The sequence below is a fragment of the Tetrao urogallus genome, assembly GCF_951394365.1.
Source record: "Tetrao urogallus genome assembly, chromosome: 7".
Classification (NCBI taxonomy): domain Eukaryota; kingdom Metazoa; phylum Chordata; class Aves; order Galliformes; family Phasianidae; genus Tetrao; species Tetrao urogallus.
The window spans coordinates 43,078,604-43,222,782 of record NC_136820.1 but is presented as its reverse complement, the minus strand read 5'-3'; the positions used below and the strand labels follow the sequence as shown (position 1 = coordinate 43,222,782).

At 38.5% G+C, this 144,179-nt stretch overlaps 2 protein-coding genes across 2 annotated transcripts; one reads left to right on the top strand and one right to left on the bottom strand.

Annotated features, from left to right (window-relative positions):
* Window positions 1–63,194: 63,194 nt before the first annotated feature.
* On the top strand, window positions 63,195–76,347 carry RNF32 (ring finger protein 32; the record flags this gene model as incomplete). Its single annotated transcript, XM_079538228.1, has 8 exons — window positions 63,195–63,218; window positions 64,270–64,540; window positions 68,120–68,262; window positions 69,876–69,908; window positions 70,341–70,465; window positions 70,605–70,713; window positions 75,568–75,732; window positions 76,108–76,347. 8 exons carry the CDS (start codon window positions 63,195–63,197, stop codon window positions 76,345–76,347), a joined length of 1,110 nt encoding a protein of 369 aa, XP_079394354.1.
* Window positions 76,348–84,303: 7,956 nt separating this feature from the next.
* LMBR1 (limb development membrane protein 1) lies at window positions 84,304–143,906 on the bottom strand (the record flags this gene model as incomplete). Its single annotated transcript, XM_079538629.1, has 17 exons — window positions 84,304–84,386; window positions 85,507–85,668; window positions 89,781–89,847; window positions 91,282–91,372; window positions 91,612–91,685; window positions 92,509–92,586; window positions 92,809–92,885; window positions 93,845–93,925; window positions 99,221–99,293; window positions 100,360–100,424; window positions 102,814–102,882; window positions 103,356–103,482; window positions 120,298–120,401; window positions 126,986–127,125; window positions 129,397–129,436; window positions 131,385–131,457; window positions 143,844–143,906. The coding sequence occupies 17 exons, from the start codon at window positions 143,904–143,906 to the stop codon at window positions 84,304–84,306; spliced, it is 1,467 nt and encodes a 488-aa protein (XP_079394755.1).
* Between the last annotated feature and the right edge of the window lie 273 nt (window positions 143,907–144,179).

Genomic DNA, 144,179 nt, shown 5'->3' with positions numbered 1-144,179 from the left:
TTAAACCGCTGAGCAGGTAACAGTTCTTGGCTTAAGGCTCAGGGTCCTTGCAAGAACTTGTGCTGATTGTATTGGAAACACTAACAGAGAAAGCAGCGGGACAAAACTTCCCGTAATTGAAACCCCGTATCACTCTCAAAAATCCATCCCACTCAAGTCCATGAGATTGGATGACGAGTGATTTTTTTTCCAATGTTTGTCCTTTCTTCTTTTCTGTGTCTGTTACTGGAATGTGCCAACGCCTTGCAAAAGCCTTTTTCTTTGGTCAGGTTTTTTTTTTTTTCCTGAGCTGTTAAATTGCCCGGGCACCTTTCAAACCCTGATTGTGTTTTAGGTCGTGTAATTCTGTTTTCCTGTCTTTTATTGATGGTAATCACGTCTCTAAATCATCCTTGTATTTTTATGACAAAAGCCTTTCTGCTCAGATCCTTCCTTTGTTTATATTGTGTTTCTCTTACCTGCTTTTCAGCTTATTTAAATTTTGCTGTAAATATTTTGAAACAGACTTCCACTTGCTACACTGATATTTCTGAGAACTTGTGTGTGTGTTTACATCTGTCAATATTTATTTCACAAAGACTTGCTAACAGATGTCCCCTTCTTGGAGTGAGAAACACAAACTTGCAGTCTCCCATTGGCTCTGCAGTCACAGCAGTCTAATCTCTTTGCATCATCTGACCAAAAAACAGGCATCGGGCCTACGTGTTTGATACAACATCTCTTCACCAGGAAAAATATTATGGATATTGCCCTCCAAAATAGTGCATAATTTGGAGTGCCTCTGATTTAGGCCCACAAAATCCAGAGCCGCTGGATAGAGAGTGATAGAGAGGCTCCAACTCACACATCTGCTCTTTCTAACAACTTTATGGCATCCAGTGATACTATTCCTCTGCACTTTTGCAGATCTGTTTCCCTTAAAGAACTGCAGGTTGTAACTGCAGCGTGTGAAAGCATCCTTTTTCTTCATCTTCAGCTCATGTGAGTGCGATGTGAGAGATGGGATGGTTCAACATACAACATTAAAAGAAGTCAGCTGGGAGTAATGCTGTTGATGACTCACCTCTGTCTCTTCATTATCCAAATTATGATATGAGATTTTCTTCAATATTGTCCACCTGTCCTCCCCATGCCAACCCATACAACTAGAACTCAAATGCTTATAATTATCAATCTTAATATAAATCTAAAACTGTAATAGCTCAGAAATAACATTTATAGGTGTCTTTTTGAGCCAATCTCATAGTGATAAGACTTTGAAGGAAAGAAACACCAAATATCTTGATTCTAATAGAAAAATCACAGAGAATGGTACATTCTGCATGCACAAACACATGACTTATTCTGTCATTCTCAAAGAAACACCTTGTGCATAGTTGGCTTGCTCACAAGCTGACAGTGGCATTAAGCACAGTTATAATTATACTGAAGTCTTAAAATACGAATTTAAGAAAAGCTTGAAGCTCCAAGTCTTGTCATTGACACTGTGAGTCTGTCCTTCAGGAACCTTTCAGAACCTTTTTTTACTTGCTCACGTCACAGGCTGCTCCCAAGTGTAAGTGTTACACAAAAGGCTGCATTCGCTCTGTCTTTTCCCATGGATTTAACAAATGTGATTGCAGATATTTGACACATTTTTGTAGAACATTTGCCTACAGATTGCATGTACACTAAGTGGCACATCTCGGTGACGCCCAAGAATTCCAGATATTGATCAGAATTACCTGTCCTTTGCTGCAGGACAAGGATCAGCATCATCTGAAATAAAAACATTGTAAAAAGGTCCTCAGATATGATGCAGCATCCCTGCTGGTGTCTGTGCTCTAAACTCACTTTCTGCCTTAGGGTTATTATGCCTCAATTCCAAGACAGGTACAATATCCCAAAAACCCCTTGTTCAGGTTTTGTGAGAGGAAATGGACTCACACCTGAAAGTTTAATATGTCATCCTTGTATATTTTTCATTACAACATTCCTATTTGTATTTTTCTCTTCTCTTCTCTTCTCTTCTCTTCTCTTCTCTTCTCTTCTCTTCTCTTCTCTTCTCTTCTCTTCTCTTCTCTTCTCTTCTCTTCTCTTCTCTTCTCTTCTCTTCTCTTCTCTTCTCTTTTTTCTTCTCTTTTCTCTTCTCTTCTTTTCTTTTCCTCTCTTTTCTTCTCTTTTCCTTTCTTTTCCCTATCCCTGTTTCCTTTTCTCCTATTATTTTGACATACTAGATTTGGAAATTGTTTTATTTGTTACCCTGTTAATCCTTTTTCATCAGTTCTTTCCTACATCTCACCACCATTTTTGTCCTTGAAAAAACTTTGTAATTTAGAACACACAGACACATGAGTTTCGTGCAGTGCAAGGCAATAGCAGACTTCTTGATTACTTGCCTGAATGGTGTCAGTAAAGAAAAAACAGATGTCAGAGGCACAGCTCTTAAAGGCCAAGCAGGCCAAATTAAAGGAAAATGAAAAGATGTTAAGGCAAATTCACTCATTCTTCAAACAAACTCATATTCTCTATCTAAGTTTAAAAAAAAAAAAAAAAGCCATTCTTCCAACAGAAATATTCAGGAGTGTTTATGGTCTGCCAGATGATTGGAGTGTAATAAATGTAATTTTGCAAGCTTGTAAAATATCTTGACATTGCCTTAAAGAAACCACAATAAACAATCTGTTTGGATTGCTTTATTTCCATTTCTATACCTTATTAAGCTGGTTTGTAGAAGACATAGCAGGAGGAAAAAAAAAAAAAAAACAGAAATGTACTGATTACATTAGAAATAAGTGAAAATAGCTTAAAAATAAATTCTGCCGTATGCAACAGTCCTTTAAAACAGTGCATACTTCTTTAAGCTTTGCTACAAGCCAGATTCTTATCTCAAATGTGGGCAGAGTGCCCACTGACTTCAATAGGAGCCGCGCATACATATTCTGAAGCAGCATTTGGTCTGCTGCGTTCATTAAGGGCTTCTGAACTTAAGATGTTACTTTGACGTTCCAGAAAAGACCTGTAGTACAGATAAGCTCCTGTTGATTCTCGGTGAAGCTACCTCTATTGCTGTTTGGGGCAAGTCCCAACACAGAGCCTGCTAGTGTTCCCCTGAAGCATGACATGCACCTACAGAATAATGAAGACATTGAACTTTTTGATTGACAGAGCCTTATAGAAATGATGCACAGAAAAGAATAATTATTGCAACACAGTGGCAAACCCCATCTTGGATTGAAATTCCCTTTTCATCTGCAGGCTGAGGAGCATGCCAGGATTACAAACGATTTAGTAAATGGCTATTGTAGGTACACAAACATGCACAGTGTTCTAGGGAGTTAAGTGCTACAACTTCAGACTCAAGGAGCTCCTGGCAGCTCCGGGTTGTTCAGAGGCAGTGTCTGGAACTGTGGCAGCAGCTGTGCCTTTCTCCCACCTCCATCCACCCAAGGATGGGCTTTGTCACGGGGCAGATCACCATCCTGACAGCCAAGGCCTCTCAAGCTCCAGGCCAACCCACAGCTTTCTTATGGCCCATGGAAAAACTGAACTTCATGGCTTGTTATCCATGTAGGCTCCACATCAGTGCCCTCTCCTCTTCGCCCCCCAAGCTAGCCTTGAATGACCCTCCTGTGATGGGATGGACCTCATCCCTAAGAGAGCATTTCCATAGAAACCAAAATACTGCCAAAATTCAGGAACAAATAGAAAGGATTGAGTCATTTTCCATGTTTGTCAACTTTGGCACAATTTGTACTATTCCAATCAGCACTGCTCTTGTTTTCTGAAAAAGAGATTTTTTTTTCTAAGTGTAGGTACTGAATCTGTTCCCACACCCTAATTTGTAAAAGCTTTGCATTGCCTCTCTTCTGGCTTTATCTGGGTTACTGCATTAGCTCTCTCTTCCTCTCCCCATCTGGCTAAGGGAGTATTTTATACTTTGGTTTTCTACTAAACTAATGAACCTTGAACTCAGGCACAGTCCTAGCTCCACACAGGGCTCCCCTGCCAGGGACAGACCACAGTGGTTATGGGAAAGTGAAGGCCACTTTTCACACCCTGGCAAATGAAGTTAATCTGAATTCAATGGCGCATTATACTTGACCTAGGAAAGAAGATCCTGAAAATCATAGAATCATTAAGGTTGGAGAAGGCCACTAAGATCATCTAGTCCAATCACCAACCCATCACCATCATACCATTAAACCATTACCACTCAGTGCAACATCTACCCTTTTCTTGAAAATCTCCAGGAAAAGCTGAAATATGGGCATTTTTGCCAACATTCTTCTAACAATGATTACCTCCACAAGAATTTCTAGGCACTTTCTGATGTAAATCACCTGTCTTCACTGTTAGAAGACATGCCAAATCTGAAAATACATTTGAAAGGGAGTACTCAGTAGCAGATTGCTCAGAAGAATGAACAGATGGCATCTACCCATCCATCCTCCTCTGCTCACTGTCTACGAGGGCACTGCAGTACAAAGGACTGTGGATCCCCATCCCTGGAGGCATTCAAGGTCAGGTTGGATGCAGCCTTGGGGAGCCTTATCTATAGGTTGGCAACTCTACCCATGGCAGGGGATTGGAACTGGATTTAAAGCCCCTTCCAACCCAAGCCATTCTGTGATTCTGTAATTCTAGGACTACTCACACAGCCTTAGAGCCCACTCCAGTCCACAGCTATACAGGTGAATCAGCACAGCCCTCCAGGTTAAAACAGCCAACGCTCATTACAGCTACAGTGCGCCCTATCTCGGTATGATTATGCATCTATCTAGGAATTTGTTTCATCCCTGTGCCAGACATTCAACAACTGCACTGAGCAACACTGCTTAACTGAATGTTTCCAATGCTAGGTGCTGAAAGACATGATAAAATAAAAATGATCTCTTTCATTTCCCGTAGCACCTTATCTTGGAGGGTCTGACATGAGAAGAATACCCTTTCTTATGCTTCTGAGCTTTGTAATCCCAGAGATCAACCTTTACACAAATGGGGAAAAGGAGGTATACAGCACTCCTAGGATTTCACTAAGACTAAACAAAAAGTTTATAGAAGAGGCAGAAGGGAGACACAGTGCTGCAAGCTTCTCTTCCATCCTTTAGACCTAATATTACTTTTATTCATGATCCTACTCTCCACAGGTCCTGCTGCTCCTTTGCTGGAGAAAGGAAACAATTATTAAAGTTCTTACACCACACCTGAGGCAGATGCAACAAAACCTGACATCAGACAAATGCTTTTGTTGCAGTTTTTTTTTTGTTGTTGCAGTTTTGACAACTGGGACAATGGTCCCGAAGATTTGTATCATAAACAAAGCAATAAACAACAATGAAAATTTGCAGCCTATTAAAGCTATTTTGAGAGCCAGGACCTCAGCAGTATCTCAGGTCATATCAGAAGGGCACACCAGCTGCTATCAGCAGGTCTTGTGGCTACTTGGCTCTGGTCAGTGTCAAATCCATCCCCCAGTGAATGCCACAAAGAAGCCTGTGGGTGACTCCTGCCAGTGACTTCATGTATTCCAGCTCCCAGTTACTTAATTTGGCAGCTGGCTGACACCACACCTTCTTTCCTCAGCCCATTCATTACTCCAGGCACTGAGGGAGAGTAGGGTTGTATATGCTGTTGCAGTCTTTTATTTCTGCTATGTGCCTGGAGTGCTGAGCTGGTCAAGGCACACGGGAGATCCCTCCCACCCCAGGATGAAGACTATTTCAACCATCCCTGAGAAGGGCCAGGAGAGGAAGCCTGCCATGCAGACCTGGCAGCCATCTCCATTCCAGCTTCCAAATCCAGAGCATGGAAGAATTCATCTCTTATCAGCAGCCCTGTTTCTCCTTGCAGCTCGCCCTGCAGCTTTCCAGGCTGCCTGCTGGAGTGAGAAGGGTGCAGCTCCTGGCACAGGGCTCAGAAAGGTGCGTTCACCCAGGTGCACTCAACCTGGAAGGCTGTGATAGTAATCACAGCCAGGCCCATGTTTCTGCCCCAAATTGTTTCCAAATGTATTAAAACCAGGACTTGAAACAGCAATGCCCAGGCTCTGGCTTCGGCCAGTCCTTACCTGTCACCTGCGGTTTTAGAAATGCCAGCTCCATTGCTGGAAGTCACGGGCATGTTGCTTATTGCACACCTTGTTCTTTCAGCATCCAGAAACAATGCACCGTATTGTCTCACTCTTCTTATTTTTTCTTTTTTTTTTTTTTTTTTTAACAAACATTTGTCAAAATCTCCTTAGGAGTTTTGGATACTCTGGCATAACGGCTCCTGTTACCACTTCAAGTATGAACTTAGAGGTTTGGGTACATGTAAAACTCTGCTTCACACTTCTGAACACACATAATATACCCAAAAATATAACTTGTTATATTATTTACACCACCTCTATAAACTATTAAGGATTCTCTTGAAAAATTTAACATGTAGGAGACTTTTATTTAAGTGTGTTTTCAAAGGATGCCAGTATTTCTCTGAGGCTGAAAATGTGTTGGGATGGCAGCATGTTCATTTCATAAAGGCAAGCAAGTTAGCTCATAATGAATTGTGTAGTGTTATAGTTGGATAATAGAGTACTATAATACACGCTTTTGTTTTAAAAAGTTTTTAATTTCTAGATAGCTATGCAATGCCCAAAAGTTACTTACATTTTAATCACAATACAGAACAGTCTGTCTATTTACTTTAATTATTCATGTTGAGGTTTTCAAGGTTCTTTGTCTTTGTGTTCCCACCCTATGAACTCATCAAGCATTAAAGTTTGGAGTCCTTTTAGCCTGTGTTCTGAATATATTATAGTTGGCATCACACCATAAAACACTTTGGCAGCCAAACAAATAGCTTTACGTGAAACCCAACATAATCATGGGCTATTGAAATACGCTTCCTGTACATGCCTGGAATTCCCCTAATTAGCAGAGTATTTTCTAATCTGTTCAAAATATATAAAGCCAAAACCACTGTGCTTTTTTCCCTCTTGTCCACCCAGGGAAGTAAACTATTTAATTCCATCAGGTTTAGAGAGCCACCTGTAAGGTGAAGGGAAATGAAGCACTCAAATCTCTGAATGTATGATTTTTGTCCCACTGATTTCATTTTTATATATTACCTATATATACCTAGCCAAAAGTTTTTCAGAGTAAACCAGAGTAACTGCACTTGCTAAAACTCCATTTATAGGTACCCTTCTGTTTTTATGCAACTTCTTTGCCAGCCAGAACTCCAATTCCCAGAGTGCAACATTCTAGATCACTCTCCCACATACACCTTCTATTTTTTTGTCATTTTTTTATTTTATTGTTGTTCCTTTTTAAGATGAATGAAATTTTCTATTCCAGACACGATGCCATTATCGATACTGGAGAAGGCTTCAACTGTGTAACAATTACTCTGTACTTCACTACCAACAGTGGACTGTTAAATATTATAATTAAATATTTATAAATATAAATATAAATAAATTCATGCAATCATAGAATCATCATAGAAACATTTGAGTTGGAAGGGACCTTTAAAAGCCGTATGGTCCTCTGCAACAGACAGGGACACCTACAGCTCCATGAGGTGCTCAGAGCCCCATCCAGCCTGACCTTAAGGGTCTCCAGGGATGAGGCATCCACCACCTCTCTGGGTAACCTGTGCCAGTGCTTCACCACAGTTATCATTAAAAAACTTTCTTCCTTATGTCCAATCTAAATCTCTCTTCTAGTTTAAAACAATTTCCCCTCCTATCACCACAGACCCTGCTTGAGAGTCTGTCTCCTCCTTTCTTAGAGCTCCCCTTTAGATACTGACAGGCCACTCTCATGTCCCCCATGGCTTTCTCTCCTCCAGGCTGCACAGCCCCAGCTCTCTCAGCCTGTCCTTGCAGGAGAGGTGTTCCATCCATTGGGTCTTCCTCTGGATATGCTCCAAAAGGTCCCTGTCTCTCCTGTACTGAGGACTCCACATCTGGATGCAGTGCTCCAGGTGAGGTCTCACCAGCACAGAGTAGAGGGGCAAGATCACCTCCCTGCAGTTCAATCAAGTTGCCTGGGGCCTGATCCAGCCTGGCCTTGAATATCTCCAGGGACAGGACATCCACCACATCACTGAGCAATCTGGTCCAGTGCCTCACTAACCTCGCTGTAGAAGACTTTTCCCTTATACCCAACCTAAATTCATCTCTTTAAGCTTAAAACCATTTCCCCTTGTCCTGTCACCACAGTTCCTGCTCAAGAGTCTGTCCTCTTCTTTCTTATGGCTCCTTTTTAGGTACTGAAAGGCCACTATGAGATCACCTCAGAGACTTCTCCAGACACACCTTTTCAGTAGGGCTATTTCTATCTTTACATGCCTCAGCTTGTACTGATAGTGGGAGTTGTCTGAGCCCAGGTGCAAGACCTTGCACTTGGATTTGTTGAACCTCATGAGGTTCACCTGGGCACACTGCTCAGCCTATCAAGGTCACTCTGGATGGCATCCCGTCCCTTGGGTGTGTCAGCTGCACCACACAGCTTGGTGTTATCTACAAACTTGCTGAGGGTGCGCTCAATCTCACTGTCAGTGTCACCGATGAAGATATTAAAGAGCTTTGCTACCAGCAGTGACCCTTAGGGAACGCCACTCATCACTGACCTCCACTTGGACATTAACCCATTGACCACCACTCTCTGGGTATGATCTTCACAATCAGTTCCTTATCCATCAAGCAATCCATTCATCAAGTTCTTATCTTTCCAATTAGGAGAGAAGGATGTTCTGGCGGACCATGCTGTATTGAAGTCAAGAAAGATGATATTTGTGACTCTTCTCTTGTCCACTGATGCAGTTACACCATCATAGAAGGCCACTCAGTCGGTCAGGCAGGTCTCGCAGGCAAAAGATGCAGCTCCAGCTTAAAAGCATTTTGTGGTTTTCAGCACAGAAAATAATGTATATATATATATATATATATATATATATATATATATATATATATATATGCACCCAACCACATGCCCTTAGTGACCAATAATGCAGAATAAACAGCAGATACTGATAAACTCTGATTTCAAGGTAAGTGCAGCCCATAGTTTGTAAGGTATTCAAATAAATCTTTTCATATAAAGAACAAATGTTGAAGGTAAAAAAAACTACATGTAGATAACTCACAAACACCAAATGAACACTATGTTCATTACAAATAAACCACCTCCTTCATTGATTAGATATAGATCTTTTAATAAAACACTTCATAAGTTTTCAAAAGAGAAATAGATTGTGCAAATGAAGAGGAAAATAACATATCATCTATTATTGTGAACAGTACTAAAGTTTGAGAATATAAAACACAGTGGAAAAATAGATTCACCTTCCTACAACAATTTCCAGGGTTTGAAACTGTGGACTAGTTTTGAACATAAGTATTGGCTTAGATGAATCATAATCCAGCTTATTTTAACACTGATTTATGGCCTCAATTATTGAGTTCTACATCAATCAAGAAATTAATATTTCAGTCTCAACAACCTTTCACATTCTCCACAATATAACTTGTCACCGTTAATCTCTAGCCTTGATGTTAAACATCTCCTTACTATCAAACTGCAAGTACAACATGGACTGTATTTTCTGGGCTGTTGGAAAGAATGACTGAAGACTGAATTGATCGAAAATCTTGATTTATCTTGTCTACAATTTTCAATTTTGTGCAGTGATTTATATACCAGAGAAGGTTCTTTGATTAGCTTGCCATAGTCTAGAAAGGCTAAACATTATGGGCATTAAAATTACAACGTGAATGTTATCTCTGCAGTAAGCACAATAGTGACATCTTGTGCCTATCAACACATGTATTAACTGAAGTTCTGACACTCCTCAGTAGAGATTTACCTCTAGAGCTTTGAGGTTTGAGCAATCAATACATAACCTACTTTGATGCAGTACACACACCAAAACTACATTAAAAGAACATTAGGGCTTGCTTTAAGTTGACAACAGCCAGGAAATGCAGAGCTAAAGGCTAAAACCCTACCTGTAACCAGTCCTAACATAATTTCAGATTCTGTAAGCAGTGTGTGAATTTGCACCCCAGTAGCCAGCTAGAGCAAGACTTCAGAAAGTGCCCCAATTTAGTAGGCTTGAGCTGTGATACATGCAAGGTCCAGTGGTTTTTAAAAATGCTGTAACACTCTTCCAGAATGTGTAAATGAAAAAGATCTGTGATGTCCTCTTGAGAAAAAGACATTCACTCCAGCTCTGCGTTTGCCTAACTTTGCAAAGCAGCAGTTTGGGCCCTTTGCCTTCTTTCTGCGGCAGGTAAATCTGCTCCTCTACAGTCCAGCTCAGGAAGGACTTGGGTAGAACAGAGATGCACTCATTTAAGTGTCGTAAGAAATACAAATATACCCCGTGATCACAGTACGTTAAAGTTTTGGTCTTAAAGAACATTAAACTTCAAGAATGTCAGTTTTAGCAGATATACATAGGCTCTACTTACTTGGAATCTCAAGTGGTTCATTTTGTATAAAATCTTTCTTGTATGAATTCCATCATCTCCTCTTATTTGGGCAAAAGCCCCAGGTGTGCCCTGCCCCGCAGGTTTCTCCTGTGATCTAAGTGATCTAAGTAATGTATGTGAAAGGAGCTTATAAGCAGGAAGGAACCACATCTTTATGCAGACCGATGATGATAGGACAAGAGGGAGCAGCTTTAAAAGAGAGGAAATTTAGATTAGATGTTATGAAAAAATTCTTTGCTCAAAGGGAGGGGGTGAGGCACTGACACAGACTGCCCAGAGAAGCTTCAGATGCTCCATCCTTGGAGGTGCTCAAGTCCAGGTTGGATGGGGCACTGGGCAGCCTGATCTGGTGGGTGGCAACCACCTCATCGCAAGGGGTTGGAGCTCAATGATCTTTAAGGTCCCTTCCAACCCAAGTCATTCTATGACGATTTTGTGATTCTATGATACATTCCACTGGGGACTCCTGGCCAAGCCTTGAATGACCCTCTGGGCAAAACTTGGAAGCTATTGAGCAGAATGCTTATATTTATTGCACCTTAGCACAGGGAAAGAAAGATAAACATTATAGATGCAAAGACCACAGGACTCAGTAAGTTATGACAAAATTAAGAAGTTGAATTTAGCCAGAAAAGCTGTTGGTTTTTTTTTTGTTGTGAAAATATACATTGAGCCTTTTGTGTTTTCATCAGATTAGGGTTGCCAACTAAGAACTTAAAGGTCACCATAAGACTTTAAGAGCACTGGCTTGAAGTAAAATTAACTTGGAAGGAACAATGAAAAGATGTGCATAACCTTCAGGCTTCTTAAGAATAAAAACAGAAAAACCTTCTGCCAGCACCACAGAATCAGTGTAGAAAGTCAATTTGCATGACCAGCAGATCCCATAAATGCTTTTCTCCAGAAAACACCACTTAAAGTGTTACTTGCTGAATCCTCAGCTTTTATTCTTCTTCTACCTAGGGAAGCAAGATGAGTTTTATGTGATCTGGTGGATTACAGTCTATGCTAGTAAAGCTGCAAACCAGTCATGACAGCAGATGTTCACGTAACCAAAGTGTTTAGCACTGCATGCAATAAGGGGATGCATCCTCACCTCATAAATCCTCAGTTTTAAAGAACTTCCATTCCCAAGCTTCTCTAACAGAGATAACTTAGGCAACATTATTAAAATTTACATACAACATTTATATGAACTGAAAGAAGATTAAAAACATTTCTCAAGTCTACAAGCTCAAATTTATATCCTTCTTACTTTAACATGTACTTTCTACCTTCATACCTCACCTGCATTAACATTTGAGGAAGATAAATGAGAGGATGGGTGGTTTGGGCTTGGATTCATTTGACTGTGTAACTCAGACCTAATTGCAGGTCTGCATTGCAGTCCTTTAATGCTTTTGTACAGAGCATGCCTAATCAGCAGACTTGGATGATTCTGCTAATACCACAGTTAAATGCCTTGAGCAAATACACTACTATAATTTTGCACCAATTTGAAAATATCCATTTAAATGTTAAATGAAGAGGAACTAATCAATAAAAACATGCATAGAGTCTCTGAGGAAGTATACTGGAAAAGACAACAATAATCTGCCATTAACATGCAAATAAAAGCACAGCAGGAAACAATAACAGTATTGACTTCTCTGTCATACTTTAGGAAGAATGTTTTACTAAAATTTGAGCCAAATTCAACCTTGATTGAAACCACTGTAAACACAGAGCAGCTCCTTATGGCACAGTGGGGAAAGGAACAGATATTCCGAACACAGGAGGCGTGCACACAGCTACTGATATGGCTGATCAGCACAACTGGCCTACTGTATGTATTTGGTGTAAGGCACTGTACAATTATTTTTAATTAGACTGCCTAAAGAAATTAGCTTAGGAGACTACACATAAACGGAGAGAAAGGAAGAAGTAACATAATGCACAAGAAAACTTTTAGCTGGTCATGAGCTTTTTTTTTTTTTTCCATCTAGCTAGTTCTTTTTTGTGCTAACAAACACAGCTATACATCTATAGCCTTCCACATAAATCTCATGAGCTAGTTCCATGAAGTGCTCAGCAGGGGATACAGGCAAAAAGAGGATTTCTTCTGAGGTCTAGATTGCTAGATGTTTTGACAACAGTTCATCCTCAAAATCGACAATCTACAAACCCTTTCTGCCACAGGATAACATTCAGATTCCCTGTTTCACCACTCAGATTCAACTAAACTACTACCAACCTATTGCCACTGAAGTGAAAAAAATAGCCCATTCAAGAGTCAAAACAGACAACTGGAAATTCACTGTTAATCAATACTGGTTTGTCCTATGAATACCCAAACACCCTGGAACAGTCAGATATTCCTGGAAAGTAAAGATTTTGCATTCAATAAGATGGAAAACTGTCTTCTAATTCAAAATGATGAGTATTTTTCCAAACTCCAGGATCTCATCTTGCTGGCAATGGTACAACTTCCCTAGCGTACATCGTGCTGACACTGGAAGAAAAAAAAAACAATGTACTTCTCTTTGTTATTCCTAACACTGCCAGTCACTGACTGTCATCTGCAGGCTGTAGAGAGCTTTTGTTTGTTTGTTTGTTTAATCTGCCTTGAGAGCCTACACAGAAGGCTGCTACATTTCAGTCTTCAGGACTGACTATCCTTCCCTCCAGCTCTTCAGAACTGGCACAGAGGAAGGTAAAATTTAAATGAATATCTGAAAAACAGATTCAGTGACAGACATTCATGTTGGAACAAACCAGTCACCCCTGGATGTGGCTAGAGAAGGCTGAGGGGTTCCACCTAAGAGAGAAAATGGATTCCATTACAGCAAACAACCTTTTGTGACAATGGCATGAACAAGCTCAGTCTCCTGGCTCCTTTTCTCCTCTTGCAAGGTGGTGCGAAGATAAAAGTTAAACCAGTAGTGTTTCTTTGCCAAAGCTTCTTTGCCTTCATTTTAGCAATAAATTATTTTCTTCAAGTGCTAACAGTTATCCTCAGGATTGTGCTGCCTATTAACTTTTTAGAAATAGTAGTAAATCTTAAGTACAAAATCCAGTGCCTCCTAATTAAGCCACTCAGGGGAATATCTTCTCTGACTTTGGAACTATTTGGCTATTTTTCTCTGCAGCCAGGTAACTGCTAGTAGGTCTGGATAGAGATCTGTCCTCTGTGGAACATCAACAAAAACAAAGCGAATGGGTGGGCTCCCACAGATGCTGTAAAATAAGTAGACTCCTTATTTCTTTTCACATTTCTCTATAAAAGCTGGGCACAGCCCTCCTTATCATGGCCTTAAACAAAACCTCTCAGTTACACAGTGGCCTAGCAATTGCCACCTTGTTAATCTGTTTGACAAACCTTACTTAAGGCGCTCAGTCCATCTCATACACCTAACCACAGTGAAACCTTTAAATTTAGCTTGAGAATAAGATATTGAATGTAGTTCCTATTTATACACTTCTGTGTCCACAGTGGGGGGGAGGGAAATCACCTGATGAATCAGACAAAAGGAGCACTGGCATTGGCCCATGCTCTGATCTCACTCAAGCCAGCCTGCTGCCTGATTAATGACTCGTGATATCATAGTCTGTGAGAAGGCATACATAAGAAGAATAATAGCACTAGACACCATCAGGCTGACTGTCTAAACCTGGAGAGAGAAAAATAAAGGGTTATGGTACAGGTTCTGATAAAGGAAGAAGAAAATATATCAAGGTAGCTGGATTGTTGGAGGGCTATTTCTTTCAATAAAGATCTATTGGAAAACTAGTCCTTTTCCCAAGCTGCAGAAGATTTCTGTAAAAGTGCTTTAAACCTTTAGTAGTTACTGGAAAAACAAAGGATATTTTTAAACTGAAGAAGTTATTGTAGCTGACACCTTTTAAGACTGCTTTGTGCTTTGCTTACAAACTGGCAAAAGGAATATCCATGTTTTCTTGGAGAAAAATGCTTCTTAGAGCTATTTGAAAATGAAAACCAATGTCTCAGGGGAGAAGGATATTTCAAGGTCAGAGCTGGTCAGATGAGACTCATTTCTGTCTCTTATGATGAATTTCTTAATCATTTTCAAATATGGTATCTGATACATATTGCTAGTGTTTTCATCAAACCTTTCTGGCCCTTGGAGTTGTAAGAGACTTTGTAGAGAAGAGGTAGGTATTTTCTATTTAAATTATGGGACTGGACCTCAGGCTTGCGTTTATCCCTGATTTGTCCACAGATTTCATAACTTACTTCAGAGAAATGTTTCCTCCCTCATATCTCAAAGTTCCAGCTGCAAAATACAAATAATAACATAGAAGAGTTTTGCTCTACATTAATAAAAATATATATTAGGTGCACAGATATTTGATCTTCTTTATATCATAGTCTCAAGGCCCTCATCAGTGCTTAGTATTAAGCTTTCTCAATAACAGCTCAGTGATGATGATGTCCTGGCCACATCCCCCCACACTGCAGGTCTTAGGGAGGGAGCAGGTATCCCTTTGACTGTAAGTGGCAAGGAAAGGCACATGAAAGGTATGTGGAGAACATCCTGGGAATAGAAATATCCCTAGGTCTCAATGACTGCTGCTGTCTCCACTCCAGCCACTTGGGAAATGAAGCTATCAGAAATAAATGATAGCTTGAAGGAGCCCACCAGGTATCTAGAAAAGGGATGTTCAGCAATTTGATTTTGAGAAGCAGTTTCATGGGCGTCTACCTCTGGTTCCTAAAAATTATGGAGCTAACATGAGTAAGAAAGGATCTCCTCAATCCTTCTTGAAACCCTTCACAGAAAATGTTGTGTTTAGTAATTAACACAGTAAGGAAATCCCTACAATATTTCCCTACATACATTACCCAGTTAAAGCAATGAAGAAGATACTGTCTTCCATGAAAATGGAGAAAGATCAAAACAGATCAAATATAATAAACTGTGGAATGAGGGCCATCATTTTTCTGCATATGAGAAAAATTATAGGCTTAAACTCCTTGTGTGTATTAACATAAACACACTAAAGCTACATTTAAACCCACCAGCAAGGTAATATCTTTCCTTAAAACTGACCAACTTCCAGGGATTGATTTTTATCATAGAGATTCCAGTTTATAGCACCATTTTTCTAAGTGATTCTCTGCACTAGAGTATAATTTAGATGATGAGTTCCTCTCAATTACTGTCCATTATAAGACAGGAAAACATTAAGTTCAGGTGAGGATTATGAGAATTATGGATTACCTTTTAAGTGAAGAGATTGTAAGTGAAAACTACTTTTTAACAGGTTCATTTCTGATGTTGTGTAGCAGAATTTTGAGAAAAATAATTTACCTAAAAGAATAACTTTTAAAATAAAAGCATCTGCAACTGAGGAAAAACAGACAAGACAGCAAATTAGAAGTGCAAAGGGCCCCAAATAGCAAAAATGGCAAAGTATTTCCCCTGATTTTAAAGCGTTCCTGCATCGTAAGGCAGCGAGTGGCTGGTAAGTGTTGCTGGTGTTCTGAGCATGCAGATGGCAAAGAACATTGATACAGCATAAGTGTTATTCACCACTGGGGTAGCACCTTCCAGAAACACACTAGTGCTATAAACACAAATTTTTCTGTAAGCCAAAGCAGAAGATGAAGGCTTTTGCCTGAATAAGTTGAGACTAATTCAGAGACATAACATGACAGTTTGGAGTTTCAAAGACCAATTTGGGTAAAATTAACCTCCTGATTCTTTCAGACTGACTTATTTATTAAGTTATTTGTTTATTTGTAGGAGAGCTTAATAAGGAACATCATTTTTTTCCCCCTTAAATCATCACAGTACTATTAGAGAATAAAATCTTCCTCCTCTGTAGAGATTCATGTGGAAGGAAGAGAAGATGGACCTTTCATATGACACAAAAACAATTGCTCTACAGCTGCTGCTATGACCCTCAGGCTACACTAGAGTCATGGCACACATCCTTTCCCCTATAGAGATCTTTTGGTTAATGTATCCATTCAGTTTACAGCCCACGTATAAATCCTATTTTATGCCAACTTATTAAGAATTTCCTAGTAGGCTGCTATCTATCCGTACATCCTGCATATCCCCATACAATAAAATATCTGCACTTAAGCCCTATCTGATACTACCTGAAATTCCAGGAATTTTTATGGTGAAATCTTTGTCTTGATGATGTGATTGATAAAAATCCTCCGGCCAGGAAATTACCATAAGTCTATTTCTTTTTTTTGGTGTATCTGGAAAGAGTGAATTTATCTGCCTACGTAATAATTTCATTGATATTCAACAGTTAACATTCAACAGCTCTCAGAACAGATATGTAATGCAAAATAGTCCCAGGAATAAAATGAAGACAAAAGAGATTCGTTTACAGATGTCTTTGAGCAGTCAGTCAGTCATCAATATTGTCTACGATTTAACTCTTATGGTACTTCCAAGAAAAGCCTTCTACCAAAATGAGTCAAGCCCCTCATCATACACCTAGGAAGACAACAGAGCTCTCAGCTCCTAGCACTGAATATAAAAGCATATTACAGAGAAAGGAGAAGTCTTGATGCAGAGAGAAATACTGACATCTCTCACAAAAAATGATTGCATTTTTACTTAAATGGAAATAGGAATTGAGCTCAGTTCCTTTCCTTTTTATGTTTTCTTTTACCTTCTGAAACTGGGGCTCTTCTACTCCTCTTTTTGGCTGTACTCCAGCACCTACACATGCAACAGGGATTGATGACAATAAAATATACTGGTATTGAAAATCTACTCATCATTAATAAGGTAGGTGACTCATTACTTTTTCAATATGATGTTAACATGGGAATAAAGATAGCTTTTATTGCTATGGGTCTTTTATTTGTTTACTTAGGATCTCTGTTGTTCCTGCCAATGGTTTAAATCTGTAAGAAAATGAGATCATCACAAACAGTGCTGTAGTGACACCAGTCTGACCCCTGTACATTCCACTCCATGACAGTTTTTCCGTTCTTCTAAATTGGAATAGGATCAACCCCACTGTAAATCACTGGAAACTTCCAACTTCCTGTTGCTATTTTACAGCGTTTGACTAGGACTCATTCATATCTATACAATCCTCTAAGGATTTGATATTCATGTGTGCTAGATGTAGATTTATTTAATGTCTTTATGCAAAAGGTAGCGAATGGAAAGCCCATGGCAATGCTACGTGATGTTCCAGGTTGAAGACTTACACAGCTACAAAGCAATCTCTTCCCCTTTTCCTACATCCCAGTGCTCATTAAGTATGTATTTAGAGAGTGGTGGTAGAGCATACTGAGACCATGAACACACTGGGATGGAGATGATAAACCAAACGGCATCCAAATGTACTTCAGTAACTGACCGTGAAACAACAACATTCTACCAAACTAGAAGTGGAGTATTAATTTATCCAATCTTATGTCTTGAAGTAGTTTCTCAAATCTGTGCTCAGGACACTTTTATTAGAGAGACTTCTGTGTACTGAGTCCTCACAGCTACAAATGTCTTCAGTCTTTTTTATGTTCTTTGGCTTTAAGACTGTCCAAGACCAAAAACATTATGGCATTTTGAATTGTGGAATTTGTTTTTACTTTGCAATAGAAAGAAGATGCAAGCATAATAAGACTTACATCTTGAAAGTGAGAGGTAAGAGATTCTAAAGCAGCCTATGGCTGAATAAAGCAGGTCCTTCACTGGGCTGCATGCTCCCAGAACCTACCTGGATAAATGCTATTTTTCCTATCCTCATCCAGATAAATTTGATGAGGAAGCTACTGTTTCTGTTCTTTATGTAAAGCTGATACTTGTTGTTATAGGATACATGGGCAACTGTGTTGAAAACCTAAAGGGAGAATTCCCAGGCTATATCGGAAATGAAGAAGCTGCAAAAGCTGTACATCAAAAATTGTGCCTCTAAAATTGATACTTGCTTTTTCTTATGCCAGAAGCCTAAATCCTTCCTTCTACCAATTTGCACGAAACATCTCATTAATGCCACTCTTCCTTGGAATCTCTTAAATAGGTGTTTTTTATTAAAATTCTAATTCTTGATAAACTGAAAGCAAGATCTGGTGACAAAGAGGTTATAATTAATCTAGCAAGAGCAGTCAGAGAAATCCATGTAATTGAAGGCGAATGTATGAATGAGGGGACTAATGCTACAGAACTTCCAAAGTCTTTTCTGTGGAATTAATACTACAGAGACCCATAAAAGATTAATCAAGATAAGCAATCAATAACTTCTCAAGTGCTAATAAGCACTGCCATGTTCCATGATATGTTGAGCAGTTTATCATGTTTAACCATATGAAGATTTATAGAAAATCCATTGTTAAAACCAAAGGATGAGGTAATGCACCACTTAGTAAATGAAGCGCAATTAAAATTTATGCTTGATATTACACATTCAAAAGATCTGTAAAAATCATCTTGATTTCCTTTTTAAAGAAAAGAAATTAAGGTACAAGTTGCACTGTTCAGTAGTGGTCCTGGGATAGCAGTGAAGACAGCAACGATATTCTTCAAGTTAATATCTGCTTTCAAAGGAAAGGTGATGAAATTGCCTTAAAAAATTGTTAAGCTTTCTTCTCACTTCATTTTACTCAGTTATCCAACTTTGCTTGAAAATTTTTTGTAAGTTAAATAGAATACCTATTAGGAACATAAAGGTCTCTGCAATCCATCAATCTGATAGATTTGCAGGTCATATGAGTGAATGACTTAATGGCCAATTAATAGTCCATAAACCACAGGTCTTGACCCTAGGGTCACTGAGACAGAACTCCACACTAGATGCATATTATTAATTAAAACCACCAAGTTATGTATTTAGTAAATTAATTATTTAACGATATTAAGATCTCTCAAATGTATTGTCATTATTTGTTATTTATTTACATATCAATTGGAAGCAAATATATTCTCAAAACTATACCATAAGCATCCTTAATATGTTTAGCAAAGTTACAGCACCAGAATGTATACCAGTGTCATTCTTTTATATGTAGCTATTGCTTGTTTAGGGAAATACTTTGAAGTTAGAGATTCCCTTCCAAAACTCAGCAAAAATTTTAATTCAAAAATTTTTATATCGTAGATATTTCAAACAAACAAGAAGTTTAAGATCCTGTTGCTTCCTTGATAAATTGCTTAAGGTCTTAAAAGGCTTGAATTCTCTCTAAGTACATCACCTTGCCCTTGCAATGTCCCATGCCATATATTTTTTATATCGACCTGTATACACGTACACGTATGCCAGATCATTTCTATGCTCCCTATTATAGTCATTCCTAAAGTCCGGCTGGTTCCTGTTTTCCTATGGCATGCAGGTAATGATAAAGTAGAGAAATTAAGCGATTTATATGTTGTCCCAACGAGTGTACAAAATAACTATTAAACCTCAGCAAGAAAGAGTCAAGTTTTCAAAATACTGAGGTGTATTCAAGACAGTTCTGTCAAACACAAGTTAAGGCAGATGTCTGTCACCTGGTAGGGCTGAGGACACTCACATGCCTAACAGGAGCTGCATGCAGAGAAGTGCATGGACACACTAGACTAGGATGAATTGGATCCCAGCCTCTGACAACTCCAGAGAATGCTTAGTTACGTGTACTCATCCTGTTTCAGAAGTGAAACTCTTATTTCATCACAATTGCTCACAAGGAGCGCATTTATGTGTCCAGATGCACAGGCTTTCAATTCCCCTCTGGAGTTACTTGTGACTCTCCTTTACCACAGGACGCTGAAGTTCCTACCTTCTGCTGTTCTGAATCACACTTTAATCAGATGCCTTAAATAAATACTGTGATTTACTTCCTTCTACGGACAATAAATTAACTAGAAAAATGTATCGCTATAAATTAAATCATTATGATAGATACATACAATTAAGGGTTTATAGCACCTAATTAATTAAGTAGCATATTCATCTACAATTAGCAAATAAGCTCTCAACTCTTGGCATCGATACTGTAAAGTATATAAGGCATGACTATGCAATTACAACAAAGCCTGGTTCTTTTTTGTGATAGCTTCTTTGGGGAAAAGTATTCGCTCTAACCTGGATTTGAAATTGCTCTGACTCACCTGAAATAACATTTTTCAAAACAAATTCAGAAGGATTATTAAGTTTATATTGGAGACATACTTTGCTGGGACATCATTCTTTCGGTGCTTTCACTAAAATTAGCTGGTTGTTTTTAACAGCTTAGCTTCAGATTGGTACAAATCCTCCACCACCACCTGTAATTGCAAATATACTACCCACTTCAGGAAGAAAGCATTCCAGAAACATTTCAAGCTAAGGCAAGTTTGTTTGCAAAGTGGGACTGTCTCCTTCTCTGATATTAGTACAAGTGTAATGTTCCATACTGCATCACTCTGCCTGACACATAAGTTATCTCCATTTTCAGTAGTGATACCTTATCAGTAGACCTTGGCTGAGCTGGACTAGGATCTCTTAACAGCTGTGATCACACTGACTGGAAAAAAAATGCTGTTGAATACCATACAACACTTCCATTATTCAGCACGGAGCTGAATAACTGCCTGTGATGTTATGCTTTTAAGTCAAGCATAATATTTTTTGTAATACCAGCTTCTTAGTATAACCTTCCTACTCAGTCATCACATTCAAACCAAGGTACCACCTAAAGTTATAGTGCCAAAACACAAAGCCAGCCCTATTTAATTCATAATTTGCAAGCCATACATAAGGGTGGAAGCCAACAACACACTTCCTTGCTAAGTCAAAGCAAAAATCACTCTTGAATACTATGCAATCATCAATCATCAATACAAAATGAAATCCAGTGATGCTGATGTGTCATGCTGGATGCATGACCTGCAGACAACATATTGCCGTCAGAGCAACCAGCATTACCAACGATAAACACGTTCCTTCCTGGCATCTCTAGGGCATAGGGTTTACTGAATTTATAGTGATAGTCTTAATGTATTATTATATTAAATGTTTTGGGCACTTTCACCTTTCAGAATTAAAGATTAATCAATGCCATGATTGTGGACATCTAAACAAAATGTATTGATCTAATTCATTTTTAAAAGCAAGACACTACATTGTACTTCAATATGTCATATTTTAAGGCAAGCTTATTGATCATATTTTGAGAACTTTTGATATCAACCGAGGCTTAATATACAGAGTAAGTGCAAGATTTTCATTATGATGATGTGTCCGCAGAAGCTACACTCTTGTGTATTGACAAGCTTTGTGCTGAGAGCCGTTACTCCTATTATAAGCAAAGACTCATCCTAAGAAATATTCCCCATTTTAGTGTTTCAAGTGATTGCTCTGGACCTGCATATACATTCTAGATGCAAGGAAAAGGTCCTGAAAACTGAGAGCAGGCTCATAGTTTTCATGTTATAGATAACCCTATACTGAAAATCTGCAGAATCTTGTTATATTCCTGGGAGTTATCTCACTGAGTCCAGCTACTGACTTTCTTATTTAGAACTGCTAACTTTTTCAAATCGTGAGTGATACAGTTTTCCTCCTTTAATGCTTGAGGCAGTGTTGGTGTAGATGTGTACTAGGGGATACATCTCTTGGAGGCATTAAGCAACAAGCCTTCAATCTCTGGTACTATTTTCAAGATTTACAGCTCCATATTTCTCAGCCCTGAATGTTCATAGAGCAGAGAATGGAATTGTTTGAAAAAAAATAAACATCTCACAACTATGTTCATCAACACCAAACTCATATTTCTACATTTTCCCTTTTCTCTATGTATTTCTGTATAGACAGACAGAAATTAAGCCATATATTCCAACTGCTATCACTTGAAGACCAAATGCTAAATACACATACAAAGGGCATGCTGGAAACATGCCAGTTACACAGTAGTTTGCTGAAATGGGAATAGATTGAGTTATAAGAAAGGAATGAATAATTTCTGGATACTGCTGGGAACCAGCTTGGTAAGATGATCTCAAAGAAGATGGCACATACCCGAAAACCACTCCCCTGTTCATGCATTCCACAGTGCTGCTCTTCGGCATTACCGACATCGAAGACATTGAAGTATCTTTCCTAAGTAACAAATGTTATGTAAATAAAAACACACATAAATAAATTACAGAGCTCCAGGCAAAAAATAGCTTATACTATAGTACCATAAATTATAAAGACTGAAATTGCTACAGCCTATAACATTTTAAAACATAACTGTGCTGATAAATATGTGTGATAAGGCTGAGTAAGTCTTACTTATTTTCAGAGTAGAGTAAATCAGTTGATTTAAGTAAATGTAATTATAGAAGTAAGGTATTATGATGAAGTCATCAAAAAGTCACTGACTTTCTCACAGTCCTTTTATAATTACAAGAAAGAGGAATGTAAATAAAAATCTGTGTAAGATGCTAAAAAAATACATGGGGAACACAAAAGATACTGAACTCCCACACTTCCTTTGAGAACCTTTCTTTTCTAGCTACTTTTAAAGAAATCAATACATTCTTTTCAGAAGAAATAAGTCAATGATGTCCTTTTATAAACTGTGCACTTTATTCTAGATCATTTCCTGACATGGACATTTAGATTAAATATAAAATCTAGTTGCACATATCACAAACAAACACAGAACCTTACTTTGTGAAACGAGACAAAAAATCTGGCCCTTTCTGCCGAGATATGCTGAGATTTCTGCCGAGGTTTCTCAAACTGTTTGCTGATTCATCAAAACAGAGTTAAGGCAAAATAAAAAGAAACTAAAGTTCTAGAGGATTGAAAATTGAAATTAAGATTCACCTTCTTACTGCTTTACAGGAAAATATAAATTCATTGAGCAATTTTAAAAACAAAATTCAAAAAGCAGACTGTCACCCACTTTTCCCTAAGAGGCAATTACATCTGTTACAAATACCAATCACTTTGCTCCCGTATCTGCAGACAATTAGCATAGTAGCAACTGCTTGGTGCAGTAAATGTCTCTCAGAAATCTTTAGGAAAGGCAGAACTGATAAAAAACAGTGACATTTCCCAGTTTGCATTCTGAAGTTCTTCTTTTGATTTTCTCTCAGACAATTTCCTTCAGGTTAATTATCTGTCGGTCCGAAACGACCTCCTCTTCTAGCCAAAAGGTCTCACTTCACCTTCTACAGATCCTGTTAGAGCTGGGATGTCTATATTTTTATTGTATCGTTAATCCTCAAGTATCACACCTCAGCAGGCAAATTGTCTTTGGTTAAGGGCATTTAATTAAAATTCATATGACCCAGTATGAATAGTACCACATTTCTTTTCCTTGATACTTCTCTAATGGCACCAGACTTTTTACTGTTGAAATCCCCATCATTTTCCCTTGTGGAGCCCTCATATCCAGACCTTGAAGCTTCTCCATTTTCTAGATCACCATCTGTGCCTGTATTTATCATCCTTACTGCCTAAGACTTAATCTTCCAACTTCCATAATACATTCTTGTTCTCAATCCTTCCAGCTCAGTTGCACTTGAAACTCAGCTCCCCACAACTTCTCTTTCAGTATGTATCCTCAAATCCCCCACATCCATGTTTCTTCTTTCTTTCAAAGCTTTCTTTCAAAGTCACATCTCTACTTTCATCTCCTCCTACACTCTTTAGCTCTGGCAAATCTATGCTTCTCACCATCCTTTCATGTATATTCCTTACTTTCTACCACCCAATTTGTCTGGAACAAAGTCAATTATTTACCAAATTCTATCCCTCTCCTTCATCTGCAAAATAAAAACTTCACCATTACTAGAAATATAAGCCGTTCAGGTTAGTGTAGGTACATAGCATGGGTCTATCTTGCCTTACCCATAACATGCTACAGAATTTTGGATAAGTATCTACAGCTGATGTGGTCTTAAATAGGGTAAATTATAGTCATAGAATGACTTGGGTTGGACAAATCTTAAAGATCATCCAGTTCCAACTTCTCTGACATGGAAAGCTTTGCTGCTCACTAGATCAGGCTGCCCATGGCCCAGTCCAACCAGGCCTTGAGCACCTGCAGTGATGGAGCAACCACAGCTTCTGTGCCAACACCTCACCATATTTTGAGTACAGAATTTCCTGGTAACGTCTAACCTAAATTTCCATTATTTTAATTTAAAACCTTTACCTTTGTCCTACCACTGTCAGACTGGGTAAAAAGTCAGTCTCTTGTTTATAAGCTCCCTTTAAATATGGAAAAGCTGCAATGACTTCCCAAAGCCTTCTCTTCTCCATAGTGAACAAGCCCAGCACCTAAATTACAAAGTCTTTTTCCCAGAAATTGTAATTTTGGGAATAAAATCTTATATAAGAATAAATGATCAACACTGACTTAAAGTGCATGCATAAGGTCCCTTAAATCCTTTTCAAAATTTAGAAGCAGATAAACTGAAAATTGACTTTCACATAATCACTTATCATAGATAATATTTTTACCCACTCATATTTGTAAAAACGAACATATCTTTATCCCTAATAATTTACCATTGGAGAAACAAAAGAATGCTTTAGGTATTCCAAATTCATTGAACACATGATATTTGGTAGATTTTTGGAACTTTTCTGCAGTCATCATGCATGTGGTAATACCAAGAAGTTGTCCTAAGGGTTTGACATTAGTTCAAATCTCAGAGCTTTGATTGCCATCCAAACTAAAAGCATTTTGTAAGCATGCCAAATTAATAAAAATGCCTCCTTGATACAGTTCACCTGGCTTTGTGTTACCTGTTTATTCCAATTCACAGCAGAAGAACAATGCAATTTCAAATTGGAGATTCCAGAATTCAGAAGTCATTTCACTCCTGTTGGGAACACTCATTTATCTATACTACATAAATACCATGAAACCAGAGCAACAAATAGCTCCTCTGCTATAATGTAAGCTTATCTATGGAGGCAGTAGTTTGTTTTCTACTAGGTCTAATGGTAATCACATTGTAGATTCCATAGATCTCATCAATGAGTCCAATTTTTTCCTTTTAACTGTTATGTCTTAACATTACATATTAACATAACATAAACTCACTTGCGGATTTTGCACCAGAACAGTTCTATTTATTCATTTATTTAAACCAAGAATGTTTTCTAGAAAGCATGTATTTGAATGACACTCTTTATGTCTTAAGACATGTCTCATTAATTACTATTAAGAAAAATGATTAGTATGTGAAAATGCAAATACATAAAAAAACATAAGGACCATCTATCTTTAAAAGGAAGCAAAGGAGACTAAGTTAATAAATAATAAGCTAACACTGTCCAATCTAAAAATATGTCTGCAGAATAAATTCATTCAAAGACAATGTGGTTTGTTGATTTACTTTGGGGTAGGGAGAAGAGAGAAGTGAACTAAATTTTAAAGACAGAGAAAATCTCACACCATAAAGTCCATCAAAATTAAAATATTGACTGAACCTAGATGTACCACTGATAACTTCATTTCATGAGTACATTAAATATCTAAATCATTAGTGTATAACACAACTACCAGAGCCTCAAACCCCAAAATTCTGCAATGTCCTCATCCTAAAAACTACCAACTCCAAAGAGAGAAAGAATAGAAACCATGGTAAAGCACTCTCAGAACTGCAACTGAATCAAAACCACTTCTAGAACCAAGAGCCTTGATACTACACTGCACATTGTCAGTATATCATATACATTCTTGAGCTTTTATAACCATGTGTAGCCACTCCACTCAGTCAAATGCCTTTTCAGATATATTTTACAAATCAGATACCTGATTGCATCTCCATTATTTCCTCAGAAAATCTGACCTAGTATCAAGCAAGTTTCTCTGACTAAAAAAAAAAAAAAAAAAAGAAAGAAAAAGAAATGTTAAATATATATCCAAAGATAATGCTTTCAACTTTGTATGGTGATAATCTGGTATTAATCTTACTACATATAATGAAGAAACTGTAGCATGCTATCAGGACACTCCATGCTATTGTAGAGATAGAAATCTATTTCAACTTCCATCTTATCCCAAAAGCTCATAAGCACACAAAATTGTTAATGCTATGTAGGTCTCTATGCACTGTGGATAATATTCTAATATTACTATTAATGTGTTGATATTAATAATATTGGCATGTGGTCAGAAGCACCTGGTTGCAAAAATCACATGCTTTCCTTCTGAAGGCAAAAGATAAAAGTCTACTTTTGAAAGGAGTGCATGACAACTTGAATGGAATGCTGATCTGCTTTCATACAGAGCCAAACTTCTCTAATATCAACTCCAGAATTTCACTAAATATCAAGTTCCACTTCTAAGGGCATCTCTTCCTTTTCTTGGAGAATTTTCTCATTTTATGTTGTAGTCATTAAAAATAATTTAATCTTTACTCCATATGCAAAGCTTGTCCTAAATCTCACTATATTGATATTTAACATTCAAATAACTTTATTAATTTTAGTAGGCTTTGGAGTCATCCCTCATTTTATTAACTTAAGACCAACACTCATTGTTACCAGAGAGCTGAAATGGGCTTCTGTAGCAGCACTATAGCAAAAGGTGCAGGTCGTAATCTCAGGCAGCTGACATATTTAAGATTGGAGATGTCACTGTTTATTCATCAATTTCAAATGCATAACACTGGTTAATGAAGAAAGAGTTGTAGATGTTAAGAAACCGTTGTCAACTCCTGAATGTGATAGAGAAAACATTTGTGATGTACATCGTTTTCTGTTTGTTATTCGTATATTGACTTCTACAGCATAGTTTGGTATTCAGTGTCACTAAGTATTTCTTAACATAATTCACAAACTATATTTCATATAGTTTTAATTTCTTCATTCCTAATGTGCTCATTAAAATCATGTATCATAGAAAGTAAACTGATGCAAGAGGACAATATATCATCATGATGTGCTAACACTACCACTACAAACCAGAAGTTGAGCACAATTTACATAACTTCCTCTCCATTTACTTTCAGGTCTTGATTCAGCTGCCTAGATGCAAATATCTTATCTCGCCATAGTTTGCAACAGGAAGTGGCATCAGAACTTCCTGATGCTTACAGATGCTATTCGTATTGCCAGCCTTACTCATGGACGATTAAACCCTTTTGTTTAAATGCCAGCATTATTCTCTAGCTTAAATAGCTCTGGTGTTTTCCTCCCTTGATAGGTTTTCAGAGAGAAATCATAGTCACTTACCATACTGGGTTTGCTAAGCTAAACAACATTAGGCTTCAACAGTGCTTTTTGTGATGGCATTAACAGCCTTTATTGCTACTGGAAATACCTTGTCCGATATACAGTCAATTTGGTGAACTACCTTCATCTCATTCTTAACTTGTAGGCTCCATCCTATCTATCCCTCTGTTGTTTCAAGCAGGTAAGCTTTCAGATTACAGCAGATTTGTTTTCTATTTGTTTTTTATTAACACTAAGTTATGCTATGATATTATTTCATTTATTTTCTTTTTTATATATCCAGCTATGTTTTCTTTTTGACACACTTTAATATCCTTTCTTTAACAAAACAGTCCTTCACTCAGTCACTGCAAGCTCATCAGCCTTTAGTGTAACTGAGGAAGCTCTTAACTTACAGCCCAAGGACTGAGAGAATACAAACAAGAAAGGAGCAAGAAAAAGCAGGTGAAAGCAGTTGATTATCTGCAGCAGGTGTATCTTTATCCGTTTAAAAGGGGTAGAAAGGACAACCCAGGAAGCAGTATACTGACCTCTCACCCTGATCTCTGTGCTGGGGAAAATCACAAAAGAGATTCTCCTGGAAGCTATGCTAAGGCACATGGAAGTGAGGAAGGTGATGCAAGACAAAGAGCATGGCTTCACCAAGGGCAGGTCCTGCCTGTCCAACCTAGTGGCCTTCTATGATGATGAAACTGTATCAAGGGCAAGAGAAGAGCCATTGATGTCATCTATCTTTATTTCAGTAAGGCCTTTGACAAGGTTCCCCCACAACATCCTTCCCTCTTAACCAGAAATATATGGATTTGATGGGTGGGCTTTTCAGTGAATGAGGAACTGGTTGCAAGATCATACACAGAGAGCAGTGGCCAACATCTGAATGGAGGTCAGTGAGAAGTGGTGCCCCTCAGGGGTGCTCTTTAATATCTCCACCAGTGACACAACAGTGCAGCAGATCAAGTGCACCCTCATCAAGTTTGCAGATGACACCAAGCTGCGCAGTATGCTCAACGCACCTCAGTGACTCTTAAATGCAGATCTTTGAGACTACTGCATGTAAATGAAACATTTTACATACCTTCCCTTCATAACCAATCCAGTACTGACACTGAATGCAATGTTTTGTGCAGGTAACCATTCCTTGACAAAAGGCATTTTAACTACTTCCCTTCCTCCAATAAGGCCAGAGGACCCAGCCAAGAGTCCACTAGAGAAGAGTCCAGAAGAATTCAGTTGGCCATTAGGTCTCTCACTGGTTGTAACTGATAAAACAGACAGTTTGCTAATAAAATACACACGGGAAATTTTCAGATGAGGCATTTAGTCCAAACTAGGTCTCTAGGTTCCATCTATAACCTATGGGGTAGAGCAGTATCGTCACCAGATAACACAACTCATTTCTAACACAGGAGACACAAATTACTCTCTGAAAAACCCCTTCAATCACTCTGTTACTCCTAAACAGCAATTTCAGGCAACTGCTCAAAGTGAGCCAAACCTCACATCACTTCCTGCATGTTACCTTTGTCCATTTCCACAGTGATATTATTGCTCAGCCAAATGCAAGTCCATTTGAATTTGCTTCCACTACATCTCCTGACTTAGTAAATCAAATCCATTGTAAGGCACAAAAGGAAAGGCTTTCTTCAAATCCAAATAAATTATGTTCAATGTCTCAGGATTGCCTCCTGTATGGGAACTGCTGAGTCACGGCCTGAACCTCTGATTAATCACCTGAGGCGAGCCATGAGTCAGCCAGAGGAGCACAGGTGAAGGCAATTCACCTGTGCTGCCGGAAGGGGTGGAGCCAGGCTCCACCCCTCCTAGACCTATTTAAGAGCTGGCTACCAGAGGGGAAGGATCTCTTCTGGAGATCCCTTCTCTTGGTGTCTTCTGGTGAGCTCAGCCGAAGGGTAAGCTCTTCCGCTTATTCTCTTTGTGATCATTGTCTACCTTGCTTGATTCTCTCGATTATATTGTGATTACAACATCTTGATATCTGTTGATTAAACAACTATATTGCAATTATAGCATCTTGATTATACACTTGGCGAGCCAGGCAGGCCAAATATACTGAAATTAACATCATGTCTTTTTTATGGAATTTCTATAAATGGGTCAAGGGGGAGAACAATACTCCTCTAGAGAAAATGATTCCAGGGCAGATCCCAGGATTTGAGGGATCGCCCTATTATGAGTTAGCTACTATCATTGAAAAATGGGGTCCCTTACGCGTTATGGGCAATATCTCCCCATATCGCATGGCGGACTATTTTCAAGGACTTGGCAAGGATGTCCTCATTACTAAAGAAAGACAACTGGCTGCCTCCATGGTGGCATGGCCATTATTAACTGCCTTAAATCATGCGGACTTAAGAAATAATACTTTAGAAACGGAAAATCAGCTTTTGAAAGACCGCGTTGAAAAGCTAGAGCACGAACTTGGCGTTTTAACAGGGAAGAAGCCAATTCTACATCTTCCCATAGGCCAAATTCGTAGTATTTCAATAAATGATGACCAGACTCCTGAATCAACAGACTTCGTTGATCAGGAGAACAAGAAATCCAAATCAGACCTTGAATGTCCTATTCTGACTGATCCCCTGGAAATCCGTCCTGTTGTAACCCAGAAAACAAAAAAAGTACAGGACAGACCGGCAGGGGTGCCGCCTGATCAATGGCCCCCTGCCCAGACTCATTTACATGTAACGGCACGGCCATACACGGCAACAGAATTAATGGACTTAGTACAACGATTTCGGCAGAAGCCTAGAGAAAGTGTGCCAGCTTGGTTATTGAGACTATGGGATTCTGGGGCAGAAAGTGTCTTGGTGAATGGCCCAGAAATAGCCAAGTTGGCCACCATGACCATCCATCCTGCTCTCAGACAGAGGTTATATGTAGGTAATCAATATCGTGATGAAAACCATTCCATACTAGAATGGTTAATGGCAGCCTGCCGTATGGTATGGCCAAATAAATCAGACATACCTTTACATACAGGCATGTGGTCCTCCATGGAGGACCTTCAAAACTATATCCGCGAACTGGGTGTAAGAGAGGCCATCTATGAAGATACATTTGATGGCCCTGATATGGTTAAATTTTCAGCAGGGATGAGAGATTTAATTTTACAACAAGCTCCCTCCCATCTGTATGGCACCTTAGTCTCCATATTGAATCCCCTTGTAGCATCAGAAGCCGTAGTCCAGCAGGCTGCCCAGTTAGTTGCCGACCTGGGAGAAACAGAACGCCTGCGGACTAGGCGCAATATTCGGTTTCTGGAGGAAGCAGAGGTCCTGCCGGTAAATAAAACCAAAATGCCGGCTACTCGAGCTCCTCCATCGGGACCCATAAGGGTATCCCGAAAACAAATGTTTAATGATTTAATTCGGGCTGGGGTCCAATTTGCTAAGATCGACCGCCAGCCCAACCATGTCCTTCTTCAGCTCTGGAGACAACTAAAGGACAATCAAAAATTCCAGAGCTACCCTAAGAAATCAAGGGTAAGAGCTATAGAGAGGGTTCCAACAACAACATGGAACCTAGAAGATTTTATTATTCCAAACAGAAAAAAGAAGCCACCTCAGGTGTCTCGGGCCACAATGCCTGAGCCATCAGAAGCAAAAGAATTGGCCCTAGCCCAATTCATGGAGTGACAAGGGATGTTAGTCCCCGTAGGGCCTCCAGACGGGACCGGAGGCCCTATGTAGAATTAACAATTTATTGGTCCCGAAAAAATATTCAGAGAGTAATGGCATTGGTAGACACAGGAGCAGAAACATCAATTATCTATGGAGATCCGGGAAAATTTGATGGTGACAGAGTGATGATTGGTGGTTTTGGGGGACAGACTATTCCTGTCACCCAAACATGGTTAAAATTGGGGGTTGGGCGTCTCCCACCCCGGGAGTACAAGGTGTCTATCGCCCCAGTCCAAGAATACATCCTGGGCATAGATATTCTATGGGGTCTGGCTCTCCAAACAACTGTGGGAGAGTTCAGGCTTCGACAAAGATGTATCAGTATCCGGGCGGTGCAGGCAATATTAAGAGGCCATGCGAAACATGAGCCTGTTTGCCTGCCGAAACCGCGCCGGATTACTAACGTTAGACAGTATAGACTCCCGGGTGGGCAAGATGAAATATCGAGAACGGTGCAGGAATTAGAAAAAGTGGGTATTATAAGACCTGCACACAGCCCGTATAACTCCCCCATATGGCCAGTGCGAAAGTCGGATGGCACATGGAGGATGACAGTAGATTACAGAGAATTAAATAAGGTCACGCCGCCTATTCATGCGGCTGTACCCAATATTGCCTCCCTAATGGACACATTGAGTAGGGAGATAAAAACCTATCATTGTGTCCTAGATCTAGCAAATGCGTTCTTCAGTATTCCAATTGCTGAGGAATCGCAAGATCAGTTTGCGTTTACGTGGGAAGGCAGGCAGTGGACCTTTCAGGTCCTGCCACAGGGGTACGTGCATTCACCAACGTATTGTCACAATCTAGTGGCGCGTGACCTGGCTGATTGGAGAAAACCTGATGGTGTTAACCTATATCATTATATTGATGATCTCCTGTTGACATCCGACTCACTGGAGGCAGTAGGACAGGCAGCAGATTCATTAACTGCCTATTTACAACAGAGGGGATGGGCTATAAATCCCCAAAAGGTGCAAGGTCCAGGCCTGTCCGTAAAATTCCTGGGGGTGGTTTGGTCAGGAAAGACCAAAGTGCTACCCAGTGCTGTCATAGATAAGGTTCAGGCCTTCCCAGTCCCTACAACATCAAAGCAGCTGCAAGAGTTTCTAGGTATATTGGGTTATTGGCGTTCCTTTATACCTCACCTGGCGCAGCTGCTACGGCCACTATACAGACTCACAAAAAAGGGGCAGCTATGGGACTGGGGGAAAACCGAACAGGATGCTTTCCAACAAGCGAAATTGGCAGTTAAACAAGCTCAGGCATTGGGTATATTCGATCCTACCCTCCCAGCCGAGTTGGACGTTCATGTTACCCAAGACGGCTTCGGTTGGGGCCTGTGGCAACGCCAGAGCTCTGTTCGGACCCCCATTGGTTTCTGGTCTCAGGTTTGGCACGGAGCAGAAGAAAGATACAGTATGATTGAAAAACAGTTATTGGCTGCCTATTCGGCATTACAGGCAGTAGAGCCAATAACTCAAACAGCTGCAGTTATAGTCAAGACCACTCTGCCAATTCAGGGGTGGGTGAAAGATCTGACCCACCTTCCTAAGACAGGGGTGGCCCAAGCACAAACAGTGGCACGATGGGTCGCCTATCTCAGCCAAAGGAGCAGTCTGTCTTCATCACCCTTGAAAGAAGAACTCCAGAAGATCCTAGGCCCAGTGACGTATCACAGTGATGCACCAAAAGAAATACTGGTCGCTCCACCAGAGAAGAGTCCCGTTCAGGAGGGAAAATATCCTATCCCTGAAGATGCCTGGTACACAGATGGGTCCAGCAAGGGCAACCCGAGCAAGTGGAGAGCAATAGCATATCATCCTTCCACCGAGACAATCTGGTTCGATGAGGGGGATGGTCAGAGCAGCCAATGGGCAGAACTGCGAGCCGTGTGGATGGTTATAACCAAGGAACCCGGTGATGGTATCCTGAACATCTGCACAGATAGTTGGGCTGTGTACCGGGGGCTCACTCTTTGGATTGCACAGTGGGCCACCCAGGAATGGACTATCCATGCCCGACCGATCTGGGGCAAAGACATGTGGTTAGATATATGGAATACGGTCAAACACAGGACTGTACGTGTCTACCATGTTTCTGGTCATCAGCCCCTACAGTCACCGGGAAACGATGAAGCCGACACACTGGCCCGAGTTCGATGGATTGAGAATTCACCATCTGAGAACATTGCCCGCTGGTTACATCAGAAGCTACGGCATGCTGGACAAAAGACAATGTGGGCAGCTGCTAAAGCATGGGGACTGCCCATACAACTATCTGATATCATCCAGGCATGCCAGGATTGCGACGCTTGCTCCAAGATGAGACCGAGATCGTTGCCTGAAACAACAGCCCATCTTGCTAGGGGACACAATCCTCTCCAGCGATGGCAGGTCGATTACATCGGGCCCCTTCCTCGTTCCGAAGGGGCAAGATACGCCCTGACCTGTGTCGATACTGCAAGTGGGCTACTGCAGGCCTATCCAGTACCAAAAGCAAACCAGGCATATACCATCAAGGCACTCACTAAACTGATGTCTGCCTACGGGACACCGCAAGTCATCGAGAGCGACCAAGGGACTCATTTTACTGGTGCAACGATACAGCGCTGGGCAGAAGAAAATAACATCGAATGGCGATTCCACCTGCCATATAATCCAACGGGGGCAGGCCTCATCGAACGTTATAATGGTATTCTTAAGGCTGCCCTGAAGACAGACTCCCAGTCCCTGCAGGGGTGGACAAAAAGACTGTATGAAACCCTGCGGGACCTGAATGAAAGACCTCGAGACGGCAGACCCAGTGCCCTGAGAATGTTGCAGACGACATGGGCCACCCCGCTTAGGATCCAAATTACGGGCACTGATCATCAGGTAAGACCCCAGATTGGTAATGAAAATAATCTTCTGCTCCCTGCCCCTGAAAATTTAGAGCCAGGTACCCATAAAATAAAATGGCCCTGGAAGGTGCAAGTAGGACCCAAGTGGTGTGGCCTACTTGCGCCTTGGGGGAGACTATTGGAGGTGGGAGGCTCAGTAGTCCCTCCAGTAATAGGTACATGGCCTACTGATATTGTGGTCAACACTCCGATCTTTATTGCTAAAGGGACCCCCATCATGTCCCTGTGGCAGATCAGGACACCTCCTTTGGTGCCTGATATTGTTATGCAGCCGCAGATATCCGGCCAAAAGGTGTGGTACAGGCGGCCAGGACGTGCCCCCGTACAAGCGGAAGTGTTGACCCAAGACAGAAATACGGCCTGTATCTTGCCCTGGAGAGCAGACCTTCCCCTCCTGGTACCTGTAAAACATCTGTATTACTCCCCGTGAGTCTGTGAGCCTTCAGGACCACCGGAAGGAACAAAACGCCATCAAGTGTTCCAGTGTTGCTGTCAGATCACGTACAACACCCGGTGATGGTCTGCATGGGACTGATGGGACATAGAATGGACCTGCACCTCAGGACCTCATGCCTCCAGTCACATCATCGAGCACTGGCCCATAGAAGAACATGGATATTCACTAATCATCACTTGTCTTGAACTGTACCAACACACGTCGCGATAAAATTGTATAAGTGTCGCGATATACCGGATCTCTGTATTAGGGAAAGCTCACCCTTTTGTTAACCTGATCAGTGGTTCACGCCGTGAAGGGGTGGAGTGTATGGGAACTGCTGAGTCACGGCCTGAACCTCTGATTAATCACCTGAGGCGAGCCATGAGTCAGCCAGAGGAGCACAGGTGAAGGCAATTCACCTGTGCTGCCGGAAGGGGTGGAGCCAGGCTCCACCCCTCCTAGACCTATTTAAGAGCTGGCTACCAGAGGGGAAGGATCTCTTCTGGAGATCCCTTCTCTTGGTGTCTTCTGGTGAGCTCAGCCGAAGGGTAAGCTCTTCCGCTTATTCTCTTTGTGATCATTGTCTACCTTGCTTGATTCTCTCGATTATATTGTGATTACAACATCTTGATATCTGTTGATTAAACAACTATATTGCAATTATAGCATCTTGATTATACACCTCCCAATCTGCTAGTGTATATAATGCATTTAAATGAAACGTATGCATATGAATGGTGATTGCTCCTTATTGAAACGCACATCTCTAAACACCCTGTAATCTTGTTCCTTACCAGTGTCTCCCAGAAATTATTCAGCATGAAGGGCTCTCTACTTCAGAGAATCATACAATCGTTTATACTTAAACCAGTTTTAAAGCCATACAGCAAAAACTGTTACTCAAGCTCCTATACTGTTATTATATTTACTATTTATTCCCTTTGCTCACACACACGGTCTTAAGTGTTTTTCAGATGTATTAGGGAAATTCTTGAGACTGAAATTTGGTCACAGATTAGGAGAACAAGCAATATATGAAAGACAGAAAAGAGAATCTCCTAATATTCTTGTCCAAAAAATGAGCAATTATTTAGAGACCTCATTTGATGCTTATTGCCAAGAGTAGGAGACTTTTTCTGTATTTCAGTGATTTTTTTGCAGCCTGAATACTTTTCCCATCAGGCAGTCTCCAGAACCATCTGATCTCCTAAATGAGAAAAGTAAATGAGTTGCCCTTTCTCTGCCTATGCCTTCTGATTCTGTATCCACCAATTAAACCCCAATTGACTCAAACAGGCATTAAATCAGTACACATTGTCTCTGAAATGCACACAAAAGCTTTCGGATCAGATTTTGATCATTGCTATAGGGATATGTTTTTAATAACTCTCAATTGCTGTTGGATTACACTTCTTATTTGCCCACCAGCTCTGTGACCAGAAGTAAATTTCAGAATCCTGTCAAAATGACTTAAAAACCTAAATTTTAGTTCCCGGTTGACTAAGGTACTTCAGACTTAAATTACATTGAAAACCTCTTACCTGCCTGAATCCCCTTTGAAAATTGAAAGCTTCATAGCCCTTTCCCAAAACAAACTACATTCTCACAGTTAATTTATAGATCTGTCCATTTTCTTCCAATTAACAAGGTGGAAAAAAAAAATAAATCAGAAAACAGAGATTTCATCACTGAAAAAAAAAACCCATCTTCTAGAATGATGCCATTTCAAATAGGCTAGTTGCAGTATGATTCTTACATAAACAGGTGATGAAATATATTCCCTTCCTGCCAAAACTAACAGCTGTATTATTAAAAATATCGTCAGTACTGTGCAAAAATCCAGCCAGATTACTATTGTGAAAAAATACCTCATCTGCTGCTTCTTTTTAATACAGTAGCAAATATACTGCCTGGTTTGGCTTCACGCCAAGATTAATTTTAAATTGGACCTCATGAAACATTTATGAGGTCCAATTTAATGGGATTGCTTTCCCTGGCATTAAGCCTGTGTGGATAGCATTTTAAACACTGATGTTCTTAACAGAACCTCAAGACAAAAAGAAAAAAAAATATATCCTTGGATATTAATAGGCTTATTAATAAATTGTTAAAGATTATGACAGCATATTTTAGAAGTATTTTGACAGCCTCTTTGTAGTGAATCTTTACCTGCTTCTCTCTTTGCAGTTCGTCAAACAAATGCTGCCTCACATTTAGCAAAACAGTAAATCATCATTTGCTGGAATCAATCTGAAGTGAGAGTAAAGAGCTAATCATCCTTAGATGGGCTTCACTGGGAGCTGACAGTACTCAGAACACTACAGACACCATTCTGTGCCTCCGTGGCTTTCCTGAATTACTGAGACATCATTTACCTTTGGTTTCTAATTACATTTAATAGTTTAACAAGAACAGTATATTGAGACACACAAACTTACAGAAAACCTCAACGTTTTGTACAAAGAAAACATCTTGAATAATTGATACATCATTTTCCTGCCCTTTTTCAATTAAGAGCTTGGACCTAATCTCTGGAGCAAATCATTTCAACTGCATTAGAACCCATTTCCGTATGGCTCCTTCACTTTGCCATCAGTGCTCATGGTGAACCTTCAGCAACCAAAAATCAGGACCATGGAGTAACAGCAAAGTCAGTGCAGACCACAGACAAGTTTGATCTCAGTCTTTAACCAAGTTCTTTGCCAGGATTAATCAGTCCTTCCTTAATTGTAGTGGCATGATATTCATTCTAGCAACTGCAGATTTGGCTCATTCTTTCCAAATATGACTCAAAATGCAAACATTATCATAGTTTCATGTTATTTTCACCCAACTATTACTACTAGGCAACACTGTTGATGTATGGCCCTATTAGAAGTGAAAATTATTGTGGATGCAAAACACCAACTAACTTTATTAATCAACTCTGCTAGCTGCAACATGATTGTCTGAGTTATAACCAAGTACATAACCCACCTTTCTGAGAAGTCTCACCATATTTCTGGCTGCAGTGGAGGGCAGTGTTATTCTGCACCACCAAAGAGAATATATTCTTATGTTTTTCAGAACATGATCCCAGGACAATAGGTAGCCTTTGGAAAAAGGCACAGAGGTGAGAAAAACAGCTTGTACCACTCATAAGACCGCCCATTCAACCTGCTTTGTTCAAAAGAATCTGGAAGAATAAGAATGCCTACCAGAAGGATAGAAAGCACCAGCCAAGAAGAGAGCACACATTTCAAAAATGAACTAGGTTGGGGAAAAAAGAAGAAATTATATCAAATGACATAAATAACTGGAATAAAAGAGCAAAAAGGTACACATTTCCATATGAGTGCCATCAGATTTTAGCACAGCACATAACAGTCACAATCACATATTGCAATATGACATTATAAAACAGTTGCTTTTTTACTACGCATAGATGTATTGATTCTCACATTCCTTACCTATACAATTGACACTCTATTCAGAGAGGCAGAAAGTTGGCTTCATCATTTGCATTCTGATGAACCAACACGTTCAACAGTAAAAGTTCTTCAACATAAATAAAACAGTGCTGCTAAGAGTTTGGAACAAAGTAATAAAGAGATAATGAACTAAATAATGAAACTACAAGGGAGTTTTAGGAAGGCAGATTGTAATTAGCCAACTGGAATTTAGCCAGGACACCACAGCTAACACCTCTGTGACCTTCAATCAACACCCCTTTAATATGCATGAAGTTACATTTTTTTTATCATTAATAAACTGAATGAAAATCCAATTGGAGCAAACACTCAGTTGATTTCCATCATCACAAAGCTGCAAGAGCACTGAAATTCATGGAAGTTGTGAATGCTCAATTATAGTTTTGTCCAGTTTCCAATACTTCTGAAGCTGAGAGCCAGCAAGTTTTCACACTCCTAGCTGGGATGTGTAAGTGATATGTTCATCCAGGATCTCTTCCTGACAGAAACCAAACCATATGAATTCCTACTGTAGACAGTAGGATGGAAGGTGAACTCACAGTGCATTATCTTGAATTCATTCCACACTGATACAAGGCTATGTGGGCTCTTGGTATCCTCTACCTGTGGCGCTGAGGGACATATTTCAGTGGGTTGTGTGAGTGGGCATCATGGTGATGGCTGATGGCAGCAGTCTGTGGTTCTGAAGTGCATGCTGCACCCACACATTTTATTAGTGCCAGGTCAGAAAAACACAACTTCTGTTTGTTTTACTGTTCCTGCAAAGATCAACAGCATTAAAGAAAAGCTAATCACAGGAAGGCCATAATTCATAGGCAGCTATTTCAGATGAAGGAATCCCACCCCACACAAAGCAGCTCTATGGAGTAAAACTTTGAACTAGCTACCTCTGTTCAAGAGTGCTGATAGCAAGATTAATTATCCTTCTGTTGAGAGGCAGAAGCTGCCACAATGATGTGTCACCAGCACTTATCAAGCAAGGATGTATTCATCACAAGTGACAAGACTGGAGAGAAGTGAAATTCTTGTTTAATATTTGTATGCTAATGCAGGCTGAAAACAAAGTTCTGTAAAGCTGGATCAGAGGAAAAAAAGAGTAGAAAAAAAAGAAAAGGAAGAAGAGAAATGCTTTAGTCAAAGAGTAAACGGAAAACCAGTAAAGCAATTTAATTTTTGACTCATTTTACAGACCTTTTCAGATGTAATCTGCACAGCCATTAGGGATTTTAAAGAGGACTGATGTTTAAGTTGTTTGCCCATTTGACTTAAGACAAATCCAGCTGACAACAACAAAGCACTTCCTTTGTCTTCACCACCACTTAATTTAAAGGGGACATGTTTACTAGCAGCTTAATCTGTTTAGTACAAATAGCCCTTTACATTCTTTAATCCTGTCAAAAAAAAAAAAAAAAAAAAAAAAAATCACCTCCAGGAACCATTTGGTCCCTTCCAAAGCCGGACTCGAAGGCAATTTGATATTAGTAATGTTGTTAGCAGCGCAAACACACAGCACTGAACAATTTACAGCTTCTTTACAAAGACAGAAAAATGTTACTTAGGTTCTGTTGAACTGTATATACATTTTGTAACAAAATGATTGATCTGCAGGAATTATATGGCAAATGCATGTATTTATTTCATATAACTGCAGACACAAAGCATTAATTATCATTACTAAGCACATAGAAGAGCATAATAAACACATTCTTTATATAATGTCACTTTTTTAATAAAACTTTCATCTTCTCAGGAAGGTCGATGGACTTTCTTCAATTCACAATTAGCTTTAAACTGTGCATATAATTTTCTTACCTGCATTTTTCTTATAATATAGTCTCTTCCATGGCCATCAGTGTCTCTTGATTGCTTAACATTAGTAGCAATGGAAAATATTCTAGAAGAGAAAAACATGATCCACCTGCTGGTCAGGTTTATTCTTTCCTAATGATTGCATTTTCTCATCTCTGCTGTTATAAGCAGGAAAAGATCTAGAAAAAGAACAGGGTGGGGAGTGTCAGCAATCCCAATAACTTTAATTCTAACTGTTTGCTCTATGATCTCGGAGAAGCAATTCAGCTCCAGCATAACATCAGCAAATGCTTAATTCTAAGTTACCATCATTCACAATAAAGATGGCCGTTGTTGTCTCAATGCTTTGCAGCATTACTTTTTCACTGTATTTCCATTTCCCTACCTGTAAAATACACCACTGAGAGCTATCCCAGCAGAAAGGCATTGTAAACACATAGTGTTACTCTTGCCACATGCCCTGAGGATTCTCTCCAGGCCAGGCCAAATTATTATTCAAGTGAATCCAAGGTTACATTTTCTCAGTTTTACATATTAATATCTGAAGTCCACAGGCTTTGGAGCTTTGAGAGCACTGTTTTCACTCAAACTGGTTGTATCGCAATCAGTTCCTCTTACATTTCCAAAAGTCTAGCAGGAGATTTCACTACTTCATACAATCACAGAATGGCCTGGGTTGAAAAGCACCACAGTGATCATCGAGTTCCAACTCCCTGCTGTGTGCAGGGTCACCAACCAGCAGACCAGGCTGCCCAGAGCCACATCCAGCCTGGCCTTGAATGCCTCCAGGGATGGGGCATCCACAGCCTCCTTGGGCAACCTGTGCCAGTGCCTCACCACCTCTGTGTGAAAAACTTCCTCCTAATATCTATCTATCTATCTATATCTTTATATATGAAGCAGAAAATATATATGTAAAATACATGCAAGGCTCAGTCTTTTTTATGGAAGAAGTTATAAAAATGGTCTTGTTTGAGCTAAAATGCCAGTGTTGTTTCAGAAACTTCAGTTACTAAAATAAAGCTTTTTGTTGTCAGATTCAAAAAGAAATGGAACTTAGAGACACCTCTGACAAAATGCTCATTGTGAAAAAGTAATGAGCAAATTCAGCCATACATACAGCTAAGTAATTATTAGTCCTTGGTCAAACAAGGAGCTGGTGGATGAAAGGGGAACAAGACAATACTAAGCATTTAGATAGGCCTTTTCACACAAGAATTTAAAACATTTTACAAAGTAAACAATAACAACAACAACAACAAAAAAAACCAGCACCTCATTCTCAATTTTATATATCACATAAAGACAGTAGTGTGCTACAGTCCTTTTTTACCCCTTTCTTCCTCAGAGAATGCTGGTTGCAGCATAACTTTGTTACATGCTTTTTTACACCATTTCGGTACAGATGTATTTAGTAAACTACAGTCCTACACCAACACAACTATTTTTCAACTCAGATCAATATTTAAACTTTATTACAGAACCTTCTGTAGAACCTAGTTGCATTCAGTCCTATAAAATCAAGCCAACTGATTTTAGTAATAAAAATAGCTAAAAGGCAGTTTTTATCCACCTAGTAGCTATAATATCTTCAAGGCAGACTATTACTATAGAACCGATCAGATTTTCAGAGGCGTGCCTGAAAATTTGCCACCTAAAGAGAATATTTCAGATTTCAGATTCTTTTGGTGAGGGTCTGCTTATTTCTTTTGTATTACAATATCACTTGGAAAAAAGAACGTATCCCGCACGTCACCATCATAGAAATGATTAAAAAAACTAGTAATAGTTTCATTTGTTTTGTCGATTGATGAAAATATCCAGTGTGGTCTCATGAATCTTAGTTTCAATGAGAGGAACAACACCATTCCCCAGAAAATATTGCCCTATCACATTTGTAGGGCAAGACTACTTGGCTGCATGTGCCAACAGCACACTCCAATTTTACAGACTTCTTTTGAAAACTCACTGGACCTTTTCTTAAGCTTGAAGATAGTAACTGAGGCTGTCATTACCTTCAGCTGCAAACATACACATGTGGAGTAATTAAATTGCAATTAACTTCTAACCACCTTTTCTCTCAACAAAGTGATTCTCTCCTGTGGGAAAGGAGAAAGTAAATGGGATTTGGAAGTGTGGTTTACTTCCCTCCCTGCTTTTCTGAAAGCTGAGGAATGCCTGCTCCAGCTGGGAAAATATAAACAGTGATTCACTGAAGTTTGGACATCTCGCTCAGTTATTTGATGGCAGATATCTGATAATGAAGTCACTCACTAATCCCTATAGCCACGGCATTTTTGGAATAAGACAGAGTATGAACAGCCACTCAGTGAAGACAGAGGCTTTTAATTAGCCTTACTGATGAGATTAACAATTTTAGACTATGCAAGTGGTGTCATTTAAATTCTCTGCCTGATCTCTCCTTACACTTTACACTTCTAAGTACAGAAACTGTAAGAAAGGTCTCAGGTGTCCTTTCTCAGAGGACGTTATTCATGAGAATTACAGTTTTTATCATAAAAATAAAATTTCTTGCAGTCAACATCAGAGAAGAAAACAGACATGGTAAAATAAATGAAGAAATCCTGTTGAACTTCACAAGTCCTATCGCATATAGCAATCCCAAGGCATGGCCCAACCACTCATGGTCCAAATGCAACTTCTGCCTGTTGCAGGGCAATGCTGGATATAATTCTGAGAAATGAGAGAGAGCCTGAAGAGGAGGTATATATTTTATTGCTTTTTAATCAGCATTGGTCATTTCTGTTGAATAGGCAAAAGGATGTCCCATCGAAGTAAAGGCAAGTGAAAGAAAACAGCTTGCTATGGCAAATTTTCTGCTGCAGAAATCTTCCATATCTACGCTATCAGTGCAGTCCCTTGCCATTACTGTGTAGTGCTTTAATTTTGCACAAAACACTTGAAGGTGTACTTCAAATCTGCTTGGGGAATGACAAATGCTGCTTCACAGAGAAGGCCCCTACTTGCTCAGTGGTTATAGTGACTGAAATTGTTACTGATGTATTTTTGCTTGCCTTTTCACTTTCTGTTCTTTTTCTTTCAATTAACATTGACTGCAAATATGTGCATTTTGGGGATCAAAGCTCTAAGTTGCTTTCTAATGTGCAATCATTAAAAAAATCTCTAAAAGCTTGTAACCTGCAATAGAGAATCAGGTCTTTGTTGGGATACATTTGTAGGAAATTCAAAGTTTCTACTTCTGCATACATGTTCTAATGTCAAAATTCATTTCATTTCCTATTCAAAATATTCTCAAAAATGTGTCTTACTTTACTGTGCCCCACACCAGGATGTAAGAACCATAATTTATTTAATGCTTACACAGCATCACCTCCAGTCTCACACCTACTAGTGGTGCCTAGTGTGCTATGATCCTTTTCACCCCTTTCTTAATGGTGTTGTATTGATTTTAGTAGTTCTGTTTATTTTGACAAGGCATCACTGATTACCAATGAGGAATAAGGAGGGAAGCATTCATTGAGCAGCTTTTTGCTGGCCACAAGTCATTCCTATTATTAAGATTCTTTTCATTGTTTTCAAGATGGTTGTCTGTGCAATTGGAAACAAGATTTGAATCAGGGGAATATTGATAAGAATTAGGCGAAAGATTAATCATTTATTTATTCCCATTCCATCAAGAGCCATACAAAGTTCTGTATGTTTAATTTACAGTGGCTGACCTGGGCATTACACTGCAACTGAGCAATGCAATGTGTACTACCAAAAAACAAACAATGGAAAGATAAACTCTACAATGCAGCCTCATTACTACAGGAAACACAAAACTAAATGACCAGAGGCTCTTCCTTATATGCTCTTTTTTGCTTAATGAGCTTGTCAGGACAACGGAGGATGATTTGCAAGCGCAGTGAACAAAGGCCATAAAAATGGACAACAAAGATAATAAACTTTGAAGATATCAGGGCTCTTAATCAGACATTCACTATAAACCTGAGCAGCAAAAGTGCTGAGGCCTTTTAGCTCCTAATGATTTTGTCTTTAAAGGAACACTTTGTTGAGGATGGTGCTGGTAGGATGCAATTACTCAGAATTTTGGTTTGTTGTGCTTGCTGTAACTACTTTTTGATACAGGACAATAACTCTACTTTCATATCCTTATTGAAGATTATTGTGCCAAGGTATCCAAAATAAGGCATGGAATCCTTTTTCAGTTTTATAGATAATCAAACATGGATACTCAATAGCTCTTTTTTAGTTGCAGAAAAAGCTGAGAAGTTATTGTAAAAAAATGTGAATTATTTGTGAGACTTACTGTTCTTAGCATAAAGAAGCTATATAGGGACAGAAGAATCTAACTGTATGTACAGAAATTATTTTAATGTCTGATTATCTTTCATTCAAATGAGGACTTAAAACAAATCCAATACACATCTGTAAACATGGCATGGTAAATTCAGATTATGAGTTCTGTACCATACTTGTTTCATAGCTCAACTTCTCCAAGCAACATTCACCTCTCATGATGCACTCATTTTTGACAGCTCATAACAATTAAAGTATTTGTCTCATTGAGGAAACTGAATGCAGGAAGTGCAAAAATTGCAAGTATTAAAGGAAAGCATTTATTTACTAAAATTAAAAAAAAAAAAAAATCATTTTTATTCCCAGTGGAGGACAGTCTTTTAAGAGGTCATAAGAGTGACCAAATATGAGTATTTGATAAAGTAGAAATGCAATTTTATACAACTTTATAAAATGTACTGGAAAAAAACATTTAGCAGCTAACATTATCAGCTAGCAAAGCCCCACCATCTGATTAAGCTAAGCTACATCACTCCAATTTTAGGGTCAAATACTATTGTAACATATCAGAAGGGATGGACACAACTAAAAGACATCAATGGTAGAATATCAGGTGCAAAAAATGGAAGGGGCATGAAATTATAACACCAGTCAAAGAGACAGGAGAATGCCAAAAAGGATATTAGAGATGTGAAATTACTCCACTGGCCTGATCCTCATTTGTGTTTTGGAGCCTTTGGCTTTAAATGAAAATAAACCAACAAACAAGCAGAAGCTTTCAAGAGTTTTTAAATGAAACACAGATAAAATATAACCATATTGGACTTTCTGGCACAATCTCATCAGCTTCAGTGCTGACAAGAATTTTAATCTCAGAAAACTAAATTATTCAACAGTATAGGTAGTTAAAAATGGAAAGATGAAGTATTCATATTTCAAAAGCCATTCAGACTAATTAGGTCTCTAATCTCTTTAATTGCCGTTCACACTTACTCACCTGAACTCATCTTCATTTGCATGAACAGAGAATGTCTCTCAGACTCATACTTCACATGAACAGCCTGGGACGTGCATAAACAACTCCATTATCTAGCAAAACCACTAGCACATATACTAGGTAACCAACACCAAAGTACAGTGAACAAAGATACAGCAAGAAAATAGCTCAGATGACAACAAAAAATGAAACTAAATGGCTCTGAATGATTTAGGGAATACTTATGAAAAGAAATACATTCACAGAAATTGGAATCAATCTGCCAAATTATTTAGAAAGGAAAATTTTATACACACACATATATAAGCCTGGATAACATCATTACTGCTAATACAGTCAACTTTTTGTTGGGAACGTTTAGTTTGATTTTTATTTTGAGCTGCTTCAAACACATGTATTTGTTTTGTCAGGAATATGTGCGTTTCAAAGCTGCCTTTAAAAATTAAACCCAAGTTAATTGAAAATATTAGATGCTAGTTAAGAGTGAAAAAAACGAACAGAAGGCCTTTCTTCTCTGCTCATCTCTAGCAGTGAGAAATCTTAATGCCAGATGTGTCAATACACAACTCAGTCAACAGAAATTTGCTGAGCTCACACCCTGACCAAACCTCTCTCATAAAGGAGGGAAAGCTGTTTTCATCCCTACTTTTTCATACAAATCTCACTGTCAACTGAGTATCAGCTGCTAATGAAAGGTTCCTTCAGACTGCCTTGTACTTTATATCAAAGTATCGTGACTGCTTTCACCTGCTCCTGCCAAGATCATTTGAAAGTTGATCAAACATATCTGAAGCAGTACAAGAGCAATAACTGATGGAGACAGATGCTGTCAGGTAGGAAGAAGTCTTCACGCACTATTTGTTCAGCACTTGTCACCTTCGGATCACAGTACTTCTCTGTGCACCTTTCTTTTGTATTATGACAACACTGAAGTCCAGTAGCTTTCATTCCTGAAAGCTTGATGAAAATACGTGATGATTTTTTGAAATATGAGAACAAGCTTCTTATCTTTGGAAAGATGTTTTCTTTGATGCTGATGTAAAAATGTTTGGAATGCATCTAAACTCAATTAAGGAATATTTGTAGTATCACTTAACCTCTTACAAATGCTTCCTGCCCAATTGTAAGGAGAGTTGATCTTTTCTTTGAACAGAAGAAAAAAGAAGCAGGTAGACGATATTAAAACATACTACTTGTGAGAATATGGCAGAGGAAATTTCTTCCCAGAAGAGAAAAGTATTAGAGCTGCCAACAAAATATAGCATTATGTAACACTGTGTCATTAAGGGTTGGAGTACCCAAACTAAAGCCAATTGAAAGTATTGGACAAAAAGACATAAAAAAAAAAAAAAAAAATTAAAAAATGTTTCTGTTCCTTAGTTCATGCATGTTGTGAAGAATTAAAATTGGGTTTAACTTTGAAATATAAAGTGATTACAAATTTCTTTTCCAGCTCCTCAGAAAAAAAAAACACAACAAAGCATTTCCCCATCTTGTAATCTTAGAGTTACATGCACAAGTAAATTCATTTTTGTTTTAATTAATTTCATTATGGCAGATATACAAGAGGAAATACCTGAGAAAGAACAGGCTGTGTAGTAAGACACAGCTCTGAAATCCCCAGGCACATGAAGAAATATAGACCTCACCACTTCTAAGCTGGCCATTTCAATCATTTCAAGTCACAAGATGCTCCAAGGTGGTGCTTCTATCTTATTATTATTTTACCTATCTGAAGTCTATAACAACAAACAGGTCATTCTTTGGCTCCTAAACTCTTGTGGTCCAGATCCTAACAGCCCAAACCCTGCAGAAATCCCAACACATTTGCTGCTTGTTGCCCTGAGGCCTCCAAGGATTTTCAAACAGAAAGCCCCAGCCAAGTGAAGATCAGGCTGTGTGAATCATGGGTCTCACTATCCAGATCCATACACTCTCTCCAGGGCTGCTGGTTTTAAATAACAATCTTGGAGAAAGAGGGGAGGGACAATAGGGTAACAAGTTGTTTTTGTTTCCCCTTCCCTTGCCCATGTTACTCATTCAGCTGCAGAATTCAATCTCCAAGAAAGCCATTCTCCAAGATTCTCCAAGGTCTAAATAAAAAAGTAAAAGAAGCTGATTTGCTTTGCTTCTTTTGTTTTAAAACACAGTTGAACAAAGAAAACTGAACACCAAAACACTGTGTGCTTCTGAACTTCAGATCTCAGCAAATTCTTTCAGTTAGGTGGATGACAGAATTATGACATCAACAGGTTCTTTAAAGAACAATATTGGACCATTACAGATAGAATAAACGAAATGGAAGACAATTCTTTGCCTATTCTATAAATGCTTACAAGGAAGGGTGTGTATTTGTTTAGCCAGCACTAGGATAAGGTCAGAGGTGACAGATGAAGAATTAAACAGCAACTTGATAACATCAGCATTACGAAATACTATTCATAGTGACAAAATGTCACCTGTCCTTGATTAGCACTCAAGAATAGTAATGGAATTACTCTTGTACTGTGGACGGTTCCCTCCATCACATTTTTCCACATTAGAGAAATGTGGACTATGGTTAAAGGAGTGGAGTTCATGCAGGCAAACATCTACTATGTGCATTGGCACAGTGTCTGTTCCACTGTCACTGCCACACACAATGCCATACACAAGCTACCCACAGTGAAGTCAGCTCAAATACTGATGCTAGATACCCAAGTATTTGCCCAGCTTCCTGGGAGGGATTTACAACCCATACTCCCATGACAATATTGTTAGTAGTGGCCATTATCTACTTTTTGTACAAAGAGAACAAGCTGTTGACCAAAGGCTATTGTATCATGAGATAAATGACTTCCTGGAATTCCCAGGATAAAGGCACTGGGAGATAATGTAATACATAATGACCTCAGGTGGCCTTTACACAAAGTCTAAGCTGCCGTAAGCAGGAGAAACTGGAATTTCCTATGCTGTTCATTGAAATGGGAATACATTTTGGTAGTTTCCAGTCCGCCTTTGGCATCAAGGAAATAGGGAAATGTAGGTGGGGTGTGGAATTTTAAGTCACAGTTCCTTACAAAGCTTCACTGGGAAATAAGAAAGAATCATACTAGAAAGTCTAGCATATATATGCAAGAGGTCTGCCTGCTGATAGAAGCAGGCAAGATAATTAGTAAACATACTAAACCATATGAAGAAAAACCTTACATAATTTTTTCCAGCTTGTTTACTGACTGTTTTTACGCAGAGCCTTAGATGTACCAGGAAGCACATACACACTTTTGAATTCCTAATAGTTAATGCTTAAATGCTCCACCCTCTGAACATCCAAGTCTTTTGATTTGGTTGTGTTATCCACCTGACTCAGATTGGGAAGATCTGACCCTGTCATGATTTTGGGTCATCACAAACAAAACATTCCAGCTCAGTTTGGTGTTTAAGCCAAAATCCAAATACACTCTATTATACACTGATACCTAATAAATACTTTATACAGATATACTTGATATATTGTACAGTACCCAGACAAAAGGATATTATATGGCATTTACGATGAAATGAAGGAAGAATAGTTTCCTTTCAAACTGAGCTGTGATTCTTAATTATAAACCATTTATGTGTGGGAGGTCAAGAACAAGAAAGACATGGAGATTTTGGAAAGGGTCCAGAGGAGGGTGACTAAGATGATCAGGGGGCTGGAGCACCTCCCCTATGAGGACAGGCTGAGGGAGTTGGGCTTGTTCAGCATGGAGAAAAGAAGGCTGCGGGGCGACCTCATTGCAGCCTATCAATACCTGAAGGGAACCTACACCCAGGAGGGGAGTAAACTCTTCAAAAGGGCTGACAATAGCAGGACTAGGGGAAATGGATCCAAGTTGAAGGAGGGAAGATTTAGGTTGGACGTTAGGGGGAAGTTCTTTACAAGGAGAGTGGTTAGGCCCTGGAACGGGATGCCCAGGGAGGTTGTGGATGCCCCGTCCTTGGACGTGTTCAAGGCCAGGTTGGACGGGGTCCTGGGCAACCTGGTCTAAATGTGTATGTTTGGTGGCCCTGCTAGGCAGGGGGGTTGGAGCTACATGATCCTTGAGGTCCCTTCCAACACGGGTGATTCTGTGATTCTGTGATTCTCTGCTCTCTCTTTTCTGCTATCATTCTTCCACTTCCTTCTTCCATGTAGTTTTTCCTTCCGTAGTACCTCCTTTTCCCATCCTTCTTAGTAAGAATGCTCAAACAATTTAAGCACAAGAATATACCAAAAAATATATGAAATTCATGAACATGGGGAGTCTTATTTACTGTTGAATAGAAAAAGGATCAGTGGGATTATATCACAAATACTGAGTCTCAGAATGCAAAAAAAACACCTAGATGACTATAGCCAATGTGGATCTGATAAAGTTTGATATCGAACAGATTTAGATACAATTTGCCTGAGATTTAAGAAGGTCTTTGATGCCCTAATCTGAAAGCTTAACATCCAGGCACTGGGAAGGAGCAGTTTATTCGAAAGAGGATATTAAAGAAGGCCTGTGAGAATGGATAAGTGTAGGGCAAAGGGAAGTGATTAGCAGGTCACCACAGGGATCAGTATGAGAACAGCTTTTGCTCACACCAGATATAACACGCAGTAAGGACACACCTCAAGCAGAAAAGCTTGGCAGAAATTAAAATAAAGAAAAGCAAGGATCAGTATTAACTTTGGTACCAATAATTTTGCAAGTGGCCTGAGCAAACAAGGAAAGCACATGGGAAAACTGTTAACATGGCAGCACGCAGAAAAGAGATTTTTACAACAGTAAGCATGTATTAAATGTTTGTATGCTACAGAGCTTTGCATGAAAAGTCCTCCTGATGAGAAAGTATTTGTATCTGTTCATTCACTCCAAACAACTTATGCTTCAGTGCTCAGAAACTCTGACAGAGGATTATAACAGAAGTAAAATCACATACACATACTAATGCTGATACCCAATGAAAAATCTCCATATTTACCTAGTATGCTGACTGAATATAAGGAAAATGGTCTACAAAATGATTATAATGTATAAAAGCAAATGAGGAGGTAACATTGCCTTCACTTGTGCAGAGATCAATTCCTCACTTGCAAAATGGCCTGTAATTTTTGGGCCTTATTAAAAAAATAATTATATATATATATATATATATAATTTTATTTTTTATATATATAATATATAATTATATATATATATAAATATATATTATATATAAATAATATATAATTATATATATATATAATTTTATATTTTATATATATATATAGCTATAGATAAATAGATAATATTCCCTCTTTAGAGACAGAAAACACTGATAATATTTGAATACTAAAGTTATTTGGGATGCCTATAAGCTTCAGTTGGGTAGAAGAGGTTTGCCATAACCAATTTTCTCTTCCACAGTAGAGGTACAGCAGACATGGTATGAACAGCTTTGTTTTCAACTCAGGTGACCATGGGTTTGGTCACTGGCTGAGATTTACTGGCTCCTCAGTGTAAACAATCTACTGTGGTAAGATTTGTTAGGAAATCTGAGGTGAGGGGCACCTATTTTCTTCTAGTAGAAATCAGCACTTCAAATCCCCTTTCGATCCACTGCACATAAACAAATAACAATGAGTCTTTTCCTCCACCATTAGGTTTAAGAAGAGTGTTACATCACTTTTCCTGAATACCTTCCTATGTACAGAAATTCCTCCTCTCTGTACTTAAAACCCACGTCAGAGTAATATCATAACAATGACATCTTTATTTGGTAGCTAGAAAGGAAGGCAGCCTTCTAGAGACCAGTAAGTAGAAATGTCATTAATTTAACCTATGAGAAGCTTGTACTATTGGAAGCAATACATTCTATTAGGAAAATGAGCGGAAAGAAAACAGAGCAGCAAAGTTTATTGTCAAATGCAGTTGGAAGTGAAGAACACTGATTAGTTACAGTATCAAACAAAACATGAGTAGCCTTTAGTTTAGAAAGCCAAGATGTTATAACATTGCCATGTTTTGGGGTGAACTCATCAGCTTACACCTGTTCTATCAGCAGTCTCAAACAACATAGAAGACACCTTTTGCATTTCTGTTATTTGATTATGTCAGAATAAACCATATTTGTATGTGAAGTAGAACTAACAAGGGCTGGAGTACATTAAAATACATACACCCAAGGGGTTTAGGAAGCACTACAAAAGTAACATACGAAATATTCTCACTACCAGAAGCTTGCAGTTCACAGCAGGGAACACACTGCTTGCAGGGGACAGTGCACTGAAGCAGGGCCTGTCTCAGAGCTCCCAACAGAAGACCCTCCCTCTGGGAGTTCACTTCTTCCTTTAACTGTAAAGTTTGCACTGAAAATTTTGGAAATATCTCTGACTGAATCTGAACTTTTCAAAGAAGTTTGAGCTAAAATAGTTCTGCTCTTTTTCAGGGATGAGGGGATGAATGCATGACTCCCTCCATTCCTCTTCTGGTTTTTTGTTTGTTTGTTTGTTTATGAGCTTCTGTGAATCTGCTCACATGTGCTGAATGGAAATTTTAACTATATAGCAGGTAATAGGGAGCATACTCCACATATTCTAACCTGCTGGGCATGAGCTGCAGAACTCTGTAAGCCTTTCTGCCTGCCTGCAGTCACCAGACCCACAGCCTAGGAAGGAAAGCAGTAAATTTTCTCTCTCCTGCACTTTTTATTGCCTCTGTCTGTTACCCTTCCTCTCCTCGGTCATGGTTAGGAAGGAATATTGCCAGTTAGACACAGTGGAATGAGGAACAGAATTACAGAGGTGGAAGAGACTTCTGGAGACCATTTAGTTCATCCAAGACTGCAGTGAGTCTGTATGTAACTTCAGATCAGCAGCTCACTAGTGCTAACCATTACATGTATCTGCACATAAAACCATTTCACTCGGTGAACCCAGTGGACAACAAACTCACCAGGGCTATGCAGGAAATGAGTCTGTCATCTGTAAGATGCTCTCATTTACTGCAGAAGCTGAAGACAGGCAGTGTGTAAAGGAAGGAAAGAACGTAGCCTTGAGGTTAAAAAGCATAAATGTCACCCTCAAGTTCTGGAGTCTGTTCAGTTTGGGTGGCAGCCTGTATGCTGCTGACTAAATTGCCATAGAACTTTTCACTTCTGAACTTTGATTGTTTGGACTTCATTTTCAAAAAATTCCAATTTTCTGAGATCACAGAATCTGATTCACGAAACGGCTGAGAATTCAGAACCACAGCATGAGTCAGCTACAGATCTGCTTTGGCTGCAAGCAGCACAAAGCATTCTGAAATGCATCACATTTAAGGGATCTTACATTGAATTGAGAAAATTAGTGATAGCTTTTGCCCTACATTTTATCATTTTTGTCTGTTCCTGTGCATTCAATAAAAAAACCTTCAAACAGTGTTTAATCAAAGAGTTAATAAACCACCTTGTTATGGTACTGATGTAGAAAGGTACTTGAGGAAGTCAATAATCGTGCATTCAGCTCCGGATGGAACAGTGTGCAGCAAATAACTCAGCAACATACACTCAGCAATTCAGATAAAACATTTAACAAAGCTCCTACTTAGTGGTGTCTATTGTATGTGTTAATGGCATAGACCTCATGGAAAAAGGTAGCTATGCAATCATGTAATTTAATATCCCTGTCAGGATGCAGATGAACAACCAGAAAAATTACCAGAATTAAGAATGCCGACGTATTTTCAGTTTTCTCTATGCTTGACTTTACAACTTTTACACTCCTGTTCCATAGCAAGACATAATGGCTTCCTAAAAACCATTTTTCCACTTCTGAGTATTTCCATGTCAGGAATCTGTAAACAGCTTTTTGTATTCAAGTCTTACCATTATAAAATTCCAGGAACTTAAGAAGTCACTGCACTGAACTTTATATTCAAAAATGTTAGTTCATTGTGCATTTCTGGTAACTTGGAAGGTTGAATCTGACTTCCAAAAATACATGAAAACGCTATCTCGTTTATCACATAAGAGTATAAGACCATGTTCAGTGACCCATTTAGGAGAGTACGGGGGTAGAGGCCAGGAATCTGAAACTATCCACTTTAAAATGTCTCCCTTCTTTAACTTGAATCAATTAAGGAAATGGTTTGCCATTAAATTATGGCTCTCCCACACACCATTTAAATACACACTTGACTCCCATTGAAATGGTCAGTTCTACTTAAATTAGATTGAACTGTGCATAAACAAAAGACTACCAGAGAGCACAAAACTCCCATAGCACCCTCTGCTGATAAAGAGGGAATGGGATTAACATTCATACAGAGCAATTCCACAGAACAGGCAAAGTAGCAGAGAAAAGTGAAAATGGGTTTTCTCTGCAGTTCAGAATTTAAGCTGCTGCTTAATAAAGGGACCCTTTCAAGACATTTACACTCAAAGGCCCCATCCTGTAGTCCTTACTCTGGCAAAATTCCAGCTGAAGTCAATGGGAATATTGCCTCTGTAAGGACTATTCAAAATTAGTCAAACTGTCTGAATATCATTCAATCAGCCCTAATCACTGCATTGAGAATAAAGGCCGTAATTTTGGCATTTTTTGTCACTTTAAATTCTTCAACAAATACTTGCATTATTCTCTGTAAATCATCTTGCCAAGCAGTATTTGTCAAATAATTGGACAATTTTTTTTCCATCAACCATTGAATAAATTATGAATAACAAGCACTGATTTAACCATGTGACTCCCATCAGTCAATTCTCAAGTTTCCTCTGAAGGGCTTAGCTGAGGGTTCTATTGGTGGCTTAAACATTAGAGAAAATCTCATCCAACAAGAACTCGTCAGCTACCTTTCCATCAGTATTGACAGTGGGAAGGCTGGACCTAAATTGTGATTTACTTTTCGAATTGTATGGGGTGCCATATATGTTAGCATAATTTTGACAGAATGTCTGATTTAAAACTTATTTTTCCAAGACTGAAGTATACAACATTTAAAAAGAATGTAAAGTTCTACTTAGAAGAGACGATATATGTAAAGAGACAACTACTTTTATTGGATTAATATAAGTTCTTGTGGTAAATGCATATTTTTTTCTCAGGCACATAAGCCTCAAAGAGGCACAATAGCTACAATACTACCACAACACTAGCAACATTTTTATGTCTCCTATGTAATACATCTTTTATTGATTCTTCCACACTAATGAGATAAAACTGCAATTAGAAGTATCAAGGCCATTAGGAAATCTTAAAGGGAAGAAGTTACAGCTTTATCATCTTTGAGCACAGTTTTAATAAGAAGTGTTAGAAATCCCAGAGCACCAGAACACACCAGCAGCCCAGTGACCGGTTTCTAAAATATGGCGTGACTTCTGTTTTGAAAGAAACAGTTCCTTAAGATGATCTATTTTTGTGCAATATAGTGCTATGGGAAAAATATTGGCTTTATCCGAGGCCGCCATAAGTACTATTGCTGGAAACTTCTTTTGAATGCCAATTACCTGAACAAAAATTGTTCTTCCCTAACACCTACCCCCAAAAAATCAGCTAATACTTCATCAAGTTGGATGTACAAACAAGTTAAGGACAGCCATTAACAAGACCAAGCAAGTGCACAGGCAGAGCCTTAGCCACCTCCTCATCTCCAAGATGGATACACTGACTCAAAGACTTTCCAGTCAGGCCATAAAAATAAAATAATATAAGATGGGAATGCAAAGACAAATGAGAAGATGAGCAAGAAAATTGTAATAAAGTTAACAAAATAATGGAGAATTGGTAGAAGAAATGGAAATGCTACAGGGAGAAATTCAACTCTAGAAGGAATTACTACTCTGTGCAGAGCATGACCTACAGAAGATTCTCTCTCTTACCCCCATGTGGGTATGAGATATATGCATGAAATATGAAATGAAATATGGACATTTCCTTCTATCTTACTTAACTCTCCTTAACTTTCTGTTCTCCTCACATTAATACATCTTTTATTTTAGCTAGTATCAAGAAGTGCAATTAGCTGCACCAAGCATGTCTTCACTATGCAAATTACTTATGCCATAACTATTTTTTATAATTAAGTGGTTTAACACCACTTATTACATTTTTTCAGTTGTTTACAACTTTGGCAAACGTCAGTTGCTTTCCATGCCAGCTACCTGTGTTAGGAAGAAAATTTTCTAGATAATTTCTGCAAAAACTTCCCAAGAATGGAAAAATACATTGTCTACATTCAAAATATTGTGTCTTTCACTGATATTATCAATGCCACAATTATAGAAAAAATATGAAATTTGGGCATATTCTTCTACAGATGCTCAATGGATTATTTTTGGAGTTGGCAGAGAGTTATTCCATCCTCACAAAGCTCTGAAAGTCAAGCCACATTGAGCCTCTTTAACTCCACCTAACTGTTAACATGGTTTTCCAGAAAAGCTTTACAACCCTCACCAAAGCCTATGTTTCAGAGACATACTGGCAAGATTCAGTTCCCCATGTTAAAGCTTATGCGAGCATGGCCACCAGGCACACTTGCCAGTACAAGCATTCCTTTTCTCACTCTAATATTTAATCAGAACAGATAGGAAAAACTCCCTAACACACAGAATAGCACTTGAGAGAAGCAAGAAACAGGGCTAGACTGAAGGAAACTGGAATATGAGAAGAGAAAATCTAAGCTAAAAACTGGAAGTGACTTGCATACACTATAAAAACTGATCCTAAGCAATGCACAGAAGGAAAACAGCTCTGAAGATGCACATAGTGTCAATTATGGCACTTCCCAACCTTGCATCTTTGCTTTTGTAATTAGATTGCTTCTACTCTATGTCTGTGCTATAATCACCCTGGTTTTCTCTCACATTAGAAAGGCATTGGGGTTGATTCTCTGCTAGTGTAAATTGGCACAGTGCCGTTGATTCTAGTGGAACTATGCCAATTTTCATCAGCTGCAAATCTGGACCATTCTTGTTAATTTACTTGTAAAGAAGCTCCCCCGCATACCTCTAATCATTTCCATTTTCCCTCTTGACCTTTTCTGTGTTTGGCATTGTTGGTTTTTTTTAATCTTAAAAACGTAGTGATAAAATGCTTTATTTTCTTTCATCGACAAATGGGGATGTCATTAGTCATGACTTCCAGCCTTTCCTCCAAACATAGATTGACAATACGGTGCAGCACATAAAGCTCTGTGCCACTGCAGACCCAGGTTGGTACATCTCCACGGCTCAGCACGGTGCAGGAAGGGAAGCACATACAGCAGGTTGCACCACATCTCAAGTAAAAAGATCTGTTCACTAGCAGTATTTTCCAAAAGTAGCTGTACTGCTTCAGAATGAGAGGTGGCATATGCTTTGTCCCACTGGCAGTTCAGAAGTGTCTACAACAATCCTATTCACAGTACTGGATACTCCACTGACTGGCTTATCTTCTTGATGAAGTATACTGCTTTCTATATTTGTCTTATTTGCATAATGTTAGCTATTAAATTCTTTTTTCTATGATTAACTGTGTTATTAAACACAGTCTAAAACAACAGTCTAGTTTTTTGGGGTTTTTTTTTTTTTTTTTTTTTTTTTTTTTTTTTTTTTTTTTTTTTTTCTCCTGAAGTTAGCAATTCCTTAGCTCCTTCAGATTCCTAGGATGAATGCTGTGTGTTCCAACTTTCAGTGTCACTTCATTTGTTGGTTATTGCAAGCCCTGAATACAAATCCCTACTTTTTGCAGCCTTTGTTGTTTGTCAATAGCAGCAGTAGGGTAGGTAGTCTCTTATGATCTGCTCAAGTTCTTAGCAACCAAAATACTTTCTTCCTGCACAAGCTCTTTGTCCTTGCTTTTGTGCCATGGTGACTCCTCGTGTATTTCCTGTAATACATTCAGCACACTATCACCTCATCTCTAAGAATTCTTCAGGCTCCCTGAAATTCATTAGAGATTAATTACCTTTATATTTGAGCTATGTGCCTTTGAAATAAGCATTAACAACTTATTTATTTCACACACCAAAAGTTCACTAAGCTCATAAGGTGTTTAGTTTATGTTGTGCTGTGCATCATGCTGTGATACGATACACAACGATGTCATCCACCTTTAAGCACACTTGTCCTTATATTTTCCCTGGGGAAAAGCAAACTAATCTTTGCTTCCAGTTTTTTAGTGTTAAATTCATCCTGTTCAAAGTTTTATTTAGCCTGGATAGTCTCTCAAGTTCCTATCCACTCTTCACATTTCTGAATTTATCTTCCATATTCCAATTTGTTCTTCAGACAAAGTATAGAGATACAAAATATTGTACCTCATTGATTATTTTCACTATCTAGCAGGTGATGTGTTATGTCTGAATCATCCTGATGCCAGACATCAAACCTTACCCGGAGTTTCCTTTAAGCTCCCGACATTATTTGATTAGTATTTGCAAATGCTATTACCTTTCAGAAACGTTACTCTTTCAAGTTCCCTTTGCTTTTCTGCAGCACAGCAGCAGCAGTTGCTCACTACATCTCCTATTCTTGCACTTATTTTGCAATGATGAGAAATCTGAACAGCACTTAAGGAACCAGATGTTCCCTCTAAAAATATAACAGAAGAAAATTACGTAAAAATAGGAAGAAAGTTTTGTGCTGCATATGCACTAAGCAAAGGTAAGAAATACTCATCCTTCGTACTGGGTGTTGATGGCAATAAGAGAACTATAGGTTTGAGGTATCTCCGTTTTTACAAGAACTTGAAAACTGGTAGACTGCATTAAAGAAAGAATACATGGAAGTATTTTATGCCTCAGCAAATGTGTCAAGAGTGGTTTGACCAACCTGGTCTGATCAGGTTTGCAACAAAAACTGAGGGGGTGAGGTGATGACAGTGCTAATGTACCTTTTCAGAGATAAAATACAAGTTAATAAAAAGCCCTTCAGCCTAGCTGAGGAAGAGCTAATGGCTACAGGCTGACAGCAGACAAATTCAAATGAGATGTAATAAAGAATAACAGTCACAACAATTGTCCACTCAAACAAACAACACCCTGCCAAATTTTGAAATTGCAGCTGAAGGCTGAATGGCTTCCTGAAAAACATGCTTTCATCAAGCAAATGCGTTATGTTCCAAGCTTTTCTAACTGTGCAAAATCCCTTGCACAACCTTAGAATGTCAGAGCAGATGATCAAACTGTGCTTCAAAACGTGATAGACCATAATCTTCAGAATCACACGGACAACCACTCAAACAACCTCTTGGTTTTATAACTCTATGCCTTTTTGGCATTCACTTTTGAAACAGAAGCTCAGTGAAACAGGCTTTTAACCCACTGGTTTGTTACTCACAATATTAATTTCCCTAAAGGTAGAAGAGGTAGAAGGCAGGAGAAAGTTACATTAAAAGGGGGAGGAGGGGGGAAGGGGAAAAAAATGTGCTGTTTCAAATAGCATTTAACATGAAGAAAAATAAAGGGGGGAGGGCAGGGAAGAAACACAAACACCAGAGCTGATAGTATTAAAAGCACTCTCTGAAACCTCAGTGATGACAGTTTGAAGAAAGCAGCTTTTATGTGCTACTGAGCCCACCTCTACAATGTCTTTTAAATGCAGCTGTTTACCTAGAAAATATAAGCAAGGGCCAGAATCTCGTCTAGAAGAGGCACCTTTTGATTGCAGACACTGAACTGAATCCTTAACTAATAAATTGTTCCACACCTTTGTCTGAAACAAGAAAAGCAAAGGTCTGCATTTTCTCACAAGAATGCACAAGCCCCCTCAAAAGCAATATGGTTTTCTACATCTAAGTCCCAGTATTTGTTGACTTAAAGAGTTTGTATGAATGACAATGCACATCACTGGTTTGTGACTTCTGTCATCTGCTACTGAGTGTACCTTGACTCAGATCAAAGTTGAAAGCTTCTAAAAAGATACACAAACCACAATGTGACAAATAGCATGCTTTGTTTGACACAGCAAACAAGAAATTACTTTCATCAGCCCAGGAAAAGAATCCTGTGTTTTCAGTGCTAATTCTGAAGACCGCAGTGATGGAACCAGGGCTTTACTTCATTCTCAAGGAATGAGAACCTCTTACAAGACAAACAGGGAGGAAGAGACATTATCAGTGCATTAGGAGCTGCCCATTGTATGAATTTGAGAGTTGTATGTTGTAGACGTTTGCAGAAAAATCAGCTTTTATCTAATTAAATTGATTTCCCACAAAATGGGAAATGTCTACGTTAAGCAAACATTCATCTATTAACTGGAAATTACAGATCAGAACATAAGCAACACTTCACACATGCTTCCAAGACCGAGCACACATTCACAGCATTCCTCATTCTAATCACACACACAGTTAATAAAGACAGCCGACAGAAATACAGCATAACAGGTGCTTAATATTACCAAGGTCCTTCTCAGTGTAATCTGATAAAACATCCGAGAGGCTTTTATAAATAAAAAGCACTACAGTTCTATAAATCCTCACCAATATGTGCCCTATTTGCGGCGCAAAAGTTTTCACTGTGCCACACGATCAATAAAATGAAAGGTCACGCATGAAATCACATCTGGCTTGGGATCTCATTTGTTCCCATACGGTACATACACAAATTTTCCTTTAAATTAAGCTCTTCCTCCCTGAGAAGGAAATAATATTTACTTAACAGAACGGGTTCTGAATTCAACTATAAACCAATGACAGCCTTCTCATTTACTTGAAAGGGCTTTAAATGAGAGCTAATAACGTCTCCACTACCCTTAAAACCTACAGCTACACAGCCTTCCCCCAGAGCTGGAAGCACACGCCTGGAAGTTAGCAGAAGCTGACAGGAAGGGCAGAAAATAAACCCAGAGCACAGCAATGAAAATACACAGTGTCTGTACATATGTGCGTGCATATATTTGTGCATGGGCTTATATGTGTGTTTAATATGTATGCAGACAAATAGTAAATGAGGTAAAACTTCACCAACTTGAGAAAAAGGAACAGCTCCTGTACTTTTATAATTGGGGATGGCTGAAGTAGCTCTCTCAAAAAAAAAAAAAAAAAAAAAAAACAACACACAAAACACATCTTTAACTGGGCAACTACAAAGCAGTGTGACACCATATTCCTTGCTGAGTTACAAGCATGGCTCTCATGTGCATGTTGTTCAAAACTTGCCTTCCTCAGCCAGCAGAATTATTGCATGCAGGGACTCCTCAGTGCATTCCACCTCAGCTTCCATCATTTCTGCCAGCACTGTGCTCACTTTTTAAGAAGGATTATTGGCATATACACATTCAGCAGCATAAACATCCTCTTTTCCAGTGAGAAAAAAAATAATCTATGTATGTAAAGACATAAAAGTCATTCCCCATCCTAATCAACATTCACACCCTGGAGCTCAGCTGGAAGACAATAGCATACCCCAACTCTACTGTAACACTGCTATGTAACAGCCCTTCCAGGGAAAAGCTCACTAAAGGTTTACCTGAGTACAGCATTCACCTTTTCTTGCTTCTTCTTTATTTAAACATGTCAATATGTATTTTTATAATACATTCTTTTAAATCTGCCTCTTCAGTGTTGACCAATATGAAATACCTTCCATGAAAGCAGGGCACTCCTTTCAAACATTGTACTTTTTTAACAGCCCCCCAGCATAACAAAGCACTGAAACATGCTGCAAACAGCATCATAATATAACGCCCAGGTTTCAGTCTTAATTGCAGTGACTATAAAAGGAAGTTCACTCCAAACCTTTGCTCTAGCATTGCTGTCACATTTATCCAACCCATTCAAGCTATGAACTCTTCCTGAAAAGTTCTTCTCATCCCATTGATGCCAGGCCACCTGCCTCTGCTAATTAGTAGCACCCAGCTCAGGTGCAACTCTACAAGAAATGGATCAGCTGCTCTGCTGGTCCACTTTGTGCTGCAAGACCAGAACCTGCTGAACTCATGCCTTCCTCCTTCACAGAGGCTTTATAACTCATTACACCGTGTGGTATCTCACATGAGAGCTGCTAACCTGTAGCTAAAACTTCCATTTTTCATAAATCTTCCTAAAAGAATTCTCCAACACTTATGCCCTCTAGGCAGACCCGTGATTTCACCACTATTTAAAAACACAATTACATTTTCAAATGATACGCATAGATAAAAACAGATATCATCCATCACTTATTAGTCACCTTTAGAGCAGGCAGCACGTTCGTTATGTTAATGTCCTTCGAGTGTTTAAAGCAACCTTCTGCATTTTAAGCGGAGGCTCTCAGTAAAAGGTGGCACTTAATAAGAAATGGCAATTACTGAGGCATGCTGCTCTCCAGAAGACTGCAGTATGAATTTTAATTTATTTCTGGCCACGTATCAGCTGGGGCTAATGCAAACATTTCAGTTTAGAAGCAGCAGAAAGTACAGTAACAGCACAAACCAAAATAAGAGATGACACTAATCTGAGTTTCAATTAAGGCCCAGCACCTTTGGATTAAAGGCTTATTTTAATGAAAAGCCTTAATTAAGCATACATGTGTATAAAATCACCTTAATGAGGTATGACAGAAATGGAAAAGAAAGCAACCTCTCTGCTTATTAGCAACTTTGAGAAACTCAGTAAAAGATTCAGGGAAGAAAAAAGAAAAGCAATACAGAAAAACTATGAGAATGCCAGACTGAGTTGAAGGATGATGAACAGTGAAGCTAAAAGAAGTACAGGAGAGAAGCATTTTTTAGTGTTTTTGTTTTAATATTGATGCACAGTTCATGATTTTTCTATAATACAACAGATTTATTTTGCAGCTATTACAGCATTCACACTTCAAAATAAATTTTAGACAGCACAAAAACAAGTTTTGTACTTTATTTGTTTGGTAAAATTCATTACTAAAAATATCTTTAAAAGCATATATTATAAAATCTCCCTTTACGATATTACTGAGTCAGGTTGGGTCTCAGGCAAACTTGCAAGCTCACTTTAAAAACTGTTATTCTATCTTTCTGTCCTCAGAGACAAAGGGTGATTTCATGTAATTATAGCCACTTCAGATGTTTTTTTACATCTTCCCTTGCACTACAGAGGTATTCTCATTTCCAGATTTGAATTTAAAGTAATTACTTATAATTACAGAGAAGAAATGCATCCAGTGGATTAATCACTCCATTTATATTCTGCTCAAAGGATTACTCTTAGGACAACATCACTACTTTCTCTTGGAAAAATGTCACTTCTACAAGAAAATGATAAGAAAATGATTTTTTTTTTTTTAGGTCAGTAGCGCTTGAGAAGGACTTTGAATGCTATTTAAACCCAAAAGATTGTTAAAACGGCACACCTGGATTTAAGGCAGCATCTGTGCCTGTCCTCTGCTTGGGAGATAAAGGATCTGCAAGTGAGAACACCAAGGGAAAGAGCCAGTGAAAGCCTATGCTCATACTATGGGCTAAAAATGCCTTTGCACTTCATCTCTCTGGGCCATAGAGGTGGACACCAGTGGTTATCACAAAGAAGAGCAGTACTTCTGGCTCAGGTTAGGTCCAAATCCTGAAATGTCCCAGCAGGAGATGTGTCCCCTTGAGCCACCACTTCTTGCCAGGACTGAGGACAGGACACCAGGTGACAGGGCTCTTTGGTTTCATCTTTATGGATACAGCTCATCTCTTCTCTTTGTATATGTTATTTTTTTAATAACTCCATAGATTTGCCAAAATTGCAAGTCACACTAAATGGCAATTGCACTCCTTCTCTCAAAGCCACCAGTGCATAACTTCAAATGGGATAGCCTTGTTTTGGTTAACAGGAGAAAATGTGAGTCCTTCTCCTCACCCACCAAGAGAGACAGCCACAACAACCACTCTATCCAACTTCATGGTGTTTTTCAGGCTGGAGCCACTGGTGATTGAAATTATCCTCGTTAGATCGTAGATAAACACCCCGCTGGTGCTAACACAGCACTGATAGCAGAACAGTTGGCTGAAGGCTGTGCATTCCCAGCACTCCAGGTTCTCTGCCCCGCCCAGGCCTTTCGTTGCCAGGCATTTCTGGCAACGTTTCTGTTCCTACAGCCAACTGACTTTTGTAGATCTGTCTGGAGACGATCGATGGAGGATCATCATTTTTACAAGGTATGACTGCACATCTTTGAAAGAAGGCAAAAGGGTGAGAAGAACTGTAGGAGCAGGCAGATAAATCCATTACCTGCATAAAAATAATATATTCCTGTTGCTCCAAAAATAATGCCTCCTATTTATTTCCCTGGAAGATAAAACAAAGAGCAAAATATCACTGTTTGATAGAGCAAATTCTCATCTGCAAAACACTAATTTTTAGCATAGTCAGCACCACTAGCTATGCACTTCTACCAGCAATGAACAAGACCCTGTATGCTACGCTCATGAAAATCTGCATGGCCATCCAGAGTTTGGCTTGTCTTTCACACTGTTGTCACCGTTGAAACCCACCATCCATCTGCCTCACTGTTCTGATGTCCTCTCTTTGGTCTTCATAAACATTCAGCAAGGGTCAGTGAACGTCAATGGGTGCCATTTTTTTCCTCCTGGAGGAATTCAGTGACTCCCCTTTTCTTCGTGCTCATTTCTGTCTCAGATGCCATAGTGTCTGGCTGCCCCTCTGTGCTGCCTGTCACAAAGCAAAAAAAAAACATAACAGAATATTGGCAGGAAGGTTCAGCCTCTGCTGCCGTATCACCAACATCTACCTCTGATGCTCTGGGCCAACAAAATAAAATAGGAGGCATTACTTTCAGAGCATCTCTCATATTTAGTGTTCTGGAAAACCATGTTACCCTTGGGATTGTTTTTAATTGAAATTAAATATGCTTGGGCACGCCAGACTTTTATAGTCCATGATGAGTTTATTGCATACAATAATTATGGACTCCATAATTAAAACTACTATTTTATTCAATATGAACAACAAATCAAAGATATCATTTTACTTTTTGTATGTTAAAACTGGGATGTGTCAGAAGCATCAATCTCACACTTCGTGTCACTGTAATTGTATGTTAGGCTTCAAGTAAGCGAGTTGCGTGTGGATAAAAGCCTTTGACAAGTCAAACACTTTGGCTGAGATTTCTTTTAATTTAGTATCACATATGTCTTTTTAGATCATTTGCAATAATAATTATGGAAACTTTTTTTTTTTCCTTGCTAGGGCCTCGCCTCTGAACGAGAGGGGATAGCAGTTTCTGCAGTTGCTTTGCAGGATCATATAATACACAGTCATCAGCTCCAAGGTCTTTCGTTAGCAGATCCTTTTAAGTCAAGGTCAAGGAACATCAGGAACATTTACAGACTTGTGAACAAAGAGACGGTCAAAGCAGTGGTAGATACTGGGCTACAAAAAAAGAGCACTCACCAGAAGAATAAAGAAGATGAGGAAAAGGAGTATGTTCTTGATCCCAATCCTCCACGGCTAACCTTAGGTAAACTTCTGTGTATTCTCATTTGTGATTTTTTTGTCTTTATTTACAATAGCTAACATGAAGTATCTAGTCTTTTTACTGAATAAGGCAATTCAGTGCTAAACAGTATAAGTTCTTATTTTTAAATTTGTCATTATCTGATCATTTAGGCTGCCATGTGAATGATCATTTAAGCAGTGGAATTGTCATCAGTGGCTTGAATATGGCTTTAGAAATGTATTAAGACTTATTATGACATTATGACAGTCAATGTAAAAAAGAAAAAAAAACAAAAAACCTAGAGCAACTTGAGGAAGAAGAATTCTTCATTAAAGGGCAGGAAGTCTTTTCCACCATTTTAATATGCTTTGCATATTGACTATGGTAACTTTCATTACCTTATATTCGCATCTTAAGCTAGAATACTGTGTTTATTTTGGAGATTGCAGTATGAATAAGATGATTTTTATGTGTTTTTGAAATGGTTTCTTTTATTCCTTATTCAATAAAAAGACACTTGTGCTGTGTTAAATGTATTCTGTTAATATATACCCACCTTTACTCAAAGTTAAAAAGGTTTGTTTTTACTATGGTCCTGGGGCTAAATCCAGGAAGAATTAACACCTGTAGCTAAATACCTTTTTCAAATTTAGAAACAAACATGCAACAAGATAAAAGTCACAGATGTGAGGGCTTGGAATGATGCCTGGTGAGAAAACTCACTTTTAAATAGTATTATAATAACGCAGTTGTACAGCAGTGACAGATAATACTGCTTTAAAAAAAAACACACAGAAATCCATGAAGCGTCTCAGCAGAGCAGGGCTCCAAATGTGCTTCCTAGCAATCAGTTTCCATTCTTTGCTTCCCTTTAAGTGTTTCTACGGTATTCTTGCCTTGATCATCTCTCCTCCATCCTTTTGATTGTCTTCATTAGTCTTTTCTTAGAGTCTTGCAGCTCCACAATTTACAGTTTTAAACGTCATGAATTTCATCATCATTAATAATTGTTTTATTTATTCTTTTTTTTATAAAAACGCCCTGGGGCCTCTCTGAAGATCATGTTGCCTTTGCTGGAGGAGCTGTCACAGTAGTCCAAGCTCTAAAGAGAACCATGTAAATCAACGAGGCTCCATACAAGCACAGGCATCTGCCTTTTGGAATCAGAGTGAGGTTGAGAGGGTAACTTAAGATAATACACAATAAGTGAGTGTAGCAAGCGTTTGGACAAAAGTAGTAAGACAAGGTGATTATTAGTATGTTTGCTTGGTTGTACTTCTAAAGATGGGAGGGTTTTTTTCTTTGGTTCCGTTTGAAGAGGAATTTGAAAGAGGAGAGGATTCCGGGGGCAAAGCCAGCAGAGAGCTACTGGGGTTAAGGCAAATACAAATAATGAGTGATTCTGGAAGCTAAAGGTTGTGGTGAAAAAATGCAGACCAAGTGTGAGCATGTTCTCTGCAACTATAAGGCGAAGTATTTTCTCCTTAAATCCCAGCACTGACTGAGAGATCCCATATGAATGTTTGTGCAACTGATTCCAAAGAATGTGCTGAAAGATTTTAAGAAGTCATTGCCATTGTGTCTGTGTTGGCTTATTAGTATTTTCACCTGTAATCTCTCATTAATGTGTAATGCTTGTGTCAGACTTTCTCTTTTTAAGAACTCTGTGTTTTAAACCTTTAAGTTGTGAAGCAACTTTGAAAATGTGATTTAATGCGTTTTTTCCTTCTTGAGTTTGTAGGCAATCAAACAACCTCCGAGGGTTCGGTCATTAAATTTTTCTCAACGGGGGCTTGCGTCCTAAAAGCTAATTATAAGGGCTTAGAGGTTATTGTATGTAATTACTTTGCTAATGTTCGTTTTAGGATAAATAGCTCAGTTGTGAAGTGAGTGTGTCAGTAAGCAGGTTGGGCTTCTGAACAGTGCATAAGGATGAAAACTCTTGGATCTCTTGAGCTGTGATAAATGTAGGCTTTTGTTACTTATATTTATTCCAAGTGCTGCTTCAAAAATATCTTCACAGAGCCTTTTACATCAATCACATATCACTTCTTCTGTGTCCTGCTGCCAGTTTTCCTTCATCAACTGTGTTGTGTAATAGCTTTCTTTCTAAACACCTGTGTAACCTGTCCCTCACAAATATCCCATCTGGTTTGTATTATTTAGAAGTTAAGTTTTGCCTCCAATTCCTATTTGGCAACTTCAATCATCTTTTTGTGGAAGTTTTTAATAAGCTTTCTTTAATTTTTTTAATTTTTTTTTCACTCCGGGCATGTACAAAGAGCTTCCCCAGTGCCATCCCATTGTCTTCCCTAAAACAGTTTTTGACCACAGTGATTGGAAGAAAATAAAGGGAAGGCATTTTTATTCTGTAATGCTATCTTCCACTGTGACTGGTTTGCAGTGTATCCAGATTCTATCATTGTAAAGACTATCCACATTTGTCTATTGGACCATCCAGATGGGATTCTCTTTTCATACTCATCCACTGATACTCTTAGATGCTATTGTCAAGTGAAACTTGATTTTTTGTTTTTAGTAAATATAAGATATGAAATCAGTTTTGTTGGGTGTCTTTGAAGGAAGTTCTCTGCTATGAGGATGCTTTATACCAAGAGTTTGGTTGGATCTGCTCTGTGGTACAAGTAAAAGAGTTGGCCCTTTCCCACTTATAACTCAGCATCATTGCTTTACATTCTAACTATTTAATATACCTCTTCTTGTCTGATTTTAGCAAATATGATGGATGCCCCCTTATGGACTCATGTTTTAGGTTATTGCACATACCTCACGCATTTCTCCGCTATCTTCATTCAGCCCATAGAGGTTTCCTCTGCTTTTCAAAACAGCATAGGTCTATTCTTGACTGTACCAACTAGCATTTTTCTTTTACTGGTCCTGGTCTATATCCCGTAAGTGGGGGAAATATTGTATTTTCACAAATTCCTTCTCTGAGAAGACAGATTTATCATGGACATTCAGCGTGATACTTCACAGTTATCATCTGAGACTGCCTAGCTGAGCATTCACAATGCCCCTGCAACTGGTGTCCTGTGACCATCTCTTTTGTTTCTTTTTGCTCCTTCTATTTTATCCATCACAGTCTCATGTCATATTTTTACATCAGCACATTTTACATCAGTTTTTTTATTATACCGCTTTATTCATTTTTCTTTGTTTCAAGAATGCAGAAATGTAAAGTTAAATAAACCTTTACGAACATGTTCTAACAGATTCTGTTTGTACTGACACTTTGAAATTGTGTTACTGTGCATTGTTACTTTGCATAGTTAATAATCCCCATCTTAATAGCTGTGAATAGGAATCACATTCATATTACTTGGCAAATAGAAGCTTACATAAAAAAATCCCTATATAAATCTTGCATCTAAAAGAAGTTCTGAAAATTAGTAAACAGCTAGCCATTATTAGGAAGTATGTTGCCAGCCAGTGGTTTGTGAGATGATAAATTTGTATGAAGCATTTGTACACATTATTTTTAAATAAATGTATGATCAATGAACTTCGCAAGGAAAACATCCATTATCTGCATCTGCCAGTGGATTTTATCCGGTGATTTGTTGTTCTTACTGTTTGCAGCTCAGAAATTAGGACTAGTTGAGCCCCCTTCCCTTCCGCTAACTGCTGAAGAATGGGCAAAAATAAAGCAGAGATCCATACAGCATGGAGATTCCATCCAGCCCTGTGCAATATGCAGGGAAGAGTTTGCACTTCAGCCTCAGGTACGTGTGTAACCGTGGACTACACCATTGTATTTAACTAAGATTTTCCAGAGTTACTCCTAAATGTCACTAGCTGGAGGTACAGAAGAAAGAATTGAGAGGTTCAACTTTAAGATGCCATTTAGTATTCAGCAGCTTTTAGTATTAAGTATTTAGTATTAAGCAGTATATTGCAATGTTGGTCAACTCTGATGTACTTTGCAAGTGGGATGGTAGAGAAAGGTTGGTAATGTTTGTTCACTGATGCGATTATGACAGTAGTGGAAAAGGTAATCAGCATTTTTGCTTTTTTTTTTTTTTTTCAAAGCAATTATAGGCTATATTTTGCTCCATTTAAACTCCCATTAGATATGAACTTTGACTCTGTTAATCAAAATTATAAATACACATTAATTCATCAATGTAAGTTATATTTTGCTTTCTCGCAAGTTTTATTACTTTGTAGTTTAATTCAGCAGTTATTTCCACTTGGAAAATGGAAGTGGGTGTGCTCTTAATACTATTCAGTCTCTTAGTTATGTGAGCATTTCTTCAGGTAACATTTTACCTTGGTGTCTTTATTCAATGCCACGCATGTAGCGTGAGCACATCCATCGTGCTTTATTAGATCCTCTCATGTATCATCTTGAAAATGTGAAGCAAAAGGGGTGAGTGACTGATTGAAGAGGAGTGCTGCTCTCACAAACCCTAAGTGGAAGGGTTTTGCTTCCGTCTATGTGAACATTAACTGTAGGTGTACAGTCGTCCAAAGACAGGAGGGGTGGATCTGGCAAAAGACCATTCTACCCTAGAAGTCTAAAGCTGGACAAGAGAGAGCAAAAGACAGCAGTAATTAAGAAGGTTTTAGATTTGGCACAAAAAGGGAAATGCCTCTGGGATTCTTTTTTTGTCCTCGGAATTTCTGTTAGCTTTCCTCCCTCAAGGGAAAAAAAGCCACTGTATCTGAAAGCTTTCCCTTCAGCTGGCCGCTAGCCATTAATCCTTTTGTGTTTGCCTGCTCAATAGTGCAAACTGCTTGTTCTGGTTTCCACTCCTTCCCCAATTTTCCCTTCCTCTAAGAGCCAAGTGCTGTTTTTGTCCAACTCTATCTTTTGTGAGGATGGAGATCATCAGCATTTGGTGGGAACTTAGGTCAGATAAAGGTGAAGTTTTCTTGTAGCCCGCAAACATGCTTTCTCTTTTCTTGTTGTTTTTCATCTTTTTGTGTATTTTGGTGTTTTTTTTTTTTAATGTATGAAATGCTGCATTTGATTTAAATCACTTCTTGAACTTTTATGTTTTTATGGGGAAGGGGGGGGGGGAAATCACCTTTCATTTTAAATACTTGTTCTAGAATGTTTTGCTCTAGTTAAGAGCAGCTGGCATCTCTCACTTTCTGCCACTCCATGTATTGTTAACACCGAATTCACATACTGGTTTAAGCTGTAATTTATTAAGTAATTCCTACAGAAGACTGCTATTATTTTTACCAGAAATAATGCACTAGTCACCAGAAGAAAGTGATGAGCTTTCAGGCAGTCAGGATTTTCCTTGTTGTCAATATTTTTTTACTCTTCAGCTTTTAGAATGGATTAAAGATAGTTTTCTCTGTTTTTTTTTTCTTTGTAAAACAGGTGTTGCTTTCATGTTCCCATGTATTCCATAAAGTGAGTATGTTTTTATTTAACAATCCAGGCATACAGTATGTGTTTTAAGTTACTTAAGTTAGTATCTCAGTGAATTAATGTAAACATCTTGAAAAGGAACTTTAATTCTAGATTCTTAAGATAAGAAGTATAACTTAAAGCTATTGAATGATGAGGTTCTTTATCCCGATGTATTGTCTTTTTAAAACTTTATGGGAAAACATCATTTGTAGCTGAGTTACATACACAAAACAAGAACAGCCTAACACACAAAAAAATCATGAGAATATACATTGATTTACAATATTTTTAGCATTTCCCTTATAAAAATATTCATTTTGTATGGTGTTCATGGCTTGCCGAATAAACATTTTTTACGTTCTGTAATCTAACCACTTTCGTTCTTCCCAGTGATATCAAATACGTAGTAGATAATTGCAATGATTTTTTCAGGCATGTCTGAAAGCCTTTGAAAAATTTACGGGCAAAAAGTCTTGTCCTATGTGCAGGAAAAAGCAGTACCAGACCAGAGTGATACATGACGGGGCCCGCTTGTATAAAATAAAGTGTGCAATCAGGTAAGAGGGGCCATCATGGGCAATATTTACTTCAAAATAATATTCTGAATTAAAACTTTAATGAGAAACTAAACTGAAGAACTGAACAGTCAAATAATGTAAATTTGAGCTTCCTCCTGAGCAATCTTGTTTCTTACAGAATTCAAGCCTCCTGGAGGGGATACGTTGTTAGAAAATGGTATAAAAACTTGAGAAAAACAGTGCCTCCTAAAGACGGCAAACTAAGGAAACAGTTTTTTGAGGAAAAGGTATGTTTCATTTGCTTCTTTGGTCCATTCTTTGATCTGATTCAGCTCCCTTAAGTCTAAACTCTTGAGTGTCAGCTCTGTACCCTTTCATTTATTCCTTGTCACTCGTATCAAGCAAGCAGCATTGGAGACACTCTGTTAGTCTCCTCATCCCACCCTATTTTCGGTGTAAAAGTAGGGAAAATAATTTAGATTCTTAAGGCCTAACTTAATATGTAGTATACTATATGTTGTTCCGTATGTATAGCAAGGCTTTTTGTGAGACCCTGTATTTCTTTTACTCTCTGTGATTAGGCACAGTAATCTGTTTTCTATGAGGGGCCATGGTTTAGTAAGAGAAGAAATTAATTAATCCATAAACAATCATCACTTCTTTGCATTGTCATTGTTTCTTCACATGGCACTGAACTGGGTGGCTCCATTCTGTGGATTTGCTCTTCTCCAGCTTCTGCTCTAACCCAACTCAGGCTGATGGTGGGGGTTCCTTCAGCACTGGAGGTGGATTTGATGGAGGGTGCTTCAACATTTATGTTTGGAAGAAGTGACTAAATACTTCAGTATACTGTGACTGTCCTCAAGTATCATGATAACAGTCAACAGAAACAGATCTTTCTGCATGGATGACTTTGGAAACAAAGTCTGCCTCTTTCCCAACAAGGCTGCCCACTTTTGGTGGGCTCAGAATACCATCCTTAGTTACATACCTTGTCTCAGTAAAGGGAAGCTGAAGAACATTTCTAAATATGCTGAAAGTTCCAGCTGAGCATCACTTGTTAAAATTTCAGCTGAGTACAGATGTGTACAGTAGATGTCATTGAACTACCCACAGAGTGTTAGCTTATAGAGCCCCTATCTGAGAGAACTTGTTTTTAGGGGTAAACAAACTGATAAAACTGCTTACATTTCATCAGATGATTGTAAACCATAGGATAATCTTTAACATAGATTTCATGTATCATTCACAGCATTGGGAAATCATTCTCATACATGGTATTTCAGGATTTGTAGGGAACAAAATGGGTGCTACTTTTTCACTTAAGAATAAATGTATAAAGTTGTCACACATGGATTCATAGAATCATAGAATCACAGAATGGCCTGGGTTGAGAAGGACCACAATGCTCATCCATTTTCAACCCCCTGCTATGTGCAGGGTCGCCAACCACCAGACCAGGCTGCCCAGAGCCACATCCAGCCTGGCCTTGAATGCCTGCAGGGATGGGGCATCCACAACATCCATTTAAACCTGGATTAGCTAGGTTTAAATGAATTTGGTGCCAATTATGATTAAAGGATATATGACAGATGACAGATGAGTTTTCCTGGAGTTAACTCTTACACATTTAAGTGCTGGTCAAAGAAAACACTGAAGAAATTTTTCACGAGAATCCATCCATTTCCAGATGCTAAAAAGCTTTTCTAAAATAAATTTTGCCTCAAAAAAATTGTGGTGCTTTTAAAATGTCACTTCCTAAATGTTACCATAATCAAACAGCACCTCAAGTGGAAAAAAAAAGTCAATTTTTTAATAATCCTGCCTCTTCTGGAAGAATCACAAAGGTTAAATGCCAAGTTTCCCACTCTTAGATAAATATCACAAAATAAAAAATGAAGTCTGAAATATTAGCACTTATTTTAGTGTGATATTACTTATTACACCTATGATTAAAATTTCTAATATCTCAGATCAAAGGAGATACAAAAGGTCAGAAACCAAAGCGTGCTACTTTTTAGCACTACTGCACACAGAAACAGGGCGTTGCTTCAGCATATGAGGTAGCAAATTTCTTTGATCCTATCCATAAATGTCACTTGTGCACGTCATTTAATTGAGGCATAGCCTTTTATTGGTGCAATTAAATCTTTTCAAACGCATTACATTATCTCCAGCTTTGCTAAATGTGTTGACTGTTGTTTAGGAAGCTGGGTAAGTCACTGTGAGATGGGGTGGCTGACTTTAGGTTCACTCTCCCCCTCTATGTGATTTCTCCCAACGATTTTAATTTAAATCTCCCCAAACAGTATAATGGTCCTAAAATTTGTTTAGTCGTTTGACTTCCTTTATCACATGGAGATGGTAAACATTCTGTTGCTAACTTGAAGTGGCTCCAAGCAGCCAAACGAGGAGGATATTAAACCAGTAAAAGCTTATCAACTGATTCATTGATATGCTGTAAATTCCAGCCTTTTCATTTTACTTTTGAGGGTTGCCATAAGTCAACACATTAGTAAGCAATTTGCTGACACTGGATCACTTTAAAAGGCTTCCCTGTGGACAAAGTTCATGCCGGTGCTTTGTTTCACCGTTTTGTTTTATCATAGCCTTGTGCTGCCCTGCGGATGACTGAAGCAAAACTGAAAAGTTTTGCATACCAACAGAGTATTTCAAATCCTCTGCTTATGTTTTGCTATTCATGTTTTAAGAAGTTACAGACGAAGTAGAGGTATGGCATTTTCAGAAATAAATTCAGTTAGTTTCAGATCTGGAAAAAGAAATGACTGGCTGTTACACAGCAGGATTTAATATTTAAATCCTAGAACATATTAACATAAGGTTAACAAATGATATGAAGTGCTCATTACTTTGTTTTTATTTTGATAGTACAGATTTTCCAGTTAACATAAATTTGGGGTTACATTTTAGTTAAAATTTCTTCCTTCTCAACCCTAGGCTTAATTTGCTGATCGATGGGATATGGGTTGGGTCAGGCCATGCTGCAGGAAATACAGGAGCAGCTCAAAGCAGATAGTGTCTTAGCAGCAGGGAACGTAATAGAATGCAGTCCTCTTAGGCAGGAAAAGAATTTTCCTCTCTCTTCTTTACAGTGTCTGTGCAAAGGAGCTCATGAGGGGACTCTCAGGATCACTTAGTGAAATGGCGTAGAGAGGCACAAGTGCATGCTAAGGGCAGAAGTGGAGCTTCTCCCTGCTGAGGGAAAAGGAACAAACAGCACAGCACAGGAAGAAAGGGGACACGACTCACTTTAATGCAGCTCCAGCCGCTTTCTCTGCCTCCTGCTTTCAGCTCTCGTTGGTTAATTTCACTCAGCAGTCGATCTAATCATCCCACAGTGCACAGAGACAGGCTGTGTCCTGGAACTGACTGCATGCTGATTGCGCTGCTCTCAGATTCACAGAAATAGACACTGGATCAGGGATGAGTCAAAATGTAGCTGTTTTTCCCCAAGTTTTGGGTCCTGAGAGGCTCACAGAGAAAGTTAAAGCATCTTCGCGGCTGCTTGAGCTTTCAGTTACATTGCCCTGGCTTTGCTTTCTTACAAAACAGTTCAGGTCTGTTTGTGTTTGATGCTGACATAAATGAAGATCGAGCATAAATCAGGATATAAAGTATTTTCATCTCGATCAACTTTGACTCGATGCAGACCAGAAACTGGGAATTATGTAAGGTTTAGGTGTAATCTTAGGCCAGGTTGGATGGGGCCCTGGGTAGCCTGTGCTAGTATTAGATATGGAGGTTGGCGGGGGAGGGAGGTTGGAGTTTGGTGATCCCTTCCAACCCAAGTCATTCTATGATTCTATGATCTTATCCTATACCTTCTGAAGTCTGGTTTTAAAAAGAAGTCAGAGCAGTTAATGTTACCGTGTGGAGCAGGTCCGGTTTTAGAACTTAGGTGACAACAGTTCAGATTAACCAGTGACATTCCTAGTAATTTTCACTGAATATAGATTTACAACAAACTATTAAAGATATACCAATATGCTGCACTTTAATCAGCTTGTTTTGTGTCTCAGTTATCATTTGGGATTGTTCGGAAACCCCATAGTGTAAATACTGGAGGAGTGCAGTGGGATTTTTGTTTGTTTCCTCCTGCACATATACCACTAAAAATCACTGTTTGCATGAGATAGAATTGGAATTTTTTTCTTTCTTGTCAGTGAGCAATCATAGAGGGAGCACAAGAACATCCATCCAATCTTTGCCAGATGTAAAACCTGTACTACAAAGTACAGGAAGTTCTGTACTTTGCTGCTTTTCAAATCATGTTGTGATTTAAATACACTCCTCAGGATTTTGTTTTTAGCTAGCTACACCAAGTTAGCACATCAGCATTACTTTGCACTAGTAACTAAAGCTGATTGGTGCTAACATGCAGATACATCCTTTCAACATACTGTTGCGCCTGAGATCATTTTTGAACACAATAAGACATAATAGGTCTCAGTTATCAGTGGATCAAACTATTAAAAAAAGAATAAAACATCATCAAGAACCAACTGACTTCTCTCGTGTTATGGATTTCAGTATTTCTTGTCTGCCCTTTTCTAATGTTTGTCTTCTTCAAGTCTCTACTGAGGAACTACAGCATTCAGTGGAAAGCATTCTCATACTTGCACATTACATGAACGTGTACATACATATTTTTTTTAGAAAACACCAACTGCTACTGTGAGATTTTTTGTAGTTTTAGAAGAAAATGGGAAACGGAAAGTTTGAAAACGAAATGCTAAGCAAGCTTTTCAGATACTTCTGTGGTTGCTCGATTTGCGTTGGCAGTTTGTTGGTTGGGTTTTTTTTGTTGTTTGGATTTTTCTCTTTTGTTATTATTTGTGTAGCCATTGGATTTGGCTTCTTGCTTCTATCAGATCTAAAAGAGTTCACTTTGAATATTCCACCATAAGCTATGAAAGGTCACTTTCAGCAGTTATAAGGAGAGCACATGTCTTGGTGTGAAAAACTGCCCAAAACTGAAGTGAAACAGTAAGAAGGTATTCAGGTACTGACCTAACAACAGCTGCTATTTTCCCACCCCTCACTTCCCATCCCCTCCTCCCTGAAAAACGGCTGTTTTCCAATTAAGTTTTCAATCTAACAGCAATCCATTTTCTTTTCAGGTTCAACAGATTAGCAGTCGGCTCCTGAGTTCTTATGACATAAACCTGGATGATTTTCTTTACAAGATAGATTCTTCTATAGCTGCATGTCGGGATGCATTTCAGCAGCTGGAAGGAAAAGAAATACTCCTCAGTGAAAATGACTGGGAGAAGATCCAGATGCAGGTTGGCTGGCTTTTTTTCTTTGTTTAAGAACTCCAAACTTACCAGCTTTTACACTCTTTAAAGGCATGGCAGTCTTCAGCACAACTGAGATTTTTGGGGAGGACAGGGGAGTTCAGTTTTTTAATATAACCTATTCTAAATCAGGAACATTTAACAAGCTTTTGTACTTCAGAAGTCTCGTTTTACTTCAGCAGCATCTCTCCTCTTTTCAATCAAAGAGCCCAAGGAGACTGAAGACACTATTGAGAGTGAAAATGCTGTTCATTTGTCAAAATACACCAGTCATAAAGTTTGAATGCTTTAATTAGTAATTTTATTGATACATTTACATCGCTTCACTACTGTAGAGGTTTATCTGTCGTTGTCTTTACTTAGGCATTTCGGCAGGAGATAGCTGACTGTCCTATCTGTATCACGCCACTCAGCCCTCCTGCTCACCCTGCCTGTGTTTTTTCTGGTACCAGCAATCCGTTCTCCCGACAGACCGTTCTGCTTTCTTGTTCACATTTGTTTCACCATTCCTGTCTTGAAGCGTTTGAAGAGTTTTCCTTGGGAGTGCAACCTATTTGCCCTTTGTGCCGCTCATATTATCAAAAGAAGGTCCTCAAGTGTTGACACCCACAGCTCAGTGAAGTACCTCCCAGCAGAGCACGGCTGACAAAGCACGTGCATGTTTCTAACTTGGGAACCTCTTAAGATCCAGATCTTTTAAGTAATTTTTTTTTAAATGTACAATGGCATTCACCTTGTCTTTGGAGAAATAAAAGTTGAGTGCTGTTGCTCTACTTTAACAGTCAGTTTCACCTTTCTCGACGTTTTTTGTCTCCATCCCTCTGGCACTTTCAACTTCCCTCATTTTCATCTCTCTCCCCCAGCGATGAGGCACAGTGCATTTAGGCACTGTGTTCCTTCAGCAGAACCCCCATTATCCTTTACCATTGTGGTTTTATGCCTGATACATGGTAGCACAGGCTCCTATTCACAAGAAAATCAGTACGGTCACTGGGGTCACTGCAAGAAACACATTTTCCTTCAGCCAAGCTTGCCAACCAGAACCCCGGCTCCTGCTTCTGCTTGAACAACTGTGACCAATCCCAGTTCGCTGTTTGCAAATAAGAAATGACCCTCAAAGACCAAGGATCACTTCAGAATTTCTTAGAACTAAGGAACCAGTAAGTACTCATCTATTTTAGCAGGAATAAAAATATGGTTATGAATTTTCAGCTGTACGTTGCTGAAACCAATTCAGGTCACCACGTGTAACTTACAAGTCTAAGCACAAAGACCATTCCACAGAAGCGAATCATAAAAGTAACAAGAAAGATCATTTTGCACAAAAAGGCAATGGCTGATTAACTATTCAAATGGAGAGCTTTCAAATAACGCTGACAAGATCAGATTGTGTCAAGCATCAAGTGAGGCAGACATCACATGCAGTTAAAGACTTGAGCTAGAATAGATCAATATCCTGCTAGGAGTTCCTTAGGTAAGAGGTTTCTACAGAGGACAGCATCAAACTGCTGAGAGAACTAGGGAAGTCACTTGTTAAATAGAAGACAAAGGGAAATACAGTCTTTGAGCCTTGGAAATGCTCACGCAAGCAGAAGAGTTGTCTTGCTTACTGTGGACACCTGAGAACAAAATTAAAGCTTTGCAAGGCTTTGCAAAGCTTGCAAACGTTGCAAGGACCTCTTACACTTGGCATTTAGGGAATCTTGGACAATTAAACAACAATATATTGTCAGAAGTCACAGATATTCCTGGTATTGAACCTGCATCTTAGGGACTAACATAAGTATTTTTGATCCTGTGCAGTTGAATGGCTCAGGTGTCTGCAGGTCCTTTCCAAATGTACAATTCTTGGACTTCTTTTAAAGAAAACACTGAAGTCTCCAGTGAGAGTTTCAAAGAGTTTAAGAACCGTCACATTATTAAAGAAATTAAGAATTGCACTTCAGTCGTACTGTTAACATCACACAATCTGGATACTTTTCCATGAACGATCCTCACTTCCTTGGAGTGCTGGAATTCATCACATCCTTGTTTTAAGAGCAGGGCTGTCATTCCTCTGAGCGTACACGATATGTGGTATGTGATGGAGATTCATGTAATTTTTTGTAAGAGAATCCCCAAAATACATTAAATGCAGGAGGGATGGAAGGGAATGCAGCTATTCACACCAACGACTCACAGAACCATTCAGAATGCTTGGGATGCCACAGATCTTTCTCATGGCTTTAAATAATAGAATCAAAACCCCATTATGAATCACACTTTATTGAAAACACAGTAAAAAAAAAAAAAAAAAAAAAAAAAAAAAGCTTCTTCCTACAAAACACTGGAGGTAACATTTCAAACAATGGGGAAAAAACTACAACCATGGCTTTTCACACAAAAAAAAGTCAACCTGACCAAGGCAGCAAGAATTATTTTCATCAAGTTTTGTAACACAGCAAAGTAACCACAACTGAGAACACTGCAAAACATATTTCTGGTTGACCTAAGATACTCTAAGAAGGGTTTGGTGGGGAGAAGGTATTCATACAGAATATCGTTCTGTTTGCATTAGCAAGGAGAGTGTTATTTTTCAGCAGTTTTACCTTGGTCCAACATACCACCATGTGAGAAAAGCTGTTGCTTAAGACTACAGACTCAACAAAGCTTTAAGCACAAACTGAACCAACAAAGTACAACTAAATCCATTCAACATCACTCAGGTTTGCATACAGTTAAGATTGTGCAATTTTTTTCCATTTAGAAAAACGAAGACCAATCTAAATGAGTAACACTACAGTGAAAAAACTGGAAGTGCCTGAGGAGAAGTACCTGCTGCCATTCTTACAGTGACAGCAGTAGCAACATCAACACGAACACTCATTCAGTGCTGTAACTCTTATGGACACACCAGCAGAGGCCACCTGAAGGTGGCCAGGTGTGATGGATGGCCAGCAGCACCGTGGTGCTCTCGTCTCCTCAGTGGGGATTTTAGAGACAGTGCATTTCAAAGTAATGCACGTTTTTTATCTAGGTAATGTAGGATTTGATTCTCAGCCCAAGGAAGTAAAGGACACCTACCCTCCTTTTGTGTACATGTACTTTTTATGCACGTTAAGATTTCAGATTCTTGACCCAAATGCATCCATTTTCTGTCCGCTTATTTTAAAGCAACAGGACTCAGTCCAAATTAGACAAAAGTACTTTGAAGTCCACATCTAAAAAAAAAAAATAAAAAAATGAAGAGGCTCCAATTTGTTCTGTAAAACAATATGAAGTCAGGGTGGAAACAGCCACAATGATTTTGTGAAACCAAGTGTTTTGGCCCAGGTTGAGAAAACCCATGGCTGGGGGGAAAACATGTCATACATCAGCTCATTTCCTCCTTAGGCATTTAAACACAACCATTACATTCCCAGCACAGGAACTGCCATCACGCTGCATTTCTTCATGGTCATTTCACATGGAGGTCTGCAATGTTCATACGTCAGCTCCTTCATAAGAGCAGCCTTCTGCATGATCTCAGGTACAAGGAAGTTGCTTCTTGCACTGAAAAGCAGGTAGATTGCCTTCACATTACTGGAAGCCAAAAGCATGACTAAATCCATCTCACTCCAAATTCAGATCTCTTGGTAAATTCTTAGAGCGGCTACACTCTAATGACAGGACTGTTTTAATGGAACCCAGTAGCAGAAAACAGATGAAGTGCAAATGAATGAATAAATACTAATATGTTCGTGACTGAAGAACATCATCGCATCTCCAGTGGTGCTCATAAATGGACTTGAAAAGATGTCAATAACCAATAATTAAGGCCAAGTGTAGCACAGTTTCATCAGCCCTTGAACGTCATCAACTGAATTTAAAATAAGGATTTTTTCTGATGTTCAATTCTAAAGATCAACTAGGAGAAGGATGGAAGAGAAAGAACACGGTCAGCATAGAGGTGAGCTACAGCCTTCTCCCCCACTTTTCTGCTCCAGTTTCCTAAAATTGTTGTGCACAGTGGGGATTCTGTAACATTCAGTCCTAATTTCACACAAGATGCAAACTCCTTCCCATGGTTTTGACTACAGACTCTGAGAACATCAATCACAAGTGATCCAAAAGTACAGCAACTAGAACTGTGTAGCAGATGGACAACCCATGGGCCAAGCTCCTCGTTCCTCAAAGAAAGGAGGAGCATCACAGGTTCTTCGGGCAGTGCTAGAGACTTCATCTGAACGAAGGGCACTGGGCAAGGCAGGAAGAGGTGGCAGAGGTTACTGCCAGCTGCAGACATCACCTGCACACTAGGTTGGTCTGGAATCCACATCAAAGCAGCTGTCAGCTTCGATTGCTCTCTTGATGAGATCAAAAGTAGAATTTTTTTAACATTCAAATGCTAATAATGCAACTAGAACAGACTGCTAGTTAACCAACAGCAGTACATTTAAGAGCACAAGATACTAGGTCCTGAAAGATACAGGTGAGAAGAGTCAGGTATATTTGCATCCTTAGACAACCTTTAACGTTATTTCAAGTCAGCACTAAAATGAAAAAATACCAACAGGAAGGGCATGGGGACCTTACAGCCTTAGTTGAAGCATTTAAAGGTTCACAGATCATACAGACTTTCTGATCAAACAAAACAAAATTTATTTCTTCTTAAAGAGGTTATAAAATTGGCTGTAATGAGTTGTCCCCACTGAAATGACTTTACCTACATAAAGAATTAATTTAAAAATCAGAGTATGCATAAAATAGTAGGATCTAGCTGCACTCCTGCACTTGGCATTCCCAGTTATACACACTGCTTAAATACAGAACAGATAATGCTCAACTACTGTGCACTGCCTGAGCCCACCAACTTTCTGAAAGAGGAGGAAAAGAAGGAAGAAAGTAGGCCAACCTTAACAAATTCATAGAAAGTTGGATGGATGGGATTGCTCTTTGCTTTTTACCTTCTTCCTGTACATTAGAGGGTAAATTTGTTGCAAAAAGGGCCAGCTTGTCCTTCCTATGCAGCAGTGACCCAGATGAGCTGCTGTAGACATGGGTGAGGAACAGGAGGGACTGCTGCAGCCCTCTCACAGCTGCTGCCCCTGGTGGCACACACGTCAGTCACATGGAGGAGAACACGTCCAACTGCAGCACTGTGTGCATCCGTCCCACTCAGCACAGGGCTGCACGAGGTCCTGCCCACACACGCAGCTGCCCCCCGTGTGTCACCCAAGGTGGTACTTTGGAACCAGACAAGGAGAGCAACTTGTCAAATCCTTTAATTTCTATGACACCATGAAGCAGTCAACAGGGGAAAAGACAGTGGAGGAGCAGGGCCGAAGATGAACATCACATTACAAACAGTAAACAAAGCTTCCTACAAAGGCAAAAAACTGTCACTGTATAGTAACCAATACTGCTATTTATCATTTTAAGGTGTTAAATATTGACAGTGTGCTTTACACTTAGAAGAAATCCCACGATATTACAGCTCTGCCACTGCACTTAATATTGTGCTACCAACACAGAATAAAGCCAAGAAATGGCTGATCTAAAACACCTAATTTACATTTACTTTTTTGGTCTTGTGTGGTATCTAGTTGAAGATGGAAGCATTTATGTGCTTTTTGCCTCCTAAGAAGTGAGGCAGATGTTAATGTTACTAAGATGAGTTGTATATACCTTGAAGGTATAGACCACCTGACTCTACATGAGTCAAAATACTAGGAATGCATCATCACATCCATTAATGAATTACCAGTTGTGTGTATTTAAGTGACCATATGCTTCTGTGAAAAGTATACAGTGACCTGTATCTTACACACAGGATATTTGAAAGTACCATTGGATCTGTAAGGAGTTCTGCATAAGCATGTCATTTTCAAGGCCAAACATATCATAATGCAGACAGTGTTACAATATAAACAGTTGGTTTTCAAACAAAACACTGTCACTAACTGCACAGGGTAGTTCTGAATTTCTTATCCACCATGGAAACCACACAGCAATCCTTAAGCATCTGTCATACTGCAATGTAAAATGTTCTCTTACAGGCTTCACCCATCTCTCTGACTACAGAATCCAGAAGGGCTGGGAGCAGGCACGGCTGTAACATTTGCTTTGAAAGAGTTTTCAAGTTTTGCCTGAAGCTTGCAGGCTCATCAGCAGGAGCTGCCTCTGTTCAGCTTAAGTAATTGTCCAACTCGCTTCCAGAAGCCACACGCACCTCAGAAGCCCATCTCTTCCTGCCTTCTTGGATGCTGGGACCAACATCTCCAAAATGTTCTGTCTCTACTGAGAGAAGTGTGAACACCAAGACCTATGTTGGTGCACTCTCAAATCCATTCACTCAAAGACCATATTTATATAAATGCCAAAGCTGCAACAGAAATACTTTAACAAAGCTAACTAGCCTCACTCACAGCTCACCTGCCCCAGTAAGACACTAGGACAACTTTAGTCATACCATCACTTATGTAGACGAGTGGATACATTTCAGATGCTTTTAGCTATAATAACACATAAGGCTGCAAGCTCTGAGAATACCTGAATTATGGCCCTAATAAGAAAACTCCCCGTGTTTAAAATGTAAACATTCTCAAGCAAATTCTAATTATACCTCCCTGTTCTTGGCTGAGGAACTGACTCAGAAAACCTTTCTCACTGAAAGAGCATTAAACAACAGAAAGAGATGCTTGTAAATCTTAGTAAAAAATCAAGCACTTTTACTTTAAGTCCTCCAAGACTCAGTACAACACATCAACAGTCAGTTTAATAACCCTTGAATTTATACTAATCACACAAAAAGTAACTCCAGCATATTTGCTACAGCAGTATTCATATTATGCCCCAGTTCAAGTCAGAAAAGGCAACCTGCAAAAAAACAAGAAATTCTCAGGTACACTGGAGCATGAATTTTGAAACTGTCTCAGAAAACAAAGAAAAAAAAACAACTCTCACATTCACACACACACACACACCTGTAAGTCTACAGCCCAGTGCAGCCATCTCAGTAGACACCAGCCAACAGCTTCTGACACAGAGTTTATCTCAGAACCCCACTGGAGAGTTAACTGTCACAGCCTCATCACACTCAAGACCTAAAGCCACAAACAGACATACTTCAGTTTAACAGCAACCAGAATAATGAGGAATATTAACTGATCCACTACATACGGAGCACATACTGAAGTTGTCCTCATTCCAATCCATTTGAACACTACCTGTAACAGAGCAGCACAAAAATGCAACTAGAGTTTGAACAGCTGGGGTTTTGTTGGTGGGTGCTGGTTTTGCCATTTTTATATATTTTTTATTATTACCATAGACTGCTAAAAGAATTCCTAAGGCAGAAGTGATGCTGAGAAAAATTACATTACACTCACTGATGCCATTCTGAATGTAAGGCCTCTGGGCAGTTAAATTGTAACATCACAGAAATTTGTACTACCAAGCTTGAACACACAAGCTTTACTTATCAAACCAACTATGCCATCTCTATAAGCTTAGATTTAATTTATGGTATCTACACATGTAGTCCTATATACATGTTTGTGTGTACATTAAAAAACAGGCTAGTGAAAGATAGTGGATTATGCCACTGAACAGAAATCCTCATAACTATAGTATAAATTCAGAGACATAATTTACTTCAAATTAAAGAAGATTGTAAAAAAAAACAAAACAAAACAAAAAAACAACTACAACCACAGCCTCCTAGATTTGTGCAACTTGCATGAGTTACAAGTACTACTTATACACAGGAGTTCATACAGAATTTTACAGGGATGTACTTGGTAGGGTGAGTGACCTCCACAGCACCACATCATTACAGAATTGTAAGAGTTGTGACATGGGGTCTACCCAGCTTTTTTTTTTTTTTTCTTCCTCCAAAGCACACTAGGCTCAGATTTAACACTGAAGTAAATCTTCACTGTGTGGCTCACTATTTCATTAGACATTGCCTGACTTCCAGTAAAGCAACTGGCATTTACAGCTGGGAACAGAGAACTGAAAACGTTGGCCTTCCAAGAAAGCTTCATGCTATCAGACAACCGAGTCCGACATCATCTGTGGTCTTTATCAGTAGCTTTCTTTTTTAAAACATTTTTAGTGGAACTGCTTATCTACTGTCAAGGATGCCCATTCCAAGTAGCTTACATTTCCAATAAGGGTCATACCGGGCTTCAAGTGTATCTTTTTTTTCTTTTTTTTTTTTTTTTTTTTAACGTCCCAAAGTTATTCTTTACAACCTGTGTCTGCATTACACAGGAGATACTATGCTTTCAGAGGCTAGCAGGTTTGTATCTAAGAATATGAGACTGTCAATAAAAAGAAATTAATTATTCTCTTCAGCTTCCAGTGTTCAAGGCACCTCCTGCATTAACTTACTGGGAAACAAACAAGCAGACCAGAAGTTAACTGGAAAGAGAAGAATCTGATACAGCTAAGTTCCTCAGAAGCACACAGCATCAAGAAATGAGACAAGGCTGGACCCAGATTATCAGCAAGAGAACAATATAAAAAAGCTGATGAGATGTCGGGAATGCCATGAGGTTGATGTTTTCAGCTCTGTTGATTGCAGATGATTGTCAATCACAGTGTTTTCTGATGCCCATTTGCAGACGGCTTTGTCTCTGAGTCTCTAGGATTGTTTGACAGATGAAGTTTATCTAATCCTGAAAAACATTACACAATAAGGAAAAAAATGAGATTCCTCCAAATTTCATGCATACAGCTATTCAGAAAAATACATGCAGACTAAAAACTGCTTCAACTAAGCACTCTCTCAAATCAACTGTGCAACTTCTCTGGAAGTATTTTAGCATAAAAATCAATGGGTAGATTTACACACTACTTCTCTAGTCACCTGTTCCCCTGGAGCTTGAAAACTCAACATCAAAAAAGACAGAATGGCTTCTGTTAGTCCTACAGTATCAGTCATTTTGCAGTGCCCTGTTTAGTAGCTCTGAAACTAACTTAATTGCCTCCAGAAGAAAGGCTCATTCTAGGATTTTGTTCAGCAAGTTCCCAACTCGGAAAGCAGTAGTCAGTGAAAACTAATACAGGTACCTTTTAGACACTACAAACTGAGTCCATGTTTATAAACAAACCCTGAAGTCTCACTGTTAGCCCATTCCATTTAAGCAAATACTATTCTGTAAAAAGGAGCTTCATTCATTAGTTGACATGAGATGCAGTAACAACTTCTTAGTATCAAATATTTTTCTCACCTTTTTTGTATGGCCAGACTTGCAAATTCCTGAACATGAAAGCATGATTTGATCAAAATCCTGTTATCAACTCTAGTTGTTACTCAGCCAGTTATTAAGATCCCATACATTTTGTACAAGGACTTTGTAAACATGTAGCACTTAAAAAAAACATCAAAACAAAGCAGCTGAGATTTCCACTAACCTATTTTTAGTGAATTAATAAGTTGCTTTGAAAAGCAAACAAACACAGCACATGAACATTTACATTTTGGAATGCAGAATCTGAAAGCAGCTCAATATAATACACTAACAAGAATTTAAGGTGTCTCTGTCAGGGTAAAAAGACAGGAAGAAAGATTAAAATCTCTTACTTCTGCCTTCCAATTGCCAATAAATGCCAAGTTCCCCTTAAGAATTACTGACAACCACTGCTCACACTTTGATACATATTCAGACTTCTGCATGCTCAGGAGCAGCAAAGAATATGTTCTATGCCTTCACAACATGGAAGTAACACTACAAGGTATCAATGCTAGAGAAAAGTAGTATGAAGTACAAACTAAATTTCCAGTACTATTATTACCTAATGCCTTCAGGAGCTCTTCTCGCACAGCAGAAGTGAACTTTCTGACCAGACATAATGTTGTCATGATAGCAAAGAGCAAGTTGTAAGATAATACAATATAGAAGTTTCCCAGCCAGTTAAACCTTCCGAAGTCTCCAAGCAGATCAAATCGAGTAATTCCTGTTAAAATTGAATTTGAGACTTGCATTAAAACCTTGATTACATTTTCAGAAAAACACACAACTATCACTCTGTGGAAGTGAAGTAGTTTCAGACAACATACAGTAAGACGTGGTTAAATAGACAAGAAAGTGCTATCAAGTCACTTGCCTCTATGACTACCATAAAACTAAGACATTTAGCAAAATGCTTTCTTAGGTTTCCTAGCAAAATGTTTGAATAATGAGAGCTCAACTCCTTACTCTAAATAAGAATTCTGCCCTTATAGTTTCAATAAAAATAACTGGGAAAAGTCAACACTAGAATGAAAAATGCCTGAAATTTCAGTTTCTGTGAAATCTGTTTCAGAAAAAATGTTAAAATACATTGTGGATTTTCTTGTTGAAAAACACAGGCAGCACAGGTTCCACGAGAACCACAACACTGAGCTTTTGTATGTCTGTGCTCTTCAGAGCATCTACTTTTGAAACTGAAGTTTAAAGACTTCTTTCCAACCACAGCTTTCTTCCCAGAGCTATCCGCCTCTATTTTCACAGAAGGAAAATAGCCTGGCTGAAAGATGGCACCGACAGGTCATCTTCACAGCTTTTTACAAGGGTAGACTGTGATAGACAAGGAGGAATGGTTTTAAGCTCAAGAAGGGAAGGTTTAGATTGGATGTCAGGTGGAAATTCTTTTCAGAGACAGTGGTGAGGTAATGGAACAGGCTGCCCAGAAAAGTTATGGATGCTCTGTCCCTGGAGGTGCTGAAGACCACGTTGGATGAGGACCTGGACAACCTGGTCTAGTACCAGATCTGGAGGCTGGTGGCCCTGCTTGTGGCAAGGGGTTGGAACTTGGTGATCCCTGGGGTCCCTTTCAACCCAAGCCATTCTATGACTTTATAATACACAAATAATGATTGTCTAGGATCAATGAGCTGTTACATACCTAAAAACTCAACTCAGAAAATGTCATGGCAACACGTTCTCACAGTTCAGACTAACATTGTGAAGGAAGAAAACCTTGTACCAGAACTAAAGGCATCATAAACTAGAAGTGGTCCTGCAGGATCTGGAGTATTTTTCTATCATCTTATTTTTGAAAAGACTGAGGCTTTTGAGAACTACAACTTCACCAGCAATACTAAGTGAAGAGACAGAATGAGAGGTCAGCTGCCTTCCTTTCAAAGGTAAGCTCAGCACTTACAAACCTCACTGTGCCATAGTTTAGGTTCAGACCCTCAAGACTCCTCAGCCAGCCATCATCATATTAGAAGGCAGATGTTTCTTGTACTCAATCATTTAAATTGAAAAAAAAAAAAAAATTGAATCAACTTTCGTGTTCAAGCAACATGACACAATGAAGAAAATGAGAAAAGTTTGAAAGGATAAAGGAGGTTTAAAAAAATCAACCTAAAGTTGACCAAAACAGCAAAAGAGAGGCAAGTAGAAATAAAGCAAGAGAAATGAAGCACAAGCTGACTGAATAAGTGGTAAACAGTTGAAAAATAATAGTTGTTTTCACACTTGAAGCCAAACAGCGCCCTTAAGAACATTTTCAAAGCAGCAGAGTGTTTTACTCAGGCTGCAGAGCTACAGGAAAACTGAGAAAGTCAAACCTGAATGTATAGACTTCCAGATCCTCAAAGGAAAAGAAACAAAACAGGCAGAAAATTGGGTGAATTTATCTGGACACAAAGGGGTTCAGAAGAATAGCTGGCAATGGTGTGGGAGTTCCAAGGACAAACAAAAATGAAGCACAACACTTCTGTAACATAAGCTACACATTTTCCCCTTACAAATACAAAAAAGTCACTGCTCATGAGAAAATCAGACAGCATCATTCTGTAGGCGTGCTGGGGAAAAGGTTAACAAGCTTTTGTGACTCCTCAGAAGCACAATCTACACAGCCTGTAGGAAAAAAAAAAAGAAAGAGTTCCCAAGACCACAACTTGAAAAGCTGCTCAGAACTGAAAGCTGCAGCTCTAGTGGACATTTATCCATGAAAGTTCACGAGAGTTTTCCAAATGAAGCACTAAATAATTGTTCAGGCTTAAAAAAAATCAGGTTTTAAAAAAGCTGTTCAGGTTAAAAAACACTATTTTAAATTATATTTGCAAATGAGTTTCACATGGTGTTTTGCTCTACCATTACAAGCAAGAGAAGAATTCTGGGAAAGCTTTCATCATATCAGAAAATTCCATTTAGTTCACAATTCTTTGTTTCTATATTTCTATCTGTTAAGTGCCCTGTTCTCCATTTGCCTCATAGCAATACAGTGTTGGTGGGAAACAATTTTCAAGCAGGACAACTAAGGCTGAAAAGCTCTGATAAAATTAGTTTAGCTTAGTAAAAGCTATCACGGACTAAGATTAGAGACAGCTCATCTACATAAGCACACTATTTAACATTAAAAAACTCTGCTATTTCCATCTTTAAGACTTGAAGAAGGTCCCATACACGTATCAGATAACTTTTGCTATTTTATCTTTCACATAACAATAATATTTAGTGCTTTCTGTACAGTCTAGAAACTTACTTATTTAATGATCTGAAAAGACGATGAATCTGCTTAACATATTTCTTTCTTTTCACCTTCTCAGTCCCACAGGGCAGTAGCATGTAGTGCAACACATGTTGATATTTTTGCAAAGCTCCACATGACTCACTGTACTCTAACACACTCTATTAATCCTGTTTGGACAGCTGTGTCTGTGCATTTGTTAGCTGTGTGTTAATTGTTCCATCTTTTTTCTTCTTTTATTTATCTCTATGGCAAACTATTCAGGAATTTCATTTGTCGGCCTTTTTTTTTTTTTTTAAGTGAGTTTTACCATTAATCTGTTTCCTACGAGACAACAATGCACCCAGCATGTATACTTTCTTCCACAGAAACCACTTATTATCAACCGTTAAGCTCATAGATCATTAACAATGATTTTTTTTAACAAAGAAATGATTATTGCAGTAAGGCAGCGAACACAATCCTAATGTTAACAATTCTATTTTAATACACTAATTTTTCAACACAATCTTCCTCAGCACTGGAAGTGTTGTACAAAGGTCTTAAACGAGCTGTGTGCTAACTCTGCCTTAAATACCTGACCTACTCCTTTATTTATTTCAAGTTTTGCTACAGTTTTGTGTTTGTTTCTTTTTTTAAGATGTGAGTTTTAGAGAGCATACTTTAGGATTCAACATTCCCACATGCATTACACTGCCGTCATTCACTCATTCATCATGTTACGCTTCTTTATGTTACTGATTTAGTACGTAACACTCATCTGTAGATATACACCACAAAAATATACAGTATAGCTTAGTGAAAACACTAGTTACTCTTGATTTGACTGTATTCTGGTTGGAAATAATCAGCTACAGAACTGCTGAGTACAAGTTGCTGCTCTGTGGACCTTTAACTTTTACAATTTGAGCCGAAGATGAACAAATTCAACAAAACTAAGATACAAAACATCTTGAACATCTTGTCTTTCCAACTGGCTAAGTTGTTCATTTTGAATGCTACTATTGGTTCTTTAAAAAAAAAAAAAACAACATGAGAATTGCTTCAATTCTGCAATGTTAGAGTCATGTGATTTGCATTTTAAAACTGAAGGAATGCAAAGTGCAAGAAGATTCAGTGAAAATGAAAGCAGCCTGGTTATCACAGTGCCAAACAGAATTAATCAACAAAGATTCATTAGATTATTTTAGAAGGCATGTCCGCTTAACGTTACTTCACTTTATATTTGAAATCCTCAAATGTATTTTCTCCATAAAAACAAAGGGCTGTAATTTGACAGTGAACATGACACTATTTTTTTCTGCCCTGTATGTACCATGTATGTATGTATGTACCATGTATTCTTCACAACATCTCCTTTCAATAATTTTGAAATCTGACCTGCCTTTTTAAAAGTATTCTCCAGAAAATGCACTGCTGCTGTTTTTTAAATGCACGTTCATCAGAATAATAAACAGCTCATGTTATAGAAAGGGTCCCAAACACACACAACAGCATGAGAGTTACAACTACACGTTTTGCTGCTCAGTTGTTTGGGTTTTTTTAACCCATTATTAAATGCCCTTTATTCTAACATTTTGTATTACAACATTCTACGCTTCACTTACCCAGTGTCCTTGACATCACTGGCAAAGCTGAGCTCAGCACCAAGATTGAGACACAGTTTCCAATTATCTGTTCAAATATGTCAAATAGCATTGAGATGATGAACAGGACCGTTAAATGAAAACAAACAAACAAACAAACAAGAAAATCTGGTCAAGATATAGGAAAAACAATTGCATAAAATATTGTTCAAAATGTATCTTAAGAATTCTACAACCTGTTGGTAGTCTTGATTATCTCTGTAACACCTCTCCACATGGTGTTGCACAATTGATCATCCAAGAGTTTAAAAAAAAATCAAATATGTATTCATTGATTTTTAATCAAAGCATTAAGATTCAAAGCTACTATGTTGCAAAGCATCAACTATTTAATTCCTGCAAACTGTTTAGAAAAGAACCATTCCATGAGCTTAAGTAGATGACTGATACATCAGCTTAAGCTTTGTATGTAACTGCTTGCAGGATTAGAATTGTTTGAAAAAATTACAACAAAGAGTTTCCTTTCAATTGAATGCCTGTTGACCACTTTAAATAGTATGAAAAAAATCACAGCTGTTACATTTTACTCCAGTTCTGGTAAAGCCTTTTATAAAGAGTAATTGAAACTTCTTTCTCTCAGGAAGGATCACTTTCTTCAGCCCCAACTCTATCAGAATTCTAAAGAACTCCAAACTCCTTAAAAGAGGGTAGATATTCATGCATCACTATTTATTTCTATACTATTTTTGTATACTGTAAACAAACTATACAACCATTAAGAATATTCTAACTCCCTAAGTAATCTACTGTAACCACTCCATGTTTACGTACTTCCCCCTTTATAATAATTTATGGCAAAAACATTTTTATCCAATACCTTTTCTTCATAGTGAAACACACTGATATATAATTAAATACAACATCTGTTCCTTGGTTACTGATCACCTCCCCTTGTCAGCTCTGGGAATATTTTGCAAAAAAAAAAGCCCAAAAAACCATGTTCTTCAGCATTAGGTAACAGCATTTGTTGTACTCAAGCCAGTGCTAAATTGCAGAAAGTCAAATTAGCCTCAAACTGCAAAATGTTGCTGAATAGAGCTCCTCAGTCTTAGTTTAATTATTCAAATTTGAATTACTCTGTCTGTATTACTTCTAGCAACCAAGTTCTTCAGATTTCAAACAAGCTCCCTGAAGTACAGTTAGGCACAATCAAAGTTACTCATTAGCAATACATTTCCTTTGAAAAAAAGTTCTTTCACCAGCTTTTCTATAGCTGGTAAAAAGCTGGGAATAGCAGAGCTTGTTAACAAGTGAATGGATGCCATCCAAACTAAACAGTGCACATCCCTTTTCCCACTCATTCAGCATTTTGAAAATCTTCCAGTTTGTGTTTACGCAGCTTACAAACAAATAATGATCACTGCAAATGAGCCATTCGGGGCAATTACTAACCAAAAGAGTCAGTTTGTCTTGGGTGGCAAGAGAGAGGAGGGGGCAATCACCATCACAGAATTTACCTTACCTTTGTCATGGTTGTATCATCCTTCCTGGGAATGAAATTTTCAAAAAAACGAAGGCTGTAGAAGCCAACAACAGAGGATACCATGAGATAGCTGTGAGAATCAAGGAAAAAGGAACCTCCAAAGAATGTAAGTTTCACTCAAGTCCTCAGCAGTCTCCTAAAAGTCTTAAGAACCAGAAAGGGGGGGGGGGGAAAAAAAACAACACTTGGAGTGCTTGAGAAAGACTGACCTATCTCTTTCTTCTTTCCAAACGCCTTAGTAAATCACCACTGTCCCAGAAAACTAGACAGAATGCTTGTTAACAGACAGAATTCTTAAAGAAAGGATACAAAATCAAAATGATTTCAAGTGCTGCTCCCACAAAACCAAAGGTGGATAGGGATGCATTTCCTATTCCAGGTCCCTAGGAGAAAAATACTTTGCATAATTTAATAACATACACACAACATATATACACAGTTCAATTATACATCTTAGATGAAACAAACCTTTTTCTTAATTATTTAAGGATCATTCTGATGTTCTGTAACCTGTAAGCCTCACATCCCTTGCAATTGCATCATCTAGCTTTCAAACTTGAGTGAAATGCAGCGTAAGTTACAAAGTTTTGCAATTCATGCATGTTGCATCTATCCATCATACTAGTGGAGAACTCCAGAAACTAAAATAGGAGATCGCTAAAGACGAGCAGCTGTTCACAATGCAACAAACAGCACAGCCAGCAAACTAAATGGCTTTTACAGCTCTGCAACCTCATATATAGCTACAGGCAGGGGAAAGCATTACCAACTTACATACCCTTGTGATTAAAAGGACTGCTACTCAGTATGCTATCCTTTACTTTCTTGAAGTTTTTTTGGTTGTTTATCATGAAGGAGGAAAAAACATGTTTTGAAAGATGAACACAATGATCTGAAAGGCTTTTCGTATAGTTTCTTTACTACCTTTTTTTTTTTTTTTCCTTAAACTGATCATTTCTAGACTGTATAAAAGTAGATCATGCCAGAAAAATGCAAAACTCCAGATCGTTTACTTGACTGACTGTTACATGTTTGTAAAGATTATGGACTGGTTTTATTAAGAACTCACTATATCATGATGTGTAGTAAATGCTTCAGCAGAGCTGAAACCCAGAAGCAACTTCATAAAGTTTCAAAGTGCACTTTTGTAAAGTCTCCAAAGTGTTACCAAGACTATAGAAACTGCGTAAGAAAAGTTCACTTTACCCCTGATCCTTTTGGCATTGCAGTCTCATCCACCAACAGGTAAAGAATGTTGAAAGCGACTAATAGAACTGAGATGGACTATGAAGAAGAAGAAACAATCTAATTAATTAAAAGGATTCCACATTTGAACAATGAGTATGTATATCCTCACTGGAATTCACAATGGTAAGTTCTTTCAAAATGATCAGGAGAAGTACTGAGTTTATTGCTTAAAGATATCACCCAGAATTTTTAAAACAACACCCCCAAATGACTGAAGAATTCTTCATTATTCTTCCTTTTAAAAATTGGAATTCTTACTGTCTCAATCAGTAGTAATATCATAACAGCTGGATACACTAAATTCCTCTCCCAAGCAGAAGCTTTTTTCCGACGCTCTGTTCAGAAGAGAAACACAGAAGCACATTAACATCGATCAGCTCAGAGTAAAACAAACAACAATTATTTAGGGTTCCATAAAGTCTTGCATGCAGATAACAAAGTAATCTTCTCTCAAATTGACCACAATCAGTTCATCATATTAACCACTCTGAAGAGAGGTACAAAGCAATGCCCAAAAATGAAGACTACTCTGAGAAAAGTTAGGGAGAAGTACAGAAGCAAATTTTTCTTTCTTGTTTAACAGTATTTCCACCATAACATTTTTTCCCCTGGCATGCAGAGGTTAAATTACAATGAATTTAAAAACACTTTGTTTACTCAGTTCATAAAGTCTTCTAGATAATGGCCGTGCTTCTGTAAGGTAATATTACACTGAATATTGAGATACATAAAAAAGGGCAGAACTGTATGTATATTATAGTGTGAACTCAAGGGTAATTTAAATATCTAAACTTTTTTTTTCTTTTATCACATAAATGACACAATAGGAGACTAGCATACTTTAGATATACTGACATTCAATACGACCAAAAAGAAAAGTCAGCAGCTTCTTACTGCAGTCTTACCTCTGCACACTGATAAATGCAAAGTATTGCAAGCCTGTGAATAAGTAAGGAGACTCCTACTGGGTGGCTGCCAAATAGTCACAAATGTCACAATACACAAAAATGATTGTGCTACTGATCTCCATGCCAGGATGGCAAGTATTACAATTTCTTCATAATTGCGTTAAAATTAAGATCCAAATCAGACTCTCTTTTAAAACATTTGTTAGACAGATACAACGATTCCATGTAAGGCAATTCTAGAACCAAGAACAGTTTGAAAGGACTGAAAATGCACATATTTAATTAGAAACAATTAGAATTAATCAGGTGACTGTTGCAAACTGAACATAGTACCTTAAAGTCACTTAAGTTGCAATCCACGTGGAACAGTATGAAAAGCATATTACCTAGATTTGTTTTCTTGCACTTCACTTTTTCAAGCTCCCATTCCAACTCTACTGTCTGGTTTTCCAATGTGGAAGATATCCCTTTTAAAACACAAGACATTATTTTGTTTTGGATGGGACCAAATATAGTACTGCAGGACATACTGTGAATATTCAGATTTAGGAGACATTAACACTTGTGGGTTCAAGCTGCAGCTGTCTTTCTGATATTCTTCAACAACTTTTTAAAAATCACTAATGGTGTGGCAGCCTGACATAGAATTGCTAGTATGCCTCATTCTTTTGCCTCCATATGACTACCATATCAAGAAGCAAAGAATCTCTGGATGTCCTTCAAGAGCGTTATTATTTAGCAATTTAAAGACAAAATGCACTTCTGCCCCAAATTAAGCCAGGTGGTGACTGGACCTCCAGTTTCAACTTCTATCTCTCCTTCCTCTTTCTTAGCCTCTCAGCCTCCATACTGCTGTTCTACCTCTACCTTCTGCCCTTATCTCCATTTTACCACCAGCCCATTGTAGTCAGCCACTCTGTGCTGCAAAGCTCCTGCCAACAACAACAATTCAATCTTCCTCACAGCCGCCCATGAGATTCCATTCTTTCACACTCCTCAGTTTATAGCATATACGTGTCACTAATAACTAATTCCTCAAACTCCTTCCTCTACACCAGCTGAAAATTGGCAACAGCATCAGTACTTCTCTGACATGCTCATCTTCTGCCTAGAGGTTAATCATCAAGTCTTTCTCCCCTCCCCCAGGTAGGTCTAGGGAAGTCAGCCCATCTTTCCATCCTTTTCAACCTCCAATTCTCCTTCAGCCAATCAAACTTCCCAGTGCAAGCACACTTAGGTTTCTACCCTTGACTCCAATTGCTGGCTATCTCTTGGCCTCACCTCTGATGGCAGGCTAACCTGTAATAGCATAATATTCCAGCTGGTTTTTTTTTGTTTGTTTGTTTTTTTAATGCTAATAAATTTCCATGAGACTAATAGCATGAACAGGCTTTTATCTCATATCTCAATAATTTGCCTACAAAAACTAGATAGCACATAGATTGCTGGCATGCTAACACTACTTTACGGTCCAGTTTCACTGTTTCCTTATTTTCTCTTCTCTGTTGATCAGTCTAACAATTTCAGTACAAGGCAAGAAGATAAATTTATCATCCTCCACCCTTCATATTCTTGCAGTATTCTGCTATGTGACATGCTAAATGAACATTAAAATAAACAAGCATATTTCTTTTTTTTTTTTTTGGTGAAACACTGAGTAGGAATTTTTCAATGCAGAAATTTTCAGCACAAAAATCTTTCAGAAATCCATTTCTGAAATGTTTCACTGCATGTTTCTTTAACACAAAGGAAATGTGTTATATGCAAAAATGTGTGATGTTTGAATTTATCTTTCTTATGCACATTGTATCACTGATATGATAATATTTATATTGGCTTCGAATCTTATAAAGATCTTGAATCCTAGAACTTACCACAAAGATGTATAAATGCTGTTTGTTCTAACAATTTTCACTGACTTGAACTGAAGTGTCTGCAATGGTCATTATTTAAAATATATGTTGAGAAATGAAACAGTCATCAAAATGTGGTGTTTTGTGTCGGATTTTTTTTTTTAAGAACAAAGGTTGCTCTGCATGTTTGTTTTAATTTTTAAACAAGTCTCATCATCATTATAAAAATAAGCTGATGCATTTCCTACTCCTAAGACAGTGTTTTGTGGAACAACTAATTACTGTAAGTTGAATTAAGAACACAGCTTTAGAGCTCAGTGGAAAAAGTTTCCAGAACCTTAATGGAAGCAGTTAAAATAAGAAAAGTTGGCATCTAATATTCTCCTCTCCATAATTGACTTAGTGGACTCTAGGGGAAGCCTTTATTTGAGGTACATGCAGCTTTTTCCCTTTCAATATAAGTACTCAGAGCTCAAGACTGATATCTATGGGAGTCTTTCCAACAAAGTCAGCATAATCAAATTAGATCTCTAATGAGACACTTTCATACATATTCTGAATCGTATCTAAGTGCTGTTGTGGTTCCTCCTTAAAAGTAGCAAACAGGTTACTATACAAAAGGATATTTTATGAGCAGGGAAGGTGAAGTTTCAGATCAGTCAAAAGAGTGTTTGAAAAGGATGCAGCTAAATTCTTAAAAGCTCTACACCATTAGCTTTATTTCAAACATGCACAAAGTTCAATGTCAGCGCTGTCTAGCCAATAAATCAAATTGGTAGACAAGACTTGTTTGGACTAGCAATGAAAAGTTAGAAGGGATTCTCCAAGAAAGCCACAAAGCAGCTCATTTAAGGTCAATTTAACGGTATTATTCTGTTTTTCTTCCAGCCCCGACATAAGATTTCAGTACCTCAAAGGAAACTGTAAGAGTATCTATTTGCATTCCCCCTAGGTGATTGGCAGTTCAACACCAATTAGTTCAAAATTACACTGTTACTAGCGTGCAATAAAAACAACACCTTTCATCTTTCTTACATAAGTAAGGATACCTTCAGAGCCAATAACTTTGATCAAGTAAGTATTTTTGATCCTACCCCACCCGTCTCTTTGGATTCAGGAAAACTAATAGCTGAAGGCAACTTTTTTCTTTTAATATAAAAAAGTCCCAGCTTTATTCTTCAACTGTAGGAGTGATGTGGGTACTGAAATATAATACACTGGAAACAAACATTTTCCCAAATCCCAGTATCTCTTCAACAGATAAAAATACTAGGGTAGATAACGTGATCAAACCCCTCCCTCTCTCCCCCTCCAATTTTCACTTCGGTACTGGAGAAGGGAGAAAATTAATTTTCACAAAGAAAACAAGCAGTTTCCCAGATAGATTTGTGTTCAAATAAGAGGAGGTTTACATAAAATTTTATCAACTACACCACAGCCACAATAGTTACATCCACACTGAGAAAGAAGGGCACAGCTCACACAGCCAAACTCTTCAAGCGATGTTTTACCCAGCCAACCCTGTCTGAACAGAGATTCATGCTAACCCCTGACTACATCCAGGCATTGTCTGAGGAAACATTAATTAGGACTGACCACAGTAATACTAGGTGTGAAAGCCATTATTCCACCACAAAATAATCAGCACTGATAACCACCAAGTACTGTTTAAGGCTGTGAGGAAAGGCCAAGAGGTCTGGGACTGATCAGTCTGGAAAAGACTGAAGAGGGATCTTATCAATGCTTATAAATATCTAACAGGCAGGAGTCAAGCAGATGAGGCCAGGCTCTTCCCAGTGGTGCCCAGTGCCAGAACAAGAAGCAAAAGGCTCCGGCTGGAACACAGAAATTCTCTAGGGAACCTGCTTTAGCAAGGGTTTGAACTAGATGATCTCCAGAGATCTCTCCCAATCCCTATGATTCTGTGATCCTCTGAAATATGGACTCTATTTTCCCAGTGTAATTTGTGTCCTAGAAAGACTTCTGGCAGAGAGGATGAAACTTTCCAGCCTTGCCACATAAATGAGAACTGTACTTAATTACTTAAATAATTACTCACAGAAATCTTGCAGAATGCCTTGTGCATGTAACATTCACCTCCACCTACATGCTATTTAGAAGTTAAGCTAAAAAGCAGATAAAATCTTAAGTCCACTATTTTTCTCTGTATACTGAAGCATATGTTCTCGAGCTTTTCTCCAGATAGCAGCGTCAACATCAGCATGTGAAGCAGAAGAATTCAGTTCCCTCTTCTAAGAAGAATTAAGCATCTCATCATTCATCTCTCCAGCTCTATGAGATATGAGTGGATTGCAGTTCTACTTTATGCTGGATTCCAAACAATTCATCAAAAAAGACCCAATCTTTCTGCTAGCACAGGTGACTTCCTTAGCAAGAAGACCAAAATGTAGGGTTCTGCCTTCTGATGCAGAATAAGTTACTGCTCTTTGCGAAGGGATACAATACAATTGTTTCTAGTAGATCCATCTCAGAAGTGACTGCAACAGACATCAACACAGAAAAACAGCCATCATCTAAATTACATTCTCCTCCTCAGTGGTGAAAACCACTCTGCACTACTTATAATAGGTACTTGAATAACTTCATTTGTTCATTTTCTGTATTGCTTTTTCTCATCCATAAGCACCATCACCATGACAACATAAAATATTCAGTAACAAATATTTTTTACAGGTGCTAGCCAACATCAAACACACAAAATTATAATTATCCCATCATAGCTTCAAAGATATTCACTCCAAGCATCTTTTTGCATGCTTGTATGTATATGCATATATATGCATACATACATGTCAGTATTAAAACCAGTAACTTCCAGAACAGCAAATGCAAATGTTACTTTTAAACTGAAACGATGCCTGATTACTCCTCCTCCCATTTTAAATGTTGAAACAAGGACCATTACCTACTGTTATCAAAGATCCCTTCCCTGATCAACTTTTACCAGAGACTTACTGAGAACTGAAAGAAAAGATTGAGGTATCACTGAAGAGTAGAAAAGAAAGGTAAGAAATGAAGAAAATTAAAGCTAAAATAAGTCACATCTTCCAGAGAAGACAACAGCAGATGAAAGCCATGACATGAAAAATCTTTTTTCCAAACTGAAACAACTGCATAAATTGTGGATCAATAACTTACCCATGCAGCTAACAGCAATTTAGAAATGTACAATGTGATTTCTAGATTTAAAGAGTTAGAACTGACACATTTTTCCATAACTTGCATCTCTTATGCTGCAAAATTCTTTATCTTAGAAGCTAAAGTTTCACATTGCTTTTAAAATACTTTGAAACATGAATACTTTGTCAAGAATGGCAGAACTGTAATACTAACATCAAAAAGCTCTAAGTATTTATAATTTATTCTCTGTAATTATTCATTAATGGATGCATAGCAACAATTAAATTAACCACACAGCTTCTAGAATATAATGAACTCCTACAATACATAGATTCTATGCTAACAATTAATTAAACAATTGAAACAACAACAACAACAAAAATTCCTGCAAATAAACAGAACCGACAGTGTAAGAATCGAGCCTTCTGATGCAGAATAAGTTACTGCTCTTTGCGAAGGGATAAAATACAATTGTTTATCAATCCAAATTATTTTTACAGCAAGGGTGGTAGGTTTGGTCAACTTCTGTTTCATTTCTTATTCTGAATATTAACATATTAGCACTGATGAATATGTTAAAAACAAACAAAACACACAAGCTAATCTTGAACACAGTAAGCAATTCATTGTAAGCTTATACTGACTGTTTCGTACTAAGATCTCAAATTCTTTTGAGAGAGGAGCCTATCTAACACTGAGATCAATACTCATAACTAGGAGCACTGTACTCTAAATACTGTATTTTAAGCAGCAGCAGAACAAGCATACCATTAAGCTTCCTCTGAATTGCTTCTTCCTCTAAAGTGATGATATACATCTGCTCATCTAGGTCCTCAAGAATCTGTATTTGGAAACAGAAATATGAATTGATTGAGTATCAACAGAAAGAATCACCTTTTTGATTTACTCAGGCTTGTTTTGTTCCAGTAACCTTTATTTTGAATATATATTCTACAACTTCAAAATATCAATACAAGAAAACTCCATAGGAGATGATTCCATTCTGTTATGGATCTGTTTCTTTGCTGCAAGCAAACTGTTACATTTTTATTTCAGGTTAAGACTCTTACATTTACTCTCAGCCTAAGGATATTAGGGGAATGGGACATTACAGTGACCTACACTCACAACCTATTGACATTCACTTCCAATTCGATTTAAACAAAATGAACAGCAGATCTTGAAAAAGTAAATTAAAACCAGTCATTTAAGCAAATAAACTGCTGTTGTATTTTGTTTCTAGCTTCCAAGAAGCCTATCTATATTAATGTCAGGCACTTTGAATTTAAAGCTTACAAGCAGCAAAACAGTCGTATACATTTTCTTTATATTTTCAAAGTTGCCCTGACCAATGAAAAGAAATGAAAGACCTAAACACACCCAGATTTTAGTAAACACAAACTAGGAAACATGACAGCAAGGTCACTAGAGCATCTGCCCATGGTACAAACTTTTTCCATTCCCTCACATCATTCAGCACAACTACAATATAGTATCTACATTTAAGAATTCCTCACAGTTGCCAGCTACCTGCAGGCAGTGCCAATTTCTCTTAGCTAAGTGTACCCCCAGGTACCTCTCTGCTCTTGTATCCTTACCTCTTGAGCTCAGAACAAGACGACACCTTTCAGGCACTAGTAGGCTATACTGGCAATTAATATTAGCACTTGTGCATTAATATTAACACCAGAGGAAGTCTATACTGTTAGAGAAAGCTCTTTGAGAAAAGCAGGCTCTTGTGCTATAAGAAAAAAAACTGAGAACAAGTATATAGGTAACGACTATAGGAATTCAGATAAACTAAAGAGAGAATGATATAGCAGCACAAGTGTTCTGCAGGAAAATACCGAAATGCCACTGTACCTTCTCCCAGACAGCACACAAGGACAGGTTTGTGTAACACTTACTGTTGGCTTCACCAGCAATTGACCCATTACTGTAAACATCCGTGAAAGTCCCACTGGCGTGCATACTGCAGAGGAAGAAATGTTGTATAAGACAGTCATTTCTAAGTGAAAGACTAGCTTTTCTTTGCATATTCTGCATGAAATATGTTAACACTCCACATGCAACCACATAGAGTTTTCAAGATAACTGAAAGATCTTCAAACTACACTCTGAGCTTTAAAACCTTTTGCTATTATATCAATTCTGAACAAGACAAGCATCTCTCCTTCAAGGGCACAACTGATTTTCTGTCACCATGGAAATCCCTTATAGTGAGAGATCTTATGCTTTGAATAAATAATCCTGTGAGCAAACTTATGACAGCAGAGGCTATGCCCATTCTAGTGAAATCAGCAGTGCCAGAAGACATTCCTGGGTGCTCAGGGTACATTGTCTACACAAGTAAATTGCTGTTAACTATCTCTATCATGAGTTTGCCCTCAGCCAATTTGTATTTTCCCAAACAATTCCCAGGTAGTCGTGGAGCTCGTGCAGCCTAGGAACCATTACCTTGGGGCAATATGCATACAGCCAGCTTCTAGAAAACGCAATGTCATTGGTGTGGATGGAATGACATAGTGGCCACTGTGCTGGTGAACATCAGACATTCAATCTGCTCTCACAGGTGCAGTGTAAGGTAAGAGATCACAAAGATGTAAAATCACACTGCAACTTCAGTTGACAGTAGGCTCAGATGTAAGATTTTAAGCTCTCTTTTCTATGAAATAACAATTTTTTCCTTTTTGACAGTGATCACCTGTGATAGCCTCCAGATACGGAGCATGTAAGTTTCCTGGGAGAAAAGCTCAATCTGACTTTTATTCAATTAATTTTTTATTATCAAGTATTAGGAAGACTAGCCTTCAAATACTGAAGGCTGAAGGAGATGGAAAGGACTTGTATGTAACAACATAAATTTGGACATTTAGAGTTTACATTATCATAAATGTTGTTAAAAAGGGAAATGCAGCACACAAGATGTTCTAATGAAGATTACATTTGCTTTCATTAGCTAGCGCAACGCTACAACTACTATATATCACAGAAATAAAGAAGCATTCACATTAGCTAACTTAGGCTAGTCTTCCTTGACTAAAGAGAGAGCGTGCAGGCAAAAGAGAAAAGAAAAAGTAGCACTGCTGCAAATCATCCCAGCAATAAGCCTGTCATTTCCTTACTGGTACACTGCTTCAGCAATTAGGCCACCTGAAGTTCTAATAAAGCTCTACCCCAGCATCTACCATGTTTCAACTACTGAAAGTTGCCCTTTTCTGTTACGCTCATAACAGCTTGGAGGGCTGTGACTCACTGGAGTGATTTGGTTGTATGAATTCAAAATAACTCCAAAAAATGGCATTTAATCCCAATTATTATGATGTGTATTCCCAGAACACACTCTGTGTTTTCAGCTCCACTGAAATAAACTGCAAGACACACATAGGAAGTTTTGTAAGCCAAGTTCCCCACTGAAAGATTTTGTCTCAAATATCCCAAATGTTCATAAGTAAGAGTCAGAATCATAAGTTTTATTTCCCCCCACCTTCACTCCCTACTCCCTGAACATGGGATTCAGAATTGCCACATACAAAGAACCTAAGGAAATCCACTAAGTTCTCCAAGCAATACCTTTCCCAGGCTGACACTCTTGGTTAAGCAAATGTCTCAAAGTACCAGGCCCCACCTTTTCTCTGTAACAACAGTTCTGCAAATGTTAACTGCCAACCTCTCAAAATCAGAGAACAGGTGAAATCACAATTTATACCAAGGGAGATGTCCTGATGCTCCCCACACTCTCTATTTCATTGTATTTTAAAGAAATAACATGTGGGCAGTGGAGGTGAAAAGAGCCCTGATGCAAAGTCTGATTTGGAGCATCCTGTCATCCTTCCTATTCCCCTTAGTAGGGATGATGGAACTCTGCTAGGATTAGTTGGAATAAGACTGGTTTCTAACTGTGCTTGTTTTGTCTGGAGGTCTGCTATACAACTGCATACCAACCTGATACCAGTCCTGGATTAACTGTATTATGTTCCAACTTTTGCCTTTACAGGAATATTTTCAATTAAAAACAGGAAGAGCATAGTTTACTGAACACAGGACAAACTAAGTGCTCTAATTTCACTCTGTACTGGTGATGTTTTGCTGACATTTCATGTAAAAATTGTGTTTTCATAAGCAGAATGAGAGCCCCTCCTTTTCAAACATCTGCTTTAAGAAATTACAATTGCAGGTGCAAATGCAACACTGCATTTGTTTACAAACTTCAGAATTCCAACTTATCAAATTTAAACCAAAATTTAAACTTATAAAAATACACAATTTTTCTCATCCAACTTTCACAAAGAAAAAGTTTCCTTCAATATTTAAAAATAAAAAAAAATACACTTTTGAAAAAAAATCAGGAAAATACTTACAGAGAAGTAACAAGCACCCCATCAGTGATATACAGGAATATAAATATGGGAGGTAGAATTCCCAGAGGTCTGCAAGAAATACAATAGGCACAGCTTTAGCTTATTACAAATAGGCTATTTATGTTACAAATACAGCCAAAATAACTCCTTTCCCTTAGCTTTCTTCCTCAAGATTGAAGAATTTCTGTATTTTGAAGTGTAAACTAAGAATTACTCAGTTAACAAATTTGCAGGCAACAAAATCCTGTAGCACTTAACTTGAAAAATATCTTCAGCTTTGATTCCTATGCCACTAAAATCATTTGTTTTTATCATACACATCCAACACCTTGTCCACCCAAGCATGTAAAGTATCAGCATACCGAAAACTCATCTAATAAACTTATTGAAAGGGAAAAAAGTTATTGACTAAATTAATACAACCTCTCAATCTGTGTAATAGTCAGACAGCATTTAGTAGAAATAAATTTAAAACATCTGTGTATAGAATAAAAGCTAATGCAAAGGAGTCTTTTATTTGGTTGTTCTTCAAAATTCCATACCGTACAAAGACTCCATACTGGCAGCATCATTGTCTATGAGAGCTGAAGCCACCCATACGATTCCAAGGATAAGCAGTGCAAGAAGTATGAGCATTACCAGCGTCTCTAGAATGCGTGCTCTGATCCCCTGCAGGCAGAAGAGGGGGAAGGGAGAAAAGCCAGAGACTTTCAATCAGACATTTTCAAACATAAGACAAATACAAATAAATAGCAGTTTCTTCTTCCTTGATATATACCTGTATTTTATCGCACAGACAAAAGGATAACATGTAATGTGCTTTTAAAATACAGTCTTCCGTGTGCATAAAAAAGGAAGTACTTATGGCTTTAGGATGCCTGGGTTGAGTTTTTTCCCTTAAAACCCGCTTTATGCTCCCCATAGAAAACTGCTTTAAATTGCATATGCCTCACAGTTCTCATTAATCTCATTATTTCATAAAATATTCTTTATACCGCATGATTTTGTCTGAGCATTTTTAAAAGATGGATTACTTTTCTAATACTTTCAGCAAAGAAAGTGGATTAGCAAATTTTTATCTATGATTCCAATCAAGGGAATGGAAAGCCAATTATGGCAAATAGCCCAGCAAGCATTAAACCTCACATAGGTACAACACACCAATTTAGTTAAAATACATTCTTCAACCGAAATTGCTTCTGCTCCATTCCTCACAGTCTGCAGAGCCCTCCAGCGCACACTCGCAGTAGTGCTCCTTTTCCCAGCCAGCCTGCACACTGCTGCTGCAATGCTTCCAGCAGCACCAGCCATGAGTGCTGAGCCGAGCTGCTCTGCAGGCACACACAACACATGCCTGCAGAGCTCTGTCACAGTTGTTTGTGAGTAAAAATGTCACAGCGCACCAACAGCCAAGTGTTACATTTGCACATCTATGCCAAAAAGCTTTGTTTCACCTATAATACACAATATTGTAGTATGCATGCATACACACACTGTGTTCTAATGCTTATTTTAAGCAATGGAGCAGTCAGAACATAGTATCCTCACTATTAACAACTTGAGACTGCTGTTCAAATTGCCATTTTATTTTTCCTCAATTATCAGTATATGCATCTCCACAAACAAACTTATTTTCCTGTTTCTCGTATCCCAGCTTGTGTGACAATACTGAAAATCTACGTCACAGTTCATAGAAGGAAGATTTACCTTATTCTTTGCCCACTGTTACCAACCTTTCTCTCCCTGCTTATCACAAGAGAGAAATAAAATCCACACAATACCATTTACCTTGAAAATTAGGCTCTCAATACAACTACAGCATCAAGCAATGAATGAAGACCTCAGACATCTTAATCACATGCATTTATTTCCTATAACCACCAACTCCTCCCTGCCATCAATCTCCTGCAGAAGGTTAGCATGAAGGTAGCACAAAGGGAAAACCAGACAACTTGAGATCTTCACAACATTTCCCTTAAGGCTTCAGTGGGCAGATGGAGACAAACGCCCACCAAGGCTTTCAAACATCAAATTTCATACTAGAGGTAGTATGGATAAGAGGTTAACTTAATCCTACAGTGTATTTTACATATAGTAGAAGTGGCTTTGAGAGTCATTTATTAAAACGTAATTTTTATAGCGCTCAAAAACTTGCTTTACTTCCATGAGCTATTTTCAAGTCGAGTGTATAAGCAAAACACGTACTTAAAGATTAAATATATTCCATAGACATATTAAATACTAAAGTTGTGAATTTAAGCAATAGGTTACCAGAAAATCAACGCATTAGAGCTCAATCTCTATGGTTACTCCACCCCACACCACAAACTTCTTACAGACTTGGAGAACATACTTAAAACAGTGACCTAACCTTAAGAGGTAAATAAAATATGTTAAATCTTCTACACTTCCCTGCATCTGTCCTTCTTTCACTACAGGCCAGATATACAGAGGCTTTGCCTTGCAGCAGAAAAGAAGACAATGGTTGAAGAAAACCAAAACATTCAAGGATACATGGGAAGAGACCTGCTCCATGCTTTACAAGAAGCTTGAAGACCCTTCTAAGCAAAGGAAAGTTTGGAGTTTCTGGCAGCTTCAAAAGCAGCCGCAAACCCACCTGAAACAGCAGCTTGTAAGAGTACATTCATTGTTCCTGTTCAGTCTGCATCATATCTGCCTTGAGTACAGAGCTAAGAAATGCAGGTATACAAGACTACTTCACGCTAGCATTTCAACTATGAAAGGAAAAACAGTTGCACAGTGCTAAATCTGAACGTTGAAGTAGTGATTGCATTTGTATCATACCTGGACATGTTCTTCAGATTTCTTTCCGGTGTGCAACTGGAAACTGCTGAAACCTGTACAAGTGTCAGAGGTGAGCTACCAGCAAGTTGCATGTGCAGGTACACACAGGGTTAGGGCAAGTTCAATTGTTTAATTGGGAGAAATAGCCTCATCTACACTTGTGATCTTTGCTTAACATTCCCATGGAAACTAAACTGATTACAAGAAAGAATAAGGGGAAAACTATTCACGTTTTTGGTTTTCTGCATTGTTTTCACAAGGGAAAATGATGATATTGAGTCCTCACCTGGAACCTGATGGTTCTGTCAGGTAGGTAAGAACAAGAAAAGGAAGGACTATGAAACCAACCACCTTGCATTGGGGTTTTCAGAAAGTTTCTCAGTATCACAACTTTGAAGCCTGCATGATAATACAAATACTAATTCCTGTGGTGTCCTTGATTTAAGAAAAATGCACAGATTACGATTCCGTTTCATTAATTACTTCAATTCAATCTGCAATTCTGGATTTATTTCCAAACCAAGCACAGAAAACAATTCAGAGCCAAGAGGGTACATCAAAGATGAGAAAAACTGGTTTGTATCTATTGCACATTCTGGTATATAAAGGAAAATTCAATAGCTTCTTTCAGTTTGCATTTTTTTTCTGTAAGTATCTGTGGAGCCTGTAAGAAGGGGCATTAAGAGCACAATCTTAACAGCACTATGAACTAAAGATAGCCAATTAAGATATCAAACTCAGATTTCAGTACAGCATTAACCACACAGCCTTAAGTAATATTCCCATGCTGTAGACTTATGAGATGAACACATTCACAACCTTTCGAAATAATTAAACATGTTCCCTTCTACCTTAGGCCAAGTTGTGTTGTTGTTAAATACAGCAATAAGACAACTGTAGAGAGAGCTCCATAATGCACTTGCGTTATTTTTCAGTAAGACAATCTTTATCCCTGCAGTACATCTATCAGCATGTCAATTTTAAGGAGGTCAAATCCCCTGCTTTTTCTTGGTCAATTCGTTGCTGGGATGCTTGTTATGTTGCAAAGACAAAAGATTTTAATTATTATTTTTTTTTTTTTTTAACTGTGTTGCAAGTACAAAACACTAAAAAAAAAAAAAAAAAGCTGCATGAAATACAATTGTGCTTGAACTAATAAAATGAACTGGTGAACGGAAAAAAACATTAAGGTATTCCTAGTTTCACTGCTCTGCAGCAAGAGGAGCACTGTGACCTCATGACTTCAGTTTCCATTTGTGGGCATAAGCAGGAGTGGGAAACTATGAATACCCAGGGAAAAACAATTCATTCCCTTTAAAAAAAATATCTCTAATGCCATGCTTGATTCTCGATGAATTGACAACTTGTCAGTTAGAAAGACTAGAAAATTTCCATCTTTGACCAAGATGAACAGTCCTCATAATGAAACAGATGAAGTGATATGTATCATAGTTAGTTCTTCAGATGCTCTCTGAAGATCTCAAAAGATAATCACACAAGAGAGGGAGATCAGGAAGTATCCTGAATTGTGTAGCTGCTGATCTTGCGCCTCAGGAAAGTGCAGGAATGAGGGGAAACTATATGAGATGTGAAATATAAAGCCCAAAAGGGAAAGGACGGCAATAACAAGAGATAAAAAGAACACATTAGAAGCGTCAGGAAGAAGAATCCAATCCTGTTCTTCAGTCTTCAATTTGTAGGCCTAAAAACGAGAGGAACAATTCCCCCAGTATAGACTCACCTACTCAGAGCCATCCTTTAGGAACAGTAAACATCATCTGGAAGGAAAATGTCATTTCCTTTGTCAGGCAACGATTTTAGTTTTGGCAGACCAATCTAAAATCTTTATCCACAACATTATCTGACAACAGATCCATTACTACTGTTTCCAACACTTATAAGCACGTGATGATCTTTGATAATTGCTGAACAGGAAATCAAAACACATCAAACAGCTTGCAATTTCCTCAAGTGAGTTTCAGATCATCTGCAAAGCAAAACAAACAGACTTCTCTAAGAAAATTACCTGCATGGTTCCCTGTTGTCAGGAAAGGAGAAGCTTGGCATCACACAGGCCAACCTGACGCAAAGTGTGCGGTCAAGAAAAACTTTCGAAACTAATTACAAGTTCAGATATTACAATTAAATTCTTTATTAAGAAAATTGGGAAGGAAGACTGGCAGATGATATCCTTTAACCTCTCCCTTTTTTTCAACTTCAAAGAACATTTCACAGTCTAGACAGAAGCTCACCTATGCCTTTACTCACAGCATTTTCAAAATTCATGCAGTTCTTTAAAGTGTGCACTTAACCAAGTGAAATACTTTGTTAAAGAAAGATGTTTAACACATCAATCCCAGCAGCCTGGAACTTGCCAGAAGCCTAGTAATATCTGTCATCTTCTGTGTACTCTAATGAGAGGGGAAAAAAAAAGCCAAAAGATGAACAAAAAAAGCATTAGAAGCTTCCAAGGCATGCGTACCAATAAAGCTGTCCTAAGAACAAATTCTGAGGATCTTGTGGTTTGTAAAGCCTTGCAGATATCAGACTTTCAGACTTCCAGTTCTTTAAAATTCAATTGCTGAGACATTCTGAAGTTTTTATACTGCTTAATCCTGAGCTACTTGTACTGCCTGTAGCAGCGGGCCTAGGGGTTCATGTTTCCAAAAATGCTGTGTTTTAACAAGAAAGGTTTTAATTATTCTAAGTGTTCTGACAATCGTTTTTTTTCCTTGCAACTCTGGAAGGCATCATCAGAATCTTACCATGTCGCTTTCATCCCGGATAACAAATATCCAAAATGTATTAAAAACAGCATGTGGACAGAAGAGGTAATTTGTGCTGAAAAGCCCAATGAAGTACAAAGAGCAACAAGCATTCTGAAAAGATGATAGACGTCATAAGAAATTCAAAACTAATATATAATTGCTAAGAAAAAATTCATTTCTGCTCTTCAGTAAACAGGTATTAAATGGGATTACTGTTAAGTAATTGCAACACATTAAGATCTGTTGCACACTGTGTGTTCACACAACACCCAGAGGCTGAGTTTTACTGCAGAAGAGAATGCATATTTGATAATAGTTGTAGAATTTAAAATGAAAATTAAAACTCAGCTTACTGTCTCAGCTAACAGGAAATTCTTATTTTCTTTATTGAAATTTTGTATTGTTACATTTATACCATCCCAAACATTTTGTCATCAGACAGCATACATAACAAATGAAGACCTTCCTCCACAAAGATTGTCCAAAAGGTTTTGGGTAGTCCGCATAACTAGCAACCACCATGCAATAATGCTGCTGTCTGCTCCTCTGTCCATTTAAGAGTCACACAAAATCTAAAGGGCTTAAAAGAACATCTCTGATGATTGCCATTCTTGCAAAACTAAAACAAAACATGCACTATATGGTCAAGGAATATTCTGGTTCCAAACCAGAGCCAGAAACACACGAAATGGTACATCTGCTAGAGGGACCACTATATAAATGACAGCAATAAAGCCTGTTTGGGCTCATTTGTGATCTTTCAGTTGTGATTAGGAAACAACTATTCTTTCCCAACAGTTTAAGCATTCATTCATAAAAATACAGATTTTAACATGCTTGTATAGAAATTTGCCAAGAGTTTCTGTTTTAACACCAATTAAAGAGCAGAAGAAAGTGCAGAACATTATTTTTAACTTTCCATAAATAGCAAAACTCCTCACCAAACCAAAGAACCACTGCCTATCCCAAGAAGTGTTTTTTGTGCCAAAACACTTCCTGGCTACAGTAATTTTGGTGAACAAATTATAGCTCCTGTAAGATGAACATTTCTGGAAGTACATTACAAAAAATACAGCTTTACATGGATTTGGGTAGATTTTACAGGGGAAAAAGATAATGATCAGTGAAGTAAAAATCACAATGTGTTACATACAAGGAGTCCTAACAATGTTTCTATGGTGCAGAAAATTTAAACACAGTTCCCCATGGACATCTTGACCTCTCGTAAGGTAGGTAAACATTACTTCTCTTTTCTATACTATGCCCTCACCCATAGGAAAAGCCTGGGAAACATTTCTGCCATCACAGCACATTTAAAATACACACGAGACCTTTTGTTTTCATGTGACAAAGAAGAGTCCTAGTAACCTTAAGATGTGCTTGTTGAGACACTGGCTGCAACAAACACCACTCTAACATCTGCAAACATAACCAGAAGCACTACATAATTAGAATTATGGAAGGCATCAGGTTGAAGAATGTTGCATTTTGACATTCTGTATGTTGCCTTTTTAGCGCCTCATACCTTCTTTCTTTCTTGGTCTATGAGCATTAGCAAAGTGATCAACTATTCCTACAGTTAGAGACTATACTTTAAACATCCTTTGCTCTGGCCTATTCAGAACAGCATAGAAACATATTTCCTAATAAATAAAAGAGAACCATACCATCAGGCAACAAAGAAATAAACTAAATCTAACATACTGATACTTGGTCAAATGGAGACCATATCTCCTCCAACACTGCTTCTTGCCTTGCATTTCTGTCCCATAGGAATTTAAAGATTGAAATGAACATTTTTCACGACACAGCAAGAGTAAAATCTGGATTTATTTTCTGTACAACACAAACCTTAAAATTCCATATTTGTAAAACACTGCCAGCAAATTTCAGCTGATTTCTGTTGGTATCTTTTCCCAAGCGATTACTGTGGTTACCATTCTTCCAATGGAGCTAGAAGAGGCAGATGAAATCACTCTACTCTGTAGAAGCTTATAGTTATACAGTATAATTAACAAAACATCAAGATTATAAAAAAGAAACACAGAAAATAAAGTGAAAAGTATAGGATCTTGATGGAAAAAGAAATCAAGAATTTTTGGGGTACCAGCTAAAAACATGAACGCAGTATTACAGGTGTGGCCCACACCATACTGGAAACAAAAGTCCAAATTCACCTAATCAGAGATCAAGAAAAGATGCCTATTTAATAGGTTGGTGAAGACATCTCTCCTGGATGCAGTAAACCCACTGCACCCACTGGAGTGACTCTCTCTGCCACGACTCTTGTTTTCTCTGCTGACCCAGAAGAGTATCATACCCACTTTATTACATTATATTTTGAGCTCTACAACTGTCCATCTCTCAACTAGCCTAGGATGCTAAATGGACTCCTTGCAGGTTTGCATCTTCACCATCAGGATGGAAGAGGGTTCTGACTCACTTTTTTTTTTTTTTTTTTACCCTAGGGTTTATTTACTTACCCAAGACAAGTCAAACATCAGGAAGAATGATAACATGAGATTAACATGAGATTTATTGGTGTCTGGCAGCTAAAGCATTGTTTCAAATACATGGACTCATACTACTTGAGGAAAGTGCACGTCTGACTCTTCCCACATCAAGGCATCATTCAACTACGTCAAAGATCATGTGAAAAAGGACAGATGCAGATCTCCTATTGACATAGTAGCAGAAGCACAAAGCCAAAACTTTTGGGCAAAGAAAAGTGAAAGGATACAAAGAGTAAAACAATGGCTGGCTGTGCTGCCCCTTTCCTCCACAAGTTTCCTCTGCTGCTCCACCGGCCAGCTCAGCTCTCACTAATTAGGTCTTTGGTGCTCCACTCCCTCCGCCTACCAAGTTTCCCAGACTTCCCAAAGCCACCTGCAGCAACAACAAGGGAGCCGTGGGATTTCTGACAGCGTGAGCCTCCCTACAATCACTTACTTTTGGATAAGAATCTTTCCTGATACACAGAAGTGATAGGAAGAAAAATAGATATTTTCCACCTTCTGTGTAGCTGGCAGAAGATGAAAATAAGTCATCTGAAAATATAAAGGAAGACTTGGAACTTATAATAGTGGTCTGGTGGAAAGAAGCCATAAAGATGAATTCTCTGAAGCAAATGACACATAGAAGAATACAGATTGCTACTAAAGCTCTATAATAAAATTAAACCTGAAGGGTTTTTCTGATGCTGATCACAGCGTAGCTAAGTAAGATCAAGAAAGCACATTTCTAGGAACTGACCAGAGCACCAGACTGCTGGAAGCTCCTTGCAACAAAATGGGAAACGTTTTAAGAAGTGCATGAAAACAAATAACATGGAAGCTGCCTGGGATGGGAGACCACCTCATCGCTTTCTTGAAGCCTTTAATTCCGACATGCTTAATTCCTACACATTCCCATTCAAATGATTTTGAACTGCTCATTTCTGCCTTAAAAAAAGAGTACCCAAAATATGTCATTTCAAAGAATTCCAATTCCAAGTTGAACACTTTGGCACACAAAAAGTTCAGTAACAAAAAAAATATAGCTCCCATGGGACTACATTATTTCTAGAACCTACTGCTTCAAGTTTACAATCTAAAGAGATTCCACACAGAGCTGTACCATCTGTATACTTTTACAAACAGTATCTTAACATGTGTATATTTATTTACACAAAACTCCATAAATTAGCCTAAATTCAAAGAAAAACTGTAAACAAAAAAATCAGAAGATATATTCCTAAAGAAAGCAATGATTGACAAGTTATTTTATTTCCAGCTCCATGTTAAAGCTTTTAATGAAGAATTATGGAAGTTCCACAAAATATAATCACGTTAAGTACAGCAGAACTTTGTAACAGCTGCACTGTACAAGTTCAGAACAACGTAGGAGTGGGGAGAGCAAAAAGTTCAGCAATGCGCTTCGTTCCTGGCTCAGATGAGTTGGAATAGCTAATTCTCCAGTGCTAACTTCTGGAGCCTGATTAGTTTCACAGATGACTATCTACTCATGCAGGAGTCATCTAATATGGTTTCTCACACTATGCTAGAGAGGTAATGGTCAGAAATCTACTTTTTGAAATAACACTAAACTTGTTTGATATTTTTATTAAAAAGCATTTTTACTCCAATATTACTAACACTGTTTCATTCTGTTATCCTATTGATTTTCATAGATCAAACACGAAAATGCTACACAACCATACGTTAACCCAGCACCATTTGCTTTTCTGCCTACGTGGAAGAGCTCGTCAAAAAAGTAATTATAACCTCAAACCCATAAACTACTGCGGAAAAGCAGAATCACTGCTCAGCTCTGAAGTCACAGTGTGGCAGGTATTACAGAAAAGCAATGCAGAGTTTATCTCTGGTTACCCTATTTTCTGTAACTTGCTCTGAGGCATTTTAAAAAGAAGTACATTCTAATTTATGGAAGTAACCAACTGACATTTATCTGCTTCAGTGAAACGGAGCACAGATCACATCTCCTCACATCTTGATCCAATGTGTGCAACAAGCAACATCCACTTACTCCCCTCCTCAGTTGCCTCCAGATTCAAAACTGGTACGCACCTTCAGCAAATCATGGATCTCCTTATGGTGACAAAAAGGTCAGATTTTGCTTGTAATGCCCCTGAAGGAGTTAAGAAGTCTTACAAAGCCTTATGAAATGTTTTATATGTCTACAAAAACAAATTCTCATTAAGCCATTCTTTCTCAATGGCCACAATTTTTTCCATCCTAGCCACCGATTCTCCAGTTTGTTTTTATCTTGTTCTTACTGAAACACAACTGGATGTGAGGAATGCATGTTATCTACCAAGAAGTTGCTGTCTTGCATAATCTTTGTTCCTACATGTCTAAATACGGACACATTACACACACGGAACTCCAGACTTTGAAAAACAAAAACGAACAGAACCAATACTCCCAAACTCTTTCTGACCTACACATAGCACTTCTCAGGTTCTGTCTTTAACTTAACCTTACTTACATTTATTTTGATCAGGTAGCAGAGATCCCTGCTTCGCTTTAATAGACAAATCTATTTTAATCTTCTACTAATCTCCAGTATAGTGACATATTCCAATCACAGGTCCTCAAAAGTCCATGCACTCACCTCAGTCTTTTTTGATTTATTTGCTGGAAAAAAAATTTCCTTTCCTCTGCAGAACTGCAAGTAAAGGATCTGTTTTTACAGAACTGCAATTTCAATATGATTTCAGGCAGTTTAGTGCAGATACTCATCAATGCGACATGCTAACTGGCCTGCTAATCCTCCTCATCTACTTTTTTCCTGTCATTTTAAAAGCACTTCTCATATTCAGTGTTAAATGTGCCTGAATCACCTTCTACATCAAAAATGAAATCACCACATATCACTGCTCACTTGCTGTTTCTGAGACTTCAAGGAAAGCAGGAGGCATATAGAGAGTCAAGACACACATTCCTTTTGCAGGATTTACCATTAAATATGTTCCTTAACTGCTACCCACCTTGCATCTTACTGATTATGTTATAGGTTTGTATAACTGCCAGTTAAATATGCTTTTATTTCAGTAAGGGAGGAGAAGCCCTGATCTTGCCAAATCAGAATCCCCAAAAAAGCAGGATCTGCTTCTAAACATCAAAAATAGTCTAATAAACATTAAGTGGTGTCATTTTAAATGACTCAAAGATTTAAACTAGCCTTCATATCTGGAGCTAAGATGTTAGCTTATGTCAAAAATACAAAACCAAACAGCTGCCTTTGATATGACTGATTAAACAACTTTTGTCTCTGGTATTACTAATGGAAAGAGTAAATGGGCTGCAATATAATGTACAATAATTCAGTTACATACTAGTAAACATTTCATAGACATCAGAGCCCTAAAGTTTCAGTTCATGCTGAATGATTTTATAGACAAATAAATATGAGCTTAAATGCCAAATAAACATCCACTGCTAACAGGGTACCCTGGGACTATTTGGTGAGCCACTACACACAGTGGCCCATAGCTACTGCCACAGAGGTACACATAAGCACAAAACATGAAGTCAAAAGTTTTCCACTAAGGTACAAGTCTCTTGCATTCACTTTTGCAGAGTAAGTGGGATAAATTCAGAAAACTGATTGGTGAACTCAAGACCATCTCATATTAGGAAGGATTTCCAAGCAAGCTTCCCCAGGATTGTTTGCTATAAAAACAAATCACATTCTATGAAATACTTCTTGAGATTAGCAAAACAGTTTCTAGAAGCAAATACTTCAAAACAAACTGTGAGCAGACTTCCTCTATTTTCATCACCTACCAAAAATATTTTGCTGTATTCTCCACCTACAGTAAAATCTGAGACCTGTAAATACTAATAAGAAAACTAGGAATGTTTTATTTATATTAAGCCTGGAAAAAAAACAAGGAAATTACAATTTCCAGTTTGAAATGCAATACACTGTAACACGTAGCATGCAACATTTAAGAAGAGTTTAGCCTCTTTATTAAGTCTAACATGAGTGGGAAAATCTATCCATAGCAATGACAAGCATATCAACCAACTCAAATGTTGGAGACGTAAGCTGTATATACTATAGCTCCTCAGCAAGTTACAACAGCTTATCTTTACATAAATAAAAAAAAAACAACATTCATTTGCAATGTCCCAACATTTCTGCTCCCCCCCCCCCCCCAATAAGTGATTATATTTACAATGGACACTTTCAAAAGTTGAGCTCTGAAAAGGTACAAGAAGGGAAGAATCAGCCTTTACTAGCGAAAACCGGGGAATTTCAGTATTAAAATGGAACGTACATCCCAAGTTTTACTTTCAAGGGCTAAGCTGCAACTGCTAATGCAACTGCTAATACAACCAGGACTTCGCAGCCACGGCAACTGAATTTAATACAGTAGCAAGCACTATGCAATAAACTGTTCAGAACACTGGCCCATCTCACCTGCCTTAAGCATATGAACATGTTGCTACATTTTTAAGTGGTGTTTTTACTAAAATAAACTAAATGAGACTTTGGGAAGAGATATCAAGGAATGGCAAGCAGATGGAGAGCCTAGCTGACACGTAACAATAGCTGGTGAAATATTACTCTTATTTTCTGTAATAAACACCAAGATCAAAACATTATGCAAGTTAAATTTCCTTGAAAGGTTCCCAGCAGGAGTTTTCCTTTTTGTTTGTGCAGTACGCGATTTCCTCTCACCCACAAAAAACATACCAAGAATGTGCATGTGCCACTAACACTAAGCAGCACTTCCTTAATCACTCATTTCCAACAATTTATGGATGATCAGTGGCAAAAAACGAGCAAAAATAATGAAAGCATGCAATGAAAGCTCATTGAGACAAACCTGTTTGGACTTCCTACTCATTTCTGTGTGTCTTTAAGATGAGGGTCTGATACAAATTAGCCACTGGGAAAAAAGTCATCTGGTCATAAAATACAGTACAGGGTCACTTTTATGTAAGTTTGCCAAAAGGGACATAAACCAGGACAATTTCAAACTGTGACACAGGATAGAAGTATATTAAAAAAATCTTTGTTCCTCCTCCATTGTGCTGTCATGTTGCTCAGCTTTATAGACATTCTGAGCACCAGCTCTGGCCTCTTCGCTTCCACCTGGTCTACCTAATTAATTAAGCAAGGAAGTTACCTCAAATTTTTGTACTATTTGGTTTTATTATCATGCACTACTTTGATGTTCCAGGAGTTAACCTCTTAATCCAAAGACTCTGTGTGTTGTGTTCTGAACATTTTGGGATGTCTGGATAATTTGGATAATTGGTCAGGATGTTGCTGTCGCTCATGTTAAACTTTATGCCGTGACTTCGAGTTCAAAGATCAGTATTAAGGTAAAATACTTCATAAAGCCTTTTTAGAACTCTGCACTCCTGATTACGCAATACCCAGTTATACCAGTTTCTCACGGTGGTAAATCGCACTTCTGTATTTTCTTACAAGGAAATTACTCCTAAACATCTTTATCTTTGTCATCTTCAAACAAATACAAATTTCAGTTGAAGTTACATCAAGAGAAAGCACATTTTAAGGTCAAGGAAGGTACAGCAATTATCTCTTCAAAAACCTTGCCTTCTTCACACAGCAGCATTCGTGTAACTCTCTGTGCAGCCTTATCGCACACGGAAACATCAGCACTGCAAACTATAGATGCTCAACTACAAATAAGTTTCTTCTTTTAGAACACTACAGAACAAGGTTAATTCTGACATAAACGAACACAGCTGACATTTTTTTGTTCCACAATTGTACTACAGAACATGAAGGCCCATGACAAAGAGCTGTCAGAGGATGTAAACACAAAATACAACTTGATGTAAAGACTCTACAAAGACAAAAAATTTATAAAGCCATGCAGAAGTTTTCAATTCTAGTGCAAGATATTGAAGGTACTTCAGGCTATTCCAGTTAATAGCACTGGCTAAGGAAAATGTTACAATGACACAATGAACTCTGATTACTTCAATAGTCTTGAGAAGCCTAATTCACACCTGTTTACATGTAAATGTGTGCACAAATTCACACTGTAAAGTTTTGCACATCTCTGTAGATGTATACACACACACACATTATTCCAGATAATAATGGCATCTGTTATTAGATGGAAATAAACTATAGCAAGAAAGAGCACTTAAACTCTTTGAAAGTGCACTGTCAGCCCTCCCTTAGGCCCCAAATACCCTTTCTGAATTAAAATAGTGGTTTTAATTAAAAGCTAAGCAGAGAATCAGTTTGATTTTTCAGTACAGCGCTGCATCCGCCCATGGTGAGTGTCTAATTTCCGTATTTCTCTCCTCTGCATAATATGCAAGCGGTTGGTTGTTTTAAACTGTTGCCCTAGGGAAGTCAATGAGTCTGTAAGAGGGGCCATGTGCCATTTAGAAAGTATACTAGCGACCAAGAAAAAAGACATAGTAAATTGGAAGATGGTTAATCAAACCCATTCAGATTCATGAAACTTGAAATAGTTAAGGGGGCAATGCTTCCATAAAAGAGCATGGAAATAAAAGTATACAGAGCTTGGAATACTAACCTCTGTGCTATCTGAAATATAGCTTGCAACATGCGACAACAAATAGATTAAAATTAACTTCTAGCATAATTCGTGATAAGCAGACAAAACTTAGGGATTCGGGCCCGTATGTAATGAGAACAAACATTACTGTCACAATATAAGCTGAACAAAGAAATCCAATAGCAAAATAAAAAATCAGTCTATTTCAGAACTGAACCTCTTATTCATTTTTCATTGCTTCTATTAAAATCCAACATGTAATTCTTACAAGGACATCTTCAAATTGATGGCTTAACTGTACACCTAAATCCCAGAGGACCTACTTACTCACTGTAACAAAGATTCATCATAACAAAGGCAATTCAATGATCCATTTAAAGTAAAGTCCATAAAAGCCTCCAGTGAAACAGTCCTTTCATCCAAATTAGATCTGAGCAGGTATCTAAAATCAACTGTTTTCCCCATACCAAATATCCAACTCCCAACTGAAAGAATAAAGATCATATATTCTGCACCAAACCTCTTTATTCAACATACTCACATCTACAGTAGCTCACTCTTCTCTGAAATGCTGCAATCTTTGCTACACGCATGAAATGCTCCTTTAAATGAAGACCACTGAAATCTGATTTTGTCAATTAACCGTAATAGCATTTGAGTCTTTTTTTTAAACCTCTCTGGCCCATTAGTATAATGCAATGAATGACAAGACTTGCACAAGTATTAAGAAACTGGCTTAAAGTACCACAATTTTACAAGGTAATCATGGTTTCAAAGTCTTCATTGAAGAGAAAGTGTTGACCAATGTGTTAAAATATAAGGGAACTCTTTTATTGACATCTACAGACAGATTATGGTTTTATCTCATCTTGAGTTGTAAATGCTTCCAAGTGTACACATGTAAAGGTGACCCTATTTACCTTGTTACTAGCTACCAACAAACCTCATTCATATGTTTAACAGCTACCACATAACTTTTAAAGTTTAATGTAAATTCCAAGTCTAAGGCAGCTAGGATACACAATGCAGTTAACAGAAATCTACAAGTGAAGGGAACACACTGTACATATAATGCCTGAAGGAAAAACAATAATTCTTGTCAGCACACCAACCAAAAACAAGCTTGACTAAGACTAGCCAACCTACTTCTGAAATACATTAACTGTAGCTAGACACAGGCAAAAAAGCAAAATGGAACACTCTCCACTTGAAAACTGAAAGGACAAACTGAGCTGCTGAATGTGTTATTAAGGCCTATGGATATCTGAAGAGAAGGAAGGACTGGAAAGCAGAACGTTCTGCAGTCAAGGTTGGGTAAGCAGAACTAAACACAGTAGTACAGACAACAGTTAATCCACTGCCAGACTTCAGAACTGAACTCAGTAGCGTGGTCATCCATGCTTACACTGCAGTAATTTGCATACATCTACAGTTCAGTCAGTAAAACATGATACCAGACAGGTATTTATACACCATCCCAGTAGGGTCCCACAGGTCCATTCCGACAGAGCTATCTTGCTCAGTCTATGTAATCTACCAGAAGCTTCGACTGTAGAATACAATCCCTAATTCTTCACATTATTTGTTCCGAATTGAAGTTTCCTTCATGCTATGCTTTCCAAGAATACTTCCTTTGTTTTCCCTTGTTCCCTCAAACATCTATATGAACTCAACAATCCCAAACTGTATGTTGCACTTGTCTGGAAGCTTCCCCAATTCCACCAGAACAAAACAGTGACTTCAATTCTGTGCATATGGCCTTGTCAACGCGACCAAGAATTCTGTTTTCCTCCCCACCACAATCATCACCTTGCTGATTTTACATGCAAACCACTGATATCTCAATAGTCTTCTGTGCTCATTCTTTTCATTTTCCTTACTTCGGGGCACTTTCCAAAGTCCTTTGCTACTAACCGCCATCCAAAGGGTGTGCTATCCCCTCAAGCACAGTACCATTAAAACCAAAGTGCTATCTTTTGGATGATGAAAACTAAAAAAAGCACGTGCTTCAATTAGTCCGTAGATAGTCATTCTCATTTCAGTCATTTAATGTTCACCATTTGCAATTCATTTTGCTGTGTCTCTCATTTCTTTAGATCACATTATTATTATTCATATATTATTATTATCACGTTATTGAGAAATTGCTTTCCCAAGTTCCATGCTCCATCAGAAGTCAGTCCTCTCAACTTTACTACATTCAATAAACTTGAAAATTGTTTGTTATTTTCTACTTGTTTAAGATAGCTTTCTTAACACACGGTTAATGCTGGTCACAGTATGCCCCACGCATATCAGTGCTCAAGAAGCACTTGGATGATGCACTTAATAAAATGCTTAAACTTTCACTTAGCCTTGTAGTAATCAGGCAGATGATTTCTGGAGTTCTCTTTCAACTGAACTGTTCTAAATAAAATCTTTTTTTTGTAACATTCTGACTTTTAGAACTCGCACATCACACTGTTCAGTTTTCTCCAGTTCATGTTATTTAATCAGCCATCAAGAAGAAGCCTGTACTTCTTCCCACTGCTTTGTTTCTACTGCATTGATTGAACTTGTTTGTTTAAAAAACATCCCAACTAAATTATCTTCCTCAAAAAAGCCTCAGTTAAAACATTATTAAAAAACAAACCACATGTTAAACCACTTTCTTGTGTTTTCTTGATGTCAGCATACACGGGACTTTTCCTAAAGATTACTCACAACCACATATATTGTACTCACTTCATCTGCTTGTTCAAGTTGGCACATCTATATACACACATTCACAAAAGCATACACAACGCAGCACAGAAGTCCTCCCAAATCTGTAACTTGTTCCACTAGAAATGAGGACTGAGAATGGAACATGTACTGTAAATACTCCACGTGCATTTAACAGCATTTTCCTACCTTTTTTAAGCCAGCAAATCCTTCTGATTCCAAGAAGAAAAAGGCAAAGGGCATCAATACAAACAAACACAAATTGGAAAAAAGAGAAGCAAGATTCCACAAACCTGAAATGAACAAGAAAAAGTTTACATTACAAGTTTCTCTATATTAGAAGTTAGTTATGTTACATTTTCCTTTGTTACATACAACAACAAAGCAAACATTTAAGTACTAACAGAAGCCAGAGTGTAATGGATACATATCTATCTATGGGTCACTGCTTAAAAAAGAAAATACTTGAATCATTCTGTATTATAAGCTTTGAACAAGAAGTGGGTACCAACTTCAAGAAGGAAACTGGGTGAAATCTTGGGAAACAGGCTACAAAATCAGGTTGACTACTTTCACTATATCCCACTCTTTGGTGTATTCGAAAAATAAATTTCAGGAGAGAAGTACTTTACCACAAGCAAATACCAAAAAATCAGTTCTATATATTCACTATCTCACACATTTTTCCTTCAGAGAAACTTAGACAAACTGTGGACATTTTGAAAAATATTATCACTACCTCCAAAGTGAAAGACTGCAGTAACAACAACAGCAGCTCCTCAGTTATAAAAGGAGAGTAGATTATCTGAACCTTAATAATGCTTTCAACATTATCTCCCAGAACATTCCCATGGTGTAGCTCATGAAATACGGGACAGACAACTGGACAATGAGGCAGACTGAAAACTGGCTGAGCTTTTGTGATCTAAAGGTTGTGAATAACAGTATAAAGTCAAGCTAGAAGCCTGGCACCATTGGTGCACCCCTGGAATACTGAGGTTAACATCTTTATTAATGACCTGGATGATAGGAAGGAGTGCATCTTCAGCAAGTTTGCCAGTGACAACAGGAGGAGCGCGCTGAGGACCAACTGGTGAGAAAACAGTCTTGTAGAGAAGGTTCTGTTAGGTACCAAGTTGAACAGGAGCTCTTGCAACAAAGACATTTAAGTGCATCCTTTGTTGCATTAGGAGAAGTGCTATCAATACTCCAAAGGAGGTAACCCTTCCTCTACTCAGCACAGGTGATGGAATGCTGAATCCAGCTGTGGGCTCCTCCGTACAAATGGGAATATATTCTAACAAGCCCAAAGGACCCCAAAAATAATTAATCTTCAAGAAAGAAGAGCTGATCTTATCAATGTATATAAATATCTGTTGGGGGAGATGGTAAGGAAGCAGAGTTGGACTTCTCGTAGTGGTCTCCAGTGAAAGGAGACAAGGCAACAAGCACAAACTAAAAACAAGAAGGAAAAAAAATCTTTTTTACTGTCATTGTGGTCAAGCAATGCAACAGGTTGCCCATAAGCATTCTGTAATTTCCATTCTTAGGGATATACAAAACCCAACAGGCCACTACCTTGAGCAGCTTTTCCAACAGATTACATTGAGCAGGGCATAGACAAGACAATTTCCAGAGGTTCCTTCCAACTTCAACCTCTCTGACTTAGAAGAAAAGCCAGCAACTGACTACTGCTAGGACATCTGTGAAACACGTGACATCTGCAGGAAGGGAAAAGGTTTAAGAAGCAATCTGAAGTGATAACTGATCTTCATTAAGGCTATCTACTTTATTAAGATTTTCTGATATGGGCACGTTCTGAACAAATACACAGTCATCAACATCACCCTATCAGATGTTTACATGATGCTGTGTTTCTTCTTAAGTATTACAGCTTAACTTGCAATTTCATACTAGTGTAACTATCAGGTTTAGCTAGTGTTACAAGTACTGCATCTGAAAATATAGCTTCTGTTTTGCAGCTGAGAAAAACACACGCATATCCACAATTCTACATGGCTAGTTTATCATCTGAAATCCAAAAAAGAACATCCTCAATGATAAAAAAAAAAAAAAAAAAAAAAGAAAAATCAAAATACCACCTTCCTTCTTACAAACAGGCTTGTTTCCTTTCTAAAAACTGTCCAGTTTGGAAAAAATAGGAAGAAGTGTGCGCTAATGGTATGAGAAGTCATTATGGAATAAAATCCCTGTAGTTAGTTCAAAATGTGAAATGGCTAGAAGTTATCTTGCACCTTAAAAAGAAACAAAAATGAAAAGTAAAAGAAGAAAAAAGACTTTCACCGGACTTATGTTTTCTCCCTGTAAAATATTGAAATTTAAAGGAGGAAAAAAAAATGACAGGGAACGTACTTCATCAGTTGGTAGTGCCAAGACACAAGCTTAGCGATACAAACAAGACAAGAAAAACCCAAAAGATGCATGAAATACAATACTGAAAAATGCTGAAGAAAACAGACTGCCTGAAGGTGGCTAAACTTAGCTAACAAAGAGAGGGATTTTTCTCTTTAGAATTTGCTGTCAGGAAGCTCCTGTTACCATGTAAGGAACATTAATTAACACACAACAACATCAGGAAGAACAGAATCATAAGTCCTTATCAGAAATACAATAACAAGAGTTCTGTTTACGTGTGTATATATTTATATACATGTATGTATGAACACATATATACACACCCACTCCTCCAGAAAATGCACAGGAGTTTCTGAGCTGAAATATTACCCGATTTTGGGTTTTTTTGGGAGGGATGAGGAGGTAGGAGTCTTCCTAATTTAGATATTTTCTCTAATGGAAAATACATCTGACACTAACAAACTGAGCTAACTAAAACTGTATACACAGTTGTCAAAATTTCATCAGCTGTGTTACATGTATCTACAGATCAAAACAGTGCTAAGGGATGCATATAATAGTACAGAGCATTTTAAGAGATGGGATGGTGGCACACATCTCAAGTGATGCCTAAGAAGTTGAAAACCAAAATTTACACATTAGCAGCTGATACACAATGTTAAACTGCAAAGATACAACAGAAATACACCATTTTGAGAGGTAAGGACAGTGCTGTAGTGCTGCTGACATACATATACCTGCATATATAAATATATATGCATACATTTCAACAGGTTCTCATTTTTCTTTCTTTCCACCTACTTCACTGACTGAACAGAGGGCCTTCTTCCCCTATTACATTTCTAAGTTAACAAATTAGGATAAGAAGTCAAATTAAAATACACCCTGAAAATAAACAGTTACTATTATATAGATTTTACCATGAAACTGCCTAAGATGTTTGCAGATCTTAACATTTATAAAGCTTTAAGCAGTTCTAGTGGTTTGCTTTGGGGGAAGGTCCCTTTTTTTCATAAAAGTTTTTGCAGTGACTTAAGAAAATCCCCAAAGAAATAAGTTAATAAAACAAAAATTAAAAACTTGGTCTTTGGCAACCATAGAACAGCCTCAGCAATTCTTTTCTGATTCATGACAGTTTCTTTGCATTCTACCTCCACCTGGTGGCTGTACCTAACAATAGCACAAATGAACACTTTACAGCTGTTAGAAGCTCAACCCTGTCTGGGTTTAGCTCAACACACATGAGCGAAGGCTATTTAATCTGGGCCTAGCTAAGGGCCCTCTTCCTAGTTTCAAAAATTGAAAGCATATACTTTATTCTATGGGATTATCCTATATGACAAAACTAAAGCAACAGCCAACAGTAAAAACAACACACCTTAACATTATCTCACACTACACGTGCAATTGATAAATTAACACAAGCATTTTAAAGCAATACCAATTTTCCCATTCAGTAACATTTAATAATAAATGTTAGTAATAAATACATAAAAGCAATGCCAGACAGTTACAGAGATGGTAACATTTTCTCTATCAGCTCTCAGGACATATTATTCAAACTCACTTCAAGAAGGTAGACTATTCATTCACGGGAACAGGGTTTTACAGAGCAAAGCAACACTACTCTGCAAACCCAGTGAATGCCACAAGAGGGAGCCCCTTCCAAAGGTAAAGTTTTGAAATAAACACCGACTTGTTCCCAAGTTCTGAGAAGCCCCTCGTCATACCTGAAACCTGCTAAAATTCTGACGGCTTCACACCAACTGAGGTAAATCCTGGTTTAGTTCAGTCACCTCTACCACTAGCATCAGCTTTAATCAAACTTGGAAACACACTGGTGGTGACTGCCTCTCATGTTGGCCGTTGCTATTGGACTTAGAAATGTACATGACATCGTGCAGGCATAAAGACTGCAACTTTAGGTTGTGGATGCCCCATCCCTGGGGGCATTCAAGGCCAGGCTGGATGTGGCTCTGGGCAGGCTGATCTGGTGACTGACAGCCCTGCACATAGCAGGGGGGGTTGAAACTCGATGATCATTGTGGTCCTTTTCAACCCAGGCCACTCTGTGACTATGACTATCATATTAAATCAAAAGATGATGCTCACAGGATAATTCAGAGGCCTTCCTATCTGAAAACTACATTTTTCCAGCAAATTTCCAAGTAACCTGCATTTTCTGAAGCACTGAAAAAACTCTAACATACAGAGTACTGCAGAATTGCTCACTACCGAACTTTCATCCTCTGCAACACTGTATTCTCCCCAAAATAAACTCAGACACAGCGTGAAGGATTATTTTCTATAAAACAGTCTCTTTTACCCTGTTTGAGAGAGAAGAATATAACTGCCTGAACAGCTGAATAGCCCATTACCAGGTAGGAGACATGCTAAATTAGCAGCACCCTATTACAAGTGTGACTACCAAAAAACTTTAAAGTCATGGAGCCTGATCTCTCGCTTAAAATAGATAACCAGCAGGTCCAGTCAGGCTACTCAAAGCTTTAGCCAGTTAAATTTTGGAAAATTTCCAAGGATTTAGTCTCTCTCAATGGCCTTTTAACCATCCATGCACACATCTTGCTTCATACTGCATGCAGCAGAAAAGAATCTGGCTCTTTTCTCTCCATCCCCTGACCTGACATGTAGGTCAGTAAATACTGCAGTCAGCTCCCTGAGGTTTCTGTTTTCCAGAATCTCTTTGTAGCCAGGGATGCAACCCACTGATCTGTTTGTTCCCGTTTATTATTTAGCACAATCCTCTCCTACAACACTCAGGGCCCATATCCTCCCCTGCCTCCTTCTCTGTGCCACAATTTGGCACAGAGACTCGTGAAATCCTAAAGCAGACCTTGGTAGCAAAGATTAAGGCAAGAACTACCTCAAGTTAACAACAGGATGATGCTTTCCTTCATCTTGCTGTTTGTGTCCCTATGTCCCAGTTAGGAAATCAGGTTTCCCTAATTTCACCCTAGAATATTAACACAGGTGCTATTTCTATACTCCTCCTAGGCAGCTCATCCTCACTTCAGCCATCCATGAAACTTCTCTTCAGATTTGACCTCAGGAGTTCCCCTTAAGGCCAAATCAGCCTCTATCACACCACACCTACTTGCTGTCATGCACAAGCAGGTGCACTCTTACAGCACTTTAAGGAGGTTATCCCTGGAAATAAGCATCTCTCCTGGGTTGCTTCATCTTTGGGGCATTCTCCATCGACATTCCACTTCCTGAACAGTACAGAGTCCATTCCCTTAAAGTATGTCTTTATCCCATAATTTCTCTTATTTTCTTGTTTTGCTATCTAGATCATACAAAAAAAAAACCCAACTACTCAACTAATTTCAGAAAGATAACAGATGATATGCTTTATCTCCTGGCTTTACCGACCCACACATTAAATCTGTTGTAAATTTACTTCTTCTCATTAATGAAACCTTCCAAGTTGGGGGATGGGGAAATTCAGGAATTTGCTATGCATATTATCAGATGTCTTACTGAAGTGTATTACCAAACAAAAAATGAGATTTCATGCGATTTCATGCAGAGCCCAATTACCATCTTAACTTCATTCATCAGGCAGTGGAATGGGCTGCCCAGGGAGGTTGTGGAGTCACCAACCCTGGAGATGTTCAAGGAACATTTGGACATTGTGTTGAGGAACATGGTTTAGTGAGAACTATTGGTGATGAGTGGATGGTTGGACTGGGTGATCCTGTGGGTCTTTTCCAACCTTGATGATTCCATGATTTTATGATTTCAGATTAAGTACCTCTGAAATAACACATTATCTCCTTCCTCCTACCAATTGCATTGAAGAACATCATGTTCCCACTAGCTATTTCCCTAGACACGTAGAGGTGTGCAAAAAGTTTTCAAATTAGTTAGTATTCATTACATATATTTTCTTACACTCAAGCACATTCATCAGTATTGGAAAGAATACAAAGCTCAAGGCATCATCCCTGCAAGTATGTTTCCAGAAATTACACTCTTCTTGAACTGTTTCAATGAAAACAAGTTGCATTTTTATCATGCCTCTTTATCACACTTGATGCATTTACATTCTGATTTTCCTTGCTTACAAACAATTAACAGTTGAATTTAACTATCTAATCATAACTGCTCACAGCTAGCATGTTTCTTCAAATGAAATATGCCCTTTATATACAAAGTTATCATCATCAACAGGCTTATGAAATTTCCATTTACACACCAGGAAGTTTAACAGAATGTTTTCAAGTTACTTAGGCTCAGGTAAGTCTAATTTACAACCGTATTCAAAGCAGTCAATTTGGTTTGTTAAAGAATTACTCAGGCTTGAAGGGATTAAACAACAGAACAATGAAAACAGATTTTTATGATGCACAATCCAGCAGCAAACCCAACTAACCAGGAAAATAATCAACAATTCATCTAACATCTCAAATGAAAATAGTGTTATTAGTTTAAAAATAATGAAGATATCCATTTTAATTACATTATGCTGAGTACTAACCATGAATTAGTGAGCCATTTAACCACTGAATATAGTAGTTTTGTGGAAAAGAAAGCAGGATCTCATTGCTGATTATTGAGAAAGGCAGAAGCAGGACTGCACCAGCTGAAACTGCTAGAGTGAAGGTGCTCAAGAACAGCCTGAAATTTAAAGAAATGTACCACTGTTACCAACATCAACATGCTCTGAACAGGGTTAAACAAAGCAGTTAGCTACCCATTAATTGGTATCTGAAGGCAATCCTGTGATTTCCATAATATTTCACATCAAAAAAGCAAATTCTAATACCAAGTAGTTTACAGAATATATTGAAATACTTACTAGTAACTAATTGCTAGTAACTAACTAGTAATCCTCTTTGGAATTGTATGCATTCAAAATTACAAAGTAAATTGCTGAAATTCATGAAGTTTCTTTTGAAAATTCCTCTTTTAATTTCCTCCTAAATTCTTACTATACTTTTTCAAAAGCAGAGCAGCTTTTTAGTGTCTACAAAATAGGTACAATTACACAAATATATTAACATCAAACAAATAATTGCTGCTTTTTTTCACAAATTAGATATTTGAACATCATGTCACAGCTTGGGGCTTTTTGGTAACTGCGAAGTCAATACAGAGGCACCATTAGGATTAAGTAAAGTATTCAATCTTATTCCTTTCAGATCAAATACAAATCAAATGAAATGCCATCTTGTGGCATTGGAAAGAACTGTACTCTTCAGAAAAAAAGGCAAAAACATTCTCACAGAACAAATCCACTGACAGAACAAAGCTGCATAACAAAGAAATTGGGAATCATCTGAGTTTATAACAGGAAAGTCAATAAGCTACTTACAGAAATGTTACTTTTCCATAATAGTCTCTGCAAATCTATTATTCACTCCACAGTACTTAATTTGCAGAAGAAAGTCAGCGTGGCTAATTTCATTTCAGAAGAAGGTACTGCTATATGCTTTTGTTGTTGGTTTGAACTACTTTTCTTTTCCTTAAGGATACTGAATTATTCTAAGCCAGAATTGTAAAACCTAACACACTATATTCTAAGATGCTACTGCAGTTTGACTGTTTTCTCCCCCACTCACCTGTTAAGTCCTGAAAACTGTGCTGGGAAAACAAATACCTATCTGCATGTTTGACAGTCATTGCTTTCTGAAAAATAACATTCCCACCACTTTCTATGAAAAGATATTATACTGAAGTGCTAATGCTGTCCTGACTTACACAGCAGTCTTATAAAGTACAGAGTATTTAGAATTGATATTTGTTATGTTTATAAGCTAAACTAGGAAAGAAGATGCAGGGACATAACAGCTACCAGACAAATTTTACTCTTTGGATGCTGAAAAATTCAGTGTGGCTAAGATCACTGCTGTCACAAAAATCATTCAATCTAAAAGAGTTTTAATTCACTGCAGTTTTAAAGCAGAGGAGAGAACCTTTTCTCTAAATTACAGCTGAGAGCTTCCTACACTAGAAAAGTAGGTAGTTTTTACCTCTCTTGATCTGAAGGCCTTGTGGCAAACGAGAATTTTAAATTCACAGAAAAATATCAGACATCAGTGGGCAGAGCATGTCTGAGATTTGTTTCATCTTTGTGCACCTTTCAAGCTTGCCACAAGTGCACAACCAAAAGTGAACAGCTTGCAAATGTACTCGGCACTTTCCCAGAGTACAAGACAAATCAATAAAACACGCAGTGAAGCTCTCCTTCCAACAAGACGACAGTACCACCACAGAATAGCTAAGAACATTATAATAAGTCAGTAGCAAACCCACAGAGTATTGCAAATTACAAAACTGAGAGGGCAGCAACAGCTCACAGATGTTCTTTAAATCTTCAAATATATCAAAATAGGAGAGATTAATATCTAGCTTTATTAAAAAGAACAGGAAGAGGACAGTCTCTGGCAGACCAGCAGGCCTGGCAAGAGTTTCACTTCCATTCATTACTCTTTTATAAGCACTCTTCAGATGATCAAATGCAGATGTCTACTTCAATGTGACTGAAGTCTCTCCCCAGAACCCAGTGCTCCCCTTGACAAGATTGCCATTGAGTAGAACAGTGGGACATACTTCATATATAGACACCTACACTTTAGACACCTTAACTTAGATGCAACCCTTGCACTCTACTGTACCTCTAGCATCAGGTCCTCGTGCAACCTTCTGACCAACACAGTGCTTACCAGGAAGGGCACAGGTGAAAGCAGCCCTACACCAAACTGCCTTCTGTCATTACACCTTTCAGAATACAAGTTGCCACATAATCAAATATTTTTCCTCTGCCCTATGAAAGCACCCTTTATTTGTCATCACATTTCAAATAGATTTTTACTTGATTTGGAAGCATACACAATTCCTATCATATATTCAGGTAAAAAAAAGTCTTAAAAAGAGAGCTATACATACGATATTCTGTTAACTATGGCATCTTCATCCTCTTGCTCATCTGAAAAATAAAAAAATAAATTGGAGCCAGCAAAGGAAAATCTGTTGTTGTACATTCCAATTTTTTTTAAATAAAAGAGGTCAATCACTTAAACCTTTCCTCTGTTCCTTATACCCTTTTCTGTACCTCTTGGTGTTATTTATGCATTCGATACCATCTTAGAGTGAGTTTTTTCCTTTAAAGTCTGAGGTTTTCCATGAGGTTACTCAAAAATTATTTTTCAACTTAAGAAGAAACAAACCAGTTGTTTCAAGCTTAAGCCATGGACACTCAAACTAAATGTGTTGTCACCAACACAAGTACTTCTGTACTAGAATAATTTCATAAGAACAGGAGTTTTGCTTCCATTTCTTTGAGCAGAATCTGAAGCTGTTTTGATGGGAATCTTACGGCGTTTTCAGAGATCAAGTGCAGATTTCTGATGAATTACTTTGGCTAGAAAAGTTGTACAAACAGCAACTTTTCCAGAAAACTCCAGAAGCGCTAACTCTACAAACTTATCGGTAAGAGTCCAGCAAGCAAATGAAATTTGTCTGTGTGAACAGTCACAAAACTTTCAAAAAGTAATGACAGCTGCAAGCATTTCTTCTCACTAGCTGATGAGATCAACCGCCAAAAAAGGAAAAAGCGTCCTTACAGCCAACAGTTTGTCATAACAATTCTTTCTCCCCTTTCTTCTACACACCTCCAAATAGCAGCAGATTTGTAACACACCAGGATACATACCAGGATAACAAGTCATTACATTTTATTCACTTGTTTAACTATTCACTATGTTTGAAGAGCATACATCATTTAAAAAAAAAAAAAAAACACTAAATTTATTTAATATTTTACTTTTTATCTTGTATACAAGTCCATCTATGAAATAAACTTTATTCTTACAGGTCCAACAATCAGTTTCTACCCAAATTTGAAGCATCAACATCTTGTAGCAATCAAATGCTTTTCCAGCATGATTGACTGTGCATCAAGTCCCAAATAAGCCATCGAAAGTCAAACATTCTGCTGCCGTATATATTTGTATGGTATTTGCCTCTAGCAGAGATAGAAGAAAATGACAGGGGTCCCTACAGATTACAGATTAGTTTCAGACATACAGCGTTTCAAAAGTAAGGGAAAAAATTATTATCTCAAGGAATAAGAATTCAGTGAGGAGGTCATAAGGAACAGATTAAGGAAGAACACCAAAACAACTACAGCCGAACAAAGCAAAATCATTACACTAAATCTACTACTTCCCTTCAGTAGTACTGGCAACCTTTTCATTTACCAGCTAGAGTTCTGAAGTTGATTTTGACACTAAAAGACACTGATTCTAGTAAAGATTACATGAAAGGAGAACAAGATCTGAAGGCAATAGAGGCAGAATTTCCCACTTGAAATTCTCCCCTTTCTTCTGTCTCAAAACAGTTAAAATCCAGGCTGCCACAGTGCCATAATGGAACAGGTTGTGGCCACCCTCACCTCCTCCCCCCAGCCACATATTTTCACTCAATCACAAAGGACCAGCTGTGGCACACACTGATCTTTACAGACACTTAAATGTGTTTCCACCCTTCACTCCAAACTGAGTTTTAATCTCCACTTTGATCTGAAATTGCAAAATTGCTCCATGAGGCAGCATTTAAACTACTTCTTTAACTGGTTCTTTAAAGATCTGTTGCCTTTAATGCACACTGAAGGCTCCAAGAAGTGCTAGAGCTGGCACAACAGAAGGGATGGAGAACTCACGGCTTGGGGACAAAGGGAGCAGACAAAGGGTAAGACAGCAACATATACCAACAGATCAGCACAGGATGACATGATACAGCAGTCAGAGAAACACATTTCATCAGAGATCCAGGCAGATTCTTCTGCTGTTCTCGTGGAAGCAGAGAGGAAAGGAATCACCTATTCACTCAAAAAATAAAACAAACATTGAAGATATTAACAACTTCATGCTTACCTGCTTTTCTTTTGTATCTTGTGATTATGAAGTAGGACACTATGTAGAGAACAGCAAATAGGAGAAAACAGATCTGGAATAAAAAAGTTGTATTTTTTAAATTGTGAAAAATGTCTGGGTATAATAAAAAATAAGAAAATACAGTATCAATAATTTAAAGTTCAATGCAGATCAACAGAAGCACTGGTACCACTATCATAAAATTAGCACTGGTTTTATGGGTTCCATCTTATTAATAGAAAGTTAAACCAGTGAGAACAACCCAAAGTAATACTACTATAGTAATCCACCACAAGTCCATCAGGTTTTGCCTTAAAATGGAAACAAAAAAAAAAAGCCCTACCAGCAGCAGTATCTTATGTTTGTTTGTTCTGTGTGTGTTTGGGGTTTTTCTTTTGTTGCAGGTTGTGGATTTTCTTTTTTTGTTTGTTTTTAAGTTTGAATCCATCTAAGTTATGACAATATAAAGAGCAGTAACACATTTAACATAGGGGTAATTGTACAATGGGCTTTTGAAGATCTGTAACAGAATAAGCTATCAACATACATAAAGAAAAAAGCAGCTGTTTGCTGTTTCCATCACATCTTGAGCCCAGCCAATTCTAGGCAACAATATACACCAGTAAGACTGCCACAGTGGACATCCATGTGTGAGCCAGTCAAACACAGCCTCCTCTACAGTCACTGAAGCCAAGGGCAGAGCTCCTCTCCTCACAAGTCAGACAGACAGCTCGTTTAGGTCAGACATACCTGCAGCCTGGGGTGACTTTAAGTCTCTAAGATTTGGCACCAGAATTTCAACACAATTAGACAAGGCCAAAACAGCTACAAATACTTCAGAAATTTGAGAGGGAAGGAATTGAATAAGACAATTTTAATCCTCCATGTCTTAGGGGGTAACTAAAAGAATCAAGTCTCTTGAAGGAGACTTCAGCAGCTCAGCATTGCTTCCTTAATCTAGTTCACTGATGCCTATTAAAAACACGAGTCAGTCAGAAGACAGTAAAGCATGTCTCTGTGATGATGTGACCCTTAATCTTCTTTAGTACGTGAACAATAACAGTAAGGTGCTGCATACCAGCAGTGTAGTTCATTTTTATTAGCTTGCAAACACAGCAGCTACGCACAAAGGCTGAGAAATTACTTGAAGTAGCCCTAATGATTAAGACTATTTCTCTATCTCGTTTTGCTGGTGCACAATACCAGCAGTCACCAAGGTCTCAGAACACAGCAGTTAACTGAATAAGCCCAAATTGTTTTAGGAGGTTTTATGAACAAAGAGAGTTCACCCTATTGCCTGCATAGGCTTCTCAGTCAGTTCTGCCTGTATCTGCAAATCATGACATTAGAACACAGATATGTTTTGCTCCAAACTGAGTTTTAATCTTCACTTTGATCTGAAATCGCAAAATTGCTTCACAAGGCAGCACCTAAACTACTTCTTTAATAGGTTCTTTAAAGATCCGTTGCCTATAATCATAGCACAGCTTGGCTTGGAAAACACCTTGAATATCATCAAGTTCCAACTCCCTATGAGGAAAGGAGGACTTATTAAAAAAAAAACAAAAGTAAACTAGTGGTGTAATTTCTCTCAAGCAGCCACACAGATAAGAATCAAAGCACAGCCAAGAGTCCGAGCATGGCTGTAGTTTCCCTACATGCTCTCCCCAGCAATAGTACCATGCCATAGGTCTGAAGTGACAACTGAGCTCATTTTGAACTGATAACACACAGTGGTGACGTCCAAAATACTGATGCTAAAAATCAGATTTCATAACTACGTCTTTGAATTCAACTATTTCATCCAAATAGAGCTCACTGCCCAGAGACTGCTTCAAAGACAGCAACTTCAATAACGGAAAGTGGTTTAATAAAAAGAAGTAATAATATGCTGGTATACTTCTGAATTGGAAAGGGCAAAAACCTTGAGAAGCACCTTGGGTTTTCAGAGCACTTCAACACAGCCCATCCTGTCAGTAAGAGATGACGCAGTGCCAGGGCTGAAAAGAGTCCTTCTCTAAGTTTCCAGTTCCTTTGAAACTAGACCAAGCCTGCAGACAGAGGCATCTAATTTTAGGCATCCACCTTGGAAAATTAGGTATGACATACATGGGGTCAAGTAGAATTATTCTGAAAAGAATCCACAAGACCCAAATAACTTTGTTTCTGTCTAGAATACTGTTAAGCCCTCTTTTATTAAAAAAAAAAAAAAGACAAGTATGACTGCAATCTCAAATAAAATAGATGCCCTTTACTCTAGCTGTGATTGCAAGGTTACAGTGAAAATGTGGGTCTGTACTTAGAAGACAGCCCTGAGATAACCGACCTATTTGCAGGGCACAGCAGAAGAAAGCTGCCCAGTAACATGAACTGTCAAACACTGCATTTGTGGTCTTAGATGACAGCTACTTAACAACTCAGCAGTAATGTGTAACTATATATCTTGGTGTAATTACCCTTCTACTTCTGTCAGAATGAAGAAAAAATGTTGCCATTGTAAATATTTGGTGAGGTTTTTATTATTGAAAATACATCAAATTTTTAAAATAAAGAAAAGAAAGCAGCAAATTCTCATCAGTAGAAGCTTCAGGTTCTTAACAAGTAAGGGTGTTCACAAGTTAAAGCTATATACTGTTCAAAAGAAGTCAAGGAAACTCAGAAATGTGTCTCCAGTCTCAATTTATAAACAGTGGAACCCACGGAGCTGTTTACAACCAGCTTTCCAAAGGGAGCAGCAAAAGCCAGCATCCTAACTATTTTTAGAGAAGAACTCCTTTAGGATGAGAAAAAGGAATGTGTTTGTCCGTGAAAGCCAAAGAATAGACTCCACTGTCCTGTCATGCTGCAATCCTGGGCTCTTACTCCTCACACTGCTCTTTGTTTCAAGGTATTTTTGGACATCAGCAAAATTTAAAAAAAAAAAAAAAAAAAAAAAGAGTACTTGCTCATACTTGTTCTAGTTTCCGTCCATATTTCTTAATTACAAATGAGTGAGCTGGCATGCAGTGCTCCAGGTAGGCTCATGGCTGCCTGGCATGGCTTCCAGCAGCACTACGCCATCCCTTCTGCACTCAAAATACTTCAATCTGTTGACCAAAAACCGTGTTAGCAATTGAGTTATCCTCCAATCACCAAATTCATCCCTGCTGTTCTCCCCATCTGCTGAGCAGCTCTCAGCACAGGACAGAAACTTGTTTTCAGGGCTCAAGGGCATCACCATCTCTTTTTTATCCCTTTTAGAAACCACACCTTAATCTCCACTGCCTCTATTTCAGGGTAGCCAGGTCCTTTGCACGCTGTGTTCCACTGACGCAGCGTGTTTACCAGATCTCCTAAAGAAATGAGTGCATCCCAACAGCAAGAGTTCTCTTCGTGGTCAAAGCTGAGCATGAATGCTCTTCCTGCTGAGACCTGAGGAAAGTGAATGGCACATTTTTCCCAGTGTGACATCTGTTGTCACAGACACTACCAGCTCCTTATTCACTTCAAAGCTCCACTACAAAGGCATACCTACTCAGTTTAAGAAGCATATTTATACGTATTCTCTGGATATAGCCCTTACCATATGCAAAGGAAACAATCTAACAACAGTCACGCATCTTTGAAAAATAATTCTTAGCAATTCTTTCTTTCCCCCCTTTAAAAAAAAGCTTAAAATAGGGCAACTCCACAAGTAACTTTTACTTCTAATCAAAGCTCTTAAGAAGCATCCAGGTAGTCATACTGAAATAGAACACCATTCTAAAAAGCACACCATGCACAAAAGTACATTGGTATCTTTAGTGAAGGAAGAACCCATATTCTTTAAAAAAAAAAAAAAAAAAAAAAAAAAAAGCTTTCCTTCAGAAAAGTATTATATATGACAGTAATATACATAAGCTAACACCACAATGTGTTATTAAATCCAAGTCATGCTGCAAGCCATGTTTTCCATCAAGAAACAGTGTTCTATGCCATCATTCATCTCTGCAAGATCTGACAAAAGGTGAAGATGCTGCAAATGCAATGAATCCGGGACAAGTTGTATTGCTCATAACCTAAAATCTTCTGCAAAGTTTTGTCACTGAGCTCAAATTAAGCTCGTCCAGACGCAAAGGGAAAGTGAAGACAGAATGTACACCACTGTGATTAATGAGGATTCCTGACACCGATGGCATTAATTAAATTAATTAATTAAAAACTTATGACTTTAAGATTTTTCAGTTCCTTAAATTTATTTTAATTTTACAGAAGCAGAAAGCAGTCATCGTGCTGCTGTAGTTAGGCTGCTCCTAGGAAGCTATGTCAAAGCTAACCATGGCATGTTCTCACATTATAAAGGAAGCACACAATCTTTGATTGACCAGGTGTACCCAAATGCAAAGGAAATCAACAAGAATGTAAGAATTTTTATTGTCAGAGCCCAACAGTTACGCAAAATAATTTGTGTTGTTCGTTTTCTTTTTCTTCTAAACACCACCCAGCAACTGAAAACAAAACACATGGATGTGGTGCTACATTTAGGGTCTTCCTTTTAACTGGGAGTAAGTAATTAATTTGTGTTTCTCTGCATAGAAGAAAAAGAAAAAACCATCTGGCTCAACAAGCAAACAAACCCATCCTTTCCTGGAGGTCTTTCACATTTATTCAGGAAACAAAGTGCTCTGCTCCTGCTGAGGTTAGTCACTGGACACACCAAGAGAAACCACTTCTGGAGATGCACTGCACTTTGTTGTCTTATATCCAGCTCTTCCACAGAAAATCGTACTTCTGGATCTGTACCAGACAGCTCAGTTCCTGTGAGGATGAAGCTGGAGGTGAACTGTATGCTTTTCAGCTTGTTGCTACGTGCATCTGAGGGGCTGGCACTGCAGTCTAATATTAAACACAAGTAACAAAAGTCTGAACTAGCTCAAGTTACCTTGTACATATCCCAATATTTATAAAGATCAGCTGACATCAATTTGTCCATGCTGATGACCTCTACAACTTTGGAGTCAGAGTTCATGCCATGGATTGAAAACCATCATACTCTTTTGTTAACTACTCCAACTCTAGCCAGTGATGCCCTTTTGCTATGAAAAAACTGGGTATCTTACAGAACACAGTGCTTTAACAGTAAGGAACCACCACAAAACTCTAATTTAAAAAGAGCTCACAGTCTTTAGTACATTTTCTTGATTTAAAACATATGTAACTTTCTCACTAGAAAAGCATCCAAATGGACCAAACGGATCACTTCTTCTCACTTAACTGCATACCAGTACTTAAAGTAGGCAAAGTAAACCTGGAGAAACAAAACAGAGAAGACAGTGTTGTACTGTGCTCAAGTGAAATGAAAAAGGAAATATGGAACAAAAAGGAAGAAAATAACTTCAAAGCAGCAACTATGTCAGATAGAAAAGCCACTGTTATTACTCATCCATCAGCACTTCTAGGTGAAGCACACACAAGAAAAAGGCTATGGACATACCAGAGAGTACCTCCACTTCCTGCTGTTACATGACAACATATCCTTTTCCCTAAATAGAAAAAACGGCACAGAAAGAAAGAGAAGGCAGAATACACCATGCAACACCACCCTGCAAAACACATTTAAGAACATGCTTAAGAGTTGAAAACTGAACTGATGGCGGTTTTGCTTGACCAACTGTTACTTAAAGTAGTAGCGTTAATTCAATACTCTTCAATACCTTTATTGATGACCTGGATGACGCACCGAGTGCAACCTCAGTAAGTTTGCAGATGACACCAAGTTGGCTGGAAGTGTTCATCTGCCTGGGGGTAGTGAGGCCCTACAGAGGGATCTGGACAGGCTGGATAGCTGGGCTGAAGCCAATGGGATGAGGATCAACAAGACCAAATGCCGGGTCCTGCACTTTGGCCACAACAACCCCAGGCAATGCTGCAGGCTTGGGGCAGAGTGGCTGGAAGACCGTGTAGAGGAAATGGACCTGGGGATATTGATTGATGCTTGGCTGAACACAAGCTAGCAGTGTGCCCAGGTGGCCAAGAAGGCCAATGGCATCCTGGCTTGCATCAGAAACAGTGTTGCCAGCAGGAACAGGGAAGTGGTTCTCCCTGTGTACTCAGCCCTGGTGAGGCCGCACCTCAAGTACTGTGTCCAGTTTTGAGCCCCTCACTACAAGACACTGAGGCCCTGGAGCGGGTTCAAAGAAGAGCAAAGCTGGTGAGAGGTCTGGAGCACAGGGCTTACGAGGAGCAGCTGAAGGAGCTGGGAATGTTCAGCCTGGAGAAGAGGAAGCTCCAGGGAGACATTATTGCTCTCTATAACTACCTGAAGGGAGGTTGTAGTGAGCTGGGGCTCGGCCTCTTCTCTCGTGTAAATAATGATAGGACCAGAGGGAATGGCTTCAAGCTGTGCCAGGAGAGATTTAGGCTGGATGTTAGGAAATATTACTTTTCTGAAAGAGTGGTCAGGCACTGGAATGGACTGCCCAGGGAGGGGTGGAGTCACCGACCCTGGAGGTGTTCAAGAAATATTTGGATGTTGTGTTGAGGGACATGGTTTAGTGAGATCTATGGGTGATAAATGGATGGTTGGACTGGATGATCTTGTAGGTCTTTTCCAGCCTTGGTATTTCTGTGATTCTGTTACACTACTGAGTTTCAATTTTCGTAATATAAAACAACACAGCACTACACATCCATCCTGCTGCTGCTGTCGTGTCTGAATGTGCATTAAAATGCCACACAGCCACTGAAAACCTTCCTCCTACTGTTCCACTTGGCAAGTGTTTTTGTTTACACCTGGGAAGAATGGCAGGAATTAAGAGTAGGGAAGCACAGGTGGAAATGGATCAAAGCTGAACATAGGAGTCACATCTTGTCATGTGAACAACCAACAAGTCAGCTGCAGCAGTACCAAATGATCTCTACCTAGTCACATGCTTTGCTTTTATAGTGATGCATCATCCAAAGCTGCTAATTGCTATATGCACAAAAGCAAACTATAATCATGATGTTTAAAGTCTCTCCCGTTCCCACCTTACACATCATGCAAATGCTTGCACGCTACTAACTACCAAGAAATCAGTGCCTCTAGCCATTTACAGAAGTATACATTTACAGCCTTGCAGGGACATTGCAGAAGTTTTCTCAACAAGATCATCACTAACCTCCAAAAACGAAGATATATACCAAATCAAATATGAAAACAAGACAATACAGGAAAGGTGAAAACACATTAAAAATACATGAATTAATAGATAACTTGAAACCTTTAAATAGAATTAGCAAACTTACACTGCATTAAAAGTATAGTTCAAATAGTTTTCTTTAACCCAGAGCCGATCTCTCCCTTGCTTACCACAGCTTCACTGGGAGCACACTTCTGACAGCTGTACTTTCACCACCACCTGGCTCACCCTGAAGGCACTTCTCTCAGAGGGTCTGGGACTTACAAGTTCCAGCATCCTCCCTACATCACAGCAAAGCCTGAAACGTTCACACCTTTCTTTCAGATGCATCCTGCCATCTCACTCAATCCACGTGTAACACAACCAGCTACCCAAACAAAACCCAACTTTGGGTACACTTACCTGTGGTCATAATCAGTAACAGAGCTTGTTTGCTGTCAGTTCTTCCACTGTTTCTTAACTTCGTCTCAAATCCTACCTGCACCTTGACATTATCAAGTCTATGTTTCCCATACAGATTTTTTTTTTTTTAATATTGAATTTAAGTCGATCTAAAGTCTTAAAGAGACTTCTGCACCTTCCACAAAACTGGCCTCCCTTTTGGTCAACTACAACAAACAAACATATCAGCTTTCTAAAGGAATTCTTTTGAACTGCAATAACGTCTAACACTTCCGTCTTCCTTGCTCCTTTTGTATAAACAGAAAAAGCAGAACTGTCCAGAAGTTGCTCGTTTTGAGAATAAGCACATCTCTATCTGCTCACCCAAGCCAAGTTTAGAGATACCTATTGATTCCAAATGGATCCACCACCACTGATGTTCAGTATCAGCAGCCAGAGGATGACTCACTGCTTCACAAGTACAAAACAGCACACACGTTTACCAGTAAAAGTGTACTTTTAAGATAATACGATGCTGTGAGCATCGTATATATATATATAAAATTACGTTATATATAAGTATATATATAAAATTACGTTATTATGTGCAATCTTCTATCTTGTTTCTCATGCCACTGCCACAAGTACTACTTTCTCTCTTCCCACCCCCCACCTCCCCCCCCAAAGAATGTTTTGGAAAAAGGGCAATACTGAGAAACCTAAGCAAAATCATCTTTGAGATGCAAGCAGCAGTTCAACTTATAATGTACTCCACAAATATTCACTGCAAGGATAAAAGAAAAGAAGAAACATTAGTGAATAAAATAAACTTGCATAAACTTTGAGGTTCTTCTTCTACATGAATTAGTGTAACGCAGTTACTGCTGGCATTTGTCCCCTATATGGCTGTATAACAAACCAGAAGACATTTTACAAAAAACAAAAACATCAGTTGTTTTTAATAAGCTGTTTTTAAAAATTACCAGTGCTGCTAGTCAGCATATTCCTCTTGGCCCACAACCAGAATATCATCACTTCTGGCATAAACACCGCTCTGCAAGGACCACAGCTATTGTCCAGAGCAGAAGCTGAAGGAAGCAGAACTGGTCACAAACAAGAGCAGGCTGCCAGCAGGCACACAGCACTCCGGGGAATTGCTCTTCCAACAGCCACATATGGGACAAACACCAGCAGCAGCCACACACCAGATCCTAGTGAAGAATCCTGAACACCTCTTTACCCTGAAACACAACAAGAGGACAGAAAGTGTCAATAGAAAGCAAGAGAACAAAGCTGTTTCAATATTTGCTTGTACTTGCATGAAGGAATTAAAATAGCATTTTAAACTTCTTCTGCCAGGACTGACTTCCCCCCCCCATGTCATATTTAGTATAATTAATCAATTTCAAATCTATTTTGCTTTTTAACTAATGACTCCACAGTCACCTAGTTATTTTCCTCCACATTTTCCCCTCACTCTATACATAAGCACAGGCACACCACTGATTTTGTCAAGGAAGCCTCATAACCAAGTGCATGTGTGTGGTTTTATAAACTGGAAATTTTCTAAGTAGAAGAATGCTATCAAGAATCAAGCTTTAAAAAAAAAAAAAAGCCAACTAATATTGCAGAATAGAAAACTCAAAATGGGAACAAATATTTTTCAAAGCCAGAGGAACAAAGAAACTGAACCCCCCCCACTTAACTACTTCAAGTTTGGCTGTGAAAAGTTATAGCAGCAATCAGGACATTTTAATTACGTTGTATAAACAGATGTAAAAATAGGACACAAGGAAAAATCAACTCCCCAGAAGCTTACATAGCTTCCATGGATGTGCAAGAACTCAGCAAACAAGAAATGAGTCAAAGGATCAAGAAAGGTACACTAAGTGTACAACAAAGACAGCAGTAGACTAGCACACATTACCTGGCATTTATGTATTACAATACTTGCACATGCATGCTGATCAAATAGAGAAGGCATGCTGCCATGCTCTGCTGATTTGCAGAACGATGCAACCAGAACAGAGCACGAGTTCAGCTCCGTGAGGGCAGGGCTTTACCCGACTTAGAGCAAACCCATTGTTCTGTCATGTCTCATGTTTCTAATGCTGGGTCATCAATCTCCACGTTTACCTTATAGAATTCTAACTACAAGACTGACAGTTGTTTGTTCCATTAAGCATTCCAAACAACAGGCCCTACAAGCAGCAGATTAACCCAGATTCAGCACGATTCTTGAAACGTGAGAGACCTGACCTCTGGTAAGGAAGGGATCATCCTCATGAAGCAACAGAACAAGGCAGGCTATTCTCGTGCAGACAGCTACTCCTGAAAAACCAGAAACTATCCCGACACACCAAACAAGTGGCTCAGAGGTGGATGCACCGAAATTTAATCACACGTTAAACCACAGGGAAGGTCACCTCAAAAGCAGATTAAAGATTTATTTTATTTTTTGAAAAGTCTTTAATTATACTTGCTTGATCCATAAACATACATCAAATACATTTCTCCTTCAATGGAGAAATTATCAGAAGGTGGCACCTACAGAAAAAAAAAGTCAAACACTGCCAGCTGAAGGGCAACAAGCCTTTGTTTTACATTACATAGCAAAACTTCATGGGAACTCAGAAGCTTGCTTGCTCTGAACACAGATGAAAGAGAAATGAAGCATTTCACTGAAGTAAAGGTTTGCATGCCCTTAGGAGTCCTTCGGGAAGCACGATCTAGAAACTCCAAAACCATTCAAAGAGGATGAATACAATTCACAAAACAGAAGAGAAAGGAGTTTTCTTTTCAACTACGTCAAACTTGCCCTGATTTCCTTCCTCTCCTGAATGCATCATTTTGGCTTCCAGTAAAGGTCACGCCACAGAACAAGGTCTGCAAAGTCAGGAAGATATCAACAGATTCCATAAGCTCGAGCTGTTTCTGTCAACATACAGGTTTCCTCCACTTTAATACTGCAAAAACTTCAATCCTTTCATTTACCACCTCAGTGATCCCACTCCACCTGCAGCTGGAACAAAAGCCTCATGCACGTCAGACAGCAGAACACATTCCCTCCTTCAGTGAAGGCCCACACCATTATCTGCAACACAAATGCTCATCTACATGTTTGACAACATGATTTTCACCATGCAGCTTCAAGACCAGCCAAAGCAGAACTAATTGCAGGGGCTGTAAGCATAATGGTACATGTAAACAACATACTCTGTGTATTTCATTATCTGTAAGCTAACAAGAGCAACAGGAGGCCGGACAACATGCACTCTTGCAATACACTTCTGCAGCTGTGCAAGTGCTACAAGAAAGGTACACACAACTGCAGCCTTCATAGAGAAATTAAGGGCAAGAACACAACACTGTGTGTGTTTTAAAAGTGAAAACTTACTCTCCTCACTGATTAAGCAATAATGTAGAAGGCTTTTCACCAAACCAAAGATCAAACTGTAGCTGGACAAGAAGTTTTTGCAGAATATTTTTTCTTCACAAGCAGCAGCACTGCACTTCTGAATTGTGCATTCTTGCTTTCCCTTGTGAATACTTACGTGACTACACCAATAGGAAGAATTACTAGTTGCTCTTAGAAGAGCTGCAAAGCTTCAGAGAAGTAGCTGCAGTATGCATTAGTTAGTTCTTTAAGAATTCAATACACTTCAATAAATTAATGAAAAGAATTAATTGGTTCCCTAGGTACATAAACTGTACATAGCACACAAAGTGTCAGAACAAGACTTTGGGGATAAAAGCATGAAATTCAGCACACAAAAAAAAAACCACAAATGATATAACGTACTCTGGGAAACTATTCCAGCACCCAAAAGAGCTGCAAGATTTGTGTATACACTTCTGCTTTCATTACAGAGGACATAAATACTTCCTTACAAAGAAGTATTAGTCTCTCAGTGCTCCTCCACAGGTCACGGCTCTCCTGACATACCTAGCATCCATTCACACAAACAGGAAGAGCCAGAAAACACTCCAAAACAACAGCTCTCCTCATACCAACTTGAGTTGCACTCTTAAGAAAAAGGTATTCTGAAAGTGTAATACCACAGCACGAGAAAGTTAGTGTTAACACATGGATTTTAAAGATACAGAGATTATCATACTAGGGATCCAGTCAAGTCTCTTATTAAATAACTGCGTTACGTAGGCCTATGGCAAAATTGACAATGACATTTAAGACTGCTTCCTCATACAGCTGAAAAACACTCAAAGCTAAATTATGAGATTATATTTTTATTCAAGAAATCTCCTAATACTCATACAACAGTATCTGCAAAAAGAATGCAGTTAACCCAGCAGAATTAGGATGGTATGTGGCAAACCAAAACACTGCCTCCTATGTGTAGCAAGAGATAAGCCCCACCAGAACACCCCTAAGGGCTTTGAATAGCCCTGCAAATAACGATGAGGCAATCTGGGAGGAAACCACAACAGCTCTCTCCATCTGCATGCAAGGTGCAGGGCTAAGGAAGATGGGACAGCACAGGTGCTGCTCTATAGGCTGTATTCCTTCACCCAGAGACGGACCTGAGAGATATGAGCAACTGTGAAGGTTATACAGCGCTTGCGAAGGATGCGCGTTCCTGCAACCGGAGGAGGGTGCGAGCAGCACAAGCAGCGCCATCGGAACCCACACGTACCCTCACGGACACAAGGCTGCACTTAAAGGCTGAGCTGCGCAGCACAGCACGCACGGGCTGCTCAGAAGCACACCTCTACACACAGCTGTACGCACACAGCCGCATCCACGCTCACACATCGCGCTGGCCCGCCTTGCCGGAGGCACACAGAAAACGCGATGCCGCGAGGAGCCCGGCGCAGGGCCGGGCACGGAGGAGGCCGAGCCGGAGGGCAGCACGGCTGCGAGGAAAGCAGCTCTCGGGAAGGGTCGGGAGGGGGAAGGGCCGAGGGTGACGGCGCGTACCGTGTACTCCCGCACTTGGCTGTGGAAGTTCTGCTCGCGGATCGACACCTCGTCCGCCTCCATCCTTCATAGTCCCGCGGCCCCCGCTCGCAATGGCGGCCGCCGCCGCCGCGCCTGCTGCTGTCCTCCCTGCGGCGGGCGGGCCACCATGGCCGGTGGCAGCGCCCGCTGCTCCCCCCGAGCCCGGCCGGCGATCGAGAGACTCCAGCGACGATGAGCTCCGCCGCTCTGTCAGCGTGCGATGGGAGGCGGAGGAGGAGGAGGAAAGGCGGGCAATGCCGCCTCAGCTCCTCCTGCTGCGTCACCACGCAGCGACAGCGCGCACACCGCGGCCGC